At 42.8% G+C, this 124,331-nt stretch overlaps 3 protein-coding genes across 3 annotated transcripts; 2 read left to right on the top strand and 1 right to left on the bottom strand.

Moving 5' to 3' along the window:
- Positions 1-49,288: 49,288 nt before the first annotated feature.
- Positions 49,289-74,258, top strand: POU2AF1 (POU class 2 homeobox associating factor 1). Its single transcript, XM_073320793.1, has 5 exons — positions 49,289-49,402; positions 68,542-68,669; positions 71,219-71,261; positions 71,357-71,628; positions 73,102-74,258. Exons 1-5 carry the CDS (start codon positions 49,387-49,389, stop codon positions 73,411-73,413), a joined length of 771 nt encoding a protein of 256 aa, XP_073176894.1. The 5' UTR covers positions 49,289-49,386; the 3' UTR covers positions 73,414-74,258.
- A 3,361-nt stretch (positions 74,259-77,619) lies between these two features.
- Positions 77,620-97,067, top strand: LOC140901561 (NF-kappa-B inhibitor delta-like). Its single transcript, XM_078849852.1, has 7 exons — positions 77,620-77,697; positions 78,131-78,277; positions 82,984-83,035; positions 84,502-84,671; positions 85,605-85,721; positions 92,295-92,459; positions 96,948-97,067. Exons 1-7 carry the CDS (start codon positions 77,620-77,622, stop codon positions 97,065-97,067), a joined length of 849 nt encoding a protein of 282 aa, XP_078705978.1.
- Positions 97,068-106,212: 9,145 nt separating this feature from the next.
- Positions 106,213-115,602, bottom strand: POU2AF3 (POU class 2 homeobox associating factor 3). Its single transcript, XM_073320604.1, has 5 exons — positions 115,566-115,602; positions 114,060-114,154; positions 110,028-110,085; positions 108,050-108,279; positions 106,213-106,730 (listed from the first exon to the last, which is right to left on the bottom strand). The coding sequence occupies exons 1-5, from the start codon at positions 115,600-115,602 to the stop codon at positions 106,392-106,394; spliced, it is 759 nt and encodes a 252-aa protein (XP_073176705.1). The 3' UTR covers positions 106,213-106,391.
- Between the last annotated feature and the right edge of the window lie 8,729 nt (positions 115,603-124,331).

Raw genomic sequence — 124,331 nt, 5'->3', positions numbered from 1 at the left:
CTCAGCCAGCCAGTAAAACAGAAGTTTATTAGACGACAGGAACATGGTCTAACACAGAGCATGTAGGTGCAGAGAACAGGACCCCTCAGCTGGGTCCATTTTGGGGGGCAGAGAGCCAAACAACCATGTCTGAACTTCACTCCATGTCCCCAGCCAGCCTCAAACTGAAACTCCCTCCAGCCCCTCCTCCTCTGGGCTTTGTCCCTTTCCCGGGCCAGGAGGTCACCTGATTCCTTTGTTCTCCAACCCTTTAGCTCTCACCTTGCAGGGGGGAAGGGCCCAGGCCATCAGTTGCCAGGAAACAGGGTGTCGGCCATTCTCTGTGTCCAGACCTCTGCACACACCTGCTCTCTAGAGCTCTGCAATGATCATACACCCTTATCCCACCATCTAGATACTTAAGAATTGCATAGGGGAAACTGAGGCACCCCCACACTATGCAGAAGAAACTAAGAACAGTCCCACTTCGTCACAGGAGGCTCTCTTGCTGAGAAAAGACAAAAAGAAAAGGAGTACTTGTGGCACCTTAGAGACTAACCAATTTATTTGAGCATGAGCTTTCGTGAGCTGCAGCTCACTTCATCGGATGCATACCGTGGAAACTGCAGAAGACATTATATACACACAGAGACCATGAAACAATACCTCCTCACACCCCACTGTCCTGATGGTAATAGCTTATCTAAAGTGATCATCAAGTTGGGCCATTTCCAGCACAAATCCAGGTTTTCTCACCCTCCGCCCCCCCCCCCCCCCCCGCACAAACTCACCAGCAGGAGAGTGAGTTTGTGTGGGGGGGGAGGGGGGGGGGAGGGTGAGAAAACCTGGATTTGTGCTGGAAATGGCCCAACTTGATGATCACTTTAGATAAGCTATTACCATCAGGACAGTGGGGTGTGAGGAGGTATTGTTTCATGGTCTCTGTGTGTATATAATGTCTTCTGCAGTTTCCACGGTATGCATCCGATGAAGTGAGCTGTAGCTCACGAAAGCTCATGCTCAAATAAATTGGTTAGTCTCTAAGGTGCCACAAGTACTCCTTTTCTTTTTGCGAATACAGACTAACACGGCTGTTACTCTGAAACCTGAGAAAAGACAGTCAGTCAACCACCCCTGGGCAACTGCAGCTACTTCATTATTTGTGATTACTGTACACTGTTTGCACTGGGATTGAATGGGTGTAACTGAGAGCAACATGTGGCCTTCCCAGCCTGCTGCTGGAGTTTCTGAACTGGTTTCTTTGCTTGCTTCGATGCTGGTTTAAAGTTCAGAGGAAGAATTTTGGGTCAAGACATTTTCCAGTGACTAATAACGTTGAGTGCCTCTGTTTTGGGAGCCCAGCTGGAGATACCTTATAAAGGGACCTGATTTTCAGAAAGTGCAAAGCACCCACTCTCTGAAAATTATGGTCCTTTATAAGAAGTCTCAAGTTGAGCACTCAAAAACGGAGGCAGTCAGAACTACTAGTCACCTATGAAAATCTTCGCTTTTTTAGTGTGTTAGGGTTTTTATTTATTATTTTATTAAATCTTCATTTTAAAAAATAATAAAACAAAAAAGAATCACAAAAACTTCATCTGCTGATTAAACCAATATCAGAGCCAGGTAGATACCAGTTTCTATTCTCTGACTTCAGGCCCTTCCCATCACTATCTGTGTTTTAGATTCTATTCTATATAGATTCTTATACTGCCCTCCTCACCATAGTATCTGAGTGCATTAAACAACATGACTGACATCTCTCTCTCATCCTCTCCTCAGGAGGTGTGCAGTGTAGTGTTTTGTTTTGGTAGGGTTTTGTTTTTAAATGTACACAGATAATGACTTCACCAGCAGGAGTCCCAACGTGGATAAATGTAATTCAAATCTTTCATTTGAAATACATATCATGGTTGTTTGCATCGAGAACTTCTCTCCATGTGAACTTTTGAGGTATGTTGATGAAGGGTGTGGTTGCCTTATATTATTTAATGCAAGATAAATTTTCTATCGCTTCCTTCGCTCCTTGTTGGTACAAGTTTCCCTACTGCACACACCCACATTTATGGCATTTGCTGGACTTTCCAAGAGATTTCCCCCTCCCCGCCGTAAATTTTGTTGCTTTGCCAATAAGTAATCCAGCTGAGTATGAAATGCACCTATTGTGAAGATTTCTTAATAAGATTCTTCTTCGTTTAGACTGTGGATGAAATTTGTCCCAGTGAAGAGAGCCAGCAGAAGACCTGTCCTCCACTTACGCTCTTAGGACTTAATTATGACATAAATTGTGCATAGGCCTTCTTCTGGTTCTCTGCACAGAGGTGCATTTCATGCTGTGTGACTAAATTTTTAAGCAAATAGATGTTTACGAATTAACAGGTTAATCACTGAACAATGATCATATCTCATGTTTCAGGCTGATGCATGTCATTTGTGGATTCAATAGTATGACATGGATGCAACAGCAGATGGATGCAATAATATGAACCTGACACTGGATAGTAGTCACAGCTCAGGGTTTATGCAAAATCTAGGGAAGTATGTTGAGTACACCAGAAAGATACAGTACAATACTTCCCCCTAGTGAGTAGAATCGTAATGCAAGGGTGGGGATCCCATTTCCCACAGTTTACATTCCAAGAGAAGTCTCAAATGCTTTTATTATAGCTATGCATATTCTCCCCTATCCTAGATTTTGCATCAGTGCTGGGTTGTGACTATCCAGTGTCAGGCTCATATTGTCATAGCAAGCATGAATATCTGATTTGCTACACCAGGACAGACCATTGGGTGATCCCGTCTGGGGTCTGTTCTGGCAGTGGCCAACACCTAATGTTTCAGAGAAAGGCAAAATATATTCACCAGTAGTTCAGTGCTGCACATGGGGCAAACAATTCTGTCTTGTCTCTTAGAATGACCCCTTTCTTTGTGTGTAACACTGCAAATATTGTTAATCATAAAATGATTCAGGCCCTTTTAAAACTCCATCTTCAGTATCTGACCCTGCCTTCTTGAGGCTTTGAACTCTGTAGGCTCATCATAGGCTGAGTAAAGAAGTATTTTCACCTGTTATAGACTTGCCTGCTGTTAATTTAATCTAGTAACCTCTCCTGTACCTGTCTTGCCTTTGGATGACAAAATACTATAGAAAGAAGTTGAAGTCAGTTTTCACGATATTGAATCTTCCTCAGTTTTAAATGTCTCATTTGAGCCATATTTAGGACATCCCCTTTGCACGTTGAATTATCCTAGTTTTCAAGGTCTCTCCTGTATCTCTAATCATCTTTGGTGTCCTTCTCTAGGGAGGTAGGATAGTTTTGTGGCGAGGCACACAAATGAGAGTTAGGAGACCTCAGTTAGTATTCTCAGTTCTGGCACAGGCTTTCTGAATAATCTTGGGTAAGTTTCCCTTCTCCATTTTCCCATCTGCAAAATGGGGATGGTAATACCTACCTACCTCACAAGGGTGCTGCAAGGCTAAATGTATTAGTGCTTGTGAAATGCTTTGAGATCCTTAGATGGAACTCACTGTAGAAGTACAAAATATTATTAAATTTACAGTTAAATATGAGGTCAACAAAACTGGATTTAGTAAACCTAATAATAGTGTAACTGTCTTTCACAGTATTTTCCATATGATCTCTGTTGTAATACACCCAAGCATATTCTTTGTTTCCTTAACTGCTACTGAAACATATTTATTGACAATCCATGGTGATTCCTAAATATTTTCCCTCTGTTCAGAGCCCCTCAGCATGTACAGTATGTGATGTTTGGACTCTTAGACTAGTTGCAATACCCTTTGAATCACTATCCTCCATAGTTATTAATTGAAACATCTTAGTTCGTCAGCAAACTTCACCAGCTCTCTTTTTGCTTACTCTTTCAGATCATAATAATTAAAGCTGGTTCCCAGAATTCTGTTAACTTTTATCATCATGCTAGAATGCACAGCCACAGTTGATAGTCAACAGGTCTCTGTTCTCTTCTGATGTGTGTGGTGATCTTGAGGGATTGTGTGTTGTCCATGTGATCAAGAAACCTTTTTACAATGCCATCAGTGGCATTCTCTGTAGGTACATTTTATTTCCTGATTCTACTGTGCGAAGTAGCAGTCTTCACTCAAATACATCTTTTTTTATGTTCATTGTTTGGTATTTCTGGCAAATGCAACTAAGCAGTGGTGCTTTGGGCCAACGTAGATGATGCAGAATGTTAGAACTCCACAGCTGAATTATGCCATGTACCTAAAATAAACACTTTTAGAGGAATCCTATGCTTTAGTGCTTATAGGTGTCTTCTGTAAAACAACAGCGACCCCCTCTGGGTAGGTAAGATTCTTCCCTGCATCTCACAGAGGAGTCAATTGGCTCATTAGGTATTTGTTCCGTTCTAGTGAGTTGACAGCTGGTATGGTAAAAATCAGTTCTACCCAAAGAGTTAACTTGGAAGAGCTGGACCTGTGTTGCATACATTAAAAGGTCATTTAGGGTATGTCTACACTGGGGGAAAAAAAAAGAAAAGAAAAGAAAGGGAGTGTTCTTAACTTGGGTTAGCTAACTCAGGTTAAAATAACAGAGAAGAAATAGCAACTTGGCTTTTAACTTGGCTTAGTAGCTTGAGTTCAACCTGAGGCTTTCACTTGAGCTGTTAATCTGAGTTAAAAATGGAGTTACTGTCATCTTCACTGCTTTTTTAACCCAGTTAGCCAACCCAAGTCAAGAACGCATCTTTTGTTTTGTATTGTTTTTTTCAGTGAAGACATATTCTTATCCATCCAACTTTGTATTACAGATTTTCAAAAGTGATTTTCCACAGGTGATGCCTGTTGGTGACATCCTAGTGCACCTAAATGTGAAAGTGTAAACTCAGGAGCCTGGTCATCTGCCTTGATGGGTAAGAAAAATGTGTAACTCCTTGAAACTGTGACTGATCACTCAGTGAGAGCTACTATGGGCACTAATCATAATTGCTCTTCCAGGCCACCAGTGAAAATTGTGTGGCTCAGGATTTTATGCAAACAAACCTTGTAAGGTACCGCAATGTTTCTGGCTATTTCCTCCAAATATTTTTCTTCTCTGATTTATGCTAAAGAAAATATTCTGGAGAGGAGAGAGGGTGGATGTAACTCTAAGCCTAGGGTGATCTGCATCTCCCAGAGAGAAGGAGCTTCAGGACAATGGTCTGACAAAGTAGAGCTGGTTTCTGTGGGAAGCTAAAAGTGGAATTGTAGGGTCAAATGCACCATGTTCTGGTATTACTTGTAGGTGAAAGGTTTTGGGATTTCTAGTACACCTAAATTACCACCTTACATACCATCAATATTATCCAGCGGGCCACCTGCTCTAGTAGTGGCAAGAGTCTGAATGCTTATGGTTAAGGCACTGAATAAGAGCTCAGTTGCTGGCTCTACCATAGAACTTCTCTGTATATTTGTGAATGATCCAGTCAGGGGTGGTCAGATATTTTGCTGGAAGGAATTGAGGAGGAGCCAGCTCAGGTGTTTTACAAATTTGCAGGCAAAAATAGGTGTGTGCTTCTTAGAAAGTCAGATTATCATAGCAATTACTGCAAGAACTTAAATCAAACATGGTTTAGGCTGATTGATTTTTGGAAAGCAATCTCCTGCTTACTGTGATACAGCACCTACATACCACGGTGCGGGCTGCTTCAGAACCGCTAGATGGACAGACAGATTTGGTAGATGACAACTGACATATATATATTTTTTTGTAAAGCAAAATATATATATATTTGCTTTACAAAAAAATTAAGTGAATTTAGTGCTGGTAAAAGATGCTATGTTGACCGCTGTGCTGATGAAAGCCCTCTATCCACAGAATAGCTTCAGCATGGGCAACAGCAGCACAAGCCGAGAGATATCTTGTGGTTATCCATTTGGTCCTTTATCGTTCTGTTGAGACTGCCTATACTGGTACCGTATGTGGGGGTGGCTTTGTGTTGCAGACACCTGGCAAAGAACTAGACAGAGACAAATTAACTTCAGAGAGGCCTCTGGACAGCTGTCAGGTGGTAACACCTTCTGGTTACTGACCTGAGCAAGGTTGAAACTGGAAATCTGGAGGTAAGAACGCTTTTCTAAAATCCCATTGCCAGTCCCCTGAACCATCCACTTTGCTCTGAGTGGTCATCATACTTGTGTTTGTGGATCACCTGTTGCATTGGGTATCAGCTCGCTTATCTTATGTATGCAGAACGTCAACTAGGCAGGCCCTCATGATTTATAAAATCTCTCCATGATAAAACATTGTTATAATAATACAATATGTACTTGGGTAGGCCATGGGTTAGGGCGTCCATCTGGGAAGTGGAAGACCCCAGGTACAGTCCCCCTGCTCGAGGAAAGAAGCACGTGTTCAAATCCTTTCCCCCCTTCTGGTAGAGAGGGGGAATTGAACCTTGGTCTCCCACATCCCTTGCTCTAACCACTGGGCTAAAAGTGATAAGCTATGCACCACCATCTTGTGTGGCTAGATTTTGAATGGCATCTGACCCAGTCAGCAGCCTCTGAGCACACTGACCGGATTGGATCCCTCCCACGATTTAGGTGGCTAAAGGTCAATCTTCCCCTGGTTTGTAAATCGCTCTGGGGCTTGGGCAGGGGGAGACTGGCGTCTGGATGCCTAGAGAAAGAAACATAGGCACCTAGGGAAATTTTACCGTGAAAACTCAAGTTGAGCCCTGTATGGATCCACAATTTATATCCATGGATTTGCAGGAATTTAGGTATCTGGGAACTAAGTTGCTTCACACAGCACTGCATATTGAGAGTCACAGTGAGGATGAGGACTGGAAACTAATGGAACAAAAGGATGAAGTAGGAGAGGAGAAGAAAAATTTAATATACAGAGAAATATTTTCTTTAATCGGTAATTGCCATGTTCCCTTCAGACCTGCTTTGCAGGGAGCTGTAACTGCTACATAAGAGTTTGCTTATGCACAAGGGAACACAGGAAAAACACCCTTTTTTGTGTGTGTTGAATGATTTAAAGCTCATTTGAGTATAATATTTGCAAACTGACAGTGTTCAGAAATCCACAGATTGTTCATCACTCAAATGAATCACCTTTCAGATGCTGAATCAGGTGCTGGTACAAAAGTGAGAAATGAAGCATTGCCAGAATAAATTGACATATGAAATAATGTTAGTGTCTTCCGTGTGACCCTCTGGGGTGCATGGAAAAGAACACAAAGTAACTATGTTCTCCTGGCAGCTGGAAGCAGGATGCCATGGAGGGTGAATACTAACTCACTCTCCCTTATTGTCAGGAGAGGAAGTTAAAAGAACATTTGTTGGTGGGAAAATGTGCTTTGTGGCAGTAAGTGGATGAATGTAGTTAAGGGGTAAATAATTCAAGATTAAATATGAGGTATATTCAAGGCAGGACTGGACAACTAGGGACCTACTCCATCTCCCAATTAAACTCTGCTGGCTTTCATGGAAATTAAATTATTACTCAGGAACAAAGCCCAATTGTTCTAAGCATTGTACACATAGTAAAAAAACCCAATCCTTGCCAGGGATTGCTATCTAAATAAATAAGATAAAGGGTAGAGGGGCAGAGAGATCCACAGTGATAGAACAGGACAAGGGCAGAGACAAGAACAGATCCCTGGTGTCCCAGTTCCTAGTCCACTGGACTATATTGCTGTAAAATGTCAGTATGGAGTTACTCCTGAGCCAGGGAAGGGCAACACTGATAACCCGCTCTGTTCTCCCCACCAACTCATTGATGATTTATGAAGATTTCATTTTTTAGCTTTTTCCTTTGTGACTTTTAAAACGAAACCAAGACATTGAAATCAAAGTGAGAAATATGACAAAATATGGACTCCAAAATTCATACTCTAGCAATCCATCACTAGATGGTGCTGTGAATTCAATCAAAGGAAGCCTATTAGAAATAAAATGACTATATGTACTTTGGACACATTGAAATAGGAACACTAGCTCTGCAGGGAGTGTTAAGATTCAGATGAGAAAGGATCCTTTTTCTTTTCCTTTGGAAGAGTAAAAATAACAGGGTAGCCCAAACAGGGGGTGTATAACCGCCAGGGGACAGGGACCATCTTTTTGTATGGGCACAATGCCTAGCGTAGTGGGGCCCTGACTGATCCCTGGTTGGAGCCGCTCGGTGCTCCTGCAACATAAATTAATAATACTATAATAATGGTAGTAATAGCACTCAGTGTTGCCACCTCAGGCATTCAAAAATCATGAGTCGAATATCATGAGATTGGCTTTTCTTTCATACATTAGGGGCTCATCTTATTAGCCTGCATGGGTTTTCTTTAGGCCTGCATGGGTTTTCTTTAGGGGTCATGTATAAATCTGTTCTCCATAACCATGAGAGCTAAAAACTTTGAAAACCCCACAACCTCCCCACAGCCCCACCACTTCAGATTCTCACATACTAACACAATTCTAGAAGCTGGAGGATTTAAGAAAAACACCAAATATTGTGGGAGTTGTGATAGAATTGCAGGAGATGGTAACGTCGGTTGCCTACAGGATGTGCCTAATTCCATGAAAAACTGAGCAGGTCTTTGATAGGATTGATTGAATGACTAATTTCAGGTGTCCATTTCTTTCTGAAGGAAAGGCTGTCTAGTCAGTGTTCTTTCCAATGGCATTTTCTTGTTCTTTTCCCAGTATTGTTGTAAAGTGTCCACCAGTCTACTGTAGTGCAGAAATAGCATTTTCACTGATATCCATTATACAATTTGAGAAACAAACTTGAACTGATTTTTTTTTTTTAATTTCTGCAATATTTGGATTAGTGGCTCTTCACGGGATGCGATCAGAATTGAAAGTGGAGAGGGAAAATGTGTTCTGAGAAATGTTGTGATAGTACTTCTGGATATTGGTCACAACACCAGGCCCCAGTTCTATGTAAAGTAATCCAGCTGGTGTATTAAAAGACAATAGGTGAAAAAAGTGAATACTGCAGAGGACATAGGCTTATCTGGAGAAGGTTTTGATCTGTAAATAAATGTCTCTGTAGTATCTTGCTATAAATATAATTGTCACTCTTATTTCTAACATCTTTGCATTTCTTAATCTCCAATTTGAATTATTGTGCCTCCTGGGATTTCAAAATATTTTTTTCAAATGCATCAGTTGGGGGTTAGGCCCCTCACTTCCATTTGAAAATCCACCCTTTCTTTAGTGGCAGCCTGCACTAGTACTTACTAGGGTGAATTTCACCTCTGTGAAGAAGCTCAGCACATGGCTTATGCACCACTTAAACCCTCAAAATGTGATTTAAGTTGGACTTAAGTAATACATCAGCATTTTGCTGGTTCTCTACTGAGGGTGAACTTCACTCTAATGCTGCAGAATGAGGGTAAGTATTTTCTGTTAGTGTAATAAAACTCAAATGTATCTAATGTCTCATTCTACACTGACAGTTGCAAATAACTTACTTTGGCATTTCTACCCAAATATTTACTAAAGTAGGTGACTGTTTCCCAGGGATAAAAACATAACATCTTGCTAAATACTAAGCCTGCTATTTTGTGAATTCCTCTTTAGAACAGATATTTTATCTGATTATTTAAAAATAAATAAAATTTAAAAATGATTCTGTTCAGTAGCTATTATAATGAGATTGAATGGCTGGCAGTCAATCAAATTGCTTGAATTCTCCAGCCCCTCTTATAACATTCCTTTCTCACCTTGTAACTCGTATTCCAGGGGTGATAGATGGAACAATTCTCCTGTGCTTACATTGAATAGTAGTTGCTCCACAAGTTATTTCCATAGGAAGCGTGGTGGAGAAAGGGACTACTCCATGAGTAAAGGTGGCAGAATTGGGCCCAAAGTAATGGAGTGGAACCAAGTGTAATATTAACTTTTTTCTGGCATTTTCTTAATTCTTTCTTTGCCTCCCATTTCATCTTGCCCTGGAAGGCTACAAAATTCCTGATAATCTATTTCCTCCACGTTTCTAGAGGCTTTATCTCAAATGAGACTAGTACACAAGGTATTCAGGGCCATAATGTAACCCTCTGTTGTATTTCATCTCACTTATCCTATTTGGTCGGCTCTTTCTAGCCCTGATTCAGCAAAGCACTGAAGCATGTGATTTTCAATGACAGTTAAGCACAAGCTTAAAGTTAAGGATGTGCTTAAGGCTTAGATCCTCAAAGATATTTTGGTGTCTAACTCCCATTAAAGCCAATGGGAATTAGGGTCCTAAATACCTTTGAGGATCAGGACATAAATTCTTCGGTGAAATGGGACCACGATAAACTCCTTTTTAATTTAATTAAGTAGTTTTAATATTCAGTATGGTTTCCTGATGCAGCTGCCTGTCAGTTAATGTCAGCCATACACATGAAATAATCCTGATTGGGCCCCAGTCCTGCAAATACTTCTGTATGTGAATAACAAATGTGAGTACACAACCTATAGGTCCAATTCCATTTTATCAAGCACACAGTAAGATCAAAGCAGAGCCGATAATTCACTACAGGATTGCATATATGGTGGCCTATTGGCATGGCACCATTCATTGGGTTGAGATAACATTGAGAAGGGAATGGCATAAGTAAGCATATTTAAGAAGCCATAGAAGCTTTATAGCAGAACTCCTGTACTTAACAAAGGTCAATGGTTTTGGATCATGCCTACAATGCATAAACCATAATCTTACTTGTTGACATTGAAGGCCATTGAAGAGTAGCTTAAACCAAGCTGATGATATTTGGTCCTTGTATTTGAAAATTAGCATAGCTTTTTAAATGTTTGTACCTAGGGCTGGTAGTATATCATGATTCTGCAGCTGTAGAAAATGCTGCAGGATACCACAGGCTCTGTATATACAATACTACAGAAAGTCTCCTACCAATATCTGTATCTTTCATTGATTCCCTGCTACCAATGGATAGAATCTCCAGAAACTTGCGTCCAATACCCCTAGAGAATGTTGACTTCAAAATGTTATCTGCACGCTGCATAGCAGAGAATTCAGACAAAGTCCACCTTAGACATTGCTCCGAAATATGAGAGAGAGACAGAAGTTAAGAATTTTTTTTTCATTTGACAAATGGGAACAGCTACATGTAGTTTAAAAATGTACATAAAATTCCAGTAAATGCAATAAAAATATTAAGGTGAACCACATAATAATAACACTCCTATTAACTGAAACTGAGCTACATAACTTTTAGCTATTTGCTTATTTAAAGTTAATAATTAAAGCAATCAATATGCGAGGAAAAGGAACTAAAGTTCCTAAATCCATCTCTCTTCTCCTGAACAAATATAATGAAAGTCATGGGGAACAATGGCCTGCAATCTGAGGTTAGTTTTCACAGACTTTTTCCCACACTTTATATTTTACTCTTGATTAAGTCAGGGGGAAGACTCTCATTGAAGCTAATGGGCACTGGGTCAGGCCTATGAAAGCAGAGCAAAGGGGAAAACAAATTCATTTTGACTAGATTTCAGAGTGGTAGCCGTGGTAGTCTGTATCAGCAAAAAGAACGAGGAATACTAGTGGCACCTTAGAGATGAACAAATTTGTTCATTTCTAAGGTGCCACAAGTACTCCTCATTCTTTTGACTAGATTGTGACTTTTAGGCACAGCCCATTGAAAGGGGCAGTGATTTTGCCCCCTACCTCCAGAACCAGCACCAGAAGTCAATGCATCTCAAAGATGCTGCCCTGAGATACAATTCCTCACGGTCTCCCCTTTTGCACTGAGATTAGGGAAAGTAATTTTCTGTCGCCCTTGAAAATGTGTATGATACTCCCTCCTGCATGTGCAGTCAGCCACAGTTCCATCTACTCCAGGGGTTGGCAACCTGCGGCACGCGTGCCAAAGGTGGCACGCAAGCTGATTGTTACTGGCACACTGCTGCCAGCCAGGGTCCCAGCCGCTGGCCCCACTCAGACTGCTGTCTGCCTGGGTGAACGGAACCCCAGGCCGTCCGCGGGCTGAATGGGGCCGGCAGCCGGGACCCCGGCTGTCAGGAGCTGGCGGATGGATCCCCAGACCGGTGGTGGGCTGAGCCGCTCAGCCTGCTGCCGGTCTGGGGTTCTGGCCGCCGGCCTCTTGCCAGCTGGGGTCCCATCCGCTGACCCCGATCAGCCAGCTGCCAGCCTGGGTGAATGGAACCCCAGGCCGGCAGTGAGCTGAGCGGGGCTGGTGGCCAGGACCCCTGCTGTCAGGAGCTGGCGGATGGAACCCCAGACCGCTGCTGGCCTGGGATACCATCCGCTGGCTCCGCTCACCTCGCTGCTGGTCTCGGTTTCTAGCCACCTGGCCCCCTACCACCCGGGGTCCGGGTCTCCGGCCCTGCTCAGCCCTCCTGCTGGCTTGGGGTACCGGCAGCCAGCCCAGGGCTCTGCTCCTGGCCTGGGCCCAGCGCTCTGCAGCCATTATCAAAAATTACACTAAAACTCTGTATATTACAGTAAATGTTAAAAAATGTATAATGTTAATAAATACATAGCTTTCATGAAACAAAGTAGTTGTACATATGTGCCTGTGCTTAATTTGTGTTTTCGATGATTTACCTTCTAAAAAAATCTTGCATGTCTCACACCCCCAGAAAGGATAGCTCGCACCCCAGGTTACGAACCACTGCACTAAACTGATAAGATCTGCATTTTAATTTAATTTTAAATGAAGCTTCTTAAACATTTTAAAAACCTTGTTTACTTTACATATAACAATAGTTTAGTTATATAATACAGACTTATAGAGCGAGACCTTCTAAAAACGTTAAAACGTAGTACTGGCACGTGAAACCTTAAATAATAGTGCATAAATGAAGACTCAGCACACCACTTCTGAAAGGTTGCCGACTCCTGATCTACTCTCTGCCCAGTTGCTCGGGCTGGGGCAGGAGGAGAGGGGGAACATCTAGGATGTAGCCCTTGCATTCTCCTGAGAGCCAAGATCCCCATGGCCATGCTGAGAGCTGTGAGAATGGAGGTGGGAAAGAGGACTTTTCAGTATGGCTGTGTATGGCCACAGCACAATATTACCGTTAGATAAATCTGTAATGCTTATTGTGGGCCTGCCCAGTTCCCTAAAATGTCTAATTTCCACTGGCCATCTCTGATAATTTATCACATTCTAAGATACAAAGAAAAAGCTTACCCTGAGCATGCACTAAAGTCTTTATTGCCAGCATAGGAAAAGGTCCGCGGCTGTTATTATTATAATTTTTATATTAGTTGTCCCTCAGCTGAGATTAGAAACCAGGGCCTTATCTGCTGAATCAGCCTGATTCTAGTAGTCAGATAATAATAATAATACTTAGGCCCTATGTAGCGCTTATAAATAGTAAATCTCAAGCTTTTTATAAAGGAGGTCAGTGTCATTTATTCCCATTTTACAGAGGTACTGTTCTGTTTACCAAAAATTTTAAACCAGAAACTTCATATAGTTCTGGTTGAAATCTAGATAGGATGTTCTGTTCTGGATATGCTATGATTTCCCACAGACACAAATGGCCCTGTTATCCTGGAGGATGAGGCTCATTACATATGAGATTAAGACTGCGTTGATACATACTTGGCCAAACTATTCCAGTTTAGTAATACATTGAATATCGACATTACCCTGAAAACCATCTGCATACGTTTTCATGGAGGATACTAAGCCACTTTATTTATTCAAGGTTGTGCTTTTTTTAATAAGTAATTGTGACATCTGGTATTTATATAAAAATAAGGAAGTAAACCATGTTAATCAATAAGGCTGAGACACTTATTCAATTCTTTTGTAGCAGAATAAACTAACCCCTGAAAGTTTTGTGTATGCAAAGCTCAGTTATAATGGGGGCATTAACAACAAAGCTCATACCTACTTTTAAGACCAGGGACCAAATTTATTTCATATATAATACGCATCCCACCATTTTGTAATGGTAAGGGGACTTTGTGGGGCAAGAGAGGGATGAATTACACAGGGCTCCTGATTAGGGCTGCAATCCACTGTGGCATTTAAACACACTCTTAACTTTAAGCATAGGAATACTACCATTGATTTCAATGGGACTGCTCACCTGCTGAGAATTTAACGTGTCCTTAAGTGTTTTGCTGGACTGGGGTTAGTGGAGAAACACCAGGCCTGAGTGAAATTATGATTTATTAATTAATTACAGTGGTTTGAACATATGAAATGCTAAGCATTATGCTTATTAGTTATCCTTATGATTGCTTTAGAATGAGGGTCTCTTTTTGGTAGGGAAAGAGAAGGGCTGAGCTTAGCAGCAGGCAGTAACTACAAACTAAAGAAGATATAACCATCATCAGCTTAGCCTGACAGCCTTTGCATGATGTCTATAAAGCATTTGCTAGAAATAGTAACATTTAGAACTTGAACAGTATTTTGCACATTCAAAGTTATGTTGCAACATCAACTAATTAATCCTCACAACCCCAAACCCCCCACACTTTCTTATGTATGATAAGACTTTTTTTTAATGGAAAATATTCTACACACAGTACGTACAACAAGTAGAATACAAGATCTATAATGTAGTGCACATCCCTCTTCAGATAGAGTCCAGGTGTGCAGCTGCACCCAATGCAATGTGTGCCAACTGGAAATATAATTTATAGGACAAATTTGGAAGCTGTTTCTATTAAGTAGGCAAGTTTTACAGAGATATATTTATTGGTTATATTAAGAGATGTTTACTTTGATTGTTTTTCTCTACATATCGTATAATTTGCTTGATCCACAGATACGTGGTTATGTCACCTTTTGAGGTTTAAACTCTAAGACCAAACTAGTTTAACTTGGTGATTGTTTAAATTGGTTTTTTGCCACATTTTTTTTCTGAACAATCTGTTCCCATGAAAATGCCAGCATCTCCCCATTACTATAAGTTAATGCTGCATTAACATAAATCATTCTCTGTCTTTCAGAGTCTGGCCTGGATTCTTCTACATGAAATATAAATCTTCATGAAACTCTTCTTTGTAATTTGCACAGCCAAACAAATTCCAGTACCACTTTCTTGTGCCGCAGTTGTTTTCATGTAAACCATACTTTTAAAACACTTCTTTCATTCTTCAATGGCATATCTCCCATCTCCATCAACAAATGCTTAAATCCTCCTAAGCACTTCAGGTACCTATAGAAATGTACACACCGAGCAACTCAAAGAAAGGATGTCTAAAACATAGGATCATATTGGTGCTCCATTGGAAAACAGGAATCAATTGATGGGAATACCCTTAAGAAAAAGATTACAATTCTCACCAAAAAAGTTAAACATATCTCCCCTAAAGACAGGGCTTCTTGTAAAATATGTCCAGACATATCCTCAAGTGGAATAAATCAGCATAGCTGCATTGGCTTCCAAACAGTTACACTAGCCAGCCGGACACAAATTATGCATGTGGTGTACACCTACAATAGATTGTACAGCATACTCCAAAAAAACTCAATTGAGCATCGAGGACCAGGGTTTAAAGATGCTGCAGTTTAGCAAGGTGTTTAACTTCACCAAAGGAGAGTTTGTATAGGGAAATGAGAGAATGCAAAAACACAGGTGTTACTTGAAATTAACTCCTCTTTATCCAGGGTCAAGGGGCTAATTGAAGTCTAACTTGAGCAAGGAGTTCACAAAAATGATTAAATATTTACCCAGTAAAAGAAATACAGGTCTGCAGAATAAATATGCAGTTCTCTCTCTGTTATCATTCCAGTAATTCCATAACAATAACTTAAAGAAGAAGGGGCACAAAAAATCTGGTACACACCTGAGCAAAGCAGAGAGAGACTTACTGTCTGTAATTCTCCATAGGAGTATGACCCTCTTGAAGTATCATGATTATTTCTCAGTCCTTCGGGTCCCTTTTTTCCAATGCACTTTTAAAATCTTCAGTTGTACTTAGAACTGGGCATTAAATGGTTTTCCATTTCAGTGAAAATGTTTGAGGTTTCAATTTTGTTTTCCTATTCTGCATTGTAATGAAACCAAGATCTTCTGAAACAGTTCACAAAAACCTGGAGGGGGAGGCCAGGGAGGCACTGAGTTATGAGAGACCCAGGTTCAAGTTCTTTTTCTGCCTGATTAATCTCTCTCTCTTCCTGGTTTTGACCAGAAATTCCCTCCCTGGACCCGAGAAACCTTCCTGACAACAATTTTGTCAAAACTGATATGTTTCCACAAAAAGGTTCAGTTTTCACAAATTGGCAGCTCCCAGAAGCAGTGGCATGTCCCCCTCTGGCTCCTACATGGAGGTGCAGCCAGGCGACTCTGCACACTGTCCCATCTGCAGGCATATCCCTGGCCACAGTTCCTGGCCAATGGGAGCTGCGGGGGCGGCGCTTGGGACGGGGGTAGCGTGCGGAGCCCCCTGGCTGCCCCTGTGTATAGGAGCCAGAGGGGGAACATGCTGCTGCTTCCAGGATCTGCACAGAGTGGGGCAAGCCTCTGACCCCACTCCCCAACTGGAGCGCTGGAGCAGGGCAAGCTCCAGACCCTGCTCCCCAGCGGAAGCTCGAGGGCCAGATTAAAACATCTGGAGGGCCGGATGCGGCCCCCAGGCTGTAGTTTGCCCACCCCTGCTCTAGTGGGATCACAGTTATTTTGGTATGTAGGTGCCTTATAGCAGTAAAGCTTATTTCCCTTCCTGTACAGGAGGAAGCTATACCAGTATAAGCACATTTATACTGGCATAACTTCAGCCTCTTTATATTGGTATAGTTAAAGCAGTACAACTTTTGAGCATAGGCAAGGCTGAAGTGAACTTATCATATAAGACTTATGCTATATCTACACTGCCGACACAGTTATGTCAGTCGGGTGGGAAGAGCTATGATTCTTGATTGACCTAGTGGTGCTGGCAGAAGTCCCTTGTCTAGACACAATTATACTGGCTAAACTGCACTTTTACTGGTATAGCTTTTTTCTGTCGGGGGAGAGATTTACTATACTGGTACAACAAACAATTTTGCCAGTACAAGCTGCATACATATTAGGAGCGCTTTGTTGGGATGGTATATCAGTATTCCTAAACTGGTGCTAGACTGGTTCTCCTAGGGTAGGCATCACACCAGTGTCTTTATCAGCAAGACTCAGTGATCTTATCGTCTCATTTAGCGACAAGGTGGTGCCGGTTTTACAATGTTGAATGTTTGGGGACTATTTGATCAGACATGACTCTCTTTCTCTTTGTAGTATCATTGCAAAACCCTGACTATTAACCTGTAAAATGGGAAGAAATTCTTTATGCAGTCTTTCAAAGCAAATATTTGAATAATCTTTGTAATACTTCAGAAAAGGAGGGTTTGAAGCGTCTTTTAGCTCCTTTTATTTGCTGTACTTTTACCAGTGTGCAGGATTTATTTTTCCTCTTTTAAAGAATTCTGTTGGAAGCTCTGACAATATCACACAAACAAACTGCAGGTGCATTAGTAACCCAGTAAACCACAACAACCAGAGACCTGGGCTGGAGATAATATCCATGGATTAAACACATCAGGTGACACTGAAGCCTTTTCATCTCGAATAAAGGACAGCTATTTGTTTATTTGTAAGCTGGACATTTCATTGATCAAAAGCAAAGGAAAAACTTTTGTGCTCGGCAGATTAAACTTTAAACGCAGCTGAGAAATCTTCCTGAATTCACAGGGGCTTTTGTTGTCCCCTAGTATTGTGCATAATTATATGCAAATAAGAAGAAGAATGACTCCTTCCACACTGAAATTTCACCAAAAAACAGTTATCATTTAAGCCCAGCATCTTTATTTATTATGCGTCCTGTGTTAGCTGCTTGGCCATCTTGGAGGAAGCGGAATCAAAAGGCTGCTGTCTCTGGGTGCTGGCAGACACCCCCTCCCACCAGGAGAAGAAAACCCTATTGTTATGGAATAGGGTCACCCCTACATGGTTCTGTTTCACGCAGGAGTAGATTTACCATGAAACAAACCATTTGGTGGCACGGGGCTCCCAACAACGGGGGTCCCCCAAAATGCAGGACAAATCTCTGACAACCTGCCCCCCAGTCCCAGCTGGCGACACAGCAGGGCTTAGCCAGGCAGGCTTCCTGCATGCCGTGGCTGGTGGCCCCACACCGCTCCCGGAAGCAGCCAGCTGCTGGCACGTCTCTGTGCGCCCCTGGCTGTGGGGGGGAGGCGGCTCTGTGCACCCCTCACCCTGATACAATCGCTAATACCAGGAACAATAACTCTGCAGAGCTGTAACCTGCATTTGCTGGCTTGTTTGTTCTTCCCAGGGAGAGAAGGGCTTGACGCTGTAAGATGGACTGTGCCGTATTCTATTGCTTAATAAGAGCACTTCTCTGTCTCTCAGTTTACAAACTGAAAACAAAAGCACATGTGATACCATCACCTGGCTTCCTTCCAAAACCTGTAGTTCCTTAAAATGTCAGCATGGCATAGCCACTTTCTTTAGAAACTGCTGTAAGCATTTACTCTGCATGTTCCAGGGAACACCATAGTCCCTACACCAAAAGGTGCTTTACGGTGAATAGTACCCATAAAGTTTCCTTTATTTAGATCACCCCATTCTGCAGAAAAAACTCACAGGAGAAGAAAAGGAGGACTTGTGGCACCTTAGAGACAAACAAATTTATTTGAGCGTAAGCTTTCGTGAGCTACATACTGAATGCATCCGATGAAGTGAGCTGTAGCTCACGAAAGCTTATGCTCAAATAAATTTGTTAGTCTCTAAGGTGCCACAAGTACTCCTTTTCTTTTTGCGGATACAGACTAACACAGCTGTGACTCTGAAACCTGTCACAGGAGGAGGTTAGTCTAAGAGAGGAAGGATTATCACTAAGCTGGTCTCAGCCTTTTCTGTTTAAAGCTTGACTCTTCTAAGTGCTCTAAAAGCAGATTCCTTTGAAATTTTGTGTCTTGAGAGGGGGTACAGGGTTTTGTTAATTGTCCAGATTTGGAGCCATTTGACCCAAGGGGTTTCCGAGGTACAGCCCTGGGGGAAAAAACAGCTGTTCTTAAAGTTGGCAGAATCTGGTGGTCTTTTTTTGCTCACAGATAGAGATCAAACCAGGGCTCCGATCATCACATCAGACAGTCCAGTGCTCGAGGTTTATCCCCAACAGAGAAAAGGGCATCCACCGGCTCTTTGGGGGGAAATAAATTAAAATGTTATTTCAAAAAGATTTTGCTTCTCCAGATAGGCACATTGCAAGCCTCACCTGCTTATTCTCATGTCTCATTGATCATACTCAGCATGCTTGGACAGAAGAATTAAAAGGTTTGTTAGCCTTCAGAGTTTCACACCAGTTGGATAGCTCAAGGGAATATGCAGTAGTCCTTTGAACATAACCAAGCCAGTTTCAGTTTTGAGCCCCACCTGGAGCAGAAATGTGGAAAAGGTTGGATGGCATATGGCTAAAATCTGGCTCTGTCCATTTTTTCTCCTTTGGGTAAAATGGTACTGGGTGGTAGGGAAGGTGAAAGGGTTTGGCTCAGGTGTGCGTGAGTGGCAGAGGGACTGGGGGAGAATAGGTGCAGGGGCACCTGTCAGCCCCACATTCTTTCCTGTGCATGTGTGCCAGGATCTGGGGGGTGGAGCAGGTGAGCCCCCTTCCCCGCCCCCAGCAAGCTGGGATGTGGGGTCCCTATCCCTTCTGGTGTCTGAGCCTCACTCCCTGCACCCAATGTGCATGCCAAGATCTGGGGGGTCCTCTCCCAACCGTTCATGTGTGCTTGGATTTGGGGGCCCTGAACCCCCACTTGCTCTCCTGTATGTGCGAGGATCTGCCTATGCATGGGGGTCTGACTTCCTCTATCTGACCACCCTCCTGGGATCCAGGTTTGGGGCTGGGGGGAGGCTGGCCTGACTGGAGGAGTCATAGCCCCTTTCCCTCCCTTCACCCTCCCCCCCCCCCGCCCAAGTTAGCCAGCATCTGGGGATGCCCTGCTGCTGTGGGCAGGGAGCTTAGAACACACATGCTTGGAGCACTGCATCAAGAACACACTGCTGACATTGGGGTGAGGAGTTGAGAACTGGCATGTTTGACACATATAGAAACTCTCCTGCACTGCAGAGGGGGGGAAGGGAACACCCACTGACATGAATGTAGCAGTTCACACATCTCAGAGCTATTGTTTCAGGCTGTATTCCTCTTCATCAGGTATTCTCTTTCCAATGACATCTCACTGAGCATTAACTCTCTCTGAGCATTAACTCTGCATTTCCTAAAAGAAAAGGAGGACTTGTGGTGTCACAAGTCCTCCTTTTCTTTTTGCGAATACAGACTAACATGGCTGCTACTCTGAAATCTGCATTTCCTGGTTTTCAGACGTTTGAGTTGTGCTGAACTCGGCGTTCTGGGAGGGTACAAGCTAACACTGGGCAATCTTACCTCTAGGTTAACAAAGTTTTTTTCCATTAATAGTCCTATAGTTGAGGCGTTGGACTGTGATTCAAGAAATGTGGGTTGATATCCTGGCTCTGCCACATAATCCTGGCTCTGTCATCATGTGTGATATTAGGCATATTGTTTAAACTCCATGTCTCTGTTTCCCATCTGTAAAGTGGGAATAGTAATGGGGACAATGCTTCCTATCTCCCATTCTTGTTTATTTGGATTGTAATCTATTTAGGTAGAGACTTATTATTTGTATGTACAGCGTCTAACAAAACAGGGGGGCCTTGAGCTTGGCTGTGGCTGCTAGATAGCACTATGAGACAAATAATAGTTTATATTAACCCTTTCGTTTCTGCTGGACTATGCCTGTTTTAACTGTATGAATGACCAAGACCCCAGGATGTATCTGGTATGTACAGCTGCACTGAACAAGCAGGTTTCCTGGAGGGAGTTAGAAGAGGCGTGTGAAACAAACAAAAAAAATTAGGCACTGGAAGTGTAAAAAGGTGTTCTGTTTAGCCTTTTATATTCCAAGAACAAGAAGCCTTCGAATGAAAATAAAAGATAATACATGTACAGTTAATGAAATACAATGAATAATTAGCCCATGGAACTCATTGCCACAAGATATCACTGAGCCCAGAAGCTTGGTAGGATTCAAAAACCGATTAGCCAATTATATGGATAATAGGTCCACGGTCACATTACGTGGGACATTAACCCTCATGGTTAGGGTTGCCAACTTTGGTTGGATGAATTCCTGGAGGTTTCATCACATGATATTATCTTTAATTAAAGATTCATAGAAGATTAGGGTTGGAAGGGACATCAGGAGGTCATCTAGTCCAACCCCCTGCTCAAAGCAGGACCAACCCCAACTAAATCATCCCAGCCAAGGCTTTGTCAAGCCAGGCCTTAAAAATATCTAAGGATGGAGATTCCACCACCTCCCTAGGTAACCCATTTCAGAGCTTCACCACCCTCCTTGTGAAATAGTGTTTCCTAATATCCAACCTAGACCTCCCGCACTGCAACCTGAGACCATTACTCCTGTTTTCTGACATCTGCCACCACTGAGAACAGCCAAGCTCCATCCTCTTTGGAACCTTCAGGTAATTGAAGGCTGCTATCAATCTTTCATCTTCCTTCTAATCATTTGTCAATCCGGGAGACTCCAGGGCAACCCTACTCATAGTTCAAGCCATAATCCAACCATTAACTGCTTGAAGTTAAGAGGAAACTTCTCCCATCTCCTTTTTTGTCCACTACTGGGTTTTTTGTGCCTCCCTCTGAAGCAGGTAATATTGGCCACTGATAGAGACAGGCCGCTGGACTAGAAGGGGCCCTGGTCTGACCTGGTTTGGCATTTCCTATGCCCCATTTTAAGGCTTTAAGTGGGGCCTGGCCTGGTATATCTTGTCCACATCCTTTGCGCGGGGATATGTCACCCAGGATGAGGAGACACAAGAGGGTACGAATGTGCCTGAAGGAAAGGGTGGTGGCACAGTCTAACTACAGCGACCATGTTGCCTGTGTACACAGGTTGCGTGCTTGTCACTGGTTCCCTTGTGATACCTACAGCATTGCATCTATTAAAGGGATTGACATCTATTTCCACCCAATGCCCGCATGAGTCACTGCAGGCCTCATTGCCTTCCTCCTCTTCTACCCTAGCTCACTTACCAGACATGTTTTTCTGCTCTCTTCCAGCCTGCTCCTCTTCTCACGTTTATGTCTCTCTCTCCGGCCACAGCTGTTCTGTTATCTGATGGGCAAAGAGCCAGCCTTGTGGCTCTTGACAGTTACAGAGGGTGGATTAGCAGTGAAACAATATTATTTTGGGGGCGGGGGAAAGCACCCTTCTTTAAACCACAGCTAGGTGATTATGTGAATTATTATTAAATAATATGCAGATGGGGTGCATGCATGATGACAAAGTACTTCATGCTAATGGAGAGGAAAGTATAAGCCTCTCTCACGGGATCTTAACCTCCACTGGGACTTTTGCTCTGAAATCACTTAGCACTTTGGTAAACCCTGCACCACATTACTTTGTGGACCTGATTCTCAGTTACACTGTACAGCTCTGGTATCATGAGAAGGGTCTTAAACTGGGCAGAACCAGACCCTGGAGACCCCTTCCTGCACAGAGGGCCTCTCCAGCCTTTGTATACAGCAGGTGTAAGGGCTCTGTGTTAGCTCTGTTCCTACCCCTTGGCATAATGGACGTGAGACTAGAATGTGCTGCACTGAAGCTATTCTCTGCTCCTCATTAGGGCCATAAGGACGCAGAACATAAATTAGAGCAGCGCTGGGGTTGCTGTTGCTTACAGCAGGGCCTGGGAATACAGAATGGGGAAAATGCAAAGGTGACTTAAAGTGGCGTGTACACATGTATGCACACACACCCAGAGTCCCTGCCCAAATGCAGAAATAAAATAACTAAGAATTGGCCCTGTGAAATTTCAGATGAGCTTCTGGGAAGAGAGAGCAGGAATGATTGGAAGGGGTCACTTCTCTGGGCCACAGACCTGCCCCTCCCATTATTATTATTATTATTATTATTTATTATTTATTATTACTGTTTATTATTTTATATGCTGAATGTCTTGGTTCAAATTTGCTGTCTGGCATCTGCATCAAGCAAGAAAAACAAATCAAAACAGTGAAAATGACAAAGTGGCCTGGGAGTTTTTGTTTCTAGGATCAGCTGTAAGGATTGGTGGGACGTGAATCCAGGCCTGCAGGGCTAGCAGACAACCCCATACCCACCCAGTGGTATGTTTAACCTAGCTAATCCCTGTGACCTCCAATCCGCAGAGGTTGCACACCATGGGAAGTTCCACCTGGAGTAATCGGACAGTGGTCATAACGATCCCTGATTGGCCTTGAGCCTATATAAGCTCATGGGGAGTACCAGGAAGTGTCCCGGCAACAGTGTGGATTCCTAACTAGTAGCTGTGATTGCCTTGCTCCTGAATGTCTGGTACTGGCTTTTGCTATGACTTGGGTTCTCCCTTCTGATCGACCCCTGGAATCCCAACACAGACCATGATACCTGGTATCCACCCTTGGCCTGATTTCAGACTCTTTCTGGCTTTGACCCTTGGCTTGGCTCCTGACTCTGTCTTGTCCGTCCACTTGGCTCTTGACCTTGATGCTGGCTCTCACTTCTGGCTGCCAAGTTCCTGCCATGAGCTGCTTCCTGGGGATTTTATGAGTACTGGTTTTCAGCACTTTTCCTGCTGCTGCTGCTGCTGTTGCTGTCCCTTGAGTAGATCATGATGATGTAATGTGAATTGCAATGACCAATAAGGGCCAAATTCCAAGCCCATCTATTTTAATGGAAATGTTCCAGTTGCCTTTAGAATCATAGAATCATAGAAGATTAGGGTTGGAAGAGACCTCAGGAGGTCATCTAGTCCAATCCCCTGCTCAAAGCTGGACCAACACCAACTAAATCATCCCAGCCAGGGCTCTGTTAAGCAGGGCCTTAAAAACCTCTAAGGTTGGAGATTCCACCACCTCCCTAGGTAACATATTCCAGTGCTTCACCACCCTCCTAGTGAAATAGTGTTTCCTAATATCCAACCTAGACTTCCCCCACTGCAACTTGAGACCATTGCTCTTATTCTGTCATCTGCCATCATTGATAACAGCCTAGCTCCATCCTCTTTGGACCCCCACCCCCTTCAGGTAGCTGAAGGCTGTTATCAAATCCCTCCTCACTCTTCTCTTCTGCAGACTAAATAACCCCGGTTCCTTCAGCCTCTCCTCGTAAGTTATGTGCCCCAGCCCCCAATCATTTTCGTTGCCCTCCGCTGGACTCTCTCCAATTTGTCCAAATCCCTTCTGTAGTGGGGGGACCAAAACTGGACACAATACTCCAGGTGTGAATAGAGGGGAATAATCACTTCCCTCGATCTGCTGGCAATGCTCCTACTAATACAGCCCAATATGCTGTTGGCCTTCTTGGCAACAAGGGCACACTGCTGACTCATATCCAGCTTCTCATCCACTGTAATCCGCAGGTCTTTTTCTGCAGAACAGCTACTTAGCCAGTTGGTCACCATGTAGCAGTGCACGGGATTCTTCCTTCCTAAGTGCAGGACTCTGCACTTGTCCTTGTTGAACCTCATCAGATTTCTTTTGGCCCAATCCTCCACTTTGTCTAGGTCACTCTGGACCCTATCCCTACCCTTCAGTGTATCTACCTCTCCCCACAGCTTAGTGTCATCTGCAAACTTACTAGAGGCTCATTCCAAGCCCAGTAAGGCACTTGCATTATTCAGTATTGCCAGCCACAATCATTCAAAAATCGTGTATCAGAAATCACAAGATCTTTTCCAAATAGTAAATTTGGGGTTCTTATAATTTGCTTTCTGGTTTTTGACCCTTTAGCATACACTCACTTAATGTTTTCAAGCTTTTCTCTGCAACCACGAGAGCTAGAAACTTTCATTTAAAAAAAAAAAAGTAGGCTGAGAATCTCATATAATCACATGACTCCAGGAGCTGGGGCTTTCAGAAAAATGTCCAAATAGCACAAGTCATGAGCACTGGCCACACTGATTACATGGCTTTTCAAACAATGTGGTTAAGCTGAAGAGCAGGAACGATTCCAAAGGGTCTGGCCCAGACGGAATCAAACAGTGATGCCCAAGGTATGTGTTGACCTTTTGTTCAGGAGGGGTGAATTTCACATAGAGAGGAAAATGTCAAAAATCTGACATTGAGAGCCTGGCATTGCAATAACCCACAAAGCTGTGCTGTCCTGAAATATTTAACTGTTTGTGTTTTTATGGAGGGACAAGGAGATCCTAGCTGAGGCCGTGGTGGATGTTACAGTTTACAAATTGAGTTATTAGCAAGCTTTTAGGCACAGCGAGATCAGAAGATATTTCAAACATATGTCCACAGTAAGTCATGATAGATTGTGCTGCATTAGGCCATTTATGCCTTGAGTGCATTGTGAGGTTAGACAAATTCAACCAGTCAGGAATATGTTACTGCAGGGGTTTAGTGAGGCCTAATTAAATAACATTTTTACACTGGGATTGCCCAACTCCTACTCACAATCACTGGGGCTGGCATTCCAATTCCCTTAGGCATCTTTAAAAATCTTAGCCTTAAAGCTCCAAATAGGGGTGAAGAGTCAAAGCCAGTCAGTGGGTGGTCAGTGACTAGAATTTAGGAGTTCTAGGCTTGTTCCTGTCAGCCCTAGGCTCATTTCACACTCTTGTTTCCAGTGAGTTTCTTCACGGAATTTATTGTGTTTTCATGGAAGCTCTGTACATTTTAAAACTAGTAGATTTTTGTAAAAACAACGAAAATCCCAAGAACTTTAGAACAAATCCTTTTTGCAGTAGCCAGAATATTTGTCCCCCAAGACAAACACACAAACAAAAACCTAATCAGAGCAGAGCTTGCTATAACTAGAGAAGTGAGAGAAACATGATTCCATGAAGTCCAGCAGGAACCTCGCAACACCAGTCTAATCAACCTACAAGTTTTTCAGGTGCTGTGGTGATGGGAAGATTGGTAAAACACAACCTTAAATTAACGTTTTGTCCAGCTGTAGTGCTAAGTATTAGCATTACCACAGATTTAATTTACTGAACACTATATGTAGCATAAAAGGGAATAAAACAAAAACACCCCCCTTATTCTTAGGTGATGCTCTATAGCAATTGCAGCTGTTTGGGTGGACACAACGGACAGATGGCGCTCTAGAGCTGCTTTTCCCTCCATCATTGACAAGAAGAACACAGAAGAACACCATGTGTCTGGTGCTATCCCTTGTTGTTTTTTGTAAACCTTACTTTTCTGAAATATTCTTATCTACTACATCCCCCTTAACTGAGAGGACCGTCCTAAGCGGTCAAAACACAGTCATTTCTGGTCATTACAGGTGGTAGAGTGCAAAATATGCTTCCAATGGCCAAGAGTTAAAGGTAATTAGAGATACAGTCTGCTAGTTGGATCATACAATGGGAATAAAATGCACACCAATAAAGAGGCTTTGCATAGCTACATTTGTATGATAGCTTAGCCTGCATGTAGCTACACTCCTTGTTTGACCTCAGACAATACACTAAAACCAATCCAGCAAAGTACTTAAACATGTGCTTAATTTCATGCACATAGTGTAGAGTCCTACTGACGTCACTGAGAATATTTGCATGCTTAAAATTAAGCATGTACTTAAGTGCTTTATTGGATTAACGTTTAGTGCCTTGCAGGAATGACCCCTTAACTAGAGATGGGTGACATTTTTTCAACCTCAATTCTGTCAGTGAAAAATGCAGATTCAATTACACCAAAATATTTTGTGAATTTGTGTCAATTTTGCTAAATTGTTTTGCTTGGAAAAAAATCTTTAAAAATTCCAAAAATTCAAAACATTTTGTTTTGACATTTTTGAAATGAAACATTTTGACTTTTTACTTGAAATGACTTTTCATTTAGAAATTTCCTTTAATCTTATCTTTAAAAATGAAACAAAAAATGCTTGAAATCAAAACTAAATGTTTCATATCAAACAAAATGGGCTTCAGAATTGCTTAATATTACAGCTGTTTGAAAAATTTTCCGTGGAACAGTTTTTCATCTAAATCTAAATGCCTCACAGGAATGAGTCTATTTTGACAAAGTTTTCAATGGGAAATTGTCAACGTTTCATATAGATAATGTTGAAACATTTCAACTTTATTTTGTTCATTACATTTTTACCTTTAGGTCATTGTATATAATCTTAACATATTATGGAAGTTGGAAAAAATGAATCAAAATGATAGTCATCACTGATAAGCAGGAGAAATTTCTGGCACTGCTGCAGTCCAAAAATACCAGGTTGCCTTCCTGTTTCTGATATGTGGGTTCCCACTTGTGTGCACATCTATACACTTCTCTTAAACTTTCTTTCTGTGGGGTAATGCATTACTGCTCCCTGCTGTATTACAGATTTTGCTGGATCCTTTGTTTCTACCTTTTCCCCTACCCCTTTGGTGCATGCTATGCATCGGTTAGAGCCACCAACTTTGGATCTGATTTTTTTCATTGTTCAGGAACGATGCAGACTAATTAGGATAATAAGACAGGTGGGCCTGAGCCATGCTGTTCAGATCTAAATCCAAACTGTCCCAGACTTTGTATGGTTCAGATCTGGAGTTCCAGGCTGACCCTATCTCTAGTACTTACCCCTGGTAATGCTGGCACACTAAATGTTTTCTGTTTCTCTCTGTCCCTGTCACTGAATGGGGAGGACGGAGGAGTCTGTCCCCCTAAAGAAAACGCAAACAAGAGTGTGTGTCCTCTTCTCTGTAGTGCAGGCTCAGTCTGAAGACCTCCCCTTATCTGCAGAGCAGACAGCTGAGACTCTTTGCCACACTGTAAAACATTAGATTGAGCCATGAAGGTCTGGTAAAGGCTGGTTTTGTTTTATCTGTGTTCCTCAGCTGATATCAAGTCAAAAAGCATTATGGGAAATGACATGGGAGTCTGAGATACCTACAGTTTAAATCTGATATTATGTGCTGTGACCTGGCATAATCTTGAGGCACTGGGGGGTGATATTAGATCAAATTCTGTGCCGCTCCATCAATCTCAGTGGGGTTTTCCTCATTTCCACCAGCACAGAATTTAGCCTGTTGTATATGTGCAAAATCTAGCGTTGGGCACAGAATTCCAAAGAACCTCTTGGCTTGCGGTGTGGGCGTGTGTGGTGTTGCAACAGGAGCGTAGACTGTTAAGGAGGATTCCAGCCCTCAATCTCGGTGCATTGTTGCAGTGCTGAGAACCAGGTTAAGCAAGAAGACAAGCACAGAAAATATATGATCTATCCGCTGAATGCTTTCTGTAGCTTTCTCTGTGGCATCAGTGACACTTTATTCAGAGTTGTGATATATAGATGAACGTGTTGGGTTAGTCATCGAGCCATGTGTACCTCCATTTGGTATTTTTACATTTCTGTGCAGCACACTTGAACTGTAAGAGAACCTAGGCTCTGAGCCCGCATTACCTGCAATTGGAAAAGCATGAATGATTATGCCATTGTTTAATGTGTAATCCAAACTGTGCTGGGCACTGCCCAGTATGGAAATTCTGCCCTTCTGTAAATATCAGAGCAGCTTAAAAGTCTTTCTTTGGAAATCACCTGGCTTGGTGTAATCTTAAAAAACACAACGGACTCTTTAATGTTCAGTTTTCGATCTTTCAAATACTTACTATTTCAGTTACAAACAAAGTCTAATACAAACGTGGAGAACACACACTTGTTCTGTGATAAGAAAAGGAGTACTTGTGGCACCTTAGAGACTAACAAATTTATCTGAGCATGAGCTTTCGTGGGCTGCATGCAGTGGTATGACTCAAAGGGGAATTAATGAGACAGAAGCTGTGTGCCAGCTGAGCCCCTGGTGTTGTGGTGACAATGAAACTTTACCTTGGCCTAGACTGGTGAATTTTCATGAAAAATACCTGTTTATTGTCCAATGCCGGAAAAGCAAAACCAACAACACTATGTGGTGACACAGCAATTCCATGTGGAGGTGGCGGGGGCTGAAGGAAGTGAAAGTGCTCCAGAGTCAAATATGGCTCAGTCAGCCTGTCATTTGATGTGGCTTGACATCACCAACACCTTATTTCACACACAACATCAAACTCCTGTTAGATGGTAACAACTGTACTCACTTCATGAGTGAGGGCTTAAATCAGATTTAAGTGCTACGCAGAGTTTGGGCCGGCCCTCTGCACAGAGGTGAATTGCATACATTCTGGCCTTAGAAGAGTAAGCCTTCATCCTCAGGACCATTTCTCTCCCCCTACAGAGTAGTTATAGTATATGATTTACTACAGCTATTATCTCATTCTCCAAAAGTATGAACTAACAATCCAGATTACATTCTCACTGAGATGCATGTCGTTTGCATACCCATCTCCAGTTAATGTTACTGGGTGTTGGGTACAACTCCATATGGAATTACAAAGGACCTTTTAGAAATCTATATCTCATGATTAATGCCAGTATTTTTTTCAAGTCTTCCTTTCTGTATTGGTAGAAAATGTCCTGCAGGAAAAAAGTCATGCATTAGTCCTCGGAAGACTGACTAGCTGAATCCTGATGTCTTTTCCATCTCTAGTTTTTGAGATTCTGTTAAATCTGATCAACCAGTGATACTGGCAGCTGCAAATGAGTGCTGGAGCCTAGCTGGAGTCTTGGTGTCATTGGAGAATCAATACCTCTGGTAATACTATAGTTCCTTTGATCTGAGGCTTTCCACTGTCAAGAGCAGACAAATCTTATTACAAAAAGCCACTGTATGTGGAATAACATAGTGTATGATTCATTTCCACGGGTTGCAAAAGCAAGTAGTGACTGGGAAAGAGAGAAGGAAATTTAACAAAGGGGAGAAATGGTCAAACATCTACTTTAGAATGTTGTATCTATGTTTTCTCATCAACACTTAGGCTGCGATTTTCAAAGCTGCATAGGGAATTTGAATGTACAATCCTGATTAATTGTAATGGAAATTGGGTGTCCAAATCCCTTAGCTTTGAAAGTCTCAGCCGTAAAGCTGTGCTGGTTATGAGAATTTCTGCTGTCATAAGGTGGCTGGCCTCACTAAATGAAGTAGGTCCAGCTGCCCTGTGCCAGAGGAGTTGCTCCCATGAGGCCAATTCAGAAAGTGGGACAGCACCTGGGGGCTATAAAGGATCAGGGGAAAGCCAGTCAGAGAGATAGACCTAATGAATCAGAGTCAGACAGGAAACGGTGGGTGAGAGCTGCCTGGCAGTGAGGAAGAGGGCGGTGAGAGCTGCTAGAGATAGCGCGTGTGGCGCCTGGTAGAAGGCAGGAGAATGGTAAGAGGGGTTTGCTAGCCGGCATCCCCAAGTCAGAAAAGACCCAGGGCGAGAGGGCTGTGGGGAGGAGGAGCAGCTTGGGGAGATGCTTGCAGATTCCAAGCCAGAGCCAAGGGCCTTAGTGGGATGAAGGCAGGGAAGCAGTGGAAGATCCTCACCGCTGAAGTCTCCAGGGTTGGAGAGCTGGAGCCAGAGAAACCATGGGAGGCCAGGGGCAGTGAGGGATGCTTACCTGGCAAGGAGGCTCCCTAGCAGACAGGCTGTGAGGAGTTTCCCTGGGAAGAATAGGGTTGCGCTCCATTTGGAAGCATTGGTGTGCTGACCTAGTACAGGAACAGGACAGGACTGACAGAGTCCAGGAGCGGTTGAAGGCACCAATGTGTGATATATGGGGTATTGTGGGATGAGACGTTGAGTGATCTTAATGACTGCAGCAGTGGGGTGAGAAATGGATTATATGTTTGCCACTCTTATTATGGATTGCTTTGAACTATAGTCTGGTAATAAACTATTTTGATGGACCAGAGGATAAACGTGCATAGATTTACTGGGGACCGGGGAAACTGAGTCAGATGTGCCTGTTGTGGTGTGGCCTGCTGCTTGAAGGTGCTCCAGGCAGGTGCTGCCCTGTGACACTGGCATTGTAGGAGCTCCTGCAATCACTGAAGTTGAAATGTAACTTCTGTTTATAAACTTTTCCTATTTTCATTTGTTCATACCTTTCTCAGAAATTGTCCGGTAGCTTGAAATTTTCCATGCTTGAGCTCTGCCCAGATGTGACTTTTAAAAAGTGTCAACAAAATCCTTTCAATCACTTTTGAGTTCTAGGTAGTTCAAGGGAAAAAATAAACTTGGCTCATTGAGACTTAAAACATAGATTTGATACACTTTTATCCTAAGTACCAAAGGCTATATAGACTGTAGTATAACTTACTGTATTTAAAGTTGTATAATAAATTCCAGCGCACACTATATTTTGTATTCATTGACACGTAATGTATAACAATATAAAACAGACCATGTTTTAAGTCAGAAACACAATGGAGCAGAGCTAAGGTTGAGCTTTCAACATTAACTCTGCATTTTCTGATTTCTCAGTCCTTTCTCTACTTTGCCATTTCCAGCAAAACTAGTTGGTTTGTTGTTGTTTTTGCATGGGATGTCTTTGCTTGTAATGCCATGGTTATTGCCAGATAATCTAATGCCTCTGGCTGGAAATCAACATCAAAATGCTAATGCATGTTCACTGCTTGGCTCACTTCCATGCAATCAGGTCTTTTGGACACTTTTTCTATGTTATGCTTATTATTTTGGGAATCGAGCCAATGGGTGTTTTAATGAATTCAAATTTATTTTTTTAAGGTTGCGTTTCTTCATTTCTTTATTGTACTCCATGCAGCAAAGACAGCCCTGCTATATATATTACATAGAAATGCAGCACATTGTAATGTACATTATAATGCTATACATTACATAGTTTGGGGGGTTAAAAATTGGGAAATATCGGGAACTGCATCACTTTCCTTCCTAGCTTTCCATAAAAGCCCCTTCAGTCTCACAAAAAGTATTGATTCTGCCTTTTGTGGCTCAAAGAAAAGAGCTGTTCTGACGCCAGCATGAACATTGGCTAATCAGAAAAGATTTTTGCAGCCGTCCATTACTAACTAGATAAAGAGCAGCCAGGATAATGAAGCACAGGAGAAGTGCACTTAGACCAATCATGCAGCCTATGAAATACCTGGTCACTGGCTACCAGAGCAGATGTCAGTTCCAGCGTCACGCCTGAGCCTGGTTCATCTTTCTTGTTTTAAGTACCCTTTTTCCAATGAGACAGGGTGCCTAGTGATTTTTGGGTGCCTACCTTAAGTTACCTTGAAGGAGCCTGATTTTTCGGTAAGTGTGGCTCACCCTTTCTCTTGGAATAATGTCCCTTTGAGGTATCTTGTGTTGGGCACCGGAAATCACTAATCGCTTTTGTAAAAGATTGGCCTGTATCTTGAAGTCTTCTGTAGTGAACTCATACAGAAATACACCTTGTGTATTCCTCCTTATCATTGAAATTTCTCTTCAACAATGGAAAAAATTAAGTGTAGAAAGAAGAATATCCATTGTACCATTGCACCTGTGCTCTCCATATCTCATGCTGGAGCTTCTACCGTAAAAGAGGATAATGAATTTTAGATGACATAGAATCGTAGGACTGGAAGGGACCTTGAGAGGTCATCTGGTCCAGTCCCCTGCACTCATGGCAGGACTAAGTATTATTTAGACTATCCCTAACAGGTGTTTGTCTAACCTGCTCTTAAAAATCTCCAATGATGGAGATTCCACAACCTCCCTAGGCAATTTATTCCAGTGCTTCACCACTCTGACAGTTAGGAAGTTTTTCCTAATGTCCAACCTAAATCACTCTTGCTGCAATTTAAGTCCATTGCTTCTTGCCACATCTATAATGACAATCATTTATTGGTTCATAACAGTAGATATACCTGTTACCCCTATATCCAGGGGATAGTTCCAGATTGTCCCATAAGTAAGGATGGAATATTGGCTTCAGGAATTTGCCTAATGACCTAAATATTGAAGGCCAGTATTTGAATAATAGTAGTGATAATTTAGTAGCTATTCTACAATAATGACTACAAAATGAAATTATGATAATTATTTATTATAGTGTTTAGAAGCCTCAACTAGGTCAGAACCCCAGGGTGCTAAGGTGCTATAGAAATCTGTGTTAAATGACAGTCCCTGCCCCAAAGAGAACTAAAATTAAGTTATTTCTGAGAGCCAGACTAGTCGCTGCAACATGAGGACTGTTGGTCCCTGCAGCCTTTGCATGGCACACTTTAAATATTGTTCTGATGCTAGTTAAAATGGCATAAGGTGGAATAATGCGAGGAAACACATTAATCTAAAAAGGCAAAGTATGCAAAGCCATTGACAGGAAATGAACAGGAAACTAATAAGAATGTCAAATATAAAGGTAATGAAGTTACTTAATTGGCATTAGCACCATAATCCTCAGGCATAATAATATAAAGGCAGTCTATGCACCTGCAGTTCTTACAATGAAAATATCACACAATAAGGAATCCACTCAGGAAAAGAAAAGATCAGAGAGTTTCTTGCAACTGATTCCCACAAAAGGAAAGCCCCTAAGTTTCCAGGGAACTGACAATATTTATCAAATAAATTCTGTGAAGCAGGAGTAAAAAATATACTCTTATCTCACTACACTGTGATGTGAGAGTGTCTGAAAGTATGCAGTGTACGAGGAAGTATAAATAATTAGATGTTAACACAACTTTTCAACTGAGAACATCCCTGTTGATAAAAAGCAAAATCCCCTTGAAAATAAATGCTGCTGAATGGTGTTTAGAAAGTCCAATTACTGTCTTAATACTGACATGACTGTCATACAGATAGCCCCAAAGTAGTTCTATATGTTAAATGTCAGAGATCCTATAATTACAACATTTAATTCAGAATTTTTTTGATAAATATTAAACCCAGGTCTCCCATATACTCTGTGGAATCTAGTCAGAATTAAAACAAATGCAGACACACCTGAACATAACCCCTAATAGTGAATTGTAAACATCTTCAACTATTAACTACAGATCCTAAATGTTATGCCCAATTCTGTGAACTAAGCATGCACTTCACCTCTGTGCAAAGGGCTTAATATATCGGGTATGTCTTGGGAAGGCCCTCTGCACAGGGGCAAATTTCATCCCAAACAGTATATCATAGCTTTAAATAGATCCCCTCCCTACATCAGGAGAGGAATGCAATATAAGATTAAGGAATCCTGCTTTAGAAACCATCGAAACTAAGACTGTCCATTTCAATTAGGATTATTAAAAGTAAAATAGTAGCAGCATGTGCTATACATACCATGTGACTCAAATGCTGATAACAAACCATCATCTTTGTATACAAATGTTTCCTTTAACCCTTGTCTATTACATACCTAATTCATACTGGAAGGTTTTTCATACACATTATATACTTTTAATTTCAATATTTATCAGGGTTAAATAAGAGGTTTACAGTTAGATATATTTCTAAAAATGCAGATCAACGAGTATTTTCTCAAATCATCCCTTATAGCAGAGTATCATAAACATAATGGGCCTGGAGATGCACTGGTTTAACTGAGAGCAGAATGTAATCAAGTTGAAGATGTTTCAGGCAGAATGGGCAACCGTTTTTATATCAACATTCAGCTATGCCTGTTCTTTTCTTAGCTTCCTTGTAAAATGGATTACTCTAAATCCTTACCGGATGTACAGTATCCTCTCCAGGATTTTGGAAAACAAAAGAGAATGTCTCTAAGTTAATTTTTTGAAGTTGTTCCATGGTTTCAGTGCCTAATTCAGAGCAATAGGGCTCATTGTTTTCCCCTGCAGCAAGGCTGGCAAAGGTAGGGAGACTAACGAGTATGCCTGGGGGGTTATCAACTACAAATCTGCGTCTTCCATAGAAGATCCTGATTCGTTACAATTGCAAACTCCATTTCCACTGCATTCTCAGATAATTTACTTGTAAAAAGCCTTTTTCTGTGCAAAGTAGATGTTGTTCTTTGCAGCAAGCCATGGTTTGGTGCTCTAACAGGCTGTTCTCCTATGCCTCCCTTGTGTTGTGAGACACTGAGGCCAAAAGGGTAAATGAGTGCCTGTAACCATTTGGGAAGTGCACAGATAGCCAAACAACACACTTACTGGCGTGGCTTATTGCAACTGGGGTGAAATTCACCCCATCTGCTGAAGACCAGTATAAGACACTGTTTAAGTCCCACTTAAATACTATTTATATCTGACTGTCCTCTGTTCCTTACATTATCCTGGGACCGGTCGATGGTCTTTCCCGTCTCATTCTCTTTATCTTCTTTCCTCTTTTGTTCTGGTTTGTAACAAATTCCTAGAATGGCTTTGCTTCCCACTCTGTTTTTAGCCAAGAGGTTGGGTTCTCTTGGATGCACTTGTATGGCTCTGACTGAAATCAATAGGGGCCATGCTAAATGCAGCTGAAGGAAGAATTTTTGGCCCTTAATGATTCTGTTCCGTCCTAAGCTTCCTGAATAAGAAGTTACTAAAAGAAAGGGGAAGCTGTCATTTTGATGTTGGATCTTGGTCATAGATTTCCATTGCCCGATATAGACGTACCCCTCTACTACCACATTCTGTATCAACAATCCAACAGCATGAACTATCTTGGTATCATTGCACTGTCCCCATACAGGAGCTGTCTGTGTGGTATTGCAATAGCTGTCTTAGTGTTATTGTAATAGTAATGTACATCCTTTGACCTAAGACTTGCTGTTGATCTGCTCAATGATTGCCATAAGGGATACTGTACATTGGGAGGAACTTATGACAGCTGCAGTTAATTAAAGTGTAATTTTTTCAGTGGAGATCAGTCAGTCACCAATTATCCTGACAGCCATGTACTCAGGCTCTTATTCTTTATTTAATTTTAGGATAAGCAGTTTGCAGCTCAGGAAATATGAGGCTATACTAGCTCCTTCAAGGCAAAAACGTACAGAGAAGAAAGCCAGTGGCTTCTGTGCAGTCGATAAAGGTTGAATCCTCTCCCTGCTTATGTGAAACGGATGGTGGCATGCAACAGGTCAGAGATCAGTGGGAGTAGATGGATTGAGTTGTGCAGATCGCAGGACAAATGCACCACGTGCTTGCTCCTCCATGGAGCTTCAGCCCTTCAGCTTCAGCCCCATCTCAATGACATACTGCCAGCAGTGCCCTGTCTGTTCCTACACACAATCACCCACTGTCTGAGATCCCACACGTTACTGGGTACCATAAGGTACTGTGTCTCTTGGCTGCACCCCCCAACCATGCCCCACAAAGAATGTGGTGCTCAAAATGTACAATGATGCCGTGGAGTGACTGCTGTCAGCTAGTCACTGTGTTGAAGATTATATCAAATAAAAGAGAATTTTGGAAGAGAAACTGTAAAGATTTGTGTGAAACCAAGGAAGGGGCATATAGGGGGCACTGTAAGTGCAGACTGGCATTAAGAAATCAGTGGGCAGCCAGGATCTGAGGGATTAAACAGGGAACTGGCAGTGTCTGTGATGGGCCTAGAAGCCAGGCGATGTGTCACTGACTTTGTGGTGTCTTTCTTTAGAAGGGGCACTCTAAGAGTTTTCAATGATATATAAGAAAGGTCACACTGGATGGTGCTGCTGACGAACTTGAGGGAAGACACATAGGCACAGGGCAATGCCATCTCAGCTAGAACATGGATGAGTGCTTGTGGTCCCGGTCCTAAGTCTCTCAGTGAACATGATCCCACAAACACCTGCCCTTCCCTGTGAGTCATTTTCCAGGGCTGATAGTGTCGTCGGCTCTGGCAGGCAGGTGCGGCTTTGGGCTGCAGTTCTGATTGCTGCCACTTGAATACACAGCATTTTTTTAAAATAAACAATTTAGGAGAGGAGTCCAAGGACAAAGAATAATCCAGGTGTGGTTAGGGGCAGGAAACAAGCCAATAATCTCTCCAAACATAAACAGCTAGACCCTGGGATGGTAAGAACAGAGTCCACTCTGCATTACGTTCTTATGCCAACCTTAAATAGCACATTCAGCTGAAGAGAAATACAATAGACTGATAGAAATGAGACTGAGCAATAGGAATTGACAGTGCTCCAAACTTTTCAAGATCAGGTCTTTAAGCAGAACTACTCTTTGTAATGTGTGCTCAACATCTGGAATATAAATGATTAGTGAAAGTCATTGAAACAGAGTATACATGAGTTCAAGAAACTTGCTGGGCTGGAAGGCCTTTTCCTAAAGTTTCTAAAGTTTCCTATGCCTTGGGGAACAATTCTAGTGGTATATATATATATATAGAGAGAGAGCCATGTGGACAAGACAAGCAAGGCTAGATTTAGGGGGAAAGAAAACCCCAGCTAAATTGCCTTGAGCCAGTCAATGGACTCTGAATCAGCAGTGTTCAGCTTGAGACGACCTTCAGGGATCCCAGCACAAAAAAAGCAACCATCCAGCATGTATGCAGCATCCTCCACAGTACCACGTGGCCCAGAACCTGTTAAACTGGCTCCAAAGGCAGTGGGGGAGACCAAAGCCAGGTAGCCATTCACGTGGCATAGTTCTCTCCCAGTGTGTCTGCCACAGTGAGCTGATAGTGTCATCAGCTGGATGGAAAGTGTGCAGCACTATCCAGAAAGGATTTCTATGATGCAGGCAGTGGTGAGGTGCATGCATCCCATATATCCCTGAACAGTGGTAAGCTTGGCATTTGGTGTACCTTGTTGATCAGCTTATTGGCTAGGATTGGTAACCATACAAAGTTCTGTTGGCTTCAGTGTGCCTGTGATAATTCTCATGGTATGATTAACCTATGTATCTACTAGTCTAGTGTGTGCAGAGTTTAACTAAACTGGGGCACTGTATTTGCCAACTGAATAGCAGAGAGCAAACCCCCAACTACCCAATGTTTGTGCATTGGTTCCCCAGCTAGACCTATCCATTTGTTCAGGAGACAGTGTCTTCTCTTGATCTTTTGAGCTACTGTAGTGAGATACATTAGTTTTGGATTGTGTGCCAACCGCTTGACCATTCAATAAAACATTAAGCTGGAGTTGGCTCTGAGCATGGTATAAGTGAAAGCATGTTGACACTGTCTTCAATACACTTGGTTTCAGTTTCCTTTTCTTGCAGTTGTCACCCATGGCAGCCATATCACTGTTCAGATCTCTTCAACCTGCCGTAAGTCACAATCCCTTAAGGCCAAGCAAATATCATCAGGGTACAATGCAGCTATGTTCTAGTCATGTACCCTGTGATTACCCTAGGAAAACTAAAACTGCAGCCAGCAGTTGGAATCTATTGGATCATGGTTACAGTGAACATAGACAAGGAGTCTCGTGAAAGTGTCTTCCTATGGTAAATTACTTTATCCATGGTAGACCTGGAGACAGTGAGACTCCATCCACCAATGATTAGGTTTTTAGTCTTTTTTAAGAAATTTAAGAAAGGGGAAAAAAAAGGGAAATCTGTATCCTCAAAGGTATGTTAAACGACAGGCATGGGAAATGTAATGTTAAGGTTTATACCATCCTAACCTCTTTCGTCACAATTTGCTTAGATAGCAACACATGTAGTGACATACTGAACTCTGAGATCCAAACACCAGGACAGCAAGTGGCTTCGCTCTTCATTTGGCCTTGTCCTGTTTTCCTCTTATGCATGACTGCCTTACTGGTACTTGAGCCTTTGCATATGTACATTTTATTATCAGTCACAATGTCTTGAAGCAGAAGATCATAGTAATTAGAGTGGGGAAAGATTTTTTAGGTGATGTAGTCCATTTACCCCCTTGGGCCATTTTAGGACTTTTCCCTATGGTACACTTTCTGGAGGAGACTTTCAAAGGCTGGGAGGCATTTGTGCCTTCGCAAATGTACCCCTATGTGCTTTCTCCAGTCTATTTTTAATAATATGACTATCCAAACCCAGAGCATGTTAATGGGGCTGTGGAAGGAGACCAGCAGGTGGCAGCTTCATCTAGGAAAATAGAAATACAATTAATAATATGTTTGTAAACATTCACTGTAGAAGTTTGTGTTTAAATATGGCTTTTCCCTCTGCTCTACTGTGCTCTTGAACACTTCTTGTGCCAGTGCTTCACTGATTCTTGCTAAATGGAAATTCTGCATAATTGTCAGTCAGGGCCTAATACTACTTCCATTGGAGTCAGTGGACAAACCCTCATTGATGTCAATGGTGCAGCATCAGACCCTAAATCATTACGAGAGCCTCGATTCAGCAAGGAACTTAAGCACCTGCCTAACTTTAAGCATGTGAGTAGTGCCACTTAAATCAATGGGATCACTTGTACGTTTAAAACCAAGCATGTACTAAATTGAGGCCTCGGAACCCTTTTTTTTTTTTTTTTTTAACTTCAGTGGGCTTTTGATTAGGCCCTAATTTCCAAAAGGCAACTGAAATTGTAACATTTCCCCTAAATGCAACCACTTTTCAAATAGACATTTTTTATGGTCATTTCTTTCACGGTGAAGATCCTGGATTGTACTCACAACAATAACCGCAGAAAAACTGGCACTCTGAAGCTTTTCTGCTCACTGATTATTTTTTATGCCACCAATGTCCCTTTGCTGAATGGGTTAAAATAATGTTTTGTATCCTATTAATAAAAAAATGGACTGCACAGAGAATTTCAATTAAAGGGTGTAAAACACTGTGAGAAAAAAGATTTAAGTTTTACAGAGATGAATCCAACTGTTAGACCCCTGCTAATCTGTGGATATCTGTGGCCCATGTTTGTGGATTGCAGATTGGATGGAGATTCATGTTTTGTATCCATGTAGGGCTCTACCAACTGTGATTATTTATCCTAGGTAGGAAGAAAAACATAATTAGAGCTGTGTCAATTTCAGAATACTTCGTCCTTTTTGCTACCAATATATTGACCTCAAGGATTTCTACAGTTCTGTTCCAGGCTCACCCACAGACGTAGTGCATTTAATCTGGGCTTTTAATTTAAACTCATTGTTAGTGGGGACAGTGTTAATGGTAACATAGGAATTGCTATATCAGATGATCCAGACCCAAGGTCCATCTAGTCTCTCACAGTGGCCAGCACCAGTTGCTTCAGAGGAGATGCAAGAGATCCTGCAGAAGGCAATTATGGGATAACCTGCTCCCAACAGTGGCTCAGCTTTTAGATACAGACCTCCCAGGCTCAGTCCTTGTGGATGACCCATCAAGGGGTCTTGTTGCACAAGGATGACAAAAGAGTAGCTGCAACCCCTCCTCAAGGTTTCGTTCAGTTTAAATAAGGCACTGAGTGGCTGCTTAATCAGTAGTTCAGCCAAGATCTGCATGTGACTAAGCTGTTCAATGGACACCCCTGCCTCCTCCCTTGTGTCTGGGTTACAAGCCTCCAAGGACTTCAGAGCCAACCCAACCTTAATGATTGATTCGAAGGTATATAGGGGGAAACCATGGAAAAGTTCATACAGCCTTAATCAATGTTAACTTTCTGGTGGATCCTCCATAACACTTCACACTCCACCCCACCCCACCCAGCCCCTGACCCTCTCTCTTCTGTTTCATATACACTCTTGCCCAGCTGCAGATCTCTGATTTCACAGGGTCTCTGTCCTCAGGATGGCTTGGAAGCAGCTGAGTCGCTCTTTACATGCAACCGGGGACAGAATTCTCAGTATGCATCATCTCAAGGGAAATGCTAGGTTCTTGTGGTTCTGTCAGTAATTCCCTAGGGGCAGCAGCTCGTTTTCTGAGACAGTCCTTGTAGTAGCCATGACAAGATGCATGTTAATTCTGATCAAGTAAGAAACAGCCCTTTAAGGAACATGAGTGGTATCTGGAAGAACAAACCATTGCATTTACTGTTAGCAGAACATCAGGTACCTACTCAAAATGTTTTAGTTTGGAGAAGTGCCAGTTACTGTATTTCCTATTTAAACCTGATCTAACATAATTCAGCATTGGTAACCAGGATGGGCATGTCTGTGAATGTGAAAAGGGACTGTGTACATGCCTGGTTCACACTGCTATAGTGACAGCTCAGGCATGTTTCTTGGATGAATGTAACTTGTGTATACATGGTTAATTCTTCATTAATGTGGGTTGTTTCCACTGTACCAGTTGCACATCGGTTCATTTGTTATTAAGGAAACACCACTCTGGGACTTTCCTTAGCCTGCATCCAGCCCTATGAAGTATTTTTCACAAAGTGGTTTTCACTCAAAATTCATATGAACAGTAGGATGAATTTTGGATGAAAACCACTTTGTTTTCATGTAACGTATAGTCCTCTTACTTTCATGTCTTAATTGTTCTACTTTTATGCTACAAAAAAAGTCCACACCTGTTAAAAACATATTACAACAGCTACCCCACTGAGTGACATAAGTTACACCGACCTAAGCACTGGTGTGGACAGGGATATATCAGTGGGAGACATTCTCCCACTGACACAGCTGCCGCTGCTTGTTGGAGGTGCTTGAATTAAATCAACCTGAAAATTCTCTAGTGTAGCCATAGCCTGAAGAGTTGCTTTTCCTTGGAAATTGTACCAAGGGGGCCTGATTTCTCTGTTGCAGTACTGTGGTTTTTCTGCATGTACCATGGCAAAAGCAAACTCATTTGAAAGACTCTAGGGGTAACCTTGCATGAACATTTTTAATTTTAATGCATCTTGCTTTACAACAGTTTCTGCAAGAAAGTCCCACAGCTCATAGAATCATAAAAAGAAAAGGAAGACTTGTGGCACTTTAGAGACTAACCAATTTATTTGAGCATAAGCTTTTGTGAGCTACAAGTGAGAGGTAGCTCACGAAAGCTTATGCTCAAATAAATTGGTTAGTCTCTAAGGTGCCACAAGTCCTTCTTTTCTTTTTGTGAATACAGACTAACCCGGCTGCTACTCTGAAACCTATCATAGAATCATTGAATATCAGGGTTGGAAGGGACCTCAGGAGGTCATCTAGTCCAACCCCCTGCTCAAAGCAGGACTAATCCCCAACTAAATCATCCCAGCCAGGGCTTTGTCAAGCCTGACCTTAAAAATATCTAAGGAAGGAGATTCCACCACCTCCCTAGGTAACGCATTCCAGTGTTTCGCCACCCTCCTAGTGAAAAAGTTTTTCCTAATATCCAATCTAAACCTCCCCCACTGCAACTTGAGACCATTACTCCTTGTTCTGTCACCAGCTACCACTGAGAACAGTCTAGATCCATCCTTTTTGAAACCCCCTTTCAGGTAGTTGAAAGCAGCTATCAAATCCCCCCTCATTCTTCTCTTCCACAGACTAAACAATCCCAGTTCTCTCAGCTTCTCCTCATAAGTCATGTGTTCCAGTCCCCTAATCATTTTTGTTGCCCTCCGCTGGACTCTTTCCAATTTTTCCACAGCTCTTCCTGCTCCATCCCATAATCTTCCAGATCTAATCAAATGATTCACTGTGATTAATATTTATTACAAATTTAGCCCTGTTTTTTGTTCCTGAATCATTTATGATCTGATCCTGATTTCTGCCAATTTGTGGGTGGGTGTTTTTTGTAATTTCTCACCAGATAGTTTGGACTAACAATTTTCATTCTGTTAGTTGTTCACAAATTGTGCAAATCAATAAGGCGTGTGATTGGTCACATAAAGTGTTGTTTTGGCTCCCAAACACAATGACAGAAACTTTTAGGAGCAAATAACAAAGGTATTCATCTGAAGAGAACGCTCTTCCCTAAATATTCATACCAACAATAACCTGTTCAAATTGATGTTTGTGAGCAGCATCTGTCAAAAGGGCATGTATGTGGCTGAATAGAAGAAGCAGTAGAGATTTGACTGAGCACTTGTAAACACTGTTCTGCAGTATTTTACCGAGTGGAGCAGGGTCACTACACAGAATGTGTAACTTTTCCTTGTCCCAGCATCCAGAAATATCCAGGTACAAATGAACCCTGAATGGTGCTTGCCTCACGGCTCAGAGGTTTATGAAGTAAGCTGGGGCACTGTGTAATTTCTTGTTCCTCTGCAGAGTGACACATGAGAGGGTGTGGTTCAGTCATGGAATCCCTGCCTCAGCATCTGCTTTCACCTTCATGGGAAACTCTCATTTCAGCGTGTGGGTGTGTAAAGGCACAAGACAAAATTGTCTCAAAGCACAAAGTTGCTTTGCCAACTTTTTCTACCTTAGACCCCCAGCATGGGAATCTTTTACAAGTGCTGGGAAATAGTCTCATGTCAAGCTGGTTGGTGTGGGAGCCCTGCAGTGTTTCATGGTATCTAGTACAAGGGGGCTAGTGGAGTTGTGACAGATCACCAGTGAGTAATCTCATCCTAAATTATATGGGACAGTGCCCCCTTCTCTCAATATAAAATGGGTCTGCAGTGCAAAGAACTCCAAAGTGGCAGCTCTCCACGTGTGCTGGTATGCAGAAACACTGGAACTTCTGGGCTCAGATCCTCAACTGGGGTAGATCCATTGAAGTCAGTAGAACTATGTTAATTTACACCAGCTGAGGATCTGGACCCTGGAGCTGAATAGACATAGACTTTGCTTGCTTCATTTGTTAGTCATGAGAGCTGGAGTGTGCATTAGAACTGATTGTTTCAGAGAGTACAATGGATGAATCAGACATTGTACAATACTATAGGTCTTTATAGAGTTTTTCACACAAGCTGTGTTCTAAAATGAATCATGGATGTAAAAATGCAAGATAGGACAGAATGTGATATAAATCATAGGCAGGAAAAGAAGGGGTGACTTTGTAGTTAAAGCACTGGACTGGGACTCCAGAGATCAGGCTCCAGTTCCTAACTGCTACAGCTTTCTTGTGTGACCTTGAGTAAGTCACCTGATTTCCCTGTGCCTCCATTTCCTATCTTAAAATGGAGATAATATGATTTCCTTTGTCTGTCTCGCCCATATAGAGTGTGAACTCTTTGGGGACAGGGGCTGTCTTTTACTGTGTGTTTGTGCGGTGCCTAGTGCAGCGGGCCTGGGTTGTAGTTGGGGCCTCTAGATAATATTATAAGAAGAAAAAATAGGGAGTGGGGGGGAGCGGGGGGGCTGGCAGTTTTTTATTCTTTCTTAGATAAATTCTGCAATCCTCACCTGGTCCCTATGCAGGCAAATCTTCCAAGGAAAACAATGGGAATATTGACCGAACGTGGGCTGCAGAATTTGGTCTGCTTTTTCTTTCTGCTGTATGCAGGTCAGATGGTATGTGAGGCCTTTCCTGCCATTTCTAGGTCCCCTTTCCGGCAAGTGTACAATGACATTTGCTTTTGTCACCCTCTTGCATTTCTCGTAGAGGGCATGGAGTTCAGTACCCAGTAAATTCTGGCATTGTCCAGACAGTCATCATGAGATTTATCACAACTCTCAGAACAAATCTCTGTCTCCCTGCATAGAAAATGGATCTCAGTTGCATGTGATGATCTGGCTCCTACCTTGACTCATACACCATAACAACTTTCCCAGCCCCAGGCTTCTGCTGAAACAGGACGATTTCATTTTAGATTTTTGTTTTAAGTAATATTTTGCTTTAAATGCTTGTACATAGGTTTGGGAACTTGCCAGCATTATCTGTTAAACTGTCACTTAATGTAGCATGAAAAGTCACTTAGCACTTTAAAGTGCCTGACAGTCAGCCTTGTGTTTCAGATTGCTCTGAACAACAGTTTGATCATGTTCCTGCAGGAATTAGACCTTTGCTTTGTTTCCAGGACAAGAGCATTTTTGGAAGGCTGATAGCTCCCATTTGGGAAAGCATTCTTGCTGCACAGTGCAAATACCGCGAACCAAATTAACTATAATAGACTGGAGGAGCTGCTATGTTGTGCCCTTCACGCTGCGATTCTGTCTCCACCTTGTAATGCAGGAATCCTAGTCAGGGCCTGCCTTAGATTTTGCTGGGCCCTGTGTGAAATAAGACGTGTAGAGAACTGTCCAGATCACCTCTTTAAACTGTCCCCCCACCTTTGTAGACTCACAATAGCTCTTGGCTACCTGTGAACCAGATTTCCTTCACCTGTCTGTGAGGCTCCATTGGCTCTGGTGACTATGCATACACCTGCAGAAAGTGACTGAGAGCGAGGATTGCCTGGTGGCTCTGGTCTGGGATTCCAGAAATCTGGGTTCACTTCATTTCTCTGTGCTTTGATTCCACTTCTATAAAATGGGGGCAGTAATTTGGTCCTGTCTATTTAGATTACAAGCTCTCTGGAGCCTCAGTTGTCTCTTTCAGTATTTTGTACAAAGCATATAGGTGTTACAGTAGTAGAAATAATAGACACATATATAATAGAATATGCCATCTGAAATACCTATTATTAGTCAATCAGATTTCTGCACTTATTTTGTTTGAACTAGGCTCAATTTGTCATTTCTTCAATCTTCCCTTGTGACTGATGAAAAGAAGTATGTGACTTGACCTTTTATAAGTGTAGCAGTCCTTAAAATACTCACCCGGCCTAATAAGTAGGTATTCCTTTGTTAAATTAGTTATCATATCCTAGGAGGCAGCTGTTTGTGTTTTTGAGCTCACAAGACTTTCTGAAATATTGAAATACTATTTTTATATTCATACTTTTTGCATAGCACTTCCGGGTTAGAGTGCTAACACTGACATGTGATTTTAAAAACCTGGACATCTGTCAAAAACCCTGGCAATTTTCTTTCAGAAATGGATTAATGAACTCAGCTGTCTTCCAGGGAATACAACAATAATTAAAGCACGTTTTGGCCTTTACTTCTTCTTCGGAATAATGCTCAGGTTCAAAGGGCAGAACAAAAGCTGAACATAGCATATCCCCATGTTTCTATAATGTTTGGATAGCCAACATTTTCACAAGGCTGTTTTGCTGTATACTGCGCTGGCAGTGTGTACAGCTCTGTTCTTTTAGTTCCTCTTGTTTTTCTCTCTTCTTGGCACCTGTTAGAGTAGCAGTCTAGCAGGCGTCTAGGCTATGGGTACATATTTCTTGATGTGTTTTGGTCTGAGATCACCGCACTCCTGCCTCCTGTCAAGTCATTTTATCCTGATTATATGAATTTTTTTTAAAAAAAAATTTAAAAATCATTGGCATAGTGGTAATTTTAGAACTGGGGATACTGTATGAAGTTTTGTGGGATCGCAGCCTTAGCCATTCGGAATTAATTTCGCCAAAGCACTGACATTGTTCTTGTGTTGTCCACAGACCTAGCAATGGAATATTGGAGTCCCTGTCATATCAAAGACTTTGTGTCTTGGCAGATGGAGCTTCCAGGCAGTGGGTGTGCATCCTTCTTCTCTCCCTCCTATTCCCCTGCACCATAGCATTCTCTGTGCACTCACTGTGTACTCCCTCTGTACACCTTTGGCTGGGATCTTTGAAGCTGAGGCATATCAGATCTGTGTAGTTGTATCCCTGAGCCCAGGCAGAGCCCCACTGAAGTCAATAAGACTCTGAACAGGTGGCAAGGAACTGCCCAGATAGAACTGATTGCAAGCCTGTGATGGGTTCTTGGTGTGCATTGAACAATTCAATATGCTGTGGAAGAATGCAATTCTCAGCCCATTGGAAAGTGGTATTCTTGCACTGCATATGATACATTATTAATCGAATATATGCATTTGATTATTGTTTGGGCTGCTTTGTGGCTATAATATCTAATTATTGTGTTGCCTGTAAACCTTTCAGTCTCTGGAGATGTGACTCAAAGTGGTACCCATCAGCAGAATGAGAAACTCCACTTTGCAAGTGAGCCACCAAATTTAATTTTTTGGGTGATTTTAAGGTGTGGCACCATGTAGAGCTCATTGCAGTAGTCTAATCTTGAGCAGACAAAGGCATGGCTCAGGAGAGCAAGGTGTGAATCCAAAAGAAATGACCACTGTCTTCAGGATCATTGCTGTTGTGAACTTGAATAGGAACAGTAGGCACATGTCTTCTGTTAAAGTGGAAGATGTAACCCTGACCATATTTTCTGGTTGCTTCCCTTGCAACCTGTATTACTTTCATTTTATCTGGTCAGTTAACTCATCCTTATCCAAGCCCCCTCTATACCAAACACTGGGTAAAATATTCAACATGAAACCAAGCTATAATTATTAAGAGCAGCAAATTGGCAGATCCTTTATTTTTCTTCGTAATGTATTTTTCCATCAACCTAAATTCTCTGTTAAAATGTGTGAAACTGTGTTTTGAGGAGTGGCTCTTTGGTAATACATAAAAGGCTTATCTTATAACTGTGTGTTAAAACATGGAAATGGATGACTGACTATCAAACACCAAAATAGTTTGGGCTGTTTTTATCTGTGGATAACATGCCCTTTGCAACTTCCTCATTTTAGATATTTACTATAACAAGGCTTTAACTGTACAGTTTCAGATATTTAAAGTATTGATATAAAGATTTTTTAAAACATTTAACTTTGAGTAATTTAGTTCAATGAGATTTTAAAATTAGATTATAATTGTATCTATGTATTAACATTGTGTGTGTGCATAATATATATAATTTGCACATATGTACTATCCAGTACACTTGTGCAAGTTGCATAGGCACATAAGACTGTGTGCAAATCTCAGACTCAGTCATGCACAATAGCTGTTGCATGAATAACTTGGGTGTGCGCAAATGTGCATGTACATCTTAAGTGCATACTTTTGAAAATTTGGGGCATGTTTACTCCTTGATTTACTCCTTGAAAGGGACCTGCATATGAACTTTATTTACCATGACATTTAAAGCAGTAATACAATATCAGAATGCAATTTCCTTAGACGGACTGGTCAAGAATATGTTTCTTAAAGTACTCTGAATTTTTTTTTACTGTTGTTCGAACCGGCTCCTTTCTCAAGCAAAACTGCAGCTGACTTCTCCTGGCAACTTCTTGAGCCCATATTATACCATCAGGTTTTAAACAGAACTCCTAATGGCTTGTGCGGGAACAATCTGGGCCACGTTTTGAAAGGATCTGACTTGTTAAGAAAGTGGTTACTGTTGTTGTGAACATATATTTTGATGCACATTACAGAGTTAAGTGCTGTTACAATTATATAAAAAATTCCATTAGGTGAAGGGGGAAATTGCTGACTTTTTTTGGTAACAGAAACATAACAGTGTGTGGGAATTTTTCTTACTACGGGCCTAAGCAAAACCCCATTGAAATTTAGAGAAAGTCTTCCATCTTTTCATGTACTGTGTATATATATCTGCCTACTGTATTTTCCACTCCATGCATCTGATGAAGTGGGGTTTAGCCCACGAAAGCTTATGCCCAAATAAATTTGTTATTCTCTAAGGTGCCACAGGTACGCCTCATTGACTTTTCATTGACTTCAATGAGCTTTGGACCAGGCCCTATCTTACATGTCTGTCTATGCAGTGTTAGCTTACTGTTACTAAGCATTAACAGTAAAGAGGATATTACACTGCATGATTGCTAGTGAACACTGATATAGCTATGCAGAATGTCTAAATAATGCCATCAGGACTCTTGGAGACAGAAAATGTGATGGATCCTATTTCTGCATTGGAAAATGGTACAAAATAGGGTCCTGATCCTGTGAGGTGCCCAGCTTCCTTAAATTCCCGTTGAGCTCATGTATCGCATTCCAGGATTGGGCCCCAAACTAGATTTCAGGACCCCAACTCACTTACGGTAATCAAGTATCAGAGGGATCGCCGTGTAGTCTGGATCTGTAAAAGCGGCAAAGAGTCCTGTGGCACCTTATAGACTAACAGACGTATTGCCATATAAGCTTTCGTGGGTGAATACCCACCCATGCATCAGACAAAGTGGGTATTCACCCGTGAAAGCTCATGCTCATGCTCCAATAAGTCTGTTAATCTATAAGGTGCCACAGGACTCTTTGCCGCTTTTAGGGTAATCAGTAATTCATTTTCTGTGGCCATCTCTTTTTTAATAGGAAATGATATATTTCAACAAAAACAAAACAGAAAAAACAGAGTTTCTTTTTTAAATGAAGGATGTCATCGTTTAATGAGGCTTGAAGTGTTTACAGGTGTTTCCTCATGAGTTCAGATTTAGTGACCCCAGGGAGTTGATTCTCGGAAGGCAGGAGAAAACACTGAGCTCAGGCTTGTATTTTAAAACAGTTGAGCACTAAAGGGCCAGATCCTCCTCTGGTGTAAACCAGTGAAGCTCTATTGAAGTCAGTGGAGCCATGCAGATTTAGACCAGGTGAAGTCTGGCCCTACATATGCTCCTCTAAACACAACAGATCAAAAAATCATATTAAAAGATTTCTGCTTTAGAATTTTGTGGGCCAATCTTGCAGACCTCACTCAGGCAAAACTCCTATTGACTGTAGGTTCCAGACCGTAATGTTTGTTTAAAAAATGTTTTGGTGATGTAACGTATCTTTTATGCATAATATCTTCCAGCGCACTCTAGCCTTGGAGAAACTGCATAATGTGGCGAAGAACAAAACATAGCAAAGGAAAATATAAAGTATTTGTGGTTGGAGGATGTGATGACATCACGTTGCTCAGCGGGAACTTAGGGGTTTTAAAAAGCTGAAGGAAACATTCTGACAGCCAGTTATCACATCACTTGTAAAGGAGTAAAACACAGTTAGCGATTAAAAAGCCACACTATCTTCTTCAAAGAGAAAAGACTCCGTTCTGCCACAGAATATGCACTGGCAAAAATGTAAGTGAGTTCTGATTGCCTTTGTTTTTCATAACTACAGTAGATATATGAAGATCACCTGAATAATAGCTCTAAGTCAGTATTATAATAGCATAGGAGATTTTACTATACCCACGTACTGAGAGGTGCCTGGTTTAGGAGAGACAATTACTAAATGTGTGATGCTAATTTTCCAGCATGGATATTAACACAAGAAAACATCACTGCTTTGTTGGCATTAATCACTTTGAATCAAATGGCAGACTGATTCATAAAAACAGTAACAGGATGCAAAGTATTATGTCAAAGGTTACAGTGGTTACTTGCCAAAGAGTTTTCATTTTTAAAAGTGAAGGCTGCTATAAATCTTATTTTTGTATCTGACTTTACGTGGACACGACTTTTACCAAAAATGATATTGGGCAGTCAAAGGAGTATTTCAACTTCCTTTACATCTCGGTTTATGAGTGATACATTTAGGGTCATATCCTCAGCAAGTGTAAAGCAGCATAACTCCATTGCAAATGTAGCTATTGACATTCCAATGGAGCTATGCTGATTTACACCACTTGAGGATTTGGCCTTTAGTTACTAACTTTTTATTAAAGATAAACACAATCGTTGACTGTATGAGTTAACTTCTTACATAAGTATTCAAAGAGAGAGTGACAGATATAAAAGATAAGGGACTAGAGCAGAGCTGAGGCAGTAGGGGCTGAACGTTACCATACGTATACATCTTGTTATATCCATGGGTTTTTAAAATCATTTTGTTCTATTTGGCCCATCTGTCCTCAAATAGTTTAGTTCTTTCTCTAATACACGTAGAAATTTGTATTGTTTCTTTTAATTCTTTTATTGTCTCCAGGCATATTTCTATAGATGATGTTTGTTTTTGCAACCATGGTAACATCCTTTACCTTTCATTACCCTATTCACTTAACCTACAGCACAACATACCTGAATGGAAAGGGTTAATTTTTGAAATATTTTCCAGTGAGTTGACTAACATGGAACAAAGATGAACCCTCTTTTCCATTATGATAGAGATCAAAGAGTAGACAAAGATCAGTTTTATCTGTACCTATTATTCTGAGATAATCAACAGTTAATCATATTTTCTTTGTAACAGATTTAAATATTTTTCCTTTGTTTGTTTGTTTTGTTTGAGACTTGCATCGCCATTTTTTCCCTTTAGGTAAAAATGTGGATTTTCAAAGTTATGTTGTGGACTGCAAAATCAAATAGCAAGAAGCTCCAGCTATTTTTCGTTCATGTATTTTGAGTTTGCATTGCAACATGACAGATCGTAGACTATGGTAGCAGTATAGCAACGTTTTTCTCCTCATGATCTTTTTCTCTTTTCAGAATCAAGAGTGCGTATTATATAGAATCAGCAATCTCAAAAAAATTGCAGCAAGTTCAGATTCAAATGTAATCCAGTAGCTAAGAAATCTGTGAATCTTAGATTTCAGCTGCAAGGAAAGAGGCACATGATCAAAGTTTGATGTCTTTGGTACAGTTAGAATGATAGTCATACTGAATATTGCTAGGGTGTGTCCTTCCCTTAACACACACACAGCTTCTTTAAAGATTAACAAGAATTACAGGCTTATGTTGGGAGTGACTGGGCTGCAGTACTAGAGGTTGGTTGTCCCCCCAATGTGACTGTATGGATCCCATTTCAAACACTGCAACTCTTGTGCAATACCTTCCTGCCTCTTCATCCACAGGGCACCCCTCCAGTTTTCAATGCAAAATCTATTGTAGCAATTCTTATTGGATATTTCAAAACGTATCACGAGATACAGCAACTGCCTTGACTGGCTTCCTCAGTGGAGAGGATTTTTACACCAGGCAGAGTGAGCAGCGGAGATATTGTAGTTCTGTTTGACATCTGTTCAAGAAGGTTTTTGGGCAGAGTTGAGGGTACGTGTCTTAGAACAATGAAGGGGTAACAAGGAGATTTTGGTAGGTGGCTGACTGGTTGAGTTCATGTTTGAAATGATTATTTTTGGAACTGAGGTTTTATTGTATGATTAATTACATGTTAGGATGCTAGACCTTAGGTGTCATTTTTTATTTTAATTTAAATCTAAATAAATACTTTTTAGATATTAAAACCATTACAACACTCTTAAACCTGCCTTTTTTTCGAAGTCATGGTGATAAACAGCTAAGTGCTTTAGCTTCCTGTGTTGAGAGGAAGGATGATCTAGTGGTTATAGCACAGATTGGCACTCTGGAGACCTGGATATATGTCACCTTAGGAAGGATGCAGACACAAAATTTCTAGACACCATAAATAACTGGTTATTGGAGCAGCTTGTCCTGAAATCCACAAGAGGAGAGGCAATTACTGATTTACTCCTAAGTGGTACACAGGTTCTGATCCAAGAGGCAAATATAGCTGACCTGCTTGGTAATAGCAACCAGAATGTAATACATTTTAACATCCTTGTAGAGGAAAAAAATGCCAAAGAAATCCACCAAAGGAGCATTTAATTTAAAAAAGGAGAATGACACAAAAATGAGGAAGCATGTTAAATGGAAACTAAAGGAATAGCCACAAGGGTGAAATGCCTGCAAACTGATTGGAGACTATTTGAAAACACCATAATAGAGGCTCAAACTATTTACCCCAAATAAAAAAAAAGTAAGAGAACCAAAACAAAATTCCACCAGGACTAAACAGCAGAGTAAACGAGGCAGCTGAAGCAAGAAAGCATCCTTTAAAAATTGGAAGTCAAATCCTACTGAGAAAAATAGAAAGGAACATAAACTCTGGCAAATCAAGTGTAAAAAGATAATAAGTCAGGCAAAGAAAGAATTTGAAGAGCAACTATCTAAAGACACAAAAACTAACAACAATTTTTTAAAGTACATCAGAAGCCGAAAGCCTGCCAAATGATCCGTGGGTCCACTGGATGATCAAGGTGCTAAAGGAGCGCTCAAAGAGGACCAGGCCATTGCAGAGAAGCTAAATGAATTTTTTGCATCAGACTTCAGTGCAGAAGATATGAGGGAGATTCCCACAGCTAAACCATTCTTTTTAGGTGACAAATCTGAGGAACTGTCCCAAATTGAGGTATCAGTAGAGGGGTTTTTGGAACAAATTGATAAATTAAACAGTAATATGTCACATACGCTGGAGGGCAGGGATAGGATACAGAGAGACCTAGACAAATTGGAGGATTGGGCCAAAAGAAATCTGATGAGGTTCAATAAGGATAAGTGCAGGGTCCTGCACTTAGGACGGAAGAACCCAATGCACAGCTACAGACTAGGGACCGAATGGCTAGGCAGCAGTTCTGCGGAAAAGGACCGAGGGGTGACAGTGGACGAGAAGCTGGATATGAGCCAGCAGTGTGCCCTTGTTGCCAAGAAGGCCAATGGCATTTTGGGATGTATAAGTAGGAGCATAGCGAGCAGATCGAGGGACGTGATCGTCCCCCTCTATTCGACATTGGTGAGGCCTCATCTGGAGTACTGTGTCCAGTTTTGGGCCCCACACTACAAGAAGGATGTGGATAAATTGGAGAGAGTCCAGCAAAGGGCAACAAAAATGATTAGGGGTCTGGAACACATGACTTATGAGGAGAGGCTGAGGGAACTGGGATTGTTTAGTCTGCAGAAGAGAAGAATGAGGGGGGATTTGATAGCTGCTTTCAACTACCTGAGAGGTAGTTCCAGAGAGGATGGTTCTAGACTATTCTCAGTGGTGGAAGAGGACAGGACAAGGAGTAATGGTCTCAAGTTGCAGTGGGGGAGGTTTAGGTTGGATATTAGGAAAAACTTTTTCACTAGGAGGGTGGTGAAACACTGGAATGCGTTGCCTAGGGAGGTGGTGGAATCTCCTTCCTTAGAAGTTTTTAAGGTCAGGCTTGACAAAACCCTGGCTGGGATGATTTAATTGGGTATGGGTCCTGCTTTTGAGCAGGGGGTTGGACTAGATGACCTCCTGAGGTCCCTTCCAACCCTGATATTCTATGATTCTATGACCAGGATCAGACACTATGCATCCAAAAGTTCTGAAGGACTCAAAGATGAATTGCAGAACTACTACCTATGGTATGTAACCTATTGCTTGAATCACCCTTGTACTGGATGACTGTCAGGTAGCTAATGTAACACTGATTTTTTAAAAGGGGGATCCAGAGGTGATCCTGGAAATTATAGGCTGGTAAACCTCACTTCAGTACCTGGCAAATTGGTTGAAACTACGGTAAAGAACAGAATTATCAGACACATGGATGAACATGATAGTTAAGTCAAAAGCTGACTGCAAAGAGTTACAATGGATGTCACTAAACTGGGTGAATCAGCCTTTTTTGTATTAAACCTGTCCAAAGTGGTCGCCTGACTGGAGAGTCCTGTCACTTTGGGTTTGCAAGTCAGGTGAAAGGCATTGTGCTGAAATGTCCCTTAGAATGTTTAGGTCAGAGACATAAATGTTTGCTCAGCCTATATACCAGGGTGGAAGAAAACTCAAACAGAATTCTGGACAACTATCCCAGGGTTTTACAGGGAATGTGGGAAGACTCAGTTTAGATTGAAAAGATCTTCAAGATAACAGGAAGCGCCACTAGAATAGTATGATTCCCATCCTGGTAAGAAGAGACTGCAAGAATGACACAAGACATCAGATTTGAATGCACATGGCCTGACTGGAGGGAATTTGCTCATTATTACTATTGATATCACAGTAGCACCACAGAGAGAGGCCTCAATCCTGTCAGGAGTCCTTCCTGCTAGGCACAGTACAAACATATAGAAAATGATTAACCTTGCTCAAACCAGCTTACAGTCAAACCCTGATCCTCCGAAGACTTATGCATGTGCTGAAGTTTGTCCACTGGGAGTAGTTTCCTTGAAGTCACTGCACTCTGCATGGGAAAAAAATCTTTTCAGGATTGGGACCTCAATGCATCAATCCTGCAAAGACTATTTAAGCAGTGCATTTTAGTATGAAAGTCATACCCTAGCCCATGCCCCCGCCCATGGCAGAAGATAAGTGACTGCTACAAGCTTCCCACATCTTTGGAGGGTTTTAGTTAATGGAATCCAGCCCTCATTGCAACTATTTTTTGTTTATTAATGGCAACTGCAAGTTTCTAAAAACGCAGCACCAAATACCATTTTGTCACATGCATTTGAAATGAGATATGATTTTTATGACCAAATGAACATGCCTTTCATGCAATTGATTTCTGTGTAATAGCTTATAGAGCTGGTTGAAATTTTTCAAACATTTGAAATTTTGATGAAATTTTTGGACCATCTCAAATAACTTCTTTGATTTAAGGGTGAGATTTTCAAAGATGCCTGAGAAAATTAGGCACCCAACTCCAAGTGAAATGAAATGGTGTTTATGCACACAAGTTAAGAATTTCAAAAGCATTTATGTGACTTAAGACACTAAGTTCCACTGACTGCTTAGGCTCCTAAGTCACTTAAGTACTGCTGATTGTGTGCCCAACTCCACTTTGCACCTTTGACAATCTTGCCTCCACCAAAATGGCTTTTAAATCATGTAAAGCCCTTGCTGCACACCACAACAGATGTGAGGGTTTTAGCACCCTTTCCGAAAGTATCAAATAATGATACTGAAAGCTGAAACTAAAATGTGTTGCATCTTGTGAGTCTTAGTTTTGGTAACACCACTCTGGGAAAGGTGGATAGCACAAGAATCAAGCACATCAGTGCTTCACAAACCAGGTGTCAGGCTCTATGAATGACCACATCAGAGATTAAATGGAAAGCTTGTTTTACTAAAATAGAAAATATTATGGGCTGTAGCTAGGGATTGGGTTGGGAGGGTGAGACCTATGGGTAAATCTCTTCCCATCAGTGTATCTCAGTTCCCCCATCTGTAATATTGGCTCCAATGTTCTGAAAAATTGGACTTATTTTTTACCAGTTCCCATTGACTTCAACGTACATTGGCTTAGACCTTTGATATCCTCATGCATGATGTTGCTGCCCTCTGCAGCCATTACAACAGCAGGCCTCTTCAACAAGCTCTACAAATTGCATCCTAAATCTCTTCAGAGTTTTCTGTAGCTTCAGACTCTATCAGTGCAAAAGAAAAGTTAAGATTACTTTTGTTAGTCTGCCTCATCTTCCTTGTATCCAAGTTAAATGTAATCACCATGCAGGATTCTTGCAAATTAGAGCATTCAGCATGTTCAGCAGACCAAAGCAGATAGGAAACAGTGCTATGTACATCCTTTAGAATCCAACGCCCATCTTGAATAGACCAAATTTAATTCTTACCAATCTTCACAGTGCCTGTAATCACTTCATTAAAATAACAACAAGAAAACCAAGATATTGCAGATGACACCAAGCTGGGATGGGTTGCAAGCACTTTGGAGGACAGGTTAAAAATTCAAAATGACCTTGAAAATTTGGAGAATTGGTCTGTATTCAACAAGATGCAATTCAATAAAGACAAGTGTAAAGTACTTCACTTATGAAGGAAAAATCAAATGCACAGCTACAAAATGGGGAATAACTGGCTAGCTAGGGGTTACTGGTGACCACAAACTGAGTAAGAGTCATCAGTGTGCTGCAGCTGCAAAAAAAGGCTAATATGGTTCTGGGGTTTATTAACTGGAGTGTTGAATGTAAGACACAGGAGATAATTGTCCCACTCTGCTCGGCACTGATGAGGCCTCCAGCTGCAGTACTGAGTCCAATCCTGGGCACCACACTTGAGGAAAGATGTGGACAAACTGGAGGGAGTCCAGAAGAGAGCAACAAAAATGATGAAAGGTTGAGAAAACCTGACCTGTGAGAAAAGGTTAAAAAACTAGGCATGTTGAGTCTTGAAAAAAGAGGACTGAGGGGGGACCTGAGACCAGTCTTCCAATAAGTTAAGGGCTGGTATAAAGATAATAGGGATCCATTGTCCTCCGTGTCAACTGAAGGGAGGACAAGAAGTAATGGGCTAAATCTGCAGCAAGGGAGATTTAGGTTGGATATTAGGAAAAGCTTTTGAACTCTAAGGATAGTTGAGCACTGGCACAGGTTACCTAGAGAAGTTGTGGAGTCCCCATCACTGGAGGGTTTTAAGTGCAGGTTAGACAAACACATGGCAGGGATGGTCTAGGTTTACTTGATCCTCAGCACAGGGGTCTGGGCTTGATGACTTCTTGAGGTCCCTTACAGCCCTGTATTTCTAAGTTTCTGTGATTGGCTATGATTCTGGTATCACTTGCACTGGCTTTACACTAATATAACTCCATCAATTTCACTAGTTACTCCTGATTTACACCAATTTTCAAGAGATAAGAATCAGACCCAACCAAAAACTGTCAATAAGTACACTGTTGCTTTTAAGATAGGTCAGATGTTTGGGCTATTGATTTAGAGTGCTAATTAGAGTGCTCAGAAGTCTCCAAAGTTGGTTTCCTTATACTGTGCAATGAACCAGCACTCTGGTTCCATCACTCTTGCTCAAGGTTTTTTGATTGTAGAGCAAACACTCTGCCCAGATGTTTGCTTAGCACTTTGCATTTAACTACATTTTTATTGAAATATCCGCCCGTAACAAGGAAAACAGTACATGGTATAATCCACTCCTATCCAGCTCTAATTGTCAGCATTACTTACAAAAATAATTTTAATGCTTCATGGGAAAGCTAGAATGTGTCAGACGCACAGAAAATGCTGCTTGTTGACTCCCACAGACAGGCTGCAACACGCAGAGCTGCAGCTGTGATAGTCACATTATCCCAGCATTCCAGGAGAAGCAGAAATGTCAACTTCGGACAGAAAGCCCATTGGCGGGACCATAAATCAATTGATAATCAAATGCAGCACAGATGAGTAATCTTCTGAGTGACTTCATAATTTATCAGATGACATCACACAGTTCTGTCGGTCAATACAATGCAGCGGGGCTATTCCTGCCTGTTACTCTCTGTTATCTAGTAGCACATCAACGAAGGAACCAGGTGTTGTTTGTTGAGCGCAGTCAGAAAATCTCCCATCAGCCCAGCACAGCATGAGGGTTTACACCTTCCTCTGAAGAATCTGGCTTGGTCGTCCTACTACAGCAGTCTCAAGGGGTAGATCCTGATCCTTTCTGATTCTGGGAGCAAAAAGTGCAGGGTGCTTATTAGTTCCCAACTCCTGAATATTCCTGGCAGATTGTGAGGCAGAATAAGACACTCATGAAACCCCTCAGAGAAGAAGGGAGGAGAGTTTAACTCACTAAACTCCCTCCTGAGTGGCCCTGCGAGGATGCCTGTTCTCCCTATTGCAGGGGCGGGCAAACTTTTTGGCCTGAGGGCCACATCGGGTTTCGGAAATTGTATGGAGGGCCGGTTAGGGGAGGCTGTGTCCGGCTGTGCCCCCGCTCCCTATCTGCCCCCCCTTGCTTCTCACCTCCTGACGCCCCCCCCTCAGGACTCCTGCCCCATCCACCACCCCTCCCGTTCCCTGACGGCCACCCCAGGACCCCTGCCCCATACACCACTCCCGACTCCCTGTCCCCTGACCGCCCTCCGAACCCCTGCCCCTGACTGCCCCCCACCGCCCCATCCAACCCCCCCCTCCTTCCTGACTGCCTCCACCGGGACCCCTGCCCCCATTCAACCCCCCCCCGTTCCCCGTGCTCTGACTGCCCTGACCCCATCCACACCCCTGCCCCCTGACCACCATCCCAAACTCCCCTGCCCTCTATCCACCCCCTCCCTGCCCCCTTACCACGCGGCACAGAGCACCGGTGGCTGGTGGCTCTACAGCGCGCCGCCCAGAGCGTTGCTCTCCGTAACTGATACCAGTAGCACATTCCTACGTGGAGCAGTTTAATACACTACACCCGCAGCATGGCGCGCTGAGGCCGCCGGGGAGAGGCCAGGGGAGAGCCTCCCAGGCCAGGAGCTCAGGGGCCGGGCAGGAGGGTCCCGCTGGCCGGATGTGGCCCGCAGGCTGTAGTTTGCCCACCTCTGCCCTATTGCCTCTTGCAGCTTGTAAAGATTACTGCATTTCTGGGGCTCCAGTAACACCACAGACCAGCTGACCAAGGAGACAGAAGAATGAGGATGGGCCCATAGAATTTTTACCCCCCAAAGTGTACCTGGGCTAATTGGCTCTGGGTTCACCAGCAGGGTGATATTTTCCCATCACCGCAGGGGAATCCTTATCCTGATGCACGCCCAGGCCGACAGCTACATTGTGGAGAGGACCTGATGGAATTTAACGTCTCTTTTTCTGACATTCCATTTATTATTATTATTTTATGTGCATTCAAATGGGTCTAAATATGCAGGTAGGCACCTAGTGAAACCAATGGGAGTTAGGTGCCTAACCTGCTTTGATACCTTTGAAAATCTCACCGATCACCTATCTGCATCTTTAGTCATGTAAATATCTTTTGAAAATCTGGCCTTTGTTGACTTGCTCAGCATCACACAAGCCGTTTGTAGCACAGCTGGGATTTGAAGCTGGATCTCAAGAATCCAAGTCCAGTGCCTTAAACACCAGCTCCTTATTGGTCAGTAATTGTGGCGGGTTAGGAAGACTTTATTTAAATACAAGAGGAGTTGATTCAATAAAGCCGTAAAAAGAGTCACCTGCCTAGCTGTTTAACTTTTAGGAGAGATATTTTTATCAGTGTAAAAGTCTTTTCTCTGAGCTCCACTGGAACAGTATGGCCTTTTGTTAAAGTAGATACATTGCAAAACAAAATATCGATAACTCAGGGGAAAAATTTTCAACTCTGACAGAACTACTGTGTGAGAGTTAAAAGTATACTAAACGCAAAGCAGCAACAAGTAGAAAAATTGTATTACTGGTTTGAATAATTAATAGTATTTTTAAAAATATGTAAAGGGACTCAATATCTAAAACCAACATAAAGCGTGGACATGAACAAGTGTGATACTTGTTTACCCCATTATATACAATATACAATATTTACCCCATTACTTAAATATTGCTAAAGAGGTATCGTTATATTATTGTAAGCAGATTGTGATTATAGACAGAGCAGAAAAGTTGTGTATCCAATGCTAAGCGTCATTTCTTTTAAAAAATTAAAATTCACAGTGTAGAATAAAGGTGTCAGCAGCCTGCATTGTGCAATGCAGTTTTCAAGATTCAAGCCAAAAACTCAGACTAGTTTGTTACTTGAAAGCCTGGAATTTTTGGTTATTCAGTTATTGTTTGCTCTTCTGTATTACTGCAAATAAGAAAAGATTGCCATTGTATTTCTCTGTAGTTTTTTGATTATATGGGAGAGGCAACAGGAAAGAAGAAAATATTTACACTGGTTGCTTTGATAAATTGATAAGCTTTTCACATGCCAGACTGTGAGTAAAGAAACACTAAATCTTCTGAAACTGTGAGAAGTGTGTCATTTGCTGTTGCAGTCAGTCAGGCATGCAGTATATTTCAAAGTGGAAATTGGCTTGATGGGAAATTGTACTGAGTAGTCTGAAAGGACACAGGTTTATATTAATCTGTAGTTTATGCGTGTGTGCAGGGCAATAATATTCGTCTGAAATTCAGAGAGCTAAAACTTTTCATGCTTTTTGAGCTTTGTGATTTTTACGCAGCTGTTTTGTCATTAATTGCTTTCACAGCTTGGAACTGATTAGAGACAGGATGCTGGGAAACGAGTTTTGTTTTAATTTTTAAGAAAAAATAATTTAAAAAATCAAGTTCTCAGTGCTGGTTTCAAAGCACCAATATGCATGATAGCATTTAGTATATGTAAATTGTTAAGAAGCAGAACTGACTGCACAGAAAAACTCTCGCTGGTACTATGGCATAGACAAATCGTAGGATATGTCTTCACTGCAGAGCTAACTTGGCTCTTATTCAAAGGCAAGTTTTATGACCTCTTATTCAGCACTGCGATAATGTGGTGCTACGAGCTATGGAAATACCTGAGATAAATATTCCAAAAGACAGGGAGCCAAAGGAACTGAAGCCCAGAATTTTACAATATCATCGCTTGAGATATTAATCTGCTCAGCATTTCTCCCTTCTTTGCCAAGCTGTCTTGCACAGTATGTTCTCTGAGCTCCTGTAACCCCATGATCTAAGGCCTGATCCTGATCCGAATAAACTCATTGGCAAGATTCCTACTGACTTCAATGCCAAGACTCACACTAGAGCCAGATTGGGCCCTACTTAGAAGGCAGGTCTGATTTCCCCCCAGACATACGTCCAAAAAAGGAGAGGAATAGGTAGAGAAGAGATAAATATGTTACCTGTAACTATGAGCTCATATTAGTCTGCAATAAGAACCTGATCCAAAGTCCATTGAAGTCAATGTGAATCGTTGCACTGACTTCAAGCTGCTCGATTGTTATTCTTTTGGAAACCAGTCCGGGAAGATTCTTCAGAGATCTGTAGTAAAACAGTATTATCATTGTTTTCTATTGTCAGTCTGTGCAAAGGTCCAGCAAGGTTAGTGGGTTTGGTAAATGTTCTCATTAGCTGAGCCTGAAGTAACTGTCAACCATTTTGAGTGACAGCCCAGAACCCCGGGATATGTGTGTGTGTGTGTGTGTGTTGGGTGTTTGTCAGCATTAATGCCAAATGTTCAACAAAATCATGAGTAATAACTTTGATGAAAGGAGCTCTGATATACAAACACATAGTAGCTTCATAGTAGCTGGTGTAAGAATAGGCTATTGAGAATTGCAATGAACTGAGATATATTTACATTCAGAAACCTTGCAAAGCTGTTCAGACATGGAGAGGTTCCCATTGACTTTGCCGGGCTCTGGGTTGGATTGACCCTAGCTGGTTTGCACTGCTCTGACCGAACAAAGCAGCTGCAAACCTGGCTTCGCTGTCTGCATCAGCAGGATTTATGGCTGTTTTCATTACAGGAGTGGTGCAAAGCAGCTGGAACACATAGTGAATCTGGCTCATTGTTTGCACTCATCTTGTTGCCACTTCAGTGAAGTATTTTTATTTGTTTTAAAAGAATTTGTTCATGAGTGTCTTTGTTCATTTACAGCATGTCACAAGCAAACAATTAAAATGCTGCTTTGTCTGGACACGGTACAATGGGGAACATTTGTTTTAAGATAAACCTTGCACCAAAAGGTGAAGAATGAAGTGCCTAGGTTTGTTTGAATCAGGAACTTACCTGAATCTGGGGAATGTCATTATTCCTCATGTCACTTTTAATTTGTAATGATCAGATTTGTTTGCTCAACAATGAACTGTGCACCAAAGCAGAAAGTCATTTTCCTGTGGGTATGTCTGTAAAGCTCAGACCTGGTGTACACTTGACTAGTGGAAAAGCAGCTGCCCTAACATTATTTTTGTTTCAGCTCTGGGGGAACTGAAATATGTTCTGCAGACTTAGTTATATTTTTTCAGGTTGTTGGTTACCCTGCTGACACAGGAAACTGTGAATAGGTATATTTATCAGCTTTTACAGTAAATGCCATCTTCCCTCTTTCACCCCAGCCCCCAGAAAACCCCCAAAAGTTTGGGGTCAGATAGTGCCACTCTTACTCAAGTTGATTATTAACCTACTTTGCAAGTAGACCCACTGAAATCAATGCACTTACTCAAAGAATAAGGTACTCTCCTACTCCCGAGGTGAAATCCTGGCTAAATTGAAATCCATGACACTCCCACTGACTTCAGTGCAGCCAGGATTTCACCCAGCATGAATAGTGGTAGCAGAGTCTAGCCTGTAATTAAAATTCATTAAAGTACAAAATAAATCATTTCATATGTAAATGAACTATATAAAACAAAAAGTGCTATTATAATTCTCTTAATTTCAAATATATTGTTTAATATTCAGATCGTTCTTCAGATTATAGCTACCGACTCCTCAGTTGACAGGGGCCAGGAGTGTCTTCTTCGTTAGAGTCAGGTTCTGATCCTTAAGTGGGAATCTAGGCACTTTCATGAGTACTAAGAATAATAAATCCGTACTAACAGAAAATTACAGTCTGTCTCTTCTCAGTTATGCCAATCGAAATCAGGGAGTGGTTGCATTTACATCGCTATTAAACTGATGTAAATGAGATCAGAATCTGGTCCTTAGTCTCCAGTTAAGAATGAAGAGAACATTTTATACACATGTTTATAGTCGTGTCTGGTACCACCATATTTGTAAGGGCCTTCCAGCATTCCATGATTAAGTGGTTCATAACTAGGCAATTAATATTCAGACTGAAATGCAACAGTTGGATTAGATTTCCTTTAAAAAAAAGGTAAGACATTAATAACGCACAGGAGGGTAAAAGAAGAGACATGAGTAAGGCTTGAATAAGTTTCTGTAACAAGCTTAGATATTTAAAAAAATATTGCTTGGCATTAACTTGCAATGCCTTTATTTAGGTAGCTTTACAAAAGCTAAACAATTGAAAAAATTGCTACATTTTGAAATTTAAAAGCACCTGCCATGGATCCATAATATGCATTACCTTGTTGTCGAGCTTTGCAAGATTTGTTACCGTACAGTGGATCCATTCAAGTCAGTGCAGCTACAGAAATTTTCACCAGCTGGAATCTGGGCTTTTCTGATTCTCCTTAGGACTAACAGGGGAAATACAGTTAAATTTATTAGAGGCACCAGATTTTTAGCAGGTGGAAATTGGTATAATGCCTTTGAATTCAATGAAGCTTCAGAACTTGAGCTGAGAATCTGACCCTGGACCCATACCCACAGAGTGGACCGCATAATTATTCACAGCATGCTCTCCAAAGGAAGCAAAGGGTTAAGAGAAATATAAATTAAAATATGTTATTTATTTTGGATAAGCAAAAATATAACTATATTTTAACGGGGTTTATGATGTGATATTATCTTTTAAGGGATGTCAGACCGTAGAGCAAATCAGGTTTTCCACATCTATTGTTTCTTTTATTTGCAAGCAACTAATAGCTAGTCACTCTTGATACAACTATCCAATTACAGCAATTTTCAAGAAAGTAAATCGTGCATTGGTTCACTAGTACACCCAAGGGTGGGATCCACTAATGTAGTTTTCTGGATGAGGATCTACACAAGGCTTATACATTACTTAAGTCCCCATTTAAGCCTTATTTTCAGGGTTTAAGTAGTACAGAGATCTCTTCCTGGCCCCCTAGATGGGGAGAATTTCATCTACAATTAATATCTCAGCATCACCTTGATGATCTCCATGTGTGTGGGGGTGGGGGGAGGAAATGTATTAAAAATATTTAAAACGTCTGTCACCGCTGAACCATTTTAATGTCTTAAAAACATAAGAATGATGAATAGCCTATGTAGACATTGACTCTGCTGGTTTAGAGTAGATCTATATTTTAAAATTCTCTAGCACACACACAAATGAATTAAAATATCCAAATATTATATCCATTTGTATATAGAAGAGATGAACAGAAGTATAATGAACATTTTGTTTTATCATATGAAGAATTTGTTATATCTCTAAATAAATGATCTCTAAGTTTGATTATATTTTAAATTCAATATTTGATATGGTTTCAAGAAATATTTAGTTATACTTAATAAATTGAAGGGCCAGCCCGGTACTTTAGAAATGGGAATTTATCAGCTGGTATATTTACAAATCAAAGTTCAGTGAAAGTACGGCAGCTAAAGTGTTGATATCAATGGTTTTATAATGATCAGAGCTTTCTGAGCTTTGATACACCACAGCCTCCTTCTGTCATTAATTGCCCCGGATACTTCATGTAAGATAAGGCTCAATAATATCACCTACTGAAGTATTGTACTTCCCTCCGACTCAAAATGTCACAAGTCTTTTATGATATGCATTTTAGCTGGCTGCCAGCTTTGCTTTTCAAAGTGGATCTTAGCAGTTTTTTTGGCTTAAGCCCTGGGATCTGTCACTATGATAACTGGCCGCAAAGCAAGAAAAATCAAAGGAGTGTATTGAGAAGTGGGAATGTTCAAAAGAAAAACACAGTTAAAGTAAATGAATTGTGGAAGCAGTTAGCTGCCATATCTCACACTCCTGCTAACCAATTTTTAAACCCCCTGGGACGGCAATACGCAAAACTTGATTTAGAACTGAATGTGGGCCCGATGCAGGATAGCCCTTAAGCATATGCTTCAACTTAAGAATTTGTTTAAATGTGTTTCTGAATTGGGATGCTTTCCTGAATTGAGGCCTATGCTTGCAGTGTACATGCAGCAATAGGTACAACATATTCCTATTCTACATTTTGGCTATATCTATATATAGATCTATATAGGCTATATGTGTACATTAGATATATAATAGGAATGTTATTGTATATCCAATAGATAGATATAGATTATGTAGATATAAATTAGATATATAATAGGAATGTTATTGTATATCCAATAGATAGATATAGATTATGTAGATATAAATTAGATATATAATAGGAATGTTATTGTATATCCAATAGATAGATATAGATTATGTAGATATAAATTAGATATATAATAGGATACTAGTAGCTAAAAGCCATCTAATTTGTAAAGTCATGGATGTAAAAAGCTGAAAACAGCTGCAAACTTAAGAATTTGCAAAATCACAATGATGACTGAACCTGGTGATATTCTAAATCAAAAGAGACCTCAACCATACTTGTAGTTATTTCCATCACTTCACACTGTCTCAACAGACCTTCTAGGTTCAGAGTGATTTGCGGGGATATGGTGCAGACGGTTGCATTGTGCTGGGAGAGTTGTGTGGATTTGTGCAGGTGGCGAATGAGGGGTGTGTGCTGCAGTGAGGGGCCATGTGGGTTTGGGGATATTGTGAGTGTTGGTTGTGCGGTTATGTGTCTGGTTGTGTTGATTTGTCTGGGGGGGTTGTGCTGAAAGATTTGTGTTGATTTGTGCGAACAACCGCTGAGCACACGGGCAAGACAGTTAGGCCAAATAATCCACCATCTGTGCAGTCTCCTTCATACAGTCAATGAAATTGTGCATGTAAATTAGCTCCAGAGTGAGAGTAGTGATTGCTTGTGTTCATTCTGTTATTACAGTGACTTGAGGCTCTTGGTATGGCATAGATACATGCCTTCCTATAGCTGTACACCACATGGGTATAATTCATAAAGTCAAAAAGGCGGAAAACTTAAAAAGTGGAAAGAAAAAGACTGTGAAACCCAGGGATGATCCAACCTGGTGATATTCTAAACAAAAAGAGCTCTTTACTGTGCTTGCAGCTGTTTCCATTGCTTCACACTGACTCAACAGATGTTCTAGGCCAGGGGTTCTCAAACTTCATGGCACCGTGACCCCCTTCTGACAACAAAAATTACTACTTGACCCCAGGAGGGGGGACTGAAGCCTGAGCTTCTGCCCTGGGTGAGGCGCATGTAACCTTAGACCCCCTGCCCAGGGCTGAAGCTTTGGCCCTGGCTGGTGGGGCTTGGGCTTGGGCTTCGGCCATGGTCCCCAGCAAGTCTAACATCAGTCTTGGCGACCCCATTAAAACAGGGTCACGACCCACTTTTGGGTCCTGACCCACAGTTTGAGAACCCCTGTTCTAGACTTCAGAATGACACAGAGTGACATTCCTGGAATCATATAGACTATGCCTAATATATATGTTCATAGATTCATGGATTCTAAGGCCAGAAAGGACCATTATGATCCTCTGACCTCCTGTATAACATAGGCCATAGAACTTCCCCGGAATAATTACATATCTTTCAGAAAAACATCCAATCTTGATCTAAAAAGTTGTCAGTCATGGAGAATATACCACAACCCTAGGCAAATTGTTCCAATGGTTAATTATTCTCACCATTAAAAATTTACACCTTGTATTGCCAATCTAAATTTGTCTAGCTTCAGCTTCCAGCCATTGGATCGTGTTATACCAGGGGTCTCAAACTCAAATGACCACGAGGGCCACATGAGGACTAGTACACTGGCCCAAGGGCTGCATCACTGACTCCCCCGCCCCCCGCTGCCCCGGCCCTGGCCCCACCCCCACTCCACCCCTTCCATGAGGCCCCACCCCTGCCCCACCTCTTCCCTGCCCCCATTCCAATCCCTTCCCCGAAATCCCCACCCCAACTCCGACCCCTCCCTGCCCACAGGGGGTTGGGGTGCAGGAGGGGTGTGGGGTTCATCAGGGGGCTCAGGGCAGGGGGTCAGGGTGCGGGGTGCAGCAGGGGGCTCAGGGCAGGGGATTGGGGTGCAGGAAGGGTGCAGGGTTTGTCAGGGGGCTCAGGGCAGGGGGTCAGGGTGCGGGGTGCAGGAGGGGTGTGAGATGCAGCAGGGGGTTCAGCTGCAGGAGGGTTTGGGGGGCACACCGGGGGAATGGGGAACCACGGCCAGTGGGAGCTTTGGGGGAGGTACCTGGAGGCGTGGCCAGGGCAACACACAGACCCCTGTGCCTCCCCTCCCCCAGGTCCTGGCCGCTTCCCAGAGCGGCGCAGGGGCAGGGCAGGCAGGCAGGGAGCCTGCCCTGCCCCCAGTGTGCGCCGGTCTGGAGCCGCTCTAGGTAAACGCTGGGGGGGGTAGGGGGGTCGCGGGGAGCTGGCGGGCCGCAGAAAATAACCCCACGGGCCATGTGTTTGAGACCCCTGTGTTATACCTTTCTCTGGTACACTGAAGAGCCCATTATTAAATACTTGTTCCGCATGTGGGTACTTTGTAATCAAGTCACCCTTAACCTTCTCTTTGTTAAACCATAGATCTCCTTGAGTCTATCACTATAAACCAGGTTTTCTTATCTTTTAATCATTCTCATGGCTCTTCTCTGAGCTTTCTCCAGTTTCTCATGCTTCTTCAATTTTGGGCACCAGAACAGGACATAGCATTCCAGTGGCAGTCACACCAAGTGCCAAATACAGAGGTAAAACAACCTTTTTACTCTTGTTCAAGATTCCTCTGTTTATGCATCCCAGGATCGCAGTATCCCTTTTGGCCACAGTCTTACAGTGGGAGATCCTGTTCAGTGGTTATCCACCATGATCCCCAAATCTTTTTCAGAGTTGAACACAGTGGGCCTGATTCCTCTCTTGCACTTTCTCTGAAATAGCTCCCTTGCAGTCTGTGGGATTAAACATGGGTAAAAATGATGCTAGAGAGAGGAGCAGCAGGCCAAGTAAAAAAAACCATTTTTTCCATGCTACACCCACCAGGTACCTGAAGAAACCAATATTCCAGACCTAGGGATTATGAGACAAGTAGATTATAGTTAAGGGCCTGGTCCAAAGCTCATTGAAGTAAAATGAATTACATGAGATTGATAGATCATTTTATGAATTACAGCTTTTTGTTACTTCCCATTCCATTCCTGTGTTTGTATTTTATCTACTAAGACTGTAAACTGTTCAGGGCTGGGGCCTTGTCTTCAGACCTGTCTGTAAAATGCCTAGAACTCTGTTGGTACTTTTTGATTGTTTATATGTGTGTGCCTATATACATGAAAAAGAAATAGTGTCAGAGTCCTGCTAATATCCATGCCATTAATGAACACAGCATAATTCTGCAACAGTCGTTGATATTTAAGGTAGGGCATATTGTATTATATAATGGCAGCCACTTTTCATGAGTAACCATGTCCTCACAGGCTTTAAATATGACTGGACTGATATCACAGTTTATTTAATAGAATCCGTTCACTGTACGCTGAGCCTGATGTAACACACCAGACTGCTCAGATTACTAACAAGCCTAGTCTTGGGGCAAGGGGATGGAGGTTTTGTTTTGGGGGGTGAGGGGGTAACAGCTGGGTCTGGCTTTACTGCTAAGTCTGCAGTATTCTGCCTACATTTTTCCATACATATATTTTTAAAAGAATTTTCTTAAAAATGTACAAATATTGGGCCCAATCCTGTGGCATCTCTGCAGGTGATTGTAGCCAAATGGGAGTTCTGCATGCAGACCTGCTCATTTCATTTTAGCTTGCCCTGATGCTATGCAGTTACCTTGCTGAGGAGCAATCCCAGGGCTTCTGTTCCATGAGTTGCTGGAGAATGAGTGCATTGCCAGCATGATATATACGATACATAAGGAACACAAATCTGGAGGCAGACTGCACCTTTTTAGTATCAAGGAGCAGCATTAACTCTGAGCTCAGGAGAACCTGTTCTAGGAGGCAAAGAGAGTCATATTGACAGGGCAGTCTGCAAAGAAGGGATTTTCCTAAATGGCGATTATGGCCTAGCACTGGTATAGGGGTGAAGGAAAATAAATGTCACCAAAATATATTTCTCAGCTTCTGCTTCAGAGCAACAGCAGCAGCCACGACCCTATCAAGGTGTCCGTGTAAAAGAACCAGTGAAGGAGCTACTGAAGAGGAAACGTGGCAACATTCATAGTGTTAATGCAGCTGCAGCAACAACGGTAAGAAAAAACACAGAATGTATGAGGAAAGCTCTTCCTTTCTGACTGAATAGGCACCCAGTCCCTGTCTCCATCATGTGCTCCTATCGATTTTAATGGAAGTTGAAAGAACTCTGTACCTTGCAGGATCAAGCCCTTAGACAGGAACAAAAGGAGGCAGAGAAGTTAAGTGACTTGCTCAAGGCTACAAGTGAGTTCAGTTTCAGAACCAGGACTAAAACTCAGTAGAGTGATGCCCAGTCCAGTGCTTAGATCACGTATCTTTCTAGTGCTCATTTATCAAGACAGCAGGTTACACTAGCATAATCAATGCATTCAAGACCATGAAACTCAGCAATGCTGAAGTTGTCAAAGGAGAGAGTTAGGTGTCCAAGTCCCATTGGCTTTCAGTAGGATTTGGGCACCTATCTTCTTTGGGATTCTTTGAAAATCCCAGCTTAAAATACCCAAATCAGCAAAATAAGTCAGAGGATTCAGAATAGTTGCCTTATTCAGATGCACTTTGTATCATCTGGGATACAGAAATGTCTAGTTCTTAAAAATCCACTAAAACTTTGTGGAGCTATTTCCCCTTGGAGTCTAATTTCCTATTTTGTAGTGTGCTGAAAACTCTCTGTTATACAGGTGACCTGTTGTGTATATACTGTTCCAGCCAAAACTTTCAAAGCTACCTTAAAAGCTTCTGAAGCTGTCCAAAAGAGCTCTCTAGCCCCTCATTTCCTATACTTAGGGTATGTCTACACTACGAAATTAGGTCGAATTTATAGAAGTTGTTTTTTTAGAAATCGGTTTTATATATTCGAGTGTGTGTGTTCCCACAGAAAATGCTCTAAGTGCATTAAGTGCATTAACTCGGCGGAGTCCTTCCACAGTACCGAGGCACGCGTCGACTTCCGGAGTGTTGCACTGTGGGTAGCTATCCCACAGTTCCCGCAGTCTCTGCTGCCCATTGGAATTCTGGGTTGAGATCCCAATGCCTGATGGGGCTAAAACATTGTTGCGGGTGGTTCTGGGTACATGTCGTCAGGCCCCCGTTCCCTCCCTCCCTCCGTGAAAGAAAGGGCAGACAATTGTTTTGCGCCTTTTTTCCTGGGTTACCCGTGCAGACGCCATACCACGGCAAGCATGGAGCCCGCTCAGCTCACCGTCACCGTATGTCTCCTGGGTGCTGGCAGACGTGGTACTGCATTGCTACACAGCAGCAGCAACCCATTGCCTTCTGGCAGCAGACGGTACAGTAGGTCTGGTAGCCGTCATCGTCATGTCCGAGGTGCTCCTGGTCGCCTCTGTGAGGTCGATCAGGGGTGCCTGGGCAGAAATGAGCGCAGGGATTAAATTTGGAGTGACTTGATCAGGTCATTCTCTTTAGTCCTGCAGTCAGCCCTATTGAACCATCTTATGGTGAGCAGGCAGGCGATACGGATTGGTAGCAGTCCTCTTGTACCATCTTCTGCCGAGCAGCCATGAGATGTGGATGGCATGCAGTCCTTCTGCACCGTCTGCTGCCAGCCAAAGATGTAAAAGATAGATGGAGTGTATCAAAACAAGAAATAGACCAGATTTGTTTTGTACTCATTTGCAAACCCCCCCGCCCCGGCCCCCCGTCTAGGGGACTCATTCCTCTAGGTCACACTACAGTCACTCACAGAGAAGGTGCAGCGAGGTAAATCTAGCCATGTATCAATCAGAGGCCAGACCAACCTGCTTGTTCCAATAAGAACGATAACTTAGGTGCACCATTTCCTATTGGAACCCTCCGTGAAGTCCTGCCTGAAATACTCCTTGATGTAAAGCCACCCCCTTTGTTGATTTTAACTCCCTGTAAGCCAACCCTGTAAGCCGTGTCGTCAGTCGCCCCTCCCTGCGTCAGAGCAATGGCAGACAATGGTGCATCTGAGTTGAGAGTGCTGCCCAGAGCAGTCACAATGGAGCACTCTGGGATAGCTCCCGGAGGCCAATACCATTGAATTGTGTCCAGAGTACCCCGAATTCGAGCCGGCAAGGCCGATTTAAGCGCTACTCCACTTGTCAGGGGTGGAGTACGGAAATCGATTTTAAGAGCCCTTTAAGTCGAACTAAAGGGCTTCATTGTGTGGACGGGTGCAGGTTTACATCGATTTAACGCTGCTAAATTCGACCTAAAGTCCGAGTGTAGACCGGGGCTTAGGCTAGGTCCATTTATTCTGGTATTTAAACTCCCGGAGGGAAGCAGTTTGACTGTATCTTTGCTAACAATAAAATTCACTCTGAGCAGTGGAGCTACTCAAGGTCTCAATTATCATTTAAATCCCACTTAAGCTTCGGTGGAGCATGGATCTTGTGCTGACACACTGCAGAGGGGTGAATGTCACCCTGAGACAGTTTTCGATAACTGCTCTCATACCTGTATAACACAGGCATATGGTACCGTCCACCAAGCAAAATCTAAGAGGCAATTGATGATAATATATTTATTGCTACTTCAGCTCCGAGCAAGAGTTTCTCAAGATATGCTGAGTTTAAATCTTTCAGGCATAACTGATATCTGAATATTCTTCTTTGTTCTCTAGGTTGTTTTGCCCCATCAGCCACTTCCGTCCTATTCACCACTTGGTAATGCTTCCAAACATTTATTTCATTTGTTCATCAGCTCCGTTTCAGCCCATGCTTTGGCTGACATTTGGTACAATTCTCTTCTTATTTTGCAGGCCAGCCTTGCATTGATATGGATGTTACTGCCTCTTCATTGCCAGTTACCGATGAAGGGGCATTATGTTCTGGTTGGCTCTCTCAGCCTTCTCCTGCTACTTTACAGCCCTTAACCCAGTGGACAACATACCCGGATTATATGTCACATGAAGCAGTCAGCTGTCCATACACAGCAGACATGTATGTTCAGCCTGTGTGTCCCAGTTATACACTTGTTGGACCCTCTTCAGTTCTGACTTACGCATCCCAGCCGCTGATCACCAATTTTGCGGTAAGCTAAAGATACCTAGAAATAAAGGCAAAACTGTTTTCCAGTAGGAACTATGAGAAGCCCCATGTATCTAAATTTATCTTTATACTGTGAATTGCTCGACATCCCTGCCTCACATTATATTGTCAAGGATGATGTCTGCAGTAAAAAGTTACGCAAGTGGTGCTGAAAAATCAGAAGTAGTTTCCTTTGCCATAACTGCGTATGCAAGGCGAACAGTCCTGAGAAGTGAGACTGAGTAGAGAGACATGCCTTAGTGACCCTCTTTACAATCGTCATGCAACTGTCTCTTCCTGGTGTGAGTCTCTCGTATGGTTTTCTACGTGAGCCACAAATCCCTGTTAGTAACCTAACTGTGTAATGTGATGGCCTGATTTACTCTCTGCCTGGGCCTGGAAATTAGGGGGATTATTCTGAGAATCCTTGTGGTTTGAGAGGGATTAAAAGATTTGACTATGTTGAAGTCGGAGTGAATCCAATTTTCTTAACAAAGCTTCCCTGTTCCATGCACTCTCAAACCCTCAAGCACTCACCACCTAATTAACTCCTGAACCATTCTGCATTGTTCTCATAAGACCCTCTCCAGCTCCCACTGAAGTCAGTGGTAGGACTGCCATAGACTTCAGTGAGAGCTGTATCAGGCCAGTGGGCAGATTTTATCTTAGAAGAGTATTGTTTGCAGCTCAGGAAAAATAATGCAGAGCAATAAAGTCATGTTGCTATCAGCTCCAACTTAACAAGGAATCCTACAGCTTTGATTCATGGTGTTCATGAAGTTTCCATTAGAGTGGATCATAAATTATAATCTTCTGTCTAGATGTGAAGAATATCAGATATCAAATATATAATAGGCTCTGTTGTTTGGACAAACAGCTAGGACAGAACTGCACTTGAGAATCCTAGCGTTTTAGATGCTGTTTCTGAGTTTATCTCAATACAGTTTTTTCAGTAAGGATGTGGTTTGTTTGTTTTTAAATAAAGCCTCCAGGGAACTTGCTTTCACTGAGAAATCTTATGGTGTTTAAACATGACCTTGACTTAGCTGACATGATGCTGACCATGAGTGACTGGTGGTCAGTGTAGACAAGGACATGTTCAGCATCATATCAGCTTACCCTGACACATTCCATCCGTGTTGAAACATTATCAGAGAGCCACAGATGAGGATAGCAGGTCCAAAATACAATTTATAATAATCTTGAAAGGGTGCCTTGCAGGCTTACAAAAGTGAAGGCAGGAGGGAGACCAGAAAGGTGATGGGAATGTGGTATGTACGAGTATATTAACCACTGCAAAAACTTTGAGATTGCACTTGCTGGCTTGATGGCAGCTGGGGTTTTAACCAGGTTACATCCCTCTTTCTGGTGAGCTTGTGAACATTTTCATACTGGACATGAAACTTTATGGAGCCAGGAAAAGATGTTTTAACTGTGATAGTGAGTATCCTTATTCTGGTATCTTTGTACTTAACAGCCAAGAAGCACCACTCCAGCTGTTGTGCCGCAGCTGGAGGTGACAGACCAGCAATCCCCTCTTACCTATTTCCCATGGGCTCAGCCCATTTCTGCATTACCAGCGTCTACCCTGCAGTATCAGCCAGCTTCATCCTCGCTTCCTGGGCCACAGTTCGTTCCACTTCCTATTTCAATTCCAGAGCCAGCCCCACAGGAACTGGAGGATGCAAGAAGAGTGATCAGCACTCTGCCCATTGAAAAGCTACTTCTAGAAGATGAAGACAATGATACGTATGTTTTAAATCACACTCTCTCTGTTGAAGGGCTTTAAAGTCGTATGTATGGGGCCTGATCCTACATTTCTTGTTCACCCAAAACTCCAAGTGAAATCAATGAGAGTTTTGAGTGTACAAGAAAAACAGGTTTGGGCTATTTATTTTCTTAAGATTTTTGTTGTCAATCACCACTAATGTTCTCTGAATATGAGATTTGCACTCAGGGTGAAATTTACCTGTGTGCACAGGACTAGCACGAGACTCATGTACTGCTAAAGTCGCTTTTAGTCCTTTGTAGTAGAAATTTTGCAGTGCATAGTTCTTGTGCTGGCCCTCTGCAAGGAGTAAATTTCACCCTCATATGTGGAACATGGGCTCAAACTGACCTGGGATTTTAGTAACATATTTGCTAACCCTGTAGTGTCTGACTGTAGCATCTGGATACACATATCTTAAGGATGTCTTAGAGGGTTTACTTTAAAAGCCATATTTTCTTGAGCTGTGTGTAACGGTCACACAACTATATCTTTGCTTTGCTCAGATAGAGGAAAAGACCCCACTACCTGTGCTTAATAAATCTTTTTGAAAAAGGCCAGTTTAAGTGTGGGGCCTGAAATGAGATGGTCCTTTAATTGATAACACGATTGAAAAATTTCATTGTATGGTTATGAATATTTTTACTCCTGTGATAGCACCAATTGTTAGCCAGTCGGAAGACCAGTAATATAAACAGAACTGGTGAGATATGTGTTAGTGTGAAAAGAGGTCATCAGCCAGAGAGGAACACAAAATTACATAGGCAAAGAATTGTACAATTGCTTCTTAATTTCATTTTACTGATCGTTCTTGCAAAATGTACAGACTTGTCTTCATGCAGAGCTCTAGCTCAGTGTGAGAGGGGTCATTGGACTGATGCATTTTCAGCAATCAGTATGTGAAATGTTCCCCTTTAAAACTGGGAGAGTCATATTTTACGGCTGCCTCATGATGTTGCGTGTTGCACTAAGAGACAGAACCTGGTCCCAATGGGATTACAAGGTGTGGCCCTCTGTCAGGAGATCCTTGAGAAGACGGGGCCTTCCAAAATTAGGATGGGTGTCTGGCAATACTGACAGCACTGTCATTCAGTCTCTTGTTCTTGGGCCTCAGTTCAGTTTACAACAATGATAAACAGTCCTAAAATTGGAGACAGGTCATGTTAAATTAGAGACCTTTAGTGTACTTTATTGACATTGAAAGTTTCTCTGTATTCCAGTCTTTTAGAGTCACAGGCATATGCAGCATAATTATTGCATTTTGTTTTTATTCACTGGAAAATGAATAGCATATACTGCCCCTTCTAAAGCTATTGTAAATATCACTACTGGTGTTCCCTGGCATCATGCCACAGACAAAGGTATTTGGGTGAGGACATATCCATTTTTAACATTTGTTAACTGTTTTCTTAATAAACAAGGGACTCCTAGATGATGAACACAATTTCTCTGGATTTTTCTGCTTCAGAAAGCCCAGGAGCCTTAGATGATTGTAGCGTTTAGAGCTATTTTTGGAATGAATTGATTCAAAGGGTTGTTACCTTGCATCGGTTAACTAATTGGTGCCCACTACTCCTCCTTCTACCCAGGCAATATTCCAAATAAGGTCACAGTTTTTGCCTGAGTGAGGACTGCAAAATCGGGTCCAGTGTCTATAAGACTTTCAAAGCAGGTTTCACTATTGACAAATCCAAAGGATTTAAACAACAGATCATGCAAATGATCATGAAGTTGTCTGAAAACTGCAGTAGTTTAGGCTTACTGGTATTAGTGGCTTAAATTTGCAGAAAAACCCAGCAAAGAAATTAATTAGATGAGGCTTGATGTACCACTGTGTTACTCCAGTTTTATGCTGGTAAGAGAGTGACACCAGCATAACACCGGGGTGGTGCAGTTGTGAATCAGGCCCAAGTGTTTGCCAAGATTTATTTGAAACTTTTTTTTTCATTTCACTGTATGTAAAATCTCCCAGTTGTATATAAAATGATGATGTGATGTCTATGGATTTCTTTCTGGGTTGTTCTGTTAAATTAAAAAAAACAATTTTCAATAAAGATCTACAGTAACTTTCCTACGCCTAGAGTGGTTTTTTCATACTCAGAGAGGTATCCCATGGCATTTGACACAATATAAACATACTAGCTTGGAAATCAATAATGTTAGTTTGATAGCATGGTTACCAGACTATAACCAGCGATTAATTACATGGCTTTGTGTTGATTTAATGTATGCTAAAAGAGACTCTCATGAGCCAAATATGGGCTCAAAACCTTCCTCACTCAAGTAGTCCTTTCTTATGCAACTGGTCCTGCAGTCGTGTTGTTATTTATTTGTCTTACAGTAGGGCCCAGAGAGGCTTCAATTAAGAGTGGGGACACATTGTGCTAGACACTGCACAAATACATGCTAGGAGATAACCCCTACCCTGAAGAGCTTACAGTCTGAGTAGACAAGACAGAGTGACTTGTCCAAAGTCACAGACCAGGCCAGTGGCAGAGCCAGGAATAGAACTGAGATCTCCTGACTCCCAGTCCAGTGCCCTAGCTAGTAGATCACATCACCTCCCAGTAAAGATGTCCATGATCATGCTCTATGGACCAAACTCTCTGCTGATATAAATGGCTGAAGTGCCAGAAGTCAGAGGAGCTGTACCCACTTATATCAGCAAAGAATTTGCTCATACATATCTGCCTGCACTTTGGATGCTGGTTTGTTTGCACTTTGGAAGCTGGTTGGTTTGTTTGTTTCCACAGCTGTGCATCAGCATTTCAGAAAGCAGATGTATGGGTTTGTTTTTTTTTTTATTAATTTGGCCAAGCTAACAGGAACTCTAACCCATCTAGGTATTGTGACTGTTAATTCACATGTCAGCACCTTTTATTATTTTTCTCTTTATGTCCAGGGGTGTGGTCTACCTGCTTTAGCTTATATATGGCCTAACATGGCCCAGGTCCCACAAAGCTTCATTCTGTGCACATTTGTCCTTATTTTGGCAGAAATAATCTAGACAAAAGGCCAGGCTGAGTGGGGCTGCACTTAATACTGAGGCTGGCTGGAAATCAGATGCCCAGTTAACATTGTACATGTTTTCTAGAGTGCAAAATGTGCCCCTGAGGCAATAAATTTGTGGCCATTACGTAGGACAGAACAGAGTTGTCTAAGAAAACAATCATTTGTCCATCACTATATTATTCTAAATGAAAAATATAGAACAATATTTAATAAGGAGAAGGATGCCCAAGTAACTGACATCACAGTACTAATGCTTACAGAGTAAAATTCCCCCCTGCACACAGGGCCAGCACAAAATTATGCACAGCTTAAATCCCACTTGAAGACCTCAAAGCAGGGTTTAAGTGGGACTTAAGTGAGGCATAGGTTTGTGCTAGCCCTCTTCAGAGGAGAATTTCATCTAAACTGCAGAATTAAGTGCAGCCTAGGTGTAGAATTCTCCCCATCATTAGAGACCTCATCTCTAATGAACCCTAACCTGTAAGGAATATTTCTGCTGTTATTTTATAACTTGATTGCACTGTGGACTTAACAGCATCAACATAACATTCTTTCCTTCAAGCCACTAGCTTCGAAAAACATGTAGAGCCACCTTGACAAGAAATTCTGGATTCATCCTAGAGATTAAATCATTTAAAAGAGGATCTTTGTTACTTCTGATGCACAGGTATTACCCATGTGTCCACTGCATATACATGGGATAATGTAATACTATATATATTACTGGACCACTGCAAGTATAACGTTGTGGTTCTATTAAGTAGGACTTAAGAACTGTCCAGTGCACAGGGGTGAATTTCAGTCCCGGTAGAAAGCATTCATCTGAAAGAAAGCCTGTAACTAGGCTGTACAAGAATTGAGTAAAACTGCATGCTCAAATAAATTGGTTAGTCTCTAAGGTGCCACAAGTCCTCCTTTTCTTTTTGCGAATACAGACTAACACGGCTGTTACTCTGAAACCTGCATGCTATTGAAATCAATAGGTTTAACTCATGGAAGCTAGCACTATGTCTGTTTTCAAGATCAGACCTTTAAATGGCTCCTCAGTGCACACCATAGGCCCTTTCTGTGGAGTCCAACTCTCATAGTAGAAAACCACAGACCAGATAGTGCTGCTCTGTAAAACTGTTAATCTCCAGGATGATTCGTGGATAGGCAATGATCAGTGTCTTTATTTACTGTCTTAGAATTCTACATATTTATGCAGCTAAAGGTATGAGGGAATACACACTGGCAGCCGCAGAGCGTATGAGAGAGCTGCGAAGACTAGATGCCAAGGAGCACAGAGGAAAGGTAATGTAGGCACTGTACCCCACTCAAACCAGAATAGCAGCATTTAATTCACCTCTGTGCCAGCACTAAGCCTGAGCATCACTTCATTCCCACTGAAAAACGCATCTCCCATACATGATTCATAAGCCTTCTGAACACGGGTGAATTTCATCCTGGGGACAAGTACAGGATTTATTTCAGTTTCATGCAAGGGCCTTATCCAGGCATGTTTCTGTCTCTTTCTATGCTCAGAAGGGAGCACTGTGTTTCTCATAACACTGCCCATGACAAGAGTTCCATGCCTCTATAACAGGAGCATCCTTGGGCAACATGAGGGCTCAGTCTTCCCATGAGTCCTGCACGGAGTCCCTCTTCTTCCACACGGCCTTTTCTTTTTTATTAGTTTCACTGTTGCCAGTGTCTTGTATTGTATTTGTTTTGCTGCTATTTTCAGACTCCCCTGTTGGTTGCTGTAACTGCCAGACAACCAGCCATAGTCTATGATTTGATACTGACAGGGGCTGATGTCAATGCTGTGGACGATAAAGGGCAATCCGCTTTACACCTTGCGGCAACTTATGGATATGCACAAGTCATCCAGGTAGGAAGAGCGTCCTTATTTTAATTGCAAGCAATATAAAAGTGCAAAGAAATCACAGTATGGAGTGGTGTATTGAAAACCATGCTAAAGTTTCAGTTCTCAGGGGTTTCCTGGTCCTGCTTGCTGGCTATGGGGCTCTGTAGTGAAATATGCAATCTGGGTCTAGCAGCGGTAAGTCTGCAAAGAGCCAGTCTAGAGCAAGCTGGGTGAATTGTGCCTCTGTGCCTTAGGGAGCAGCCTGCATTGTCCCTCTCTGTTTTTGGTTCTCATGTTGTGAAGGTTCTGGATTGCAAGAAATAGTGCTGCACTGCAACCTTCCAGAAAGAGGATTTTGTTTTTATCTAACTTCTCAGTTTGTATGCCGTGACTGTAACAATCGATTTAGAGATGTGTTTCCAAAATGAACATCTCAGAAGTAAATATATCCTTAAGTAAAAATCTTTTGGCTTGATTTCATTCTTTCCAGTCCTTTATTAGGAGTCTTTTTTTCCACTTGCACCTAATATGTCGATCCTTCACTTCAAAGGAGATGGCTGAATATATTACTCCAGATATATATCATTGTGAATGAGAGCAGAATTTGGTCCCTGGATACATAGACTAGCTACCTACACAGTTTGCAAAATCAGATATATTTTTAAAATTCTGAATAGAGACAAGAGCTACTGATGTGGATTTTCAAAGGCACAAAGAGGAAGTAGGCATTCATGGTAGACTCTCAGCTGCCGTAAATTGTCATAGCTCTATTGACATCAGATTGATCAGGTCCCTGGCTCCAGTGCTTACTGAAAGTCAATTACACCTGACTGCCCTTTGTGCCTTTGAATATCTCTTCCGTTAACAATAGCAGTAAACTTTGTGGGCCACCTGCCGAGCCATTATTTCCTTTGTGTTTCAGCCTTCCTTGTTGTATAGCCAGATTCTGATACACTTATCACACTGAATAGTGCTTTATTTTGGGTGATCATAATCCCATTTTGGCCGGGACAGTCCCTTTTTTAAGCCCTGTCCCAGCCGGCCCGACTTTTTTTTTTTCTTCAAAAGTGGGCATTTGTCCCATTTGCTCTTGCTGACTCGATCAGTTGGCAAGAGCATAAGGGACAAATGCCCACTTTTGTCAAAAAAGTAGGGTGCACGGCGGAGGAATGTGTGGGGAGAAGGCAAGCAGAGGTGCCAGCCCTGCATGGGGCAGGGTGGCAGTGTTCCCGCAGGCAACAGTGTTCCCTTCCGACTGGCAACAGTCTCACGCAGGGGGAAGGGGACTCGGTCGAGCGGCTGAGGGTGTCCCGTTTTCCTTTGGGGAAATATGGTCACCCTAGCTTTATTCTACCAGAAATCCTATTGACTTGAACAGGATTTCTCGCAGAGAAAGGTACTACCCAACATGGGTGAGTGTATTGGAATAAGAAAAGGAGTACTTGTGGCACCTTAGAGACTAACCAATTTATTTGAGCATGAGCTTTCGTGAGCTACAGCTCACTTCATCAGATGTTTACCGTGGAAACTTTAGTAGATCATCGGTTGCTAATAAACTTTAAAAAAGCCTTTACCTCTCTTTCTATTCATACCAGCAGACACCATAGGCAGCTTCTCTAACACACTTCTGGCACCCACAATGCTAGGATTAAGGTAGGGCTGTTCCTCTAATGATGGCACCGCATTGTAAATGAAAGAATGTAGCAGGATCTCCTTAGTTCTGGCCGTTTGAATTCCAGCACTGGTTAACCATGCCTTATACACAGCCCTAAATTAATTCATAAATAGGAAGTTAATATGTAACTTTCAGAGTGCTTAAGCCTACATTCTTTTCACTCAGCCTCATAAAGTGCTTAATATGACAGGGAGGATTCCACTGAAGGGAATGTTTGTGGGGCACTTGTAAAACCTACAGAACCCTTTTTCATGGAAATGCATCTTTTTCACTTAAAATAAATGCTGCAAAATACATTCAGGCTCCCCAGTCTGTGAATTTTTAAAGTTTAATTCTGAACTTTTCTTCTCCCCCTTAATTAACTGAGATTAATAGTGAGGAAACTCAGAGCTATTTATCAATATTTTGTCTAGATAAATCATTCACATTATGTAAAGTTGGCTCTGATTCCAGGTGTCTCTGAAATTGGGGCCAAATTCAATGAAAGACTTAGTGTCTCATGCCTGTATGTTAAGTATTAAGGGTTCTGAATGAGTCATTACAATACAAGTATTTATATTTGAAAATCTCAGCTAAAATGCTAAGCTATGGGGAAATTAGGTTATTCAACAAAAGTAGGGAAAATGTTATACTTTCTAATATTTTTGATAAAGAGCCTGTATGAAGCATCACTTCAAATCACCACTATCTGGGGAAAAAAGAGCTGAATGTTTTCAAATGTTGCACTCTGCATTAAATCCAAACAATGCTCATTTCCATAGAAATTCTTAATGACTTTTACTAGTTTCATTTGCATACGGCCCCAGATATTACAAGCAGGCATGTTTGCTTCAGCCTGCCGTATTGCTACACATGACAATTTTACAATATGAACATTTCCAGTGTCAACAGAGCTTTAGGAAATGAAGTTATGCTGTAAATGATAATGTGTGGAGACAGCTTGTTATTTATGTTTTTCTAAGATAGCTCTAAATAAACGTGTTCACGTTGCAGGGAGGGTTAAAAGGCCTGAGTTTATATTGTTTGTTAACCCAGTACAGAGTGTGCTAAAGAAAGTAGGCTGAAGTACTTGACCATCATTGACATAGATACACTGACTAAAATGTATAGCTGTTAAAATAGAACTCAACAGAATTAATATTAAGACCTGTTCTAAGGGCTTAAGTGGGACTTTAGTAACACAACCTGGGTCTCCGGCATCTACACTGCATTATGCAGGCCCAAATCCAATCACCCATATCCCAGACTTCTGAGTGCACTCCCAAAATGTGGTCGCTCTAGCCTTTAGTTCGTGGTGCAGTGTGGGAAACCTTGACTGTCCACAAAACTTAACTGTCCAGAGGACAAAGAAGTGCAGCCCATGGGATGGTGGGATATTTTTGGTAGACTCCTGGAGCATGAATCCCATGGGGCTGCGTCTACACTGCAAAGCAACAGGATCCCAGCTTGACTGAGGCTCGGACCCTCCACGCCAGTGGAGTCCTGAGACCCTGGGTCAGCACGATTTGTGTGTTGATGGAAGGGGAGTTATGCTTGAGCTTGAGTTTGAACTCTGATATAGCCATACCCACATAGATAGGCTTTGTGCAGCTTTGTGGATAGGATTCACAGCCCAGTGAGTGAGTAGTTTGAAACCAAACAGTAGTTACCCTTCCTGTTGCTCTGGCAGACATGTTCAATATCAAAGCCCAGTGCCTCTGAATCTCTCATATACAGGACAGTTCAGCTTTCCTTTGGGCAGTACGGGTCAGTACATCAATGACCAAAGTTCAAGTTCTGGCCAAGGTAACCGGCAAAGGGGAGAAATGGGTTGATGCCCGTCTTTGCTTCTTTGTGATGGATAAAGAAGGTCTGTAAGGGCTTGGCTATTATTAAAGGGAGCAAAAGTGTTCTATATGTTTTTTACATTAGAAATTCAGTTGTTTCCCTCTGTTTTTCTTGGTAAATTCTATGATCCAGTAGGATTGTGGTATCACCAATATCCAAGGGGAAACGACATTTACCCAGCCGATTTGTGATCGTGGTTGGTCTCTCAGTCATGCCCAGTAGTGACCTTTTATACTGTAAGCCCTTTGGGGGAAGGTCTTTCTTTCCATAATCATAGAAATATGAGTCTCCAAGGGACCTGGGCAGGTCAGCACTGCCCTGCATTGCGGCAGGGCCAAGTAAACCTAAACCATCCCTGACAGGTGTTTGTCCAACCTGTTCTTTAAAAGCTCCAGTGATGGGGATTCCCCAATCTCTCTTGGAAGCCTGTTCCAGAGCTTAACTACCCTTATAGTGAGAAAGCTTTTCCTAATATCTAACCTAAATCTCTCTTCCTGAAGATTAAGCCCATTATGTGTACATACAGCGCTAAGCATGAAAGGGCCCCTGATCTCTGCCTGTAGCTTTTAGTTGCTACTGATGTACAGATTATTATTAGAATTATTACTCTCTAAAGTTATTTGAATTAAACATATTTTTAAAAACAAACACCCTGTATGCGACAAAAAGAAAAAAACTGTTTGTTAATGATTCAGCCCCTGCCATATCCCTTTGGTTAAGGATTGAGAAAACTCCCAATCCACAATTCTGCATCCTCCAACTAGACATCCAGCAAAAACAGGTAAGATTTAACATTCCTGATATTACCAATTAAAAAGCAAGCAGAAAAAAAATCCCTTATCCTGCACAAAATAAATAAAGAAATTAAATAAAAAATGGCCTTCTGTATCCATCATAAAGAAACAGAAAAAGTGCACAATACTGTTATTTCTCCTACTCCTGCCACCTTTAATACCTGAAAACATTTCCTGACAAGATGAAATAAAGGACCCATAGTTTTACAGTTGGGACAAAATAATTGACAGGTTTGAAACAATCGCTAACTCCAATACGTAGGCTAAGTGCATGAACATATAATTGGATTCATCTGTATTCTGGCATCAACAGAAATTCTTGCCAATCAGTTGACTCTGGGAATATTACAAATGTTTATGAATGCTTTGACTGGTTTTTGCTTTAAACAGCATTTTGCTGAATTTAATTTCTCCTGTGCTTTTGTCAACTCTAGGTTATTATGTCACTAGGTTTCCCTCACGATTTAGAAATGAAGGATTTTGAAGGTAAGATCATTTTAGTTTTAACTCTTTCACATTTTGGTTTTGCAGATTTTTATATTGGCATTATAACAATGAATAATAATTATAATGGAGAGATGAGGTGGGCGAGGTAATATTTTTTACAGGACCAACCACTGTTGGTGAAAGAGAGAAGCTTTCGGGCTTACACAAAGCTCTTCTTCATGTCAGAAAAAGACAAGCTCAAATGTTTCTGACCTGAAGAAAAGCTCTGTGTAAGCTTGAAAGCTTGTCTCTCTCATCAACAGAGGTTGGTCAAATGAAAGCTATTACCTCACCCACCTTGTGTCTCAAAGATCCTGGGACCAACATGGCTACAACAACACAGCAAATAATAATTATAATGGATATTTGGGGCTCAGATATTTGAATTCAATGAGTTTTGGGTGTGCAAGAATATCAAGGAGAGTGTTGACATCATAGGCTCTGTTTCAGCAAAGCACTTAAGCTATAGAATTCAATCATACTTAAACACATGCTTATGTCCCCTGTCTGAATAGGGATATTTTCCTGAACTTGGACCATAATGGATAACAAAGTAATGTATAATATATAATATAATTGGTTCTAAGGTTTATGGGCCTCTAATTACGTCTCATGTATTCCCAAGCAATTTGCCGTTCATCACTTTGAGTTAATTGTACACAAAAATATTCCTGGAATTCTCTCAGAATAGAGGGAACTGTTGGAAAAAGAGCTGAAAATAAGGCAAAGATTCAGAGCTAGTGCAAATGACCGATGATGATGATGATTTATTTACTTATTTTTGTACAACGGTAATGCCAAAAGGCCCCAATCACAGATCAAGGCCCCAGTGTGCTAGGCGCTGTATACAAGTCGAGAGCTCACAATCTAGGTTTCAGAGAAGATGCTGCACATAGATGAAACAGACAAAAGAGGGAGCCCTGACTTTACCAAAGAACTTACATTATTGTTTGCAGTGTTGTTGTAGCTGGGATACTGTGCACTGCAGACCAGGTGAGTGAGGTAATATCGTTTATTGGGCCAGCTTTTGTTAGTGAGAGAGACAAACTTTCGAGCTTACGCAGAGACCTGAAGAAGAGTTCTGTAGAACTCGAAAGCTTGCACTTTTGCCAACAGAAGTAGGTCCAATAAAAGACATTACGTCACCCACCTGCTCTCCCAGAACCACTTAGGGAGCCAACTCTTCTCAATATGTAAAGATTCACTTTGGCTCCCAGTGCCACTGGTATTTAAAATCTGTGTTAGGGACCCATTCTGTGATTTCCCTTTCCCTTGAGGCCTGTGTGTCTTTGGGGCACCCTAAACTATATGTGTGAGACCCGTGTCTCTCATGAAACCTCTTTTGTCATAATTGTCACTCAGGGTGAAAGGGGGCCAAAGTTGTCTTATTTATTTATTTTCCCCTTTATTTAAATCAACACTTTATTGAAACCATTTTAACCTTATTTCCTTTTTTTTTTTTTTAGGCCATACCCCACTTCACTGTGCTGTTCTGTCCCATAATTCCCTGTTCCGAGAGCAGCAGTGTCACCTTACACTAACTGAGGAACAGAAAAAAGAACTTCAGTACCAGAGTGAGGAGGTGCTATCGTGTATCCACCTTCTGGTGCAGATGGGAGCCTCCATCCACAGCCGAGTAAGGAGCGAACTTTGTTGCTTTCTATGGCTGAATTACTGATAACACTGTGTCATGGAGCAAGTGCGCCCAGTCTCTTCTTGGGACAGGGTGGGGGTAATGATGGTCCCATGGCTGAGTCTATACAACCATTGCTTGTCTTGGAATAGCTTGGCCTAGGGGTAAAAGTCCATATGGTTGCCCTCTCTCAGGGCTGTGTGGCCTGGCAGCCAGAGTGAACAGGGATGCCCCATCAGCAGGACTGTGTGACCCAATGACCAGAGTCAGTCTAACTGCTCTCTCTCAGGGCTGCGTGGCCCAATGGCCAGAGTCTGTATAATGGCCCTCTTCAGTAGGGCTATTTGGCCTGACTGCCAGTTAGGAGAGAGGGCCGTCACCTAGGGGAAGCAGGAGTGTGGCTGCCGGGTGGGGGACCTGGGCCGTCCCTGCTCCACCAGGTCCCAGCTCAGGGCCCTGTCAGTAGCAAGTATGCCCGCCAGTGGGGAATCCACCTGAAACACGCTGACCGCACACAAGGCTTACTACAGGGCAACTGAGGTAATTCTTACAGGACCCTTTCGGGGAAGGTGTTTTTGTATATATAAGCTGAATGGGATGGCAGTACTAAATTCATATCACAGAGATTAGAGCAGAGATGTGGTGGCACTATGTTACCAAGTGAAATAAGGAGCCTCATCCTTTTTCAACTACATGATCATGAAATGTTGACCAGTGGCATACAGGATGAGCATTTAGGGGCTTTCAGATCATTTATTCTACAAGTACTTTATTGTTGATTGTTGCATATTCAGGACCAAATCCTGTATCAGCATAATTCTCTGGGAGTCAGTGCTGATTTACCCCAGTTGAGGAGCTAGCCTTTAGTCTTCTCCAGCGAATTTACATAACTTGCTAAGCTCTTTTGCAAAAGCTTTGTTGTTGTTTTTTTAACAGGATGTTAAAAGCAACAAGACAGTAGTTCATTACACGGTACAGGATGGGAACATCTCCCTGCTCAAGTATTTCTTGGAACTAAATACTTTCATGTCTGAGGACTTTATCAACAGTAAGGTGAGTTAGGGCTGGCACTGGTGCATAATTTGAATGAACCACAACACATGGGGTATTCAATGGAAATGCAATATAACAACTGGATTTCACAGGAAAAGATTTTTGCATGCAAATATAGCAAACTATCCACGCTAAAAACAGGAAAATCAATGAACTGTGCAACTTTTCAAAGCTACCTTGAACCTGTGTATCCTGTTTCCATTTATAAAATGTATTGCAAGTAATATTTTCTTGAAGGCATCATGCAGGAAGCTAATGTGAGAAACAGAATATGGAGCTTTACATTTTGACCACGAAGAAAATCACATAATTTGTATTGCTGTTGTAACACTCACATACCCAGAATGGGGTTTGGAATCGCATTGTACTAGGAGCTGTATCAACAAAGATGAGCGATACTCCCTGCTTACAGTCTAAGGCTCTGATTCAGGAAAAGCAGCCCTAGTCAGAAAAGCATTGACGCACATGTCTAATTTTAAGCACATGCTTAAATTCCATTGAAGTCAAGGTTGTTTACCCATGTGATGAATGTTAAGCATATTCCTCAGTACTTTCAGAGTCCAGGCCTAGAAGACACAAAACAGATGAATGGTATGGGGATGAGGATAGAACATACAAGCAGAGGAATGTGGGGAGGAAATACCACTGCTTTGTTACCTACGTGTTTTGTTGCATCTTTTATTTTATTTTTTTAAAATTGGGACTAAGGTAGGGTGGCAGGAACAGGGGCGTTAGGAGAAGTGAGGAAGTAGAAAGAGAAGGAAGGGAAGAGGGACAATTATAGCTTGTCACCTTCTTAGGTATAAACAGCAGACAGGTTTTTGTGGGCATCACAGCAGAGGTAAGCCTTAAAGAGGAATTTGAAAGGAGGATCGAGGACTGGCTGCATGGATTGTATTCAGGAACGTTTTTCATTGGGGATCACTGCCCCATTGTGCTAGATGCCCTACACACACATCACAAAATGGCAATCCCTGCCCTAGGAAGCTTTGGCCCAAATTTTTAAAGGTATTTAGGTGTTGTGGCGCTAGGTGTTGCAATGCCTAAATATTTAGGAGCCTAAATCTCATTTTCAAAAAGGATTTAGGCATTTAGGAGCCAAGATCCCATAGACAGTCAATGGGATTTAGGCTCTCAGTGCCTAATTCCCCTTTGAAAATGAGATTTAGGTTTCCACATTTTTAGGCATTGCAGTGCTAAGTGTTGCAATGCCAAAATACCTTTAAAAATCTGGGCCTTACATTCTACATGGAGCATTGAATCTATACTGCATTGCAAAGAGTAGTATTCAAACATGGATCTTTGGCTAAGCAGTGAACAGCTGACACAAGGAGTGAGGGAGATAAGCAGAGAAGGGGTTGGGAAGGAAGGGGAAGGACAAGAAAAGTGACTACTCAGTGAGGATGAAGATCATTATTGAGTCATTTTGCAAGCTGAGCAAAGAGGCCTGAAATGATGCATTGTGCTGTTCCGCTTCCCAGTGCGATACCATGGGTGAGCAATAAAATGCAGCGCATTTCCCATCGCCTGTGCCATCCACAGTATGGAGCCAGACTCTTGGAAACAGCTCTGCTGCTTAGGGCTCATTCCAAGGACCACCAGCACAATCGTTTCCGCTCCAAATTATTTACACCCTTGAAGCAGGTCCCAGAACTGTGTGTCTATTTTGTCGGAGATCAGTGAAGTTGTTCATCGTCATGACTAGCTGTAACTTTGGGCTTGGAGAATGTAAATATTTTACTGGACATTTCCAGTTCCTGGAAACCATAAGGAGAGCTAAGGGGAGATAAAGAAGTGACATACAGCGGCCGATGAAAGCCGTGACCCAAAGTTGCATTTCAAGAGAAAGAGAAAGAAATCAGCCTGGTACAGCTTGCTCTGTTGCCAAGCCTCTAAGAGGATGTCTACACTGCAAAAAACCCAAACCACCCACGGCAGTGAGTCAGAGCCTGGGTCAGTTGTCTCAGGTTCACACTACAGAACTAAAAATAGCAGCGTAGATGTTCCCGCTTGGGCTAGAGTCTGGGTTCCGAAACCTGGAGAGGTGGGAGGGTCTCAGAGCCCGGGCTCCCGCCCAAGTGCCAACGTCTACACCGCTATTTTTAGCCCTGTTGTGCCAGTTCCCCGAGCCTAAGCCAGTTAACCCGGGCCCTGGGCAACGGGTATTGTGAGCGAACTTCATGACATTTATGCTTTAGTAGAGACCGTCCCCCTGACATATTTTCTGGAGTTTTTACTCATCGTGGCTTGCCTAGCAGCTAGACATAATGGGCAGACCCTCAGCGGATGTAAACGGGAGCTGTTCTTTCGGCTTCAGTGCAGCTACGCTCCAGCCACCATCTGTTCAAGCTGCCTCAGCCTTTTTTTTCAAAACCTTCTTATTTATTATTTTTCACACCCTGCCAGCACATTTATCAGCCCAGCTGAACTCAGCATTGCAACATTTGTCGCCACAGAGTGACATCTGGGACAACACCTAACACCAAATCATCACCACGAGTGGTGGATTTGTTGAGACTGGATGTACGTTTTTCAGCACCTGTCATCAGCTGTGAAGAAGGGGGAAAGAAAGTTATTCATCTAATGTCCAGAAATGAACATGGTTTGATACAGAGACTGAGAGAAAGCTGTACAATTAAATATTATGTAGCTCCATTTACCACAGCTGAGGGTCTGGGCTTATAAACACACAGATCCAACAGCAGAAATTCACTGTCATATGTACTCTGAAGTGTGGCTTCCTACCCTCATGTCAGCCTCTGACTTTTCAACGTGGCCTTATTGAGGAATCCTCCTTGTCTAGTTTACTTAACCGTTCTCCATTGGATTCAGCAGGAGAGAAGATGTTATTCAGTTCAGTTAATCCTGGTGCTCAGTTTTGTGGATGCACAAGTGACACTTGCATGTTTCTTCTTATAAAGTTCTATTTGACGGGGAATGGCATGTGCCTTTTGCTCTTTGTGGTGGGACAAAGATCTGTAAAGAATAGTCTCTCTCCTTACCCTTAATTTTTTGAAACACCCTGGTCTTTTTTGCATCATTCTCTCCCTTTATCTCTTAGGACCCATTGTACGGGCAATAACTTGTCCATGGGGTTCTGGTATCTGACACTGTCTCCTGATAATAATCCTGTAGGCTCTTTCTATGTTGATAGGATCATCTGGAGTCTTCAGCTGCTCTACTGTGTCTCTTGTAACCATTATTTCCAAGAAAAAAAGATTACATCGTTGTCCTCTTGTCTTTCCTGTAGTTGAAGAATGTGAAGAATTTGAGCCTGCACCCGGCCCTCATTTTGCTCTCATTTCTTTTCAGAGAGTTTCAGAAGTTTCTGCACACTGTTCAGTGTCTGCTCGTATTTCTTCACAACTGCATTGGCCTTGGCCCATGGGGCAGTCAAGGCCTGCTGTGCTCTTTCTAAAACACCCAAGAGAGAGTCTAGAGAGTCCCATTAGATTCCTGTCTGACTTTCTCCCATTTATGTTTAGCAGTTTACTAAAAGAAATATCTTTGCAATATTTACTAACAAGTGAGATCCGGGGCAAGACTTCTTAAGGGAATACTCAGATAGTACAGGCCAGAGGCCAGATCCAAAGCTCAGTGAAAGAAGTGGGAATGTTTCTGCTGACTCTAATGGGCTCTGTCTTAACCTTATATATATAAATTGATGGATGGATGGATGGATGGGGCAGTGAGGGAATAGGTGGGTAGATAGATGGGAGTCAGAGGCCAAGAAAGTGGGTCTTGGATCAGGGAATAAGTGCACTGGCAAGTTTTTAACTTGTTTGCTTTGCTTGTTGGGATCCTGGCTATGATTCAAGATCATGCCTATGTATGCAAATACCAGCTTCATTGAGATATTGAGTAAAATCTGACTGAAAGCTGCCACTTTCGATGATCTCCTGCCTCGATGGGTCTGACTCTTTACCTGCTACAGTGTGGAAATTCAGTGATCTGCCCAATACAAAGTCATTAACATTAACAGTTTCCCTGGAATCTTGGAGGAGTTCTCGAAAGTGCAGAGGGGCTTGGAGACCCTGAACTCCATCCCAGGGCCGAGTATGCAGCAAATACTGAACCACAGCACAGTTTGGAGGAGGATGAGATTGAGCCCACTGTGCCTTGAGGCTGCAGCCTGAAGTACTCCCCAGTAGGCGTGCTGGCGAGATGGGCATAATAGCTCTGGGAATGCTGGAGGAGAGCACATGGCAGCAATTGCTGGTGCACCTTGTTACAAGGTACAGCGAGTTGTTGCTCTGTAGAGCAGCCCTGCTCCACTGGCTAATGCAAAGGGGTGGGGAGTACTGGAGGGCATGACCCTGTCTTCTCCCCAGCCAACCCACCCTGTGTGTGAAATCTAGTGCCACAGCTGGCACTAAAGTCACCAGTCTCTTGTGCACCAAAAGCCTGATCCTGCATGCATTGAAGTGAATAGCAATGCTCCCTCCATTAAGCCATAAGATCATGCCCCTGTGCAATAGGAGAGAAGGCTCCCTGTGTTCTCTATCCCTTGTTCCCCGGCAGGACTGGGCATCATTTAGCCTGTAGTGTCCCTAATCCAACTTCCATTACAGTGAATGCAAAGGCTTTAATGAGAGTTAGTTCAGGCTTTATAAGATTAAGAGTCTTATTTGCCTAGCTGAATGTTTGGTTTCTGAAGATACCAGGGTTTCTGCCTCAAGACTGTTGTCAAAGATACAACATATAAACACAGATGTTTCATTTTTTCTTGAAAAGCCATATAAATAGCTAAGTAACAATAATTTTGTTTTATGGGATGGTAAAGTTGACATAACAGATTTGCTGATTCAGAACTTGTAAAAATACCTTGTTTCCCTAAAAAAAGCTTTTAAGAATTTCATATTTGTTTGCTATTTAGAGGTGTGTTTCAGAGTATCCTCTGCATCAGAGGTGCACGTGGAACAAAAATTACTAACCACTCCTTCTAAAATTGGTTATCATTTGTGTCCCGTACCTTTTAATGTCATCCCCTTTCCAACTGAGCTCATAAAATAACTGCAACTGCATATCAGTGTGTAAGAGCTAAGTAGTATTGTTTGTTATTTCATCAATTAATAAATAGAACAGAGGGAAATGAATTAGAACCACAGCAGGCGAAATGATAATACAAAGCTCAACAGAGCACCGTCTGTGAGGAATACATAATGATTTGAAAAATAAAAGTTATGGGGCTGGTTAAATATATTATCAGTATCATAGAATCTTTAATAAATTAGTCCCTTGCCATCTATATTTCTTTTATTAATCCTTTGTCACCAATCCTATTGACTCTTCTGGCTGTGCAGCGTGACAGGTTTTGTCCTGTCCTGTCAGATAACAGTGATAGAGTTCCTCTCCGGTTACAGAACTCAGTTTCAGGCCACCTATCGACCTGGCGAGGAATTACATTTCTTTTTTTTTTTCATTTTTAAGAATGCTTATGTTGAAGGACCCAGGAAAGCACTTATATATGTTCTTAAATCCCATTGCTTTTCATGGGACTTAAGCACATGCTTAAAATTAAGTACACGCTTACATGCTGTCCTGAATAGGATGCTTTCCAGAGATGGGGCCAATGACAGGTGTGATTTCTTTCACCTGCCCCAGTACTTGAGCCCCCTTATATATACAGTCCTAGCATATATTCTTAATAATATTACATAGAGATACATGGACAGCAGTAACCCTTCGAAAACTGGACACTTTCCAGGTGGATCACTTGTTATCTGAGTGTTTTGCAGTAAGTTCCACTAAGGACACTTGCCCAGTGATCCGGAACTTGGAAGAGCTCTAGCAGTAATAGGCAAGGTGTCTGGGACTTGCTTTTTTTGAACCAGGAAAAGCCCAGTGGCCAGGAAATCAATGTATTTTAGCTACAAATATAATCCATTAAATATTGTTCCTGATCCTCATTTACACTAAGGCCCTTTTACACTCTTCTGGCAGAGGCCTTAATGTGCATGTCAGAGCCGTGTAAAGCAGTGTTAGTGTAAATGAGAATCAGGCCCATTATTTTCAGCTATGATGCCATCACACAATTGTGTGTAGTGCATCCACGTGCCACCAAATTTTACTTTGTCTATGTAAAGTTAGTTTCTTGATAAGTGACTTTTCTTTAGCCCTTCAACTTCCTTCTACAAGGCACTTTATACGGACTAAGCCCATCTCTTTTTGCTAACAGCTAATCTGGTCCCTGCCGCCTAACAAGATATGGTTCTGCAGACATTTGCAGGCTCGTTGGGCTCATTGCTAGTCAGGTGTCTTTTGCTGGCCTCTGAGGTACTGCTACAGCCAGGTATCCATTCTTAAAGCGTCAAAAGCCACCAACTCTTAGAAGCAAAGCTTCTCCAACTTTGTAGCAGGTCTATTGAGTTGTGGTGTTTAGAACAGGCATATATAAGTAGCAGATAATGGAGATACCCTAAGATAACCAATATTTTCTGGCCTCTTCATCTCTAATTGACAGTTTTCCATTTTTTGTACCCTTTTAAAACTGAAAATATTTTTGCGGGGAACTGAAAGATACAATTGAACCATGGACTGTAAGGTGTTGTTGTTTTCTTTTCATTGTGCTAGGCTCATGGTAACACTGCTTTGCACATGGCAGCTGCTCTTTATCAGGACAAAAATCAGGAAGAAATTATCAAATTGCTCCTGGACCATGGGGCAGACCCAAGCATCCGAAACTTAGACAACGACCAGGCAATTCACATGGCACAGTCAGGAAAGGCTGGCGATCGGGTAAACATTACATACGGTTTATACTCTATAACTCTCCCTGCCTATTAAATATAGACATCATGTATCTTTATCGAAAGAAAGAATTCAGTTATAGGGAAATTTTGCTACTAAAATTCCCCGATTGAAAGCCTCTGAAACAATGGACCTTCATTCCATTCACTGTGCTAATTCTCCAGATCCCCAGCAATTACCATCCATCAGCTAGGCATTAAGGCCCAGATTTTCAAAAATGACTGTTGATTTGGGGTACTTCCATCTTCAGGGGTTCAACTTGAGACCTTTTAAAGGGCCCTGATTTGCAGTAAATGCTGAGTAATCACCCTCTGAAAATCAGGCTCCTTTAAGGTATGTCAAGTTGGGCACTGAAAATCACCAGTCACTTTTGAAAATCTTGGCCTAAATACAGTATTTCAGTGGGATTCTCCCGTCCCCCTCCTCCTCTGTTCTATCTAAACAGGGGAGGAGGAGAGAAATTGTCACTGCTCCATAAAGAGTAAGAAGAATTTCCAACTCCAGTGTTGTTCTGGTTGTTCCAAGCTGGAGGAAAGAAGAACTCGTCTTGCTACAGTGGCTTCCTACAGTTAGGACCTAATCCATGGCCTATTGAAGCCAATGGGGGTCATCCCAGAGGCCATCCTCTCTCTCTCACACACGCACAGTTCCCTCTGCAGCTGTTTCAGGTGAAGAAAGCCTCTGTCACCATTCCCAAGTGAATAGGGCTAGCTATTATGCCAGATAGGCTCTCCTCTGTTACAGCGAATTTGGGTCTCCCCTGTACTGGGGGGTGCACACAAAGGGCATATGCATACTTTGGCAATTCCATAGCCAAGGAGCATAACAGAAGTATTAATGGATGCTCTGGAGATCTTAGCGAACTGTCAGCACATTGCCTGCTGTTTACAGTGCCTGCATTTGTGAAAAGGTCACTGGAGCCCATTCTAATTGACAGTGGGATCATATACATCCACCATGTACGCATCCACCCACAATTTTACATGAGGTATATTAAGTCTTTATATTTGTTGGCAGGTCAGGCATTTGCTGAAGAAAGGGAGAGTCACGTCAGCATTTGTTACCTGCCGTCGAAACGCGAGATCCTAGATCACCTGCCAATTCAGACAGGGTTTTGCCTTGGTTTCCTGAGAAGGCACCTCCTTTCAGAAAAACTTGAAGTCTTTAAATCAAGACTGAATGACTTTCTAAAAGATACGTTCTAGTTTTGCCACAAGTTGTTGGCCTCAGTGACAGCGATTACTGGGTGAAATTCTGTGGCCTTTGTTATGCAGGAGGTCAGATTCTAACTGCCCCTTCTGGCCTTAAAGTCTATGAAAATCCAGAGGCTTCAGTGATGAACTGTAAGGTGCAAATGTGCTGTAGCCACTAAGTTGAGCTCACCATCGTATGAGTCACTTACAGATTTAAACTAGTTTAAATGGTGGATTCTCTGTCACTTGAAGTCTTTAAGTCATGATTTGAGGACTTCAGAGACTCAGCCAGAAGTTAGGGGTCTATAACAGGAGTGGGTGGGTGAGGTTCTGTGGCCTGCCATGTGCAGGAGGTCAGACTAGATGATCATGGTGGTCCCTTCTGGCCTCAAAGTCTATGAGTCTATGGCATTGTCATAGTTCCCCTGTGTGACCACCAGTATGTCTGAGCCTACGACATCTAAAGTGAAAATTCCTCTTGTCCATGAAGCTACTATCAATTCTGTTCCTCAGTATTTTGCATGAGAATATTGAAGTAGCCACACTTGAAAGCTTAGGTATCGTGCTTCTGACTCTAAGGGGGGAAAACAAATGCTCACAAGGATAAACATACAGGACCAGATCCTCAGATGGTGTAGGTTAGCATAACTCCGCTGAAGTCAATACAGCTGCACTAATTTACACCAGCTGAGAATCTAACCCACATATTCTATTTAGCATTCAGAAAAGTTAATTTAACAACAGTTCCTGTATGTAAAAATAACAGACCCGGCTGATCATTTGAGTTCTTCTCTTCTTTTAGGACTATCCTCCTACAGTATGTGCAATGACTAATGGGATTTTGCAGCTCCAATCATGTAGTTAAAAGAGTGCAGGAAATCACTTTGTCCTACAGAAGACAGGTAATGATCACTGGCAAACATGGTGACATGTTATCTAACCTGCTTAATTAGTTTAGTTAGATTAATCACAAAGGCAAAATCATCAGCATCAAACCTAGACTGTCGGTCATATGCCCCCAACTGATGGTAAAAGTAACCCAGAAAATCAGATGTCTGAAGAAAGGCCTGCTGGGTTTTGTTTTCAGGCATCTGTTTCATTTAAAATGTGTTAAAATTATTCTTTACAAAACAAATTACTTAAACCGAGGAAATTACCCAGAATAGTGACCAACATTCAGGATGCTCATTCAATATTTCCAATCAGAATAATCTATACAACACTGTCAATCATAGCAGGAATTATGGTCCTGAAAGCATTAAAATACAAGAAGCTAGATTCATCTCATCTGCCACCAAGGAGCATGAGGTCTGGGAGGAGAGTGAAAAGATGGCATGAGCTCATCTCTGTACTCTCTCAAATCCTCAGCTCACTCTGTGTTATTCCAGTCCCATGGTGTAATTTAGAGCAGTCTGAGGGTTGCCAATGGTCCCAAAGGACAAACATGGCATTGGGGAATGTAGGGAAGCCCCAGTCTGTCCATTCACTGTGGGCTTCCACTGTGGGCAAAGTGGGATTCATTGCAGGAATAAGGCCCAAAGCGTGAATGGAGAATATTCATAGTAACATTCTTAGCGGAATGTGTATTGTAGTAGATTCTTTCTATGGAAAGATTTGTGGGTTGCTATGCAATCGTAGACTGAAAATAGTGCCTCTCATGAGTCAATAGAAATGACGGGGAGTAAAGGTGACATTCTGACAATCAGTACCACAGATGGTAATTTTCATTAATTATATTTAATAAGTTGACTAGAAAGCATTTTGATTGTACCTCACTATTTCTCATTGTAGCACAAATGAATTTTTAACAAGTGTAAACAGAAAGGTAAAGGATACTTTTTTTAAATTTTTTTTTATTTTAGTTTTTTTGCAGCATCTACGTGACTTAGGAGCCTAAGTCCCAGCATCTTAGCTATTGGAAAGTGACTCAGCCTTCGCTTTTTGAACATTAGCGCTCAGTGTGTCCCTCTTGAATGATGCTGTTGCATTGGGAATCACTAGTGATTTGCACTGAGACTTAGGCTCATAAGTTATTTAGGGGTTTTGAAAAAGAACGTTTAGCCAAATGTTCAGCAGGTTTAGACTAAAGCTCTTCAGAAACACTGCTATAGGTATTGTAATTACAGATTGCTGTAACTCTTAGCCTTCCTCAAACCTTTCCCTCCCTACTACTTGGCTACTTCCTTTCACTGCATCACGTCTACATACCTGCCAACATCCTCTGACCAAAAAAAAAAAAAAAAAAGGTAGCTTGTATATTTGCATATATTTGCATACATTCAGGCACAAATCAGCCAAAGCACATGCCTTCTCATTTTGAAGCTATGCTGTAAGAAACTCTAGCGTGGGAATGAATGCATGCACGAGTGAATGTTCAATGGGTGACACGTGTAAATGCAAATAAATAAATAAATGCAGTTGTTTAACTTGCTACCATCAGAAATCTGTGAATAACACTGAGCATTTAATACACTTTAATGCAACCACTCATGCAGATTTTTATGTGGAAATCCTTATTTGTGAAATGAATTGGATACCATCATACAATACATGGAATAAACCATTCTTGAATTAATGAGTGTATAAATTATTAGCTCCCCTAATTACTTTCTTTAACATGTTTAATATTTAACCCTTAATAACAACAACACATAGCTCTTGTATAGCACTTTTCATCTGTATAGTTCAAAATTCTTTACAATGGAGGGAAAATTTCACTATCTCCATTTTACAGATGGGGAAACTGAGGCACGGGGAGGTACTATGACTTGCCCAGTGCCAGACAGTGAATCAGTGCAACAGCTGGGAAATAGAACATAGGTCTACCACATTCCAGGCCAGGGTCTTATCTATTGGAGCATGCAACTCTCAAAGTGCCTCTTTCAGCCATTCTTTTCTGAACATTAGTGTGTGAAATGTCCCTCTGGAATGATGATGTTATTGGAAATCACTACTAGTTGCTGAAAGCTATACATTGGTGTGTGTGCATAACATGATGACTGCTAAGAACAGCAGAATGTCAAACAGGCCTGCTTCTTTGTTACACTGAGGCCCTTTTACACCACTCTGGCATTGAATAGAAGCTTTAAAATAAGCATAACTGTAATTTATGTCCATTTTAAGGCCCCTTTAGATGGACAGATAGGTGCAAAGTGGCGTTAATGTAATCCGGTCAGATCCAGTGTTCCTGCAAAATAAATATTTAAAAGGAAAGGTTATTTTTTAAAATGGTACGCTCCACTTGTAATAAGCTTTTCCCTATAGGAATATGGGCATGTCTTAGGTTTTCGATGCACGTACTGATCCAAAGCCCACTGAAATCAATGGGAATGATTTCATTGATATCAAAGGCTTTGGATCAGGGCCCGAGACATTTGGCAGCAAAGCTGTTGAATCCAGATAACAGGTAAAGAAACCATTTGAAAATAAAGCACCTTTTCCTCTTCTAGAGTGAAAATGACCACCGTGCAGAGAAACAGCACTACACCTGTGCACCATTTAAGTCCCTCTTATGCCCTCAAAATAGGATTTATGTACTAGTGCATAGGCTTCTGCTGACTGCACAGGGCTGAGTTTCACTCATTCAGTAGTACCTTACTCTGCAAGAGAGAAAGATACCTGTTGATTTCAATGCAATTGTTCAAGCAATAAGGCACTATACACCATGAGAAAGGATGGTAGAATTTGGCCCTCTGTTTTGTCCAGGTTTATCCTTTCCTACCTTTGACTTAGCAAAGGTTGTTACTCAAAAGGCACTGTTACCATTAAACAAAGGCATGGAGAATTAGCACTATGGAAAATCTCCAAATGGTCTGTAGTTGAAAGCAAGGAACTATTATTTGATGGATTAAACAGGGTATTAGCAGAAAGCCCTAATTTAAGAGGTTTTGTCTTACCTAAATCTGCACAGTGCAGTTTGAAATTGGGGTCCAGACATTAGGTTTGTTAATGGCTTAAGTCTCAATTTCTTATAAGAAGGGAATTATCTTAAAATAAAATATCAATATTTTATATGCAAACTATATAATCTATATTTATTATATAAACATTGGCCAAATTCTCAGCGGATGCAAATCAGTGTAACTCCAGTGGTCCTTTGCCAGTTTATATCAACTGAGGACCTGGCCCAAAGTGTTTTCTTTTAAACAAAATTGAAAAACAAAAAACACAAAAAATAAAAAAAAATTTAAAAAAAGTCCTGCATTCCTTATTGTTGAAAAAGCCCAGGAGCAACCTTTGATGAATTGTCTCCTTCTGTCATTTCTTTCTGATGTTAATAGACAGTCCATCTGTGGCTCAATAATCAGCAAGTTTTTACTTGCACTGAATGAATCATCTGAAACGAATGAAAGACCTGAGGACCTGGAAACATAACAACCCAAAACACAAACAAAAGTCTGTAACATGTTTGCCGTCCTAGGCTTGGACTCAAAAATAATAGACAAAATTGCAGAAACGAATGACTGATGGCATTATTCCAAAGGTCTATGAAAGACCAAAAATAAAAAAAAAAAAAAAAAAATGGTGTCAGTTCTGAGACCTGAATTTGTAAAGGACAGGGACAGAAACATGGCCTGTGATTGCCATGCCTCTGGCCTTCATCTGGGCTCCAACACCACGTTGCACTCCAACAGCTCTGCCGCATTGACCCTGGAGTGATGCACAGCATTCTTCCTCCATAGGCCCCCTCCGGGAGCAGCGACGGGTGAACCTGCACAACCCTGTGGCTCTTAAGTCTCTGAGGAGAGAGCAGAGCACATCCCTGGGGATCCCTGACAAGCTGTGGGGCTAACTTTCCCCTTCACACTGCTGGCTACTCTGAAATCCTTCTCCCTAACTCACAAGCAGATGTTTTTTTCTAAAAGATCCACTCTAGGAATTATTGTGGGGCAGTTCTCTGGCCTGTGTTATACAGGAGTCAGACTAGATGATCACAATGGCCCCTTCTGGCCTTTTAGTCTATGGATCTATAATTCTCAGTTACGCTAAGGCCTCTTTACACCCATCATAGGGTGACTGGCTCCTTTAAGGAGAGATGAGATCGGCCACCCCTGTGCCATAATTAATTAGCTGTTTCCCAGCCTGAGGAACAGGACTAAGGAGGGTCAGGTGAGCCCTGAGGTAGGGTCTGCTGGAGGTTGGGTGATCTGTAGTGGAATGGAGTGGAACCACAAGGAGTGGGCAGGCCCTGAGCTGTAGGAAGCTGAGTGCTTCAGGGGCCCAGTTCCTCAGGGGCCTGGCGCTTCATACCAGCATGGGGAAGGATGCAAGGAACAGACCCCAGAAGGAGCTGTGAACAGTACTTTAGGGAACCAGCCTGGGGGCTGAATGCTGAGTCCCAGAGCCAGAAGACTCTCCAAGGTAACCCAGAAAGGGGCTGGGAATAGGGCCCTGAGGGTGGGTTGAAGAGAAACGCCTGAATGGCAGAAGGACCGTTTGTTTGTTGGGACATTTTTAGTTGCCCTGTTGCTATCCCAGAAGGGATTGTTTTGCTTGTCACTTGGCTGGAGGGCTCAGCTGCATCTCTAGCACATCTTCAGTGTGTGGAGAGCTGAGACCCAACTTGGGGAGGGTAAGTGGACCTTAATGTGAACATTATTTGCAATTTCCACCCACTTCAAGGGCCTGAAACTCTGGCAGAGCAAAGTAAAAGGGTACTAGTGTAAATGACAATCAGACTTAAAAAGTATAATGGTCACCTAGGGTCTGGTTTCCTGTTGCCTTTTATCTTGTACAGTTGTTTACAGCTATGCAAAGGATAGTAGCGTTTACACCCCCTTGTGAATTCACTTTGCACAAGGTGCAAAGCTGCAGGAATCAGAATCGGGCCCCTTGCCTCTCTGCCTGTCAAACCCTGGCTGCAGCGGTGCATGGGCCTCATGCCAACTTTCTGCACAAGGGATGAATTTCACCCATTTGAAGGTATTTATCCAGGGCCTGCTTCTCGTTTATATTAAGCTCCCTTTATGCCACTTGGGCAGCATAAGGGTGCCCTGGAGCAGTGGTTCTCAACCAGGGGTTCGCCTACCCCGGGGGGGTAGGCAGAGGTCTTCCAGGGGGTGCATCAACTCATCTAGAGATTTGCCTAGTTTTACAACAGGCTACATAAAAAGCACGAGCAAAGTCAGTACAAACTAAAATTTCCTACAGACAATGACTTGTTTACGCTGCTCTATATACTATACACTGCGATGTAAGTACAATATTTGTATTCCAATTGATTTATTTTATATAATTATATGGTACAAATGATAAAATAAGCAATTTTTCAGTACTAGGGTGGCTGTGACACTTGTTTCTATTTTTATGTCTGATTTTGGAGGCAAGTAGTTTTTAAGTGAGGTGAAACTTGAGGGTACACGAGCCAAATAAGACTCCTCAAAGGAGTGCAGTAGTCTGGAAAAGTTGAGAACCACTGCCTTGGAGTGAGTGTTAAGACACCCTTTCTGGTTTTTCTGTTGGACAATGCCAATTCGTTGGAAGATAAATGCTTTGCGGAAATATATTGATTTCAGCAGAAGTTCATTTTGCAAGAGAAATTGAAAAAAGCGCTTTGCTAAGGTCCATTTTGGAATGGAACACTTTGTTTCTCTATTTCACAATGACCTTTCATTTCAATTTTTAAAAATTGGATATAATGTAAAATAAGTAGAAATTGGAATGAATGACTTTGATTTTATTGAAACAAAATGTTTCAATTGACCGGAAACAAAGCTGGGGATTTTTAGTAGGAAGAACTTCTGTTGTCTTATGCCAAGTCTCCACTGAGGAGCTAAGCTAGCATAACTATACTAGCAAAGCTCTGTACTGTGGACAAGCCCCCATGACTCTATTCCTCATCTGTAAAATGGGGAAAATACTCCCTTTGTCTGTCTTCCTTACTTAGATTGTGAGCTCTTAAGGGCAGAGACTGTCCCTTACCAGATGCTTGTACAGTACATAGACCTGATCTCCATTGGGACCTCTAGGCGTTAATGCAATACAAATAACAAATGCCTGTGAATTAATAACAATGGGCTCTTGATCCTACAAATGTTTACTACTAGGTTTAGAGCTTATTGCTATGAATAATTTCACTGACTGCCATGCAAGTGTAAAGCAGCACTCGTAAAGTGTAGTGTGTAATCGTTGTTTATAGAATGACCAAGAAACATAATTTCCCTGGTGCACGGCAGCTAATCCTTAGCTGAGAAAAAGTATTTAATCTTTATTATTTAAATTCCATGCAACTGCAATCAGATAGGAGAGAGACACGGGCATGTCATAAACATGTAATAGTCTGGCAGGGTGTAGCCCTGGGCCATATGCCTACCACTAACCCTAGAAAACACACTGTGCCTCAGTGCACCTGTCACACCGTTGCACTGAAATGCAGGCGCAGATTTCCTAGCGGGCACTGGTCGTCTCATACTTGGCTTGAAGTATGTTAATTGCAAATTGTGAGTCCTTATTAATCGCATTCCAGGAAGATGACTCAGCGAAGGATGTTTTAGTCTCTGTATTTTTACATTTTCCTCTTACTTTTTTGTGCATTATTTTATTGGATATAATAAAGACCGTTTGACTAGTCCTCACATACTCAGGCTAACACTTTCAAATCGGAGGAGCAGATTTGGTCACCTTATTCCTATTAATTTTAATGGGAATTGAGCATCTATGCCCTGGGTTAGCTTTGACCATCTCAATTCACCCTTTAGCTCTTCAAACTATTAATTTCTACAAGCCTCTACACACGTAACTAAATCTGACCAGTTTCCATGGACAAGTGTGTGGGGCCAAGAACTGCAAACACATAATCAGGTGTTCAGGTCATACGGTGTTGGGCACAGTATAAAAATCGGCACAGACAGAATGGTAGATTTTAGCCTAAATTGCCAAATTTTTCAAGCCAAGGTTTGGAAGAGTTGCTGCTGCATTCAGTAAACCAGCCAGCAGAAGGAAGATCTTTCCCCTGTATCAGAATCTTGGTTCTCGCTATGTAGCTTCACCTAGCTGCAAATCCGAGCAGTAACACATCAATCTACTCCAGTACCCAGGAAAGGAAAACATGCCCTCCATAGGTTGTGAAAAGTCCGGAGACAGCGTATTCTGTGGCTGACCAGCAAACAATTCTATTTCATGAACAGTATGTTTTGATTCGAAAAAAGCTTTGTTGAAAACTTTTCAACCCACGCTAGTTGATTCAGTAGGTTTCAGGAGGTGACAAAATAATAATGCTGGTGGGTTTCATTTAGCATGGAGGAAAAAAGACAACTCTGAAAACTACCATCTCTAATCCCACAAGCAATCCAAGGGTACACAGGCACCTTCAAACTTTGCATTTTAAAAAAAAAACTTCATGGGGAATGTTCAACCGTAAGCTTTTAAATTAAAATTCAAAGTGAAAAAGGCCAGAAGGAAGCACTATTAAAGTTATGGCTAACACAGCTTGTTAATAATGGGAGCCAGCAGAGGTCATTGTTTTACTGAGCCAGCAGGCAATCGCTCTCTGTTTCATTTACTAATATATTCAGTGCACCACTGCGGTAAGGCTGAGACTGCAAACAGCAGGAAATTCTCAGTTACGGGTTCTGCAGCTCACCCCGCTTCCCAGGGCACACTTAGAATTTGCTTTACTGCATAAACAGCTAAATATATACCTGTGTGACGAATATGGCCGGAATACTGTTACTACAGGAACCCTGACTTTGATATCCTGGACCAGATTCTAGTTTGTTCTCTGTCCCTTTGACACCACTAAGCCAGTGTGAAGGGGATGGACTCTGGTCTTAGCTGATCAGCAGACAAATGTCCTTCTGTGGTGAAAAGCAGGCAGAGCCAGCTTCTGCACCAGCCCCCTCTACTCACCATCTCAGCAGACTTGCATCACAAATAATGATACAGTTTCATGATGTATTCTTGTGATATTGTTAAACATGTGTGTCTAATGCCGTAGGTGTGTGTGGCTCTCTTTATAGAGAAGACAGACGCCGTTCCTGCCATGGGGCATATGAGATCTGGGTGGTGCAGGGAGTGATGACCAGGCACAGGGCAGGATGGGTGGTGAGAGAGAGGGAATGGGCTTATTTTGCCTGGTATATATGATATTGGTGCCTGTAAGTGTTACATTTATTCACTAGCATAGAGTGTGACACAGCGGAGTGAGACTGTGGGGAAAAGCAGGATTAGCCAGTAGAGGGACAAGTTATGTGATGAACAGGGCCAGGCAGGATATTTCAGGCAGGTGGTGGAGGGAGCCGTCTGGGAGAAAGAGCCAGTGGAAATGAAGGAAAGTGGGACTAGCAGAGTGAGAGTGGCAGGAGAGGAGAGAAAAGCAAGGGGTAGAGTCCGGAGGGCAAGAATGAGAATTTGATGGGTTCAAAGTGGGGAGATGCCCTGGATGGAGATGTGGGAGGGAAGGAGGAATTTGGCAGCAGACAGGCTGTGCTGTCACTTCCCTGCTATGCAAGGAACTGGGAGTTTGGGGGAGAGGGGTGGAAATTTCAGAAGAATCAGATGTTTATACAAATGGGTCCAGAGCCTCAGCTGGTGGAAACTGGAGTCATTCCACTTCACTCAATTGAGCTTTCCCAATTTACAAAGTCTGAGGATCTGGTCCATGTTCACGTTGGAAAATCTCATCCTTAGCCTTCTGATGCTTACAGAATCCTATTGTGATTCATTATGCTCCATGCAATTGTCACCCCACTCACAAACAGAGGGTTCTATCAACATCCAGTGAATGGGTCGCTTGTAAGACCTCCACCCTTCAGTGAAGGTAAGCTAGCGAGTGGAATTATACCCTACAGAGCAAACTGGAGGTTGCAAGTTGAATGGAGATTGAATTGGTAGGAGAGCAGGGCCAAAGGAAGGAAATGGAAGAGAAAGGAAGTGGGATGAGGATGACACAACAACAGGCAGACTTTCAGGTAAGTAGGGCCCTACCAAATTCGTGTCCATGAAAAACGCATCACGGACCATGAAATCTGGTCTCCCCCTCCTTGTGAAATCTGGTCTTTCGTGTGCTTTTACCCTATACTATACAGATTTCATGGGGGAGACCAGCATTTCTCAAATTGGGGGTCCTGACCAAAAAGGGAGCTGCACGGGGGGTCGCAAATTCATTTTAGGGGGTCATGGTATTGCGAGCTTTACTTCTGTGCTGCTCCCTTCAGAGCTGGGTGGCCGGAGAGTGGCAGCTGCCGAGTGAGGGCCCAGCTCTGCAGGCAGAGCCGCCGCCAGCAGCAGCGCAGAAGTAAGGGTAGCAGTCCCGCAACCTCCCTACAATAACCTTGTGACACCCCCACCCCCCAACTCCTTTTTGGGTCAGAGCCCTACAATTACAACACCGTGACATTTCAGATTTAAACAGCTGAAATCGTGAAATTTAGGATTTTTTAAATCCTATGACTGTGAAATTGACCAAAATGGACTGTGAATTTGGTAGCGCTACAGGTAATCGAATGGATGGAAAAGAGGTAATATTCACAGCTTGTGAAGGAAAAGATGCTGGTTTTAGAAGAGGGCTAATCTTGAACCTGGAGTGGTGAGTTATACTTGGTACTCGTGTTTTTTTCTTACCTGAGAAGATGTATTTGAATGGTCCATGGAGATTGTTTTGTTGGTTTGGGTTTAATTTGTGGAAATGCTTATTCCTTTCTAAATTCTACTTGTGGCTGGAGGATTAATTGAACATGAATCTTACTCCTTCTGCTCTATCAGAAGAGCATGGGGACACTGGCTAGGAAAGAGCTGAGGTTGTGCGAACATTGGGGTAATGAGGCTTCCGACATGAGAATTTTCTGGCATGTGGACTGGCAATTGTAATGAGAGCTGAAAGTGTGGAGAAGCAAGAAGGCTTGGCAGATCTAACCAGACAATAACTTGTCCACTTAGATTAAATCATCATTTAAGCGCTGCTTTTTTGTTTCAGCTGGCTGTCCTTTAAAGTGACAAATGGTTCTGAGCAGACTGTGACATTTCAGGAAGATGCATTGCCCTAAGGAGATGTCACTTCTACAGTGACGTAGGGAGCCTGCAGTTTGTTAAAACACCATTGGCAAGCTCCTCAGTGGTGTAAATCAGCATAGCTCCAGTGAATTCAGACAGAGATGTAGGGTCTGCATGCAACATCTCTTGAAGTCAATTTGTTGATTTACACCAGCTGAGAATCTATCCCCATTTCTCCTTGTGCAGTCCAAATCCCAAATGCCAGGTGTTGCTCCAATATGTAGTAGCTAAGATGAAATGTTCCTAGCTCACACTACCACATCTTCACTACTATTGTTACCTGAGCTAGCTAGATTAAAGCTAGCCCTGGTATGCCTACCCATTCCACAACTGCACCTTCACTTGCAGAATAGATGCACCCTGCAATAAAACTCCCTTCAGCTCATTTTGAAAATTCCAGCTGAATGTTTTCCTCTACACATAGGTGAAAGAGCACTAACTTTGTGTGGTAAGGATTCCTGGTGGATGTCTCCTTCTGAAAGCCCAGCCCTGTTGTGATATTTAGAGGTTCCATGATTTTTCAATGGTGCAGAAAATCTAATATTTTGCTTGTTGTGTATCTAAGATAAAAACAACCACCTGTGTGGCGGTTCAGTGATGAGACAGAACACAGCTTTATCCAAGCAAGCAGGCTGGTCAGCGGAGATGGGCTGTTCTGCCCCCCCGCCTTCCACCTTCTCCTTTTATTATATTTCTCCCCCTAAGCATTACACACTGCTACACAAAGGAATGTATGACGTTGATTCATATACTTAGTTACCATCCTTTATCTACTACAATCCTGGTTCTCAGGCCTTGAGCCCAGGCTAAGAAAGCGTCCCACAGTTGCTGTCCAAACAATCAAGTTCTCATGGTTCATATCTAGCCCTTCTCCTTGGATAGAGCAATGTGTGCATTGCTTCTACGAAACAGTCAGGGTGTGCCCCGCCTGCTTCCAGGTGGAATAGCTAAACATTAACCCTTCACACCTGGGAAAAGTTCTGACTTTGATTAGTTTGACCAAGGGGAGTGAACAATTGTTGCAATGACAGTTGGTGAGAATGGGAGGAGAGTACTTCAGTGTTGGAAGGATGCGTGTATATTCAGACATGTGACAGAGGTAACGTGAAATGGACAGCAAGTGTTTATTGGCTAATCGTCCCACCCTTCACAGCAGATGGGAAATATAAGAAATGGATTGGAAGAGAAAACATTGGCCCTGATCCAGCAATCACTTACACAACTGAGTAACTTTTCAAACCCCAGGAGGCCCATTGACTTCATGTGCAAAGGCCCCACTTTACTCACATAAATATGTATTTGCAAGAGCAAGACCTTTGACTATAGCAGAAGCGACCCCCTCCTACCCCCCGGTGGCTGGAAAAAAAAATCAGATTTCCTCAGAATAACCTAAAGAATCTTTTATAAACTTAACAAGAAGGAATGTGCTCCAGGAATCTGTACAAAATTATTTATTTGTAATAACAAAAACTTGTTTAGTGAAGCATTCCATGAAAGCTACTTTGTTTTTTTGTTTGTTTGTTTTTTTATGAAATACAAGACAGAAGGACAACTGGAGCAATGCTGTGAGTCTTAAAACATTGTTACCCATGAGGACTAAATTAACACCTGGAGCATACCAGGTGAAGTAGTGTAGAGTAAACTGAACTTTGTGTTAGACAGTGATGTTTTGCATAGTTCATAGGCAGTTAGCTGATTTGGATACCTGTACGTATGTACATATATATAAAACCATCCATTAACTGTAGCAGATGTCGTAGTTTCTATCCCTTCTAAAGAAGTCATCTGCCATTGTCATGGTGCCAGGATAGTCCATACAGTCTGCACTTGGATAAGGGAAATACTCTGATACTCTGAATGTATCCAAGTGCTCTGAGGCACAGGATGAGCAGTAACAGGCAGAGGGGGAGCAGCTGTACTGCGGATGGGAGCACTCCTCGAGAGGATAGCCGTAGTTCGTGGTGTCTAGAGGACAAAGAGGGCTGATGTTCAGTGGAGCAAAAGGAGGCAGTTGAGGTGGGGAGTAGCTATAGTCTAATGGGCTGGACAGGTCAGATGAGGCAGGAGATCCAGGAACCTATAACAATGGAGAGAAAAGAAAATGTGGTGGGAAATGAGGTCACTAATAATGGGTGTTCAAATAACTACACAGACCAGAAAAAATACACTCTTAATTACAAGGCCCTGAATGCATGACCACATCACACCCCATTCTGGAGTTACCCTGGTCCATTGATAGTTCCAGAGTTTTGAAATCAGTGGGCTTCACAAAGTGACTGTGAACTCATCAAGATGTCAGAATGTGTGTGTGGTTCTTCTGGAAGCACCGCCCTGATCCCGCAATGAGCTCTGTGCACGAGGACCTCTGCACCCACCCTGAGTCCCGGTGACTTCAGTGAATGTCTGTGCTGACAGAGGGGTCCATCTGGATACAAGTCACTGCAGGATCGGCGCCTTAGTGCTCAGCAAGGGAGCATGCTAGAGAAAAGTCCCACATATGCCAGGTGATAGCCCTGAACAGGGGCTGCTCGGCCCCAGTTCTGTTCTATACAAGTTTGTGTAGAATAACAAATTCCAGCAAGACATCATTGGGGTAACTGGCTTTGCCACAATTTTTTCTGATGAATAACTGGGATATCTGAGGACATTGCACTCTGTTTGGTGTTGGTCCTTTAACCCTCCTGCCATGAGCATGTAGAATGCATGTCACTAAATGACATGTTATAAACGTAGCTGTTTTCTAAACTGCTAGTTACATGCAGTTTTAAACCCTCCTGTTTCACAGCATAAGCCAACCTCTACCTGAGGAGGGTCAGGAAGGAACTTTGCAGTGGGCAGGTTATTCCATTACTGCTGACTTCAGGGGTTCTTGCACCTGCCTCTGGAGCTATCAGAACAGAATACTGAACCAGGTGGAACAATGGTCTGACCTGCTCTGGCAGTTCCTATCTTGCTATTCATGAACATGTCAGTGGCATTAATTTAACCCTTAGGATCCAGGGGGGTGGATTGGGGTTGTCCCCTGGCCCCTCCCTAAAGAGGTTCCATGGATTACAGGGAGGGGAGAATAGTGTATTGGAAGTGACATGCCTCAATTCTGCAACCTCAGGTCAGGATCAACAGGTTCCTCATGCCCTCTCCCAGGATATGAGAGAGCCCCAATTCTACATGGAATCCCAGACTCTCCCCTCCACCTGTGGAGTTGTTGGAAATGAATCATGCTCATGAAACCAGTCTGAACCCAGAGCCTCAGGGAGTGGGGATTTTTATTTTGCCCATTTCGTTTCCCTTCTTGATTTCCTTGCTGGATGTGCTTAGGTGATTTTGCTCAAGGTGGTGCAAGCTATAACTACAGACACCACCAGTCCAGCTCAGTAAAGAACGCAACCAACTTACCAGGCTCTGGTTAAAGCAGAGAGGGGTTGACAGGAAGGTGTCTGGGTTATAGTGGGTAGAAGTCTGTAGAGCACTCAGGGATGGGTCCATAGGCGGCTCTGTCTGAAGATAGGTATCAACCAGTTGCTCCAAATAACTTGGGTTTTCTTCACAGGAAATGCAATTTGGAAACTGCCGTGGCTGGAAATAGTTGGGGGCAGAAGAGACAGGTTCTGCATCAAAATAAGCTGCTAGGAGAGGAAGAGAAAAATGGAGAGTGTTCAGTACTTGTGCTTACAAAGGGAGGCTAAGCTAGCTGTATGTTTCCTTTGGGTCAGGCTGGGATACCCTGGTCTGTGCTGAGCAGCATCTTGTGCGGCAACCAGTCCCACGGAACACAGTGAATCTGGACATGGAGGAAAGGCTCTTCAAGTGTAGACTGAGATTTCCAAAGGGTTCTATGAGAGTTAGGTGCCTAGTTCCCATTGAAAGTCAATGCGGGCTGGGGGGAAATTTTTCAGAAGTGCCTGAATGACTAGGGAGCTTAAGTCCTCTTGGTTTCCCATGGGGACTTAGGCTCTAAGTCACTTAGTGCTTTTGAAAATTGTGGGATCCAACTTCCTTAGACTCCTTTGAAAATTGCAGCTTGACTCTGAAAGTAAATCCAAAGCAACCCTGAGAGCATGTAACGCAGTGCTGTGCTGCTGCTCTTTTACCAGTTGGGTTTTGCCTTTAGCCTCTGCTGAACTCCGTGTTCCAGGGATGCACGTCTCCTTTAAAACAAAAAATAGCTTCTCATCTTCATAAGCAAGGACAGAGGCAAAACACTCGAGAGACCAGAGCTGTCCCTACATTACTTCTGAAAAATTTGGCGAGTATGTAGATGATACAGACCTAGGTTCAGCTGGTGTCATATGGAAGAGGGCAGGGGTCAAAAAGGCTCTAGGGCCAGATTTTCATTTACACCAAGACCTCTTTGCACTGCAATACTCTAGTACTGGGTATCAATTACCAGAGCGGTGTAAATAAGAATTTGGCCCTCTAGGCTTGACTACATTTCATGTTAAATTCAGCTGTTCTCAAACAGTTAATAACAAAGCCCTGATCTTGCAAACACTTATCTATGCAGGTAGTCCTGTTGATCTCAATGGGATTGCTAGCACGTGTAACATTACTCTCATGCGTAAGTGTTTTCAGGACTGGGACCAAAGTGTTTAACTGGACCGTGGGGAAAAAAACATGCACCCAAAAGAAAGAGAAAGATTTACCAGCCTGAAAAAGGTTATGTGCGTCTCAAGTTTCTATATTAACATAAGCAAATTTAAACCCCAAATATTTATTATTTAAGCATTTCCTTGTCCACACAATGTATACATGCACACATTTACAGATGAACGGGGAAACTTTCTGGATCTCTTAGCTACCAACATCTAGAGAATAAAAGATCTGAAAAGTCCAAACTCATATTTTTTTCTCCCACCTCCTGGATATTGGTGTCAACCAGGAAGGAGCTGTTTATGCATCTCTGTTGAAAAGACTGACACCCCTTCTGAACTCTACAGGGAGAGGGGGAAAGAAAGAAACTGACTCTGCTGGAAGCTAAATGATTGGCAAGACAACTAACGCTTTAAAACGTTCTGGTCCCATCTGACACTCAGATGAAGGCAGTACCAAGAGATAGAAATCTTGATGAAGGCACCACGGCAGTGTTATTCTGCTGGTAATAAATGTTACCGACTAATTGGAGCTTTCATCCTCTGTAGAAAAGGCAAACTACATGGATATGAAGACAAAATTTCTGCTAGAGTGAGGGCAAAATGTACCCTGCTTGTCTTACTGCATCCTCATCTGCATTTAGTGAGCATTTTTCAGGTTCTGATTGGTTGGATTCCTAATTAAATGGTAGTGCTTGCCTCAAGCCTTGCACCAAGGGCTAAAAAGACTTGGACTGGAGGAATAGGTGGGGGGAGGGGAGAAGGGGGATGCTCTTTGTACCAACCTGTGCAGGGAGGAGAAACAGATTCTGGAAACTGGACACTGCTGCTGCCTCGGGAAACCTGACAAAACAGAACAGAAGGAAAATAGCAAATGCAAGTGTTTCTGTTTTAAGAGATCAAAGGAGATCTTTTTCCTGAACATTGAGGTAAGTCACAATTACCTTTCAAACTTACTTATGCAAACATTAATGATTGTTGTTTTTATTACCTGTGTGTATTACATTCAGTTGTTCTGTTAGTTATGTAGCACTCTCAATCTGTGTAACGTATTGTTCCAGAGGGCCACCCAGATAACAATAGATGTGCATTACAATGAATTGTTCTAATGTGAAATATGTAGCTACTCTGATGTCCATTCCATTGTTCCATTACTGTTAATTCACCATAGATGTGTCTATACTTGTTTTAGTCATGTTTTTAACATTTGTTAATTAGCAGGATTATAAATTCTAGTGTGGACATGACACAAAAAAACCTCTAGGGTTCAACATGAGTAGGAACAATTTATAATCGTGTTAGCTAACACGTTTAAAACACAACGAAAAAATCAAGTGCTGCTTACCCTGTGTAGCACCACACATGCGCACCAGACTGAATTGTTCCACTGCACACTTCACTTTGCAATCTACAAGTGTGATTACTCTAATACTGCAACACTTATAAGAAAACTTTTAATGTTGTTTTCCCTGAGGATTTGTAAACTGAAACTTACAAATCAACAAGCCTATTAGAAAATCACATCCAACATTATCGGTGAAATCCTGGCTGCACTGAAAACAAAAGTGAGGTTTGCCATCGACTTCAAGGGGACTTCACTCTAGCTATTCAGACCGTGGCTTCTTCTGATCAGATGGTTTTAACTTATGCTGATCAGAGCTTCATTTCTTCCATTCAAAATGTTCCTGAGTTAGAGTGGCTGATTTCCCTATCAAGAACTTCCTAACGTTTGCCCAGTTATTTAACACTTAAACTGTAATTATTCTCTATGGGAGGGAAAAAAACATTATTTAAATCCGGGCAGTTCTGGAAGAATTGGCAAGATTGATATTCTCTGTTTGGTCTATACGTACACAATATGTAGCCTCTGTTACCTCCCCACTAACAGTAGAGTGGGTTTTAGTTAACTTGCAGGTTCTGTCCTGCAGAACGCTTTAAAGTCTAGCTTTCCATTACACGTGTGTCCAGTACCTAACACAATGGGACACTGATCCGTGGGGCTGCCACGATACAAATAAATAATAACTAGTATAAATTCTGTTAAGCACAAAGCTAATCTCCTGCACCACCAGCTTTGGGTCTCCTTAGTGGATGGAACAATCATGGTGTAAACATTGAGTGAATAGCAAATTAAGACTAGTTCAGTCCAGCCTCTTAACATCCAGCTGGAACATTTATAGAGTATGTAAGTCCTTAGCCATTTTATAGAGGAAGAAGGAAGGGGTGACTTTACACTTAAGAGACAAGTACCCTGCAGCATTTCAGTGCTAGAGGGCTCCATTCACCAACCCTCTTTATTTGTGGTTGCAGGTTGCAGTCTGCTCAGCTTCTTGTGCAATCAACCGCTGCAGAGAGCAGGAGGTGGGAGATTAAATCTGAAAACCATCCAGGCTGTAATGTCATGAACCAGGAAGCAGTAATGATTTACCAACCTCTTTATGCAAAAACACAGGGCAGCCTGAGCTAGAGGGCTCACTTACAAGAGAAGTGGAGTGTTCTGTGTGTGTCAAGTCTGCATGAATATGTAGGTCTCCTTAACCCTTTCCTTCTCTCCAAATAGTTTATGGTTTTGAAATGCATTAAAGGCCTTAATTCCACAAAGCACTTAAGCATGTGTATAACTTCAAGCACACACTGGGCCTATTCACATGCTTAAGTGCTTTACTGGATTGCAGCCAGAGTGTTCTGCATTAAGGGCCTGATCCTGCACCAGTAAAGTGTTTTTATTTATTTAAATGGGAGTGGGATCAAGCCCTATTTAAATGGCTCTTTGCTCATACTCACTTTCTAACTTTCTTTCAAGACAAAAGGAAATACATCTCTGGGGTTTTCTTTTTTTTCTTTTTCTTTTTTTAAACATGAACAAAGTTGCATTACCCATTATAAAAATCCCAAATTTTCAAACACCTTCCAGGGGTTTTTTTAGTACAGGTTAAGAGATAAGAGTCAACATTTCCATTGTTACCAGCCCTAACAAACTGAAAAGAAAAATGTTAAAGGAGAAAATTATCCCCTTGAAACAATAAAGATAGAAGATGCATGCACAGTAAAACAGGGCACCAGAAACTACCTTGTATCAGGCAACACTGAACATCAGCTGCCAGCCAGCTGCTCATTCACCAAGCTTGGCTTGGTCCCTGTGAAATTCTTCACCGTAACCTCCAGTGTTCAGTAACCTAACTAATTTTATGTCATTACCAATTTGGCTACCACACTGTTCACTCCTAATCTAGATCATCAATAAACATCAGTCCTGGTACAGAACATTGGACACTCAATGTTAACTTTTGGTCATGTTGAAAATTGACCGTTTTTCCCTGTTCATGTCTCCTGGCTAGTTTCTCACCCCTGACAGCACTTTGCCTTTCACCTCAGGGTGACTAATCTCTTGTGAGGCACTTTGTGAAAGGATTACATGATTACCACATACATGATGTTCTCCTGCAGGCACGGTTTTGCTAACACGCTCAGAATTACAACAGATTACAGAGGTGTGATATTCCTTCACAGAAGCCAGGCTGATGTGTACCTGTGTCGTGTTTTGTAACTTCAGTTTTAATTATCGTTTAGTTTGATTCCCTTGATAATGAAGTAAGGCACACTGCTCTACAAATTGCCAAAATCACCCCTCATGCCTTTTTTTTGAAAGAGTGGTAACAAGTTCACTCCCCTCCAGCTCTCTGGTACAGTAGCTGATTCTAATGAGAGGCTACCAATTCTTGCTGACAGATCAGCCTCTTTGTCCTTAAGTTTCCATACCAAGAAAGAAAATAAACTCTTGAGTTTTGCCCCCCGGGAAAATTTGTGTCACGGAGATACTCCCTCTGCACAGGATAATAGCTGCTGCAGTGGCAGAACAATACAGGGGGGATCTGAGCTCATTCCTGGGCATGGATCCAGCACATCTGGAGAGAGCTGAGTTTGGCCTTTCACTCTTAGGCCACCAGTGCCTGAGAGTTCTATGGAACCACTGCTTTAGAGACCTGGTCCAAAGTCCATTGAAGTCAATGGAAAGACTTGCGTTGATTTCAACTGGTTTTGGAGCTGGCTTCTAGCCCTTGGGGATCCAAGCTAAGACCCTCCTTCCTAGGCCAGCAGGAGTTAGGAGCAGTATGATGCCAGCACATTCAGCCCTGGGAGGATTTGGTTGTGTACCCTCCCCAGGTGCCAGCAGAAGCTGGACGCTGTGCAGAGCTGGTGCCTTCAGTCCCTGGCTGATGACTAAAGGAGCCCCTGAACAATGGAAGGCCTTTGGGGGTTTTTGTGGGGGGAGGAATGACATTCTTTTGGGCTCTGAGCGCTACCTCTTGGAGAGGAGAACACGATGGGAGTCTTAGTACCACACAGAGCTTTACATGGGAGGGTCCTCAAAGCAGGCAACGGGGGCTTTGGTTGAGTCAGATAGAACAGACATTGTCCCCTGCTGCTCCCTAGGGATTCAGAGCAGGCCTGTCTGTCAAGCCTTGTCTACACAGGGGAAATTGACCAGCAGAGTTATTCCAGAGCTGCTGTTCCTGTATAATTGAGCTATTCCAGAATAACTCCCTTGTGGGGAAGGGGGCACTCTCTTCTGGAATAAAAGTGAGCAGAGTAACTAGTCCAGAGCAAACTAATTTTTATTCCAGAATAGAGCATCCAGTTGGGGGAGTTATTCTGAAATAACTAAATTGGTCAGTTTCCTCTTGAAGACAAGCTCTCCCTTTTGCCTGCATCAGCAGCGTCTGCTCCTATGGCTCTGAGTTCATTAAGTTGATGGAAGAGAAATAGTTTCTTATTCTTAAATTACAACATGGAAGAAGCTAGTATTTTGTCCTTACAGTGGTATCAGTTGCTGCTTGTCGTGCTCTCCTCTGCTGCAATAACTCTTTCACGGTAATCTTTACTCGAACACCTTGATACACCTTGGGTTTGCCTGAAAAATGAGTTTAAAAACAAGGTTGTATGGATGAGAACAACAAAGCAGGCACTTCAGCGTGGTGATATTTAAAATATCAAAGAGTAAATTCAGTGTGTTCTTGGTCACACTTTCTATAAAGGGTATATTTACAAAGAGTTTGTAAAGGGTTTATAAATTATTAATAGACTTTTTAATAAATGGTTAATCAGTTATTACAGAATGCCATAGGTCCCTTGTAACCATTTCATGATTGTAATATGCTTGTAACATTTATGAACACTTTGTAGACTATTTGCAAATGTACCCTTAATATATAATAAATATAATTGTGACCACATTTTCTTTTTCCTTAAGAGTTTCTTTTTTTCTTAGTAACAAAGGCTGGAGAAATGAATGTCACTTAGCTCTTCACCTGAAATTCAGAGAACACTTTAGAAAGGAAGACAAGTACAATTATCTCCACTTTACTGATGGGAAGACTAAGGCAAAGAGATATTAAGACCCCAATCTTGCAAACACTTACACGCATGCTTAACTTTTAATATTGTGAATAGTCCCACTGACTTCCATCAAAGTTAAGCACATATGTAAGTGTTTGCAAGATCAGGGCCTAAGCAACTTGCATAAAATCACATAGTAAGTCAGTGGCAGAACCAAAAATAGACCCCAGGTACTCTAACTCCCAACCTTGTCTGCTGGACTATAATGTCAAATTAATTTGAATCTGTACAATAGCCTGAAGTTTTCAATGCAGGAAACAGACATGGGCACTGCGTTCATCCACCATGTTAAGAACAGGAATAAAAACAATGCAAATATGTGGGTGATTATTCTTTTATAGGACTAAGCAATACTATGAATAAAATGATTGCGCTTTCAAGAATCACTCTCTGTGAGACCCAGTTTTCTTTCTTTCTTTAATGAGAGGAGTCATTCTCTACAACTCGTTTGTTTCAGACATGCATGTGGGCCTCCATCAGTCAGCAAAAACAATCACCACACACTAGCTTAGTCCGAACTTTGTATTTGGAGTAGTTAAGAATTTGCCTATTGACAAGAAACCACCCCAGACGCTCTTGCTGGAAGAAATATTTAACACCCATTGCAGTTTAGTTCAGTTTTTAGAATTGCTTCATTTTGCACTCAGTATATTTCTCTCTGAAGTGATCCTGCAGAGGCTCGGTAAAACAGACAAACACATTGTAAACCTGGGATTGAATCTTGTAAACCCTTATTCACGTGGCCCCAGTTCTGCTATCAGACCTGGCACTGAAGCTCTCCCTGGGCACAGGGATCCACCCACACAGTTCTGATTGCAGGATCCAGCTCCAACTCCTATTGTGTGCAATGGGAATACTTATGAGTAAGGGCTTGCAGGATCCGGTTCACAGCTAATATTCTGCCTTTGGAGACCCTGCAACATTACCTGGCCCTTGCTTGGACGGGTAATAGAACAGTCCCATGGGGAGCAATTATCTAGCTATGCACTGGTATTTATAATATACCCATCTATTGCCTGTTTGATCCTCTAACAGCAACTTTCAGCCTCTGCTTTGCTGTGACATAGGCAGTGTGTACCCGTTGATCCACAACTGGCTGGCACTTGCTACCTTTCACTCCTGCTCTGCCAGGGGTGCTAGATTGACAGTGGAGCCTGTCCCTATCCTAGTGCAGACAGTGTCTCTTCTTAGCGCCACGGGCCTGTTTAATGACAGCCTGCCATACACAGTGACATTGTCTTTAACATGGTGCCTGGTGTTAACAGTCCTTGCCCCTCATTGCAGACCACAGGCCAATCAGTGTGGTATCCAGAGGAGGAGGTTCTATTGAGCTGCAAACTCAGCTCCCTGGGGATTATTTATTCTGGTCATTCCATTTTATTTTTTGAAAACTGCAAAATATGTTTCCTTGAATCTGAAGGAGAGAAACATTTAACAGGAACCCTTTGCTCCAAGCCTCTCCTGTTACAAGGGCTGACATCTTCGGCCCTGAGCCAGCAAACCTGCTTAGATTTATGCATGCAAACAGTTTCCTTAGCAGGTTTCAGAGTAACAGCCGTGTTAGTCTGTATTCGCAAAAAGAAAAGGAGGACTTGTGGCACCTTAGAGACTAACCAATTTATTTGAGCATAAGCTTTCCTGAGCTACAGCTCACTTCATCCGATGCCTCTGTTGGCTCTGGGTCAGGCCAACAGAGAGGCAGGGTCCTGCCTGGGCTAAGTGGAGATGTGACAGGTACCCAGGTCAGCAGCCTGGGACTGACCCTTCACTCCACACTGCCTGCGGTCTGCACCTGCTTCATTTCACCTTCCTGGCAAATCTCAGCATCCATGGGGGGGAGAGCCAGTCCGAGCCTCAGGCCAGGCTGGTCCTTCCCCTGCCTCCCCAAGCTGAGCGCTGAGCTAGGGTTAAATCTGGCTCAGCGGTAGGCAGCTGACTGTGTGGGAGACAAGGGAGGGAGGTTTCCACCCTCCGGCGCTAGCCGGGTCCCGTGGCTGCACCCCGGCCGGGCTCAGGGGGTCGCCCAAGGACCCCAAAGTTCCTCCCAGGCGGGGAGGTCGGGGTGAGGTGCGCAAGGGGCCCCTTGGGCAGGGCGCCCCGGGGAGATGGGGGGCGGCAAACGGCCGCGCAGGGCGCCCCGGGGTGGGAGCTCGAGCCCAGCGGGGAGCTGCAGGGGGGCGCGCCGGGACTGGGATGCGCAGCGCCCCGTGCGCAGCTGCCTGCGGCCCCCAGCCAGCTCCACTCCCGGGCGCGGCGCGGAGCGGGAGGCCGCTGCGGCTCAGCCGGGCACCTTCCTTCCGGAGGCGGCGGGTCCCCGCTCGGGGTCTGGGATCCCCCCCCCCACCTTGGCCGGGAAAGCCCGGCTCTGTGAGTAGCTCTGATCGGGGACGGGGGGCAGGCCCCGCACCCCGAGCCCCACTGCGCACCCCCGGGCTGCCCCGTTCCGCGTCCTTTGCGCCGGGGCACCATGCGCCTTGCGCCCTCTGCCAAAACTCCGCATGCCGTGCGCCCACCGCCCCCTGGGCCGGGAGGGGGCCCCTCCGCAGTTCCGTATCCTGTGCGCCCCCCAGCCTGGCTGTCTCTAATTCCCCCGCAGCCTGGCCTGGGATCCCGGCCCTACACCTGCCGGAGGTGAACACAGGGGCTGCCCCCCACCCCTCATCAGTCTGGGACCCCCCGGGGCCGGGCTGTCCCCCATCTCCCCAGGATTAGCCCCCGTCGATCTGAGGCTGTTTCCCCAGGTGTCCCCCCACCCACCCCGCATAATTCAGCTGCTGGCCTCTCCAGGGCAGGAGCAGAGCCAGCTTGAGCTCGGCGCAGGTGTCTGGGGAGGGGAGTTAGGGGTTGCGCTGGGGTGGGGGCCGGAGCTGGGGGGAGCAGCCCCACCTGACACCCTCATGGGCCGCGGGGCGTTTGCTGTCCGGCAGCGCCACTTCTGGTTACAGCGGCCGTGGTACCAGGGCACTTCGGGGGGCTCTCCAACTGGGGATCGAGTGTAGGAGGCACGGTTCCCCTTTTCAGCAGCCCTAAAGGGGAGATCTCTCCCTGCCTGTGCCGCATCTCCCCCGGGGTCTGGCTCAGGGGAGTCCTGGGCCTGCCGAGTCCCACTCGGGTCAGATCGTCCCTGAATATTAAAATCCACAACTAATCACCTGGGAGCGCCGAGTTACGTTCCCAGAGTCTAAATTGCACCCGCGATTGGGCGCGTTAACCCTGAAATCTGCAGCCCCCGGGTGCCAGCGGTCCCCGGAGCACTGGCTAAAAGTGCCCAATTTGCAAAGTAGGTTAGGGATGAGCAGCATGTTTTTAAAAGGCTGAAATACTTTAACAGTGGTTATTTAAAGCCCCTGCATTCCTGTGCACAAAACACCTTTGCTTTTCCCCTGTACCTTGCGTTGGGTGTGTGTATGATTCTACATATAATGTGTCCTGCATATGATCAGTGTCCACTTAAAAAACTGATTTGGTTGCACCTGGGGTTATACAAATATTAACTTTTTCTTTCTCTCCCCCCCCCCGTCCCCATTTTGAAGGTAAAATGACCAAAAATGGAGGCTAATGAAAACATCTCCCAAATTCTTGAAGAAAAGGTTTAAACTGAACTTACCGGACATGCTGACCTGAAAGAATAAGCAACTTTTGTAACAGCTGATGTTGCAGCAGAAGACTCAACCACCTAGGCTCCTAGATGCTGGGGGGAGAGGGAACAAAAAAAAAAACAATAATTTTAAAATTTAAAAATAGGAATACCCAAGACCATTGTGAAAATTCCAGGTGGAGACCAACAATATTAATGTTTTATACCTACAGATATAAGTTTGAGTTTTTCTCCCCTAATGCCAAGTATTTAAAACCTCTAGAAACCAATGATTTGACAATCAATGATTGCGCGATACTTTCAATTTGAATATTCAAAGGCTTAACAAAATGGGCTATCTTTTTGTGAAACCCAGCACATCCCCATGTAGCAGAGGGTCTTGGGGAATAAGATTTGGTGGGGAGGCCTTCCCCACTCCTTGCTTTTGGGACATTTTGAACATTTTATCCACCTTTCCACAAACAAAGCGGATGCCCCGAAACCTGGTCAGTATTTTCATCTCAGATACACACACTTGGCTCCAGTGCTCTCATATTTCACTTGCTAGCTGCAAAGGACTTTCTGCAAGGGAGCAGGGTGATTTTTGCACAATTTTTCACATTTTAAGGGTAAATTTGAGGATTTTTGGTGAAAATGGCAGTTGGTGGGCGTGGCATAATAGAGACACTGTCTAGGGCACCAGAGTAGCTGTCACTGACCAAAGTGGGCTTTTATTTCATTCTGTTCCCCTCCCTCATCCCCCCTTTCTGCCTTTTGTTGGATTTTATTTGTATTTTCCCCAGTTCATGATCTTCACACCTATTCCATAGAGTGGCCTCTTTCAGATTAGATCCCCCAGATTAGATCCCCCTACATCCCCTGTGTGGGGATCCTTGCATGGACAGCCAATTTAGCTGGAGCAAGGGTAGCTTGACATGTTTTTGGCCAACGTTGGACAATCAGTATAGAATCCCCATTTTTTTTACACTGTATGTAAACATTCCCTATGCCCTGCAGTTAATACCCTCCACCAGGAATTGTTGCTTAAAGCAGAAAGCAGGATAGGCTGTTAATCATCTACCAGCAGTTTAATTTAGCTATTGTTACTCTTTTTTTCTTAAGTGCAACAAATGTACTTGATCTGTGTTAGGGAGTGGCACAGAGGTGGTCTCAGAAAAGTCCCTATTCCAGCCCTGAAAAATTTTCACACAAAAACTGATTACTTTTGTTGGGCCAACTACTGGAGCAGAATATCAGGAGAGAAAGCCCCTAACTTCAGTATAAGTATAAAACATATAATGTCCCCATAGTAATAATTCTGTTTTATATCTGCTTTTCACCATAAGGTACACTCACCAATTTCACTGTTGGTGGATAAAAAAACAACATGCTCTGCTTTAAGACACAACTTGAAGGTGGATGTTTTGTGAAAGGAATACTAGATAGCTGTTTCCAAATCCAGTATAAATCCTCCTGCAGAAACGGACAGATTTCCACTCATGGGACTTGATTTTAAAAGTTAGGAAATCTCTCTTCCTCCAGCTGTGACACTGGCTTCTACTTGGCCTGAAATATACACTGTAGATAGCTAGAGGCATGGGAGAATCCTGTTTATGTTCCAAGGGGGTTTACCTTGGAAAATGCTCCAATAAGTCTGTAGTTAGATTTTCCTTTTGCAACAGGAAAATGTAGGCACTTGCTCATAAAAGCTGCCAAGATCAAATAAGAATTGGTTTATGAGTCTTAAGAAAAAAAGAATTTTATCCTAACAAGGAAGACCAAATGTTTTGGGTGTTAGTTTGTATGGCCCAGATCCTCAAAGGTATTTAGGATCCTAACTTCTATTGATTTCTTTGAGGATTTGAGCCTTTGTGCCCAGATTTAGAATGGCTTCCACTGTTAAACAGTCCCTGCTCTGTTATTATCTGATTTCCATGAAAGGGGGGCTGATCAGATACTCACTATTCTTTTAAAACTTAATGGCGTGAGCAGTGTAAAAGAGGGTCTGTACCTCCTTTTCTTTTCGCAACATTCAAGATAGATGCTGCTAAGGTAGCATCACCGGGTGATTTTTCAGGCGCATTCAAGAGGGGTGCAGCTAATGTAAAGCAACCTTGGCCTCCTTTCTAAATTCCTTTGAAACCGCACATCAGATACAAATACTGACTAGTTCGCCTGGCAGCCAAAATAGGTAAGGAATAGAGCGATTTAGCAACATATAAGTTCAGTGGGTATTGATCTGAAACACGGGCACATGCTTTGAGGTGCAAGAGGAGCGACTGCTTTGGCTCGACTGCGGCTTGCCGGCACTGCCAGGGCCCCGGGGAGTAAGTGGCCGGGTCAGTCTGTGCTGCCCACCAGGCGGGTGTGAAAACTGATGGCAGCATCCCGGCTGCGGGTGAGCGAAGGAGCGGGGGTGACAGGCCTCCCCTGGCAGCGTCGTGCTGGCGGGATGCGAAGGCTACTGTTGTCCTTGCCATATTTCCACCAGCCCCTCCGCGGTCAGGAGCCAACCCACTGGCGACTGGGGAGGGGCCCCTCGTAATCAGCGTTTACACAGCCCCTGCAGCCGGCTCGCGCTGGGCCCCCTGCTCCCCTGGCTCGTCGCCACCGGCCCAGCTGCTGGTCCCGGCTTTTGCTCGCTTGCCCCGCACCCGAAACTGACCGAGGTGTTTATGGGAGGTTGTAAAATGGCTGGAGTCGGAGCTCGTCAATTGCAGGGCAGGGGGGCAAAACCACCCCCACGTGCCCCAGTCGCTGGGGGCTTCACCGGTGCGGGGCGTTCCCCCAACCCCGGGGCTGTGGTGCTTTCTCCTGGGCGCCTCCGCGCTCGCACCAGCAAAGGCTGTGAGCGACAAGCGGGGTGAGCGGAATCTGCGCCCTGCTCCGCTTCCTGCCCGGGGCTCGTGTGAACCTGCTGCGCCGTAGGCCGTTTTCCCAGGGGGGTCAGGCGCAGTGCTCCCTTCCCGACTCGCTTGAGCAGAGGAGCCCGGCCGGGAGAAAAGTGGCCACCGCCCAAAGTAACCAGAGGCGAGCGGAGCCGGCGGCGCAGGACGGGGAGTTTACACGCCAGCAACGCCTCGGGGGTTTGTCTCCAGACAGGTCTGAACAGGGCTGGAGAATCAGGAAGTTCCAGGAGGGAATGGAGCCGGGGGCCAGGGCGGCCCCACCCGGCTGCAGGGTTCCAGCTCAGTGGGCCTGGGGGGTTGGTTTTTTTAACCTGGGGGGCAGAGGAGTTAGAGACGCGAGAGGGAAACCTCGCCCGGCTGGAGCCCAGAGGTGTGAAGCCGGGGCCATCCGCCGCCTAGGCTGCAGGGAAGGGGCGGGCTCGGCCCGGCCCAAGGCCACTTGCAAAATAAAACTTGGCGAGCCACCGGCGAGCTTCTGGCCCTGGGACAAAGAGCGCCGCCTTCAGGCCGAACCCAGAACCGGCCGTTCCACGCCCCCCCTCTGGGGCAGGAAGACAGTTACTGTCCGCGCCCCTTCTGCAGGGGGGTGGCTCTGGCCCTTAGGCAGCCCAGCACCCAGACAGCTGGATGCCACCTGGGCAGGTGATGCACTGCAAAGTGGGGCAGGGGTCACAAAAGTGGGTTTTGCCAAGGGAGCAGGGCTTTCTAAGGACTGGTGAGGCAGTGGCAGGATATGCCCTGGTGCTAGGGGTGGCCTTCAGTACTGCAGCCGCACACAGGCCCCAAACCTGCCCTCAGATGCTTGTGTAACTGATACTCCCACAAGAGGGATACTAGAGTCACTGGTGCGGCAGAGGGCACAAAAACAAGCCTACACTCAAAGAAAGGTCAGAAATGGAACCTGTCTGGAGAAGGGCTATGAACATCATCTCAGCTTTGGGTGGGGGGACTTTCAAAGAAGAAAGACTTGGCCCTAACCTGAGATTTTTTTAAAACTTGGAGTTTTATTATTAGATGGATTTAAATAATCCTTGCAAAGGAAAGTGTAGATTCCTTCACATAGATTCCTTTCCCCCCTTCTAAATTTGTGACTTTTCCTTTTTTTTTTTTTTTGCCATGACAACTAGCCAATCTTAAAAATAATGTGTGGTACCAAGAAAGATGCTCCAATTGACCCTTTCTTATCATAGGCGGGCAAAGGGGTACCTAATAAACTCTCATGCATTAGGGGCATTGCTGGTTATGAAGGTGATTAATCACCAGTTTGCATTCTGGATGGTCATGCGTAGCTTGAGTAGAGAACTGACAAGAGCTACTGAGTATTTCAAAATACCTAATTATTGGGGACACTTTCTAACATGCTCTTTGGGGCCAGATTCTGAAGGAGGGTAGCGCTCAGCAGTAACTGGAATAATATCTGCATTCTTGGGGCTGGGCTCCCTTAGGGTTTATTTTTGTTCCCAATGGCTATTAGCCAGGCTGGGCAGGGATGGTGTCCCTAGCCTCTGTTTGCCAGAAGCTGGGAATGGGCGACAAAGGATGGATCACTTGATCATTATCTGTTCTGTTCATTCCCTTTGGGGCTCCTGCCATTGGTCACTGTCAGAAGACAGGATCCTGGGCTAGATGGACCTTTGGTCAGACTCAGCACTGCAAACACAGTACCAGAGGCTTTGGTTGTTTAAACTAGCCATTCGTGGTTGTGCAGCATATTGTAAAAGGCAGAAAGGTCTGTGTTCCTGGGTCAATCAGGGAAGAGCCCTCCTTCCCTTAGGAGGTTTGGAGAAATCCTTGAGAATGCTTTACACACCTTTAAAGGCCCCGATTTCTCACTGCCTGATTGAAATGTGTGAGCAGCCAGAATGGGAGGAGCTCCCTGCTGTGCTCATAACTGATTTCTAAGAAGCCGCTGAAATGACCACCAATTTGTGTGGGGCAAATCCTCAGGTCCATCTTGGACCCTTTGGCATTGCTGCCACGTGGATAGTCCCCCATAGCAGAGGAATCCCTGGCTGGTATCGTCGCCTCTACACAACCTCCTCATGGTCCCATCCCCTCCGGGTTAAGTGCATAGTTGGGACAGGAGAAGGTGTGGCGGGAGTACCTTTGTCTCCTGGGATCCCACTGACAACCCCTGGATTGCTGTTACTAGCTGGTGGAGATTAGAGCAGCCTTGATGCCCCTGGCTGCCCCCAGGATCTAATCGGTGATGGGAGAGGGTGCAAATATAGCTTTAAACCACCTTGTCTCCCCCACACTCCTCAGGCCTTGTGCTGAGCTTAATTCAGACAGACCTGAGGATTTACCCATGATAATCATGTCCGATGTCTTCTAAACTAAAAAATTGCTTCTTTCCTGTTGCCACGCTAAGGGACCATTCCCCATCAAAGGAGAAGGCATCAGCTGCTCTGGAAACAAAATTGCTACTAACATAAGAAGTTAACTAGAAACCTAATAATTGATGTAGGTTCTGGTTTGTGCTTTGTGCAGACAAAAGGGACAGGCCTGGTTCCGTGTGTGTGTACAGCTACCTCTAGTGGCCACACAGAGCTCCTGGCGACACACATCTTTTTTCAACTCACAGGGCTCTTTGCAAGGGAGCGAACAGCTGGCTTTGGGGGGTGTGAAGACATGAACACACATTGGTTAAAGTTCTGATATGCTTTTTAAAGGGACACAGCTGAGGTACTTTGTAATCAGTTTAAAAATGTATTTTCTCACTTCTGTTTCTATAATCTCTTTGGAAGCATGAAACTACCATTTGTTTCCTTACAATTGTTTTTTATCCATTGCATATTGCTCCCACTCCTTCCTGGCTGGCAGTTGTAGGGCTGCTTGTGAGATCTAGGCTGCTGAATTTCATCACATGAGAAAAAAAAATAGTAATTAAGTGTCGTCTTGGCAAAAGAGGAGTATAATCCAGTGGACAGGACATTGGCCTGTGATACGGAGACCTGGGCTCTATTCCTGGTTCTGCCAGTATCCTGCGGTGGGATCTTAGAGATGTCATTTTGGCCCACATGCTCAACCATATTTAGATGCCTAACTCCCAGTGAAATCAACAGGCTTTCCCCACTGTACTTAGTTTTTCTTCCCACCTTTTTGTATCCCTTGTCTAGATTTTCAGATCTCTGGAACAGGGATTATCTCTCACTGTGTTCATACAGCACCTAGCGTAGCGGGGCCCTGATATTGGCTGGGACTGC

This window comes from Lepidochelys kempii, chromosome 22 (genome assembly GCF_965140285.1).
Source record: "Lepidochelys kempii isolate rLepKem1 chromosome 22, rLepKem1.hap1, whole genome shotgun sequence".
Lineage (NCBI taxonomy): Eukaryota > Metazoa > Chordata > Testudines > Cheloniidae > Lepidochelys > Lepidochelys kempii.
This window is presented reverse-complemented; position numbering and strand designations above follow the sequence as displayed.

Excerpts from the sequence above, each read along its gene's own strand:
- POU2AF1 (XM_073320793.1), top strand. Across the intron at positions 68,670-71,218 it reads ATGCAGCTGCAGCAACAACG|GTTGTTTTGCCCCATCAGCC; the intron begins GTAAGAAAAAAC and ends TTTGTTCTCTAG. Across the intron at positions 71,262-71,356 it reads TCCGTCCTATTCACCACTTG|GCCAGCCTTGCATTGATATG; the intron begins GTAATGCTTCCA and ends CTTATTTTGCAG.
- LOC140901561 (XM_078849852.1), top strand. The coding sequence starts at position 77,620 with ATGAGGGAATACACACTGGCAGCCGCAGAGCGTATGAGAGAGCTGCGA. Across the intron at positions 85,722-92,294 it reads AGGACTTTATCAACAGTAAG|GCTCATGGTAACACTGCTTT; the intron begins GTGAGTTAGGGC and ends TCATTGTGCTAG. Across the intron at positions 92,460-96,947 it reads CAGGAAAGGCTGGCGATCGG|GTTTTCGATGCACGTACTGA; the intron begins GTAAACATTACA and ends GGCATGTCTTAG.
- POU2AF3 (XM_073320604.1), bottom strand. The coding sequence starts at position 115,602 with ATGGGACTGTTCTATTACCCGTCCAAGCAAGGGCCAG. Across the intron at positions 114,155-115,565 it reads CCCGTCCAAGCAAGGGCCAG|GCAAACCCAAGGTGTATCAA; the intron begins GTAATGTTGCAG and ends CTCATTTTTCAG. Across the intron at positions 106,731-108,049 it reads TCTGCTTTAACCAGAGCCTG|GTTCCTGGATCTCCTGCCTC; the intron begins GTAAGTTGGTTG and ends CCATTGTTATAG.